Source organism: Silurus aristotelis (assembly GCF_946808225.1).
Source record: "Silurus aristotelis genome assembly, chromosome: 1".
Classification (NCBI taxonomy): Eukaryota; Metazoa; Chordata; class Actinopteri; order Siluriformes; family Siluridae; genus Silurus; species Silurus aristotelis.
The window spans coordinates 6536307-6680485 of record NC_139574.1 but is presented as its reverse complement, the minus strand read 5'-3'; the positions used below and the strand labels follow the sequence as shown (position 1 = coordinate 6680485).

Genomic DNA, 144179 nt, shown 5'->3' with positions numbered 1-144179 from the left:
TAAAGTCCTGGAGTGGCCTAACCACTCCCCTAACCAGGGAATAAAACATACAAAAAACATTTTCATTATAGATATATAATATATAAAGAGGAATAGCAAGAAGTGTACAATGTGTAGAGATTGTTTGTGTAACTACTTTGGGTTTGACTCATTTTTTGCCCCGAACTAAAAAGCTCTTACTGAAGGATGAAAGAAACATTTTGAAGGAAATGTTTGCCGATTCAATTGGGAGAAATTTTACTCTAGCATTCGCATATACAGCCGGCGGTCGAGCAGCCACGCGATTGTCCAGCTTGACAATATAACGACCGACAGCCTGTGACTCAAGAACGTGAGTTTATGTAGTCTGATCTTTCATGAGCCACAGCTGTCGGTAATCTTGGGAAGCAGCGTGACTGCTATCGAGGGGGGCGTGGCAGGGTGAATCTCTGACAGCTACAGACGGGGGCGTGGCAGGGTGAATCCCTGACAGCTACAGAGGGGGGCGTGGCAGGGTGAATCCCTGACAAATTCATGTCTTTGGTATTGCAGCTGATATTATAACATTCATTTATTTCATTTAAGTAGAATATAAATTCTTGTGCAAATAACTGTCTCATTTTTAAGACCCTGGTTTTAAAGATTACATAGAGAAACTATTGTTGTTCAAATATTAGAATATCTGCCTGTTCTCTTTGAGCAATTCCTATTTATTCAAACAGTTTCTAGGGTTTATTTATTTAATTTTTTTTACATATAATGACTAATTGTTTAAAAAGTGTGAAAACTGGTAAAAGAAGACAAGGTTTTGATTTGACTGACAACATAATCTGCACATATATAATCCGAAAACTCAAATGTCTCAAACCAAATTCATATCAGATACCTGCTGCCATTTATGTGGCCTATAAGCTAAAAAATGCTCAAAATCCAATCAGTGGCTGTATCAGATTTTCAATATCATCCATTCATCTAATAGCCTACAGTTGTATCAAATCTGTGGTTACGTTGCCACCAATGAATGAGATGATCAGACAACGATTTGGCTAGTTTAATGTTGCTAGCCAAGGGGAGGTAGAACTAAGCTAGTTTTGCTGCTACAGTGCCTTGCAAAGTGTGTTAGCTGTCCTACTGCTTTGCTTATATCCTGTTTGCCTAACTGAGAACAAGACATTTACACACCCTGATTTTTTGCTTCAGCATGAGATGTTGGTGTTTCACTTCCTTTAATAGTAAGACATTGCTGTATATCTATTTTGCCCTCATTCTAACTTAATCCAAGAGAGAGAACAAACCCTTAAGCACCCGTCATCATCATGAGGTGGGAGGTGACTGGAGCTGGCCAAACCTCAGGGTGTCTCGGGATGGGGAGAGAAAGAGAAGCAGTGGAGAGCAATTAGCGTAGCTGCTGTTCATGATATTACCAGCACAAGTTGATAATGTGCATGTGATCAGATGTTCTGGAGCACAAGGTTATGATGTGATGTGTGTTATGTGTAGGCTTTGCTAAAAAGATATGTTTTTAATCTACACTTAAACTGGGAGAGTGTGCCTGAGCCCCGAACACTGTCAGGAAGACTGTTCCAGAGTTTAGGAGCTAAATGTGAAAATGCTCTACCACCTTTAGTGGACTTTGCTATTCTAGGAACTACTAGAAGCCCAGAGTTTTGAGATCTCAGGGAGCGTGGCGGATTGTAGCGCGTTAAAAGACTGGATAGATACATGGGAGCCAAACCATTTAGTGCTTTATAAGTGAGCAGTAATAGTTTGTAGTCTATTCGAAACTTAACAGGAAGCCAATGTAGGGACGATAGGATTGGGGTTATGTGATCGTATTTTCTTGACCTTGTAAGAATTCTGGCTGCTGCATTCTGAACTAACTGAAGCTTGTTTTTTAATGATGCAGGACATCCACCTAGTAATGCATTACAATAGTCTATTCTGGAGGTCATGAACGCATGGACGAGCTTCTCTGCATCGGATATAGATAAAATTTTTCTTAACTTAGAAATATTTCTAAGGTGAAAGAAGGCTGTTTTTGTAACTTGGTTGATATGATATTTAAAAGACAAGTTGCTGTCTAAAATAACTTCCAGGTCTTTTACCGTTGAACTAGTGGTTACAGAATATCCGTCTAAATGCAGGTTGAGATGCTGGAGCTTCTATATACTAGTTTTTGGGCCGATGAGCAAAATCTCAGTCTTATCAGAATTTAAAAGTAGAAAGTTATTGTTTATCCAATCTCTTATTTCCTTAACACACTCAGTTATTCGAGCTGATTGAGCTGTATCGCCTGGTTTAGATGAGATATATAGCTGAGTATCATCAGCATAACAATGGAAGCTAATTCCATGCCTTCTAATAATATTTCCTAACGGAAGCATGCATATTGTGAAGAGCAGGGGTCCTAGAACTGAACCTTGCGGCACACCATAATTTACTTGCATTAGCCTGGATAGCTCTCCATTTAAATCTACGAAATGGTAATCTAATGCCTGTCCCTGAATGCCGATGAAATTCTGTAGGCGATCGAGGAGGAGATCATGGTCTATAGTGTCGAATGCAGCACTAAGATCTAGTAAAACCAACAGCGAGATGATGCCTTGGTCTGAAGCTAAAAACAGGCCATTAGTGATTTTAACTAGGGCAGTTTCTGTGCTATGATGGGGCCTAAAACCTGACTGAAATTCTTCAAAGATATTGTTCTCTTGCAGGTAGGAACATAACTGGGCAGCGACAATTTTTTTTTAAATCTTAGACATAAATGGGAGATTTGAAATTGGTCTGTAATTCAATAGCGTGTTTGGATCCAGATTAGTTTTTTTTAATGAGGGGCTTAATAACTGCTAACTTGAGGGATTTAGGGACGTGACCTAACAATAGTGAGGAGTTAATAATATTGAGAAGAGGCTCACCAGCTGTATATAACACTTCCTTCAGTAATTTAGTAGGAATTGGATCTAACTGACATGTTGTTGATTTAGCTTTCATAATAGCATCATACAGCTCTTCCTGTCCTACACATGTAAAACAGTGGAGTTGTGGAGTTAAAGGCGAGATAATGTCAGGAGATGCTGTCAGAGGTTGGACTGCCACAATTGTTTTTCTAATGTTATCTATTTTTTCAGTGAAGAAATTCATAAAGTCTTCACTACTAAACTGTGATGGAACACATTTTTCAGATCCCTGATTTGTAGTTAGTTTAGCTACTGTACTGAAAAGGAACCTGTGATTGTTTTTGTTGTTTTCTATGAGTTTGCTCAGGTGTTCAGCTCTAGCAGCTTTTAGCGCCTGTCTGTAGCTGAGCATACTGTCTTTATACGCAATTTTAAATACCTCCAATTTAGTTTTTCTCCATTTTCTCTCCAGATTACGGGCTGTTCTCTTAAAGGCATGTGTATGACTATTATGCCAAGGTGCAGGTGCTTGTTCTCTAACCTTTTTTAACCGGATGGGGGCAACGGTGTCTAATGTGCTAGTGAGGATAAGGTCTATGTTGTTAACCATTTCATCAAGATTATTAGCATTCATGGGTTTAGTGTTAAATTGAGATAAATCAGGCAGGTTATTTATGAATCTGTCCTGGTTGGAACAATAGTCCTACCAAGTCGATAACGTGGTGAAACACGGCTAATCTGCTCTACCGGTAGTGTGTACAGTATGAGGTAATGGTCTGTGATGTCATCACTCTGAGGTAAATTATCTATATCAGTGACGTCTGCTCCGTAGGATATTATTAAGTCTAATTTGTGGTTAAAGCGATGAGTTGGTCTGGTGACGTTTTGTTTAACCCCCAAAAAAGTTTAATAAGTCCCTTATAGGGCCCTGGGGGTCTGTACACGGTGACCAGAGTGAGTTTTCTATGCATGTCTGAAAGTACAATTTTAAGAACGAGCACTTCAAATGATTTGAAGCTGAATCCTAATCTCTGACTAACATTAAAAGAGGCACTATAAATGGTAGCTACACCTCCCCCAAGACCAGACTGACGGGGCTCATGCTTATAAACATATCCTGACGCTGTCGACTCGTTTGGACCCATATAATCACCTGGTTTAATCCAGGTCTCAGTGAGACAGAGTGCTGAGAGATTATTATCTGGGATAATTTCATTTATAATCAGTGCTTTGGGTGCAAGTGATCTAATGTTTAAAAGACCAAACTTTAGAACTTCGTTGTGATTGTTTATCTGGCATTTTTCAGTTTTAACTGTAATAAAATTATTTCTGGATCTTGTGTATTTAATTCTTGGTTTTACTTATGAACTTCTCCTAGATGTCCATACAGCGGAGTCCCTGGCTACCTTCAAGTGACAATTGAAGACTTACCTCTTCCTAAACACTTAAATAAGCACTTTCCAAGTTTGCTTTGTAGAATTCAAGAGTTATATTTATATTAAGTTTGTAATCTTGTGTACCAGTGTAGATTTATTCATTGCTAAAGACTCAAAGCACTTTTGTACGTCGCTCTGGACAAAGGCGTCTGCTAAATGCCGACAATGTAAATGTAAGTACTTTAAGAAGTGTTTGGTAATACTTCATGTCACTTATTCAGGTTTTCTACCAGGAGAAACTCACCTAACTAGTATATTCCTTCATTTACTACGTGGCATAAGGATTTTCGGTCCAGTGTTATGCTTGGAGTTTCTTTACATCTTTCTGTTTCTGTCATTTTCTTCCTTTTTTAGGAGACAATGTAGTAGGGTTTAAAACATATTAACCATGTTGCAAAACTAATCATTTTATTATAAATGTTTACATATGTAAAGAACAGTACATACGATAACAGTATGGCCTTAAACAATGTTTTTCTATATAATGAATTTCTATGTAACTCCATGGTCTCATAGTTTTACAGAGGTCTGTATATATTTTTTATTTGTTATATCTGCAATTCTGTTTTAATTTTTGTATTTCTGTGCAATACCAAACTTGCATTATTATTATTATTATTATTATTATTATTATTATTATTATTATTATGTATACCTATTTATTTATTATAAAATATGTGCAATGCCATTTTTATTTTATTTTTTATTGTATTTTACTATTCTATTTATTTTAATTTAATTCTTCTTCTTCTTCTTCTTCTTTTTTTTTTATCTGTGTTGTAGTGAAAAGTTTTTCACCAAAACAGATTCCTTGTACTTGGCAATAAAGCTGTTTCTGATTCTACTGAACAAAGAGAGATTTTGTATTGTTTGGAAAATTTTATAAATAATTATTATTTAAAACTGATGATACACACATCACTCCAGCAGAATTTCAGTGAGAGCAGTGATAATGACCAGGACACTGCATTCAGTCTGGAAGCAGATATGATTAAAAAAATACCAGTCATGATCTTGAGTAATAAAAGCTCTGTGATATAAATGCATGTGTTATGTGGGGGCTCTGCAGGCACTGGGTGGCTTTGAAATGCCAAATGTAAATATGGGGAAGGTCTTCAGGGTGATGAGTGGGAACATGCTTAAAATATCAACCATGAAACGCCCCTCGAAAGCATCTCGAACAATCCTGCAATTCCTTCTCGCTTTCCGTAGGCGCTCTAAGATTCTGAAAACTGATTGGCTGATTTTAGTGAGTCAATTCTTTGACTCGGTTCGTAACCAAGAGTCGACTTCTAAACGGATTGTTATTGTTATTATTTAAACAATCATTAATGTAAAGAAAAAAAGACAGTTCATTACTTTAAGAAATGAAGGTCTGTCAATACTAAAAATCCTAAAAACTTTAATCCAAGTGCAGTTTAATCACAAGTGCTTTTTATCGCATCATCATTTCATTATTGTGTGTTTCTGAATTCAATTTAATATATTTTTGTAGCCAGCCCTCAAATAAATTTTTTTGTTGTTGTGTATATGTATATACGTCATTTGCAATATGCAATTAAATATGTACTGATGGTGAAAATATTTCTACTCTGGTAACAGTTTCTCAGATCAGAAATAAATTTTCCAAAACTACTTGTTTAACCTCCACATCATTTCGACACAAAAACATTTTGTGTTGCTTTGATCAAATTGTAAAAGCTTTGGCCCATACATTTAAATGATTGTGTACATGTGTCTGCTGTTTCCTACATTCAGTTGTTCATGTTGATCAAAATATATTATACTGGTTTCACCTGAATAGTTTTAACCCCCAAAACATCTCAGCATCAGTTTATTGCAGGAGTCATTGAATGCAAAATGGTTAAACCAGTTGTCATCTACAAATACATTTCCTATTAAACCTTCTTTTTTTTTTTTTTTTTTGTAAATGTGACTTGAATTGATGAATTGTTTAGACGAGTCTTGAATGTCACTAACTATATTTCAATTTATTTTTATTTGTATTGCACTTTTATCAATAAACATTGTCTCAAAGCAGCTTTACACAGATAATGCGGTGATAAAAAATGAATAGGATTGTTCTTTATAAGTGTCAGTTTGTCCCTAATGATCGAGCCGATGGTGATGAGCGAGCCGATGGTGAATGTGGCAAGGAAAAACTCTGCAATAATGAAGGCGAGTGAATGGCATCAGATTGACCAATGATCAACTAGTTCTCTAAAACAGTTCAAAGGTGAATCTTGTAAACCTTCCTCTGGCAACAGATCAATTACAATTTTTGAAAATGAATAAACAACCAAGTAATTAATGGACACTTTTACAGTAAAAGTGTAAATCCTGTTCGGTCTCTTGCAATCAATATAAATCAAATATGCGATCAAAAAAAATAATTTGTGCTGTTATAATTTATAGATGCCGTCCAGAAGAAACTCTAAGCCTGTGCATTTTCAATTTACTGTAATACAAACCGTAGTTTATATAAAAAAAAATACTGAAACTGTGAATAAACATTTTTACAATCTTCTTTGTGAACAATGACAAAAGGACTTATGGGAATAAATGTTTATTGAAACACAGACTTGCTTTTGAGCAATAAACTAAAGATTTTGAGAAAAGTACAGGCTTTTGCAAGAAATCCGATGTATTTATGCATTTACTGGTTTGCAAATATTAAGCAGGATTCGAAAAAACACCAAAGCAGCTGAGAAAAACTGTGATATAACACTAGTCATGTACATTTAAAAGAGCCGACACAATCAAACGACTCCCATGTAAACGACACATCTCCAAGAGCCAATCAAATGCGTGGGTTTATATATAGGGAGAGCAGCGCACTTGGCCCAGGAAAACAGAGTAAAAAAAACAGGAAAAAAGAGTAATGGTGGCTTCATTTATATAAGTTAATTTTATAAATGTTAGGGTTGTTTTTATATCGTTTCTGTTTTGTTTTTTTGTTAGACTATTAAACTGAAATGTCAGGTTGATTGTGTTCAGTTCACTGTGCGGCTTTGGTGACGCCTAGAATAAACGGTAAGCACCTAAGATCTGTATTGGTTTGTTTAGAATAATGCAATGCATGTATACACACATTAAATCATCTCTAATGTCCACCAGAGCCAACAATGTGCATATTTTCTCATTTTTTTATTTTCCTTTGTTTGTTTTTTTTAATCACTGAATCAGCTTGGCTGTTGGTGTGAAATGATTTTCCACCTAGAGGTTGTACAATACAGTGTAAAAAAATTATATATATATAATATTATACAGATGGTGGGATATCTGACCGTTACCACCCATATGTGTTTCTTCCCCAAGCCAATGCTATAAAGTCTGAAGTACACAAGTGTATAGAATGTTAAAAGCCTTAGACCTGTTTTCAAGATTATACACAAATCTAACTCCATAATACCATCGTGTGTAAAGGACTACATCTGGAATGGACTGTTGAGCAGTTAGACATGATGGTTAGGTGTCTGTAAACCTTTGGGTATTCAGTATCTTATTAAAGTGTGGTGAGGTGGGTAAATAAACGGCTTTTGTTACAATGTGGATATTAGTCACCAGGTTGTGGTTGTTGCTTTAGTACATTAAAGACCATATAAAAGTTAGTGAATCAGTATGATCAGACGTGGGTGCATGGAAGGATAAATGGATGATGGATGTTATCCCCTCCCTTACTACACAGTGTATTAAATGCATATAAGCATCGGGCAGATAAATGTGTATATATAGTACAGGTACAAAGCAGCAAAGTGCAGTTTATAATCTACCAGAAGTGCAAATATTAGCAGTTGTGCAAATTGACAAGTGCAGATAAATATGCAGATATATTATGTAAAGCATGTAAATATATATGGTTTCTTTTGAGTAGAGTTTAAGGCTTGGCAAACATTTTTGTTTTGTGACTTCTATTGAAATCTATCTTACACTTGGTTTGGCAGCAACATAATGTAGTTGTTCTAGATGTCTTGCCTCCATGAGGAAGGCATAAAGTTGTTTCTGGGCAATTCCTGTCACTATTGCCTTCACCTGCCATGGCTTATCATATTATAAGAAGGTTTTCTGACCACCTTCCTACCCAACAAACGTTTGTGTTTGTAGCTCTGGTCGGCTTCGAGAGCAATAACAAGTATGAAATCAAGAACTCGATGGGCCAGAACGTGTTCTACGCAGTGAAGGACACATGTACACATACAAACTGTTTCACTTGGGCCAAGCGTTTTGGGTATCCTTCCACAAGCTTTCTACAATAGTTTGCTGGAATTTTGGCCCACTCCTCTTGACAGAACTGGTGTAACTGGGTCAGGTTTGTGGGCCTTCTTGCTCGCACTCACCTTTTCAGGGCCGCCCACAAATTTTCAGGGCTTTGTGATGGCCACTCTAATACCTTGACTTTGTTGTCCTTAAGCCACTTTGTAACTAATTTGGAGGTATGCTTGAGGTCATTGTCCATATGGAAGACCCATTTGCACCCAAGCTTTAACTTCCTGGCTAATGTCTTCAGATGTTGCTTTAATATATCCACATAATTTTCTTTTCTCATGATGCCATCTATTTTGTAAAGTGCACCACAGGACATGTTTTCAGAAATTAAGATTTTTTCCCTCATGTGCAGTTACAAACTGTAGTCTGGCTTTTTTATGGTGGTTTTGAAGTAATGGCTTTCTCCTCCCAGAGTAACCTTTCAGCTCATGGCAGTACAGTATTCGTTTTACCGTGGATAATGACACTGTCTTACCAGTTTCAGCCAGCATCTTCACAAGATCTTTTGCTGTTGTCCTGGGGTTGATTTGCACATTTCGCAACAAAAAACGTTCCTCTCTGGGACTCAGAATCCGTCTCCTTCCTGAGCGGTATAATGGTTGTACATTCTCATGTTTTTTATACTTGCGTATTATTGTCTGAACGGATGAACGTGGGACCTTCAGGCATCTGGAAATTGCACCTAAGGATGAGCCATACTTGTGGAGGTCAACAATTCTTTTTCTGATGTCTTGGTGGATTTCTCTTGATTTTCTCATGATGTCAAAGAAAGAGACTCTGTGTTTGAGGTGTGCCTTTATATGCATCCACAGGTGTGCCACCAATTAACTCAAATGGAATCATTTAACCTATCAGAGGCTTCTTAAGCTCAGAATGGAATCATCTGGAGTTATTTTTTTTTTGTTTAAAGGCACGATAAACTTAGTGTATGTATACTTCTGACTTCGATGAAAGTGATAATAAAAATTCTCCCTCACTCGATTCTGACATTTAACAAATGCACAAATATGTAAATATTTATTGATTTAAAACAGAACAAGTTTACTCTGATTTAATGTATGACAGTAAAGAAATAAAAGTTTTTGTGTTTTTTTCTGAAGTGTATGTAAATATCTGGTTTCAACTGTAATCATTTAGAAGTAAAATGTAGCATATGTGTGGGGCACAGTATATGTAGAGAAATATATGTTATGTAAATTTACAATATGAGATGTACAACAGTACAAAAGTTACACAAAGTATATAAACAGATCTATAGAAGTATGAAAGATAATATATTAGGAATTGTGAATTTACAATTATATACATTATCTCACAAAGTGTGTACACCCCTCACATTTCAGCAACCATTGTAGTGTATCTTTTCAAGGGACAATACTATAGAAATTAAACTTGGATATATTTGATAGTAGTCAGTGTGCAGCTTGTGTAGCAGTACAGATTTACTAGCTGAATAGCTGGCAATTCATCATGTTCATGTTTTTGTCTGCTTGACACGACCATACAAAATTGTGTATCTTGTATTAGAGCATTTATAATTTGGTGTTTTGAGTACAATTTTCTCATACTGACCACTGGATGTTCAACATGACGCCTTGTGGTAAAGAACACTCTGAGGATTAGAAAAGTGGAATTGTTGCTCTACACAAAGATGACTGAGGCTATAAGACCAGTAAAACTCTGAAACTGAGTTAGAGAGCAGTGGCCAGGGTCATACAGAGGTTTTCGAGTCGGGTTCCACTCGGAACAGACCTCGCAAGGGTCCATCAAAGAAGTTGCCATAAACGTAATTGTAAATGTGAGTTGTTCTACAAAGTTATTGTTTTGAAATGTATACAGTGAAAGTCCTGACCTTAATCCGAGCAAAATGTTTTGGAAGGACCTGAAGTACGCAGTTCATGTGAGGAAACCAACGGACATATCAGAGTTGAAGCTGAAATTCCTCCAAGCCATTGTGCAAGACTGATCAACAGTTACCGGAAACCTTTAATTGCAGTTATCGTAGCACAAGGGAGTCACCCCAGATAATGAAAGCAAAGGTTCACACACTTTTGCCAGGCACAGATATGTAAAATGAGAATTTATCTTAAGTAAATAATCAAGTATAATTTATTTTTCATTTGTTTTGATTGGGCTCATTTTGTCTACTGAGGCTTGTTTTGGGTCATATTTACACAGAAATATTGAAAATTCTAAAGGAGTTTATAACATTTTAAGCACCACACACACAAATGCATTATATTTAGCAGTGTACAGTGGGTTTCTTGTCGAATTCGCTAATACATCCCTTTCTCTGGGGATTACTTCTGAATTGAAGCATTCCACTAAATGATCCAGTTTAAGAAATCATTCTGGACTATATATTGCAGGCCATTTTTTAAAGCACGCTACATGAGGGTATGAATATAGTATTTAGTGCCTAATGTATACTTTGTCTTCTGGTCATTTACAGTGAGGAAAATAAGTATTTGAACACCCTGCTATTTTGCAAGTTCTCCCACTTAGAAATCATGGAGGGGTCTGAAATTGTCATCGTAGGTGCATGTCCACTGTGAGAGACATAATCTAAAAAAAAAAAATCCAGAAATCACAATATATGATTTTTTAACTGTTTATTTGTATGATACAGCTGCAAATAAGTATTTGAACACCTGAGAAAGTCAATGTTAATATTTGGTACAGTAGCCTTTGTTTGCAATTACAGAGGTCAAAGGTTTCCTGTAGTTTTTTACCAGGTTTGCACACACTACAGGAGGGATTTTGGCCCACTCCTCCACACAGATCTTCTCTAGATCAGTCAGGTTTCAGGCCTGTCGCTAAGAAACACGGAGTTTGAGCTCCCTCCAAAGATTCTCTATTGGGTTTAGGTCTGGAGACTGGCTAGGCCACGCCAGAACCTTGATATGCTTCTTACAGAGCCACTCGTTGGTTATCCTGGCTGTGTGCTTCGGGTCATTGTCATGTTGGAAGACCCAGCCTCGACCCATCTTCAATGCTCTAACTGAGGGAAGGAGGTTGTTCCCCAATATCTCGCAATACATGGCCCCGGTCATCCTCTCCTTAATACAGTGCAGTCGCCCTGTCCCATGTGCAGAAAAACACCCCCAAAGCATGATGCTACCACCCCCATGCTTCACAGTAGGGATGGTGTTCTTGGGATGGTACTCATCATTCTTCTTCCTCCAAACACGTTTAGTGGAATTATGACCCAAAAGTTCTATTTTGGTCTCATCTGACCACATGAATTTCTCCCATGACCCCTCTGGATCATCCAAATGGTCATTGGCAAACTGAAGACGTGCCTGGACATGTGCTGGTTTAAGCAGGGGAACCTTCCGTGCCATGCATGATTTCAAACCATGACGTCTTAGTGTATTACCAACAGTAACCTTGGAAACGGTGGTCCCAGCTCTTTTCAGGTCATTGACCAGCTCCTCCCGTGTAGTTCTTGGCTGATTTCTCACCTTCCTTAGGATCATTGAGACCCCACGATGTGAGATCTTGCATTGAGCCCCAGTCCGAGGGCGATTGACAGTCATGTTTAGCTTCTTCCATTTTCTAATGATTGCTCCAACAGTGGACCTTTTTTCACCAAGCTGCTTGGCAATTTCCCCGTACCCCTTAACAGCCTTGTGGAGGTGTACAATTTTGTCTCTAGTGTCTTTGGAGAGCTCTTTGGTCTTGGCCATGTTAGTAGTTGGATTCTTACTGATTGTATGGGGTGGACAGGTGTCTATATGCAGCTAACGACCTCAAACAGGTGCATCTAATTTAGAATAATAAATGTAGTGGAGGTGGACATTTTAAAGGCAGACTAACAGGTCTTTGAGGGTCAGAATTCTAGCTGATAGACAGGTGTTCAAATACTTATTTGCAGCTGTATCATACAAATAAATAGTTTAAAAATCATATATTGTGATTTCTGGATTTTTTTTTTTAGATTATGTCTCTCACAGTGGACATGCACCTACGATGACAATTTCAGACCCCTCCATGATTTCTAAGTGGGAGAACTTGCAAAATAGCAGGGTGTTCAAATACTTATTTTCCTCACTGTAGCTAAGTGCTGTTGTGATGGGATGAGTAATGCTGCCATAGGACGTCTTTAGTAATTGTGATTGATTGGTGCAGGATAATCGATCTCTTTAAATGAGAATGTTCTCGATGATCAGCATAACAACTGCTCTACACAGATGGTTTACTTGGGATGATGACAATAGTGATATAAAAAAAATTGTAAAACGTAGCAGCGTATACTCTGCCCTATACTTGGGAATAGCGCTCTTCCACACAGAGCATCTCCCCCATGCATAACACATCAAACCTTAAGGTGTATGGACTCCTGTCAGCCAAAAACATGAGTCTGAGATGATCATGGGTACAGACAAACTGAATAGTTAAAGACTGCTTCAAGAACACTTGAGATTTTCAAGATTAAGTTAATGCTAGCAGTAAATATTAACTTTAACTAATTTTCTTTCTTCAGGAGCGCACATGGAGCAAATGTACATGATGCAGGACAACCCTGGCCTGCCCAGTTACCCACCTGGGCTTGAGTACCTGACACAGGTAGGGGCTACATGTGCTAATAGGATAGTTTTTCCACTGTGTTTCACTTCACTTGATGGTAATATTTTACTATGTGTGCATTTGTGTAAGTAATGTAACTTTGTAAAAAAAATTGTCATCACTTAAACAATAATTGTGTATTTCTTTGTATACTGTACACTATATTGGGGCATATGAATCTAAAACAAACTTTAAGCTTTTTCTTTTTTGTGCATACAGGTAGATCAGCTGCTGATTAAACAGAAGGTGGAGCTCATAGAGGGTAAGACCAACCAGCTTTTGTAATGATTCCGTAATACCAGTCATGGGGCTTGTTCTTGATATCTAGGTTACATGGCTACATCCCATGTGTCTATGTGAAACCTCCAGAGCCTGTTAACTTGTCAAACTAGGACGTCTTCTCCCCTCCTCTCTCTCTCAAGCTGAACACACAGGCTCAAATCTCAAATAAGATCCTCCATAAAAAATCCTCTGATTGTCTTTTCACACAATTTACATTTGCAGCTATGTTTGAATCACAAGTATTAGGCCATTTATGATGTGTATTGTGGATTTACAGAGTGATTTATAAGTTTTTAATTACATTTGTTATTTTTTATTTTTCATTTATTCATTTATTTATGCTAATGAGATTTTATTTGTATAAATGTGGACTGTGTGTGTGTGTGTGTGTGTGTGTGTGTGTGTGTGTGTGTGTGTGTATGTGTGTGTATGTATGTATATATCTATATATACACACTAAGCATGGATTCTAAAACTGATGTGTACCGTAATGTTCAGACTATAAAGCGCACCCATATACAGTGAGGAAAATAAGTATTTGAACACGCTGCTATTTTGCAAGTTCTCCCACTTAGAACTCATGGAGGGGTCTGAAATTATCATCGTAGGTGCATGTCCACTGTGAGAGACATAATCTAAAAAAAAAATCCAGAAATCACAATGTATGATTTTTAAACTATTTATTTGTATGATACAGCTGCAAATAAGTATTTGAAGACCTGAGAAAGTCAATGTTAATATTTGGTACAGGAGCCTTTGTTTGCAATTACAGAGGTCAAACGTTTCCTGTAGTTTTTCACCAGGTTTGCACACACTGCAGGAGGGATTTTGGCCCACTCCTCCACACAGATCTTCTCTAGATCAGTCAGGTTTCTGGCCTGTTGCTGAGAAACACGGCGTTTGAGCTCCCTCCAAAGATTCTCTATTGGGTTTAGGTCTGGAGACTGGCTAGGCCACGCCAGAACTTTGATATGCTTCTTACAGAGCCACTCCTTGGTTATCCTGGCTGTGTGCTTCGGTTCATTGTCATGTTGAAAGACCCAGCCTCGACCCATCTTTAATGCTCTAACTGAGGGAAGGAGGTTGTTCCCCAAAATCTCGCAATACATGGCCCCGGTCATCCTCTTCTTAATACAGTGCAGTCGCCCTGTCCCATGTGCAGAAAAACACCCCCAAAGCATGATGCTACCACCCCCATGCTTCACAGTAGGGATGGTGTTCTTGGGATGGTACTCATCATTCTTCTTCCTCCAAACACGTTTAGTGGAATTATGACCCAAAAGTTCTATTTTGGTCTCATCTGACAAGATGACTTTCTCCCATGACTCCTCTGGATCATCCAAATGGTCATTGGCAAACTTAAGACGTGCCTGGACATGTGCTGGTTTAAGCAGGGGAACCTTCTGTGCCATGCATGATTTCAAAACATGACGTCTTAGTGTATTACCAACAGTAACCTTGGAAACGGTGGTCCCAGCTCTTTTCAGGTCATTGACCAGCTTCCTTCCGTGTAGTCCTGGGCTGATTTCTCACCTTCCTTAGGATCATTGAGACCCCACGAGGTGAGATCTTGCATGGAGCCCCAGTCCGAGGGAGATTGACAGTCATGTTTAGCTTCTTCCATTTTCTAATGATTGCTCCAACAGTGGACCTTTTTTCACCAAGCTGCTTGGCAATTTCCCCGTAGCCCTTTCCAGCCTTGTGGAGGTGTACAATTTTGTCTCTAGTGTCTTTGGACAGCTCTTTGGTCTTGGCCATGTTAGTAGTTGGATTCTTACTGATTGTATGGGGTGGACAGGTGTCTTTATGCAGCTAACGACCTCAAACAGGTGCATCTAATTTAGGATAGTAAATGTGGTGGAGGTGGACATTTTAAAGGCAGACTAACAGGTCTTTAAGGGTCAGAATTCTAGCTGATAGACAGGTGTTCAAATACTTATTTGCAGCTGTATCATACAAATAAATCGTTTAAAAATCATATATTGTGATTTCTGATTAGATTATGTCTCTCACAGTGGACATGCACCTACGATGAAAATTTTAAACCCCTCCATGATTTTTAAGTGGGAGAACTTGCAAAATAGCAGGGTGTTCAAATACTTATTTTTCTCACTGTATAAGCCACACCCACTGAATTTTACAAATATTTTTAACATAAATAAGCCGCACCTGTCTATAAGCACCTGTCTACACTAATGAACTTTACACAGGCTTTAACGAAAGACACGTTACACACAGTGTAACGGGTAAAATATGTTGCGCTTCCTTTATGAGCATAGTGGTATTTTGGGAATAGCCTGCCACTGCATTTTTCTGGTATTACTGCATGTGTTCAAGACGAGGAATATGTCCTTATTATTTTCTGATGCTCATTTCTAAGTTTCTTTGACTAACCCGTAACGCTGTTGCCAAGAAAAATAAAAAAGCACGAGTTTTGAAAACCTGTCTGTGCTTATATGATTTCTGTTGCAACTGGAGAAAAACCCAGGAAAAATTCATAAATAAGCCGCTTCGTTGTTTAATCTGCGGGGTTCAAAACGTGGAAAAAAGTAGCGGTTTATAGTCCGAAAAATACGGTACTTCATAATGACGCTCATCTGATTTGAGATTTATCTATATGACATGATGCTGAAGTGGGCGAAGCTTTATATATCAAAACTTTGAGATGATACAGTGGTCCTGGGTGGACAGAAAAGTCGAATATGAACATTTGTTTTATTGGACAAATTAGTGTTTAATCCTGATTCTAGTTTTCACTTAATCACAAATAATTATGTAGTTTAATCCTATGCTTATACATAGGATGTCATCTTGTCTGGGTTTTAAAATATTCGGTGACTCAGGAGTTAAAAAATAAGACCAGTACAATAGATCTGAATGATAGACAGAGGCTTTAAAAATTTTATCAGACACATACAGCAGCACAGTCACTCTACGGACAATTAATCAGGTATTACTAAGTGGGTCCAGCTGAAGGTAAAGCTGAGGAACTGTGATAAGACACTGTGCTGCTAAATAAGAAGTGCTCTTTATTAAAAACAGTTGCATACTCTTCTGTCTTCCCAGAGCTTATGACCTGCTCTAAGCTGACATAAAGGAAGTCTAAGAGGCTTTTCAATAATGGCTAGGTATCTGGATTTCAAAGCAAGTATGGTCAGAATATGGCCATAAAGAGGTTTAAAATAAAAAATTATAATTGTAATTAATTGACCTAATATAGGATCCCACCATTTTAACATGGCATATGATTATTTTAATATTTTATCTCTTTATGCCACAGAAACGATCAGTAGTTTATTGAATATTATACCACAACACTAAATTCCTGAATTAGAAGGTGCTCATTTTCTGTAACAGCAGCTCAGACAGAAGTTCAGGCCATGCCATGAACAATTGGTGTATTTTATTTAGCTTTAGCTTTTATTTTGTATTTTTTTTTAAGTCTTTCTCAGGGTTTCTTTCTCCTACCATCTATACAACTCGAATTGAATTAACGATAAATATTGAAGTTTTGTTAAACAAATTACAGGTCATAACTGTTTGTATGGTCAAGTCTTATGTAAGGAATGATGGTCATTTAAAAAGAAATTGTAATTAAAAGGATATTACTGTGGTATGAGAAATAAACCCCTTTAAGCTGTGCTGTTATGAAAAATCTCTTCTTGGTGGTAACAGTGATGGTGGCTTTAAAAAGAATGACAATTATTTATAAAATAATACTACCTACTGTTTCTCATTAATGGAGTATCCCCATTGAGATTGCATACAAGAGCAAGGCAGTAAGAGTCTGATCCATAACAAATATAATTAGACTTCTAAACATGAACAGTCTAAAAGCTTGTTTCAGGGCCAGAAAAAAGTAACAAACCTAAAAGAAGAAACTAGCCAGATCCATTACATAGCCAGATCCATGGCGATATAATGAGTTACAGTTTTTGTTTGCACAGGTTTCTCAAATTATGGGAATTTGTTTTTTTCCCCTGGTAAATGAATATGCTGCACCTGAATATACAGTATTCCATTGTATTAGTTATGGTCTCGTTTTATTTTGAGTAGAGTTTAAGGCTTGGCAAACATTTTTGTTCTGTGACTTCTATTGAAGTCTATCTTACACTTGGTTTGGCAGCAACATACTGTAGTTGTTCTAGGTGTCTTGCCTCCATTAGGAAGGCATAAAGTTGTTTCTGGGCAATTCCTGTCACTATTGCCTTCACCTGCCATGGCTTATCATATTATAAAAGGGTTTTCTGACCACCTTCCTACCCAACAAACGTTTGTGTCTGTAGCTCTGGTCGGCTTCGAGAGCAATAACAAGTATGAAATCAAGAACTCGATGGGCCAGAACGTGTTCTACGCAGTGGAGGAAAACGACTGCCTAACGAGGCAGTGCTGTGGCCCTCTGCGCTCCTTCACCATCCGCATCCTGGATAACTTCGGCCAGGAAGTGATCACGGTCGGCCGTCCCCTCAAGTGCATGTCCTGCTTCTTCCCGTGCTGTCTGCAGGAGGTGAGTGCTCTAAGCACACGAGTTTTCTGTGTCGGAAATACTTCACCTTCCGAGTATCATAAAACATTGTGTCAGTATCTGCTTGCTAAGTTGCAGTCACAAGAGAAATAGAAATATTCATCACTTTTGGTTTACAATTGAGTTTCTGTCTGTCAAATGAATTTGTCTTTCTCCCACCTTGATGATTTCTAGTACAGCTTTCATTCCTATGTTTTATTCCTTATGTTTAATTTTAACAACAAATGGCATACTGTGCAATGTATTGGCAAAAGTATTGGGACACCAGACATTTCCAGCTATATGTGGCTCTTTCACAAATTGTTAGCACAAAGTCAGAGGCACACAATTGTAAAAGATGTCTTTAGGTGTGGGAATAAAAAATTTTCCCTTCACTTGAACTAGGAAACTCAAACCTGTTCCAGCGTGGTAATGCCCCTGTGCACAATGTGAACTCCATTAAGATCTGCTTTACATGGGTTGCAATGGATCTTGAGCAGCCTGCAATACATGTGTCCTAATGCTCACTGAACACTTTTGAGATGATTTGGAACACTCTATATCTCCTCACCTTACATCAGTACCTGGCTTTTCTAACACCCTTGTGACTGATTTAGCACAGAGCTCGACAAGGACACGCCGAAATCCAGTGGAACATCTTCCCAGAAGAGTGAAAGTTATTATAACTGCAATTGGAGAATAAATGTCAAGTCAAATCAAATCAAATTTTATTTGTCACATACACATACATACAGGGTACGACATGCAGTGAAATGCTTTGTACGACGGTCCGGCATGAGGAAATAGGATGGGGAGAACAAAACAAAGAAAAAGAAGGCAGATAAATAAAGTATAAAACTATAAAAATATAAGAATATATAAAGATATACAGTACAGACCAAAAGTTTGGACACACTTTCTCATGCAAAGAGTTTTCTTTATTTTCATGACTATGAAAATTGTAGAGTCACACTGAAGGCATCAATGGCTATTTGACCAAGAAGGAGAGTGATGGGGTGCTGCGCCAGATGACCTGGCCTCCACAGTCACCGGACCTGAACCCAATCGAGATGGTTTAGGGGTGAGCTGGACCACAGAGTGAAGGCAAAAGGGCCAACAAGTGCCAAGCATCTCTCAGGGAACTCCTTCAAGACTGTTGGAAGACCATTTCAGGTGACTACCTCTTGAAGCTCCTCAAGAGAATGCCAAGAGTGTGCAAAGCAGTAATCAAAGCAAAAGGTGGCTACTTTGAAGAACCTAGAATGACATTTTTCAGTTGTTTTTTACATTACATTACATTACATTACATCTTCTCCCGCTTATCCGAGGCCGGGTCGCGGGGGCAGCAGTCTAAGCAGAGATGCCCAGACTTCCCTCTCCCTAGACACTTCTTCCAGCTCTTCCGGGGGGACACCGAGGCGTTCCCAGGCCAGCCGGGAGACATAGTCTCTCCAGCGTGTCCTAGTTCTTCCCCAGGGTCTCCTCCCAGTGGGACGCGCCCGGAACACCTTCCCGGGAAGGCGTCCAGGAGGCATCCGGAACAGATGCCCGAGCCACCTCAGCTGACCCCTCTCGATGTGGAGGAGCAGCGGCTCTACTCTGAGCTCCTCCCGAGTGACCGAGCTTCTCACCCTATCTCTAAGGGATCGCCCAGCCACCCTGCGGAGAAAGCTCATTTTGGCCGCCTGTATCCGGGATCTTGTCCTTTCGGTCATGACCCAGAGCTCATGACCATAGGTGAGAGTAGGAACGTAGATTGACCGGTAAATCGAGAGTTTCGCCTTGCGGCTCAGCTCTTCCTTCACCACGACAGACCGGTACATCAACCGCATTACTGCAGAAGCTGCACCGATCCGTCTGTCAATCTCCCGTTCCACCCTTCCCTCACTCGTGAACAAAACCCCAAGATACTTAAACTCCTCCACTTGCGGCAGGAACTCTCCACCAACCTGAAGTGGGCAAGCCACCCTTTTCCTACTGAGGACCATGGCCTCGGATTTGGAGGTGCTGATTCTCATCCCAGCTGCTTCACACTCGGCTGCAAACCGTCCCAGTGTGTGCCGAAGGTCCTGGTCTGATGAAGCCAACACGACAACATCATCTGCAAAGAGCAGAGACGAAATCGTGTTGTCACCAAACCGGACACCCTCCGGCCCCTGGCTGCGCCTAGACATTCTGTCCATAAAAATTATGAACAGAACCGGTGACAAAGGGCAGCCCTGCCGGAGTCCAACATGCACCGGGAACAAGTCTGACTTACTGCCGGCAATGCGAACCAAGCTCCTGCTTCGGTCGTACAGGGACCGGACAGCCCTTAGTAAAGGGCCCCGGACCATATACTCCCGGAGCACCCTCCACAGGCCGCCGTGAGGGACACAGTCGAATGCCTTTTCCAAATCCACAAAACGCATGTGGACTGGTTGGGCAAACTCCCATGAACCCTCCAGCACCCTGTAGAGGGTATAGAGCTGGTCCAGTGTTCCACGGCCTGGACGAAAACCACACTGTTCCTCCTGAATCCGAGGTTCTACTATCGGCCGTATTCTCCTCTCCAGTACCCTGGCATAGACTTTCCCAGGTAGGCTGAGAAGTGTGATCCCCCTATAGTTGGAACACACCCTCCGGTCCCCCTTCTTAAAAAGAGGGACCACCACCCCGGTCTGCCATTCCAGAGGCACTGTCCCCGACCGCCACGCAATGCTGCAGAGGCATGTCAACCAAGACAGCCCCACAACATCCAGAGACTTGAGGTACTCAGTGCGGATCTCATCCACCCCCGGTGCCTTGCCACCAAGGATTTTCTTTACTACCTCGGTGACTTCAGCTTGGGTGATGGATGAGTCCACCTCTGAGCCCTCAGCCTCTGCTTCCTCAATGGAAGACGTGACGGCGGGACTGAGGGGATCCTCAAAGTATTCCTTTCACCGTCCAACGACATCCCCAGTTGAGGTCAACAGCTTCCCACCTCCACTGTAAACAGCATTGGTAGGGCACTGCTTCCCTCTCCTGAGGCGCCGGAATCTCTTCGAGGCCAGCCAATAGTCCTTCTCCATGACCTCACCGAACTCTTCCCAGGGCCGAGTTTTTGCCTCCACAACCACCCGGGCTGCAGTTCGCTTGGCCTGCCGGTACTCGTCAGCTGCCTCAGGAGTCCCACAAGCCAACCAGGCCCAATAGGACTCCTTCTTCAGCTTGACGGCATCCTTTACTTCCGGTTTCCACCACCGGGTTCGGGGATTGCCGCCTCGACAGGCACCGGAGACCTTACGGCTACAGCTCCGAGCGGCCGCTTCGACAATGGAGGTGGAGAACATGGTCCACTCGGACTCAATATCTCCGGCCTCCCTCGGGATCTGGTCAAAGTTCCGCCGGAGGTGGGAGTTGAAGATCTCTCTGACAGGAGACTCGGCCAAACGTTCCCAGCAGACCCTCACAGTACGCTTGGGTCTGCCGAGTCTGTCCAGCTTCCTCCCCCGCCATCGGATCCAACTCACCACCAGGTGGTGATCAGTTGACAGCTCCGCCCCTCTCTTTACCCGAGTGTTCAAGACATACGGCCGCAGGTCAGATAAAACGACCACAAAGTCGATCATCGACCTACGGCTTAGGGTGTCCTGGTGCCACCTGCACTGATGGACACCCTTATGCTTGAACATGGTGTTCGTTATGGACAAACTGTAACCAGCACAGAAGTCCAATAACTGAACACCACTCGGGTTCATATCAGGGGGGCCGTTCCTCCCAATCACGCCCCTCCAGGTGTCACTGTCGCTGCCCACGTGGGCATTGAAGTGTCCCAGTAGAACGACGGAGTCCCCAGTCGGAGCACTGTCCAGCACCCCTCCCAGAGACCCCAAGAAGGCCTGGTACTCTACACTGCCGTTTGGCCCGTAGGCACACACGACAGTGAGGGACCTATCCCCGACCCGTAGGCGCAGGGAAACGACCCTCTCATTCACCGGGGTAAACTCCAACACATGGCGGCTGAGCTGGGGGGCAATAAGCAAACCCACACCAGCCTGCCGCCTTTCACCATGGGCAACTCCAGAGTGGTGAAGAGTCCATCCTCTCTCGAGGAGTGTGGTTCCAGAGCCCAAGCCGTGCGTAGAGGTGATCCCGACTATCTCTAGTTGGAACCTCTCAACCTCACGCACAATCTCAGGCTCCTTCCCCGCCAGCGAGGTGACATTCCACGTCCCTAGAGCTAGCTTCTGTGTCCAGGGATCGGGTTGTCGAGGGCCCTCTCAGCACCGGCCCCTTACGGTATCTCCTGCAGGTGGTGAGCCCACTGGAAGGCGGCCCCACGTCGCTCCTTCGGGCTGAGCCCGGCCGGACCCCGTGGGGGAAGGCCCGGCCACCAGGCGCTCGCATACGAGCCCCAACCCCGGGCCTGGCTCCAGGGTGGGGCCCCATTTTTCAGCTGTTTCACACTTTTTTGTTATGTATATAATTCCATACTTCCCGTGGGCTCACCACCTGCAGGAGGGACCGTAAGGGACGGTGCTGTGAGGATTGGGCCGCAGTCGAAGGCGGGGGCCTGCTTAGACTGCTGCCCCCACGACCCGAATTACGGATAAGCGGGAGAAAGTGAATGAATGAATGAATATAATTCCATATATAATTCCACGTGTTAATTCATAGTTTTGATGCCTTCAGTGTGAATCTACAATTTTCATAGTCATGAAAATAAAGAAAACTCTTTGAATGAGAAGGTGTGTCCAAACTTTTGGTCTGTACTGTATATGAAAAAAAAGTTGAATATATAAAATATGCTTATTGCAGTAAACAATAAATCAGTAAATCATATTAGTAAAAAATGTGAAAATAGGATTTTGAGAAGTGCATATAAATCTAATGGTCAATTGTCCAAAAACCTTTTTGAATAAAATTTGTATTTTTTTTTAATCATTTTTAGCATCAAGTTAACGATGCATCGATTAAAAAAAAATGTCAATCTGATACAACATGGCATTTGTATCAGGATAAATTTTATTTATATATAATTATTAGTAGATGCTAATATTGAATGGATAAAGTATAAATTATTATTTAGAAAGTGACCAGTAATGTGTGACGAGAATATCTAGATAGATTTCTCCTCACTTAGCTGTTTCTCGAGCGTGTTCTTTCAGCATCGCTGCTGCTACGTGAATGACGTATCACTATTGAGACCGAGGCGTGTCCTGAGAGTCACATAGAATACAGATTTACATGGCAGAGGTAGAGCTGTATCTTCCTGGACACAGAACAGGAAAAGATCGTCTGTTTAGAAGTCAGAAGCCACATAAGTGAATTGATTTGCTGACTGTCTGAACCAAAGAAATAAAAAAGAACTGTGTACAATATTGAATTGCTTATCATCGTAATTTTTGCTTTGCAGCATATTGCATTGTGTTGAATCAAACTGAAATCAGAAATCACTGCATCGAAATGGGGGTAAATCGTATTGCATTGGTAGCTGCGTCATTTGTATCTTTAATGTATCGTATGGTTGGCTACGCATGTGAGATTGTGATTTATGGGATACATATCCCTACTAGATGCTTTATGGTTCCTTTTTTTTTTTCTTCTTTCATTGAACTTAACAAGAAAAAAAACCCCAGCTTGTCATGTTACATAAAAACCAGAAAGTGGAATCTCTCTAGATCCTGGCCCTTTTGTAAATCTTAAAATATCAGTATACCTGCAAGTTTGTTTATGTAAATGGCTACTGAATTCCTTTTACATAAGCTTCGCTTGCAGCTGGTTTGGGGATCTACTGCAGTGTTTTGTGCTAAAACACGACTGAACAGGAATATGATTTAGAACACAGCACTGTTCACTGAAGGATAACGCTGTGTCAGTAAAGCGATGGCCACATTCTGAGCCAAGATCTTGTTTCATCATCCATGATGCTTCTGTCCTGGCAGAAACCCAGGTATGGATCTGTTTTGATGTTTCCGGATTGGACCGCAAACGAACATCCGAACAATCCCAGCTCGCCCTGATATTTTGGCAGGCGGTGTTTTGTTGCTGAATGGAAATCCAGACTAAGTGGACGAGTTTCCAAGTTTTCAGAAAGTCTTCCAGTTGTGCTTTGAATTGAATGCTGTTTTTTCTCTCTCTCGCTCTCTCTGTCTGTCTCTCTCATCTCATCTCATCTCATCAGCTGGAGGTTCAGTCTCCACCAGGGAACATTGTGGGGTATGTGCTCCAAGAGTGGCATCCTTTCTTTCCTAAATTCACCATCCAGAACGAGCACAGGGAGCCTGTGCTGAAGCTGCGGGGACCCTTCTGTGGCTGGAGCTGCCTTCCAGATGTCGACTTTGAGGTACCGTGCTTCTGCTCAGATATCACAATAACCACACTGTCATGCACATGAGGTGCTTAAAGCCTTCAGAAATATAAAGAAAGAGACTTATACACACTAACAGCTTGCTGGGAAACTGGGGTCAGAGCACAGGCTCAGCCATGATACAGCAGCTCTGGAGCAGAGAGGGTTAAAGGCCTTGCTCAAGGGTGGTTACGTAGCTGTGCTGGGGCTTGATCCACTGACCTAATGATCAGAAACCCCGAAACCAGTGAGCTGTCACTTCCCATAATTATACGAGAAAATAAGGAGTGCTACAGATTTGACAAATGTATTTGATTGATTGATTGATTGATCGTACTTTTAACATTAGACAATAGGTTTATATATGAAGCTCTTTAATCACTGAGTGCTTCACTCGCATGTTTTTCATTTTTCCACAAGAGGGAGCCAGAAGCACTCTCAGCTTTGTATTTGTTCAGAATTCACTTCCATTTACAGGCTTCCCATATCCAGACTGATTTACAGTGTAGTCTTTGCTTGGATAAAAAAAATATACATCCTCATGCTAAAAAGGCCAGAATCTGAGCATTAAAGCTTAAAACCCTGTTTATTCGGGATGAACTGATGAGTAATCATTCATAAATGTAAAACGTTATACAGTCAACCCCTGATTACTCGTAGCTCAGAAAATGTGCGGGTTGTCCAAAATGTGCGTATTTTCAGAACTCTTAGAACGTGACCCCCATGAGTTCCGGGGGAACACTGTATTCCTAATGTATTTAACTGTGTAAAGCTGTTACGTGACAGTGTTCATAGTTAAAAGTGCTATAGAAAAAATTGACAGAATTAATTCACTACCATACAGACTAGTTGTTTTTGTATTTAATTATTATGCATGTGCTCCTGTTCTTTGACAGATTTTGACCATGGATGAAGTGAGCATCGGGAGGATCAGTAAGCAGTGGACAGGGCTTCTCCGAGAGGTCTTTACCGACACCGATAACTTTGGGATCCAGTTTCCTATGGACCTTGACGTCCGAATGAAAGCAGTGATGATTGGACTCTGCTTTCTCATTGTGAGTACAGTAATGAGACTGACAGAATACAAAGGTTAGGATTTTCTTCATCACACTTTACCCTGTCCAAGCTTAGTTAATGGATGATCAGCAGAAACGGATGAAAATTCACAAAATTGGTTTTGTAAGGAATTTGGTTAAAAATAATCCAAATAAAATAAATACCAAACATTTAAAGAGCATCTGAGGAAGGTTGCCTTGACCTCTAACATGCTTACATTTTAGTGATTCTACTCTTCTAGAGCTGAATACAAGCCCTACAATGTACTGTAGACACACATAGTCTTCCTTTTTTTTCCTCAAACCAACTGAGCTACACAATACAAAAAGTCTAGCAACACAAAAAAAAAAAAGAAAAGTCTAGCAACACTAACGACAGAAAACCAGTGAAAAAAAAAGAAATTAAGAGAAAAGGTGTTTCTTGAATATTAATCGCACAGAAAATAAAATAATAACTAAGTAAACAAATGGCTTCATGTATGAAGCTACTCACAATAACATTAGAATTGTCAATATAAGTTTTTATTTTTTTAATTTTATTATTTTATGCTAAAATTTTAAACATGGCTTAGCTTTTAGATTCAAGGTTTTTATTTGTCTCTCAAGTGTCTCAATTGTTGATGCATTATGGAAAGTTTGTATAAGAATATCAGCAGTCAGTGCAATAAAGAAAGGTCATCCTTCGTTAATTTTCTCCCGCTTATCCGTAATCCGGGTCACGGGGGTCTAAGCAGGCCCCCGCCTTCGACTGCTGCCCAATCCTCACAGCACCGTCCCTTACGGTCCCTCCTGCAGGTGGTGAGCCCACGGGAAGGCGGCCCTACGTCACTCCGACGTCACGGACCTTGATATTTCCCTCGTATCGAGGTCATTTTATAAAATATGAAATTTAAATGTTTGACTAACACAACTCAAATGGCTCATTTATTTTAGACATTCTCTTGCATATTACCTCTATTTAAGAGTTAGTTTACCTCGATTTAAGTTTTTTTGTTCAACACATGACCTTTTATATCTTTCCTAATGTCCTGGTGTTTCTGATGCTTCTGTTCACAGGACTTTATGTTTTTCGAGTCGAACAACTAACGCCTGAGCGGGAGCATGAGGAACGAAAAGAAGCAGGAAGAACGAGAGTTGCGGTCTGTTCCAGATAAACAACTCGGATGAGTTTGTCAAAGTTCTGCGTGTCTGCAGGTTTACGGATCCGATTCAAGATTGCATATGCTTAGCCAGGATTATACAGTAATCGCCCGCTTTACCGCGGTTCGAATCTCACGCCCCCGGTTGGTTTATTGTGGAATTGCGTTTGCCACATAACTAATTACTTTGGCTGATTTTCCCGGTCTCTCTCTCAGATAGCATGATAGACCAAAAAACATATAGGGGATTGTTTTAATGGAGTTTGATGTTGAAATAATGGAATTAATTCATAAAAATGGTATTAGTAATTCAATTTTATAAATTTATAAATTAAAGTAAAATATTAATACAGTACAGTAAGCTAAGAATGCGCTGATGTGTATATTTAACTCCGCCTCTTTTTTGACGTGATAGGACACTTCAACCAATAAACAAGCAGAGAAACTACGCACTGTATACTGTACAGTACATCTACTCACTATAAATGTGATACAGTCCACTGCATTTCTACCAATTAACACAAAATTCATCTCGCTATATTCTAGAAATAACAAAAGTTTGAACAATGAGAAAAATGGCCTGGCAAAGAATGAATACAAAGAGTGTGAATTATAGTGGATGATAAATTGTCATCTATATTTGATCTACTGCAACCTTGTCATTGGAATAATAGGACTAATGTCAGATATTTCTTTCTATTTCCACATTCTTTTTTTGCTTTCTTGCTTTCACTCGTTCCACAGTCTAGGGTTGTAAGACTGGTATTTAACTGGTCAGTCAAATGAAATGCAGGAATAATAGCACCACTATAAATGCATCGCTCATGGTAACATGGACGTTTCTTTCTCGCTTTCTTACTTGCTTTCTGAAACCTGCTTCCTGAAACGGACCCCCACTGATTCTTTATTAAATCCATAACCTTTATATAGAGAATTCATAGACATGTACTGGAAAGAAAGTTTAGATTAGACATATACATTGTGTTTTTTTTTTTTTTATTTAATGTCATGGAGGTTCAGTTTCTCTGAAACAGCCTGCCTGCCTCAGACGATAAAACCTGTAGATAACCGAGAGCTGTAAGTGTGCAGTGTAAAGGTGTAGTGATTTTGGCTTGTGTTCCTGCTTAACATAAAAATCTACAAATGCAAAAGTAGAAGGTTTATGACTGGCACTGCAGCGTACTCTAACGCTCAGACTACTGACCAAATTGACATGATTATTCTTTATTATACCACAGCGCTGTGGAAGTGATTCTCGGTTTATTTTCTGTAACAGCAGCACAGAGAGAAGTGCTAACTCTAAAGCCTGCCCGAACAAATGACTATATTAATAGTATCAGCTATTTAATACGGACAGTCTGTTATTTAATATGGTGACGCTTTCGGTAAGATGTTTATAGAACATTTAATGGAAGGAGACTCCAGTATCAAGTCTTCATAAAAAAGACTGTATACTTTGCTTTCAAGTTTTTTTTTTTTTGTATAAAAAATACATTGATTTAAAGAAAGAAAAGAATTGTCTACAGAATTAAAGGGAATTACAGTAGAAATTTATCATCAACTACAGCATTTATAATTAGATGCAAATCATTTGCTGTGGTATAAAAGGAATAAAACACTAACAGGAATTCTGCGTGGCTGTCATGACTGGAAAAAGAAAACCTGTAACATTTACATACATATACATTCACCTTTTTTTTTTTTTTTATATATATATATATATATATATATATATATATATATATATATATATATATTTCAATCAATAATATCACTGGAAAGCCATTTTCCATCTAATAAATGTTTTCATATATGCTACTGTATTAATGATCTATTTATTTAGTCTGTGTGTATTCTTATTATACTTGTTTCAATAGTAATTCTTCTGCTTTTTTTATTATTTTTTTTCCTTTAGCAAATTCTTTTTTAATAATTGTAGTACCAAATGTTTCCGATAGAGGGCAGCAGCAGCCTGTTTAACCCGTGCACCTACTATCTACACTGTATCCTTTTTTTTTTATGCAAACGTACACTTTTTTTTGTTACTCAGGTACTCATGCATGCAACGTATGCTTGCACTTTATAAATCTCCCTGTTGTTCACTGGATGCCGGTTGTGCTAGTTGATACCGATTGTATTCCATGTACTGACTTGTTCTACTGGTTTTTATTAAAAATCATTTATTTTCAGCTTTCAGTCATCACTGAGGCTTTTATTCAGTTGTTTTTCTGGTATGTTTTGTACCATAAATACACTATATGGACAAAAAGTGTGGACGCCTGACCACATGTGCTTCTTTTTGAACATCCATTTTCTGTTCTAATAACCGGCACTCTTCTGGGAAGACATTCCACTAGATTTTAGAGTTTGCTTTTGGGTGGGTTTGTGCTCGTTCAGCCACATGGCCATTGGTGAAGTCAGGTACTGATGTAGGTGAGGTGAGGAGGCCTGGGGTGCAGTCAGCGTTCCAGTTAATCCTGAAGGTGTTGAGGTCAGAGCTCTACTGCTGGTCACTCAACCCTTGTAAATCACATCTTCATGAAGTTGGTTTGGTGCACAGGGGTATTGTCATGCTGGAACAGGTTTGGATCTCCTAGTTCAAGTGCAGGGAAAATTTGATGCTTAAAGGTTGTACAATTGTGTTCCTCCTTCACTTTTATGGTAACTGTTTGGAGGAAAACCACAAATGGATAGAAAAGTAATACCTTTGTTCAGATTGTATATCTTCTAGGAGGTAAATATTCAGAAAAACAATTTAAATAGTATTATGCATTATTCATATTATTTTGTTTAATTTGGATTTATTTAAATTGTGTACTTTAAATATTTTATTCCTTATGCACAGGTCAAGGTTTTTATTTTTCAAAGCTTTTTCAGAGAGGATGAAAAAAAAGATTGTGGGGTGTGATGTAATCTGATCCATTTAAATCTGCCAAAACAGTTTTTGTATTAATAATCAAGGGCCATCATTCATCACTTTGGTTCCACACTGGCATTTGCAACACTTTACCCAGACTTTCTCGACAGCAGCTAATTTCACCCATCACAGCAGTATTGATTTAAACTGCTAGAGAAATATATCATTCGAAATGAACAATGAATTATAAATACGCATACAATCACTTTTACAAAACTTCAGCATCAACTTTAGTTGACATACTGTATATCTACAATAAGGGACTATATGTAATTAAACACATTTTGTTTGGTTCTGAAGCTCCTGAAGAAGCTGTAAAAGGGCCCCCCCCCTCCCCCCCCCCCCAATTTCTAATATTCTCTTAACTTGATGAGATTAATTTCCCTCCAATATGTCCGAGTACATTGCTCCGTTATATACCCCAGTACCCTCAGTGCAGATACGCAGCTCCATTTCAGGATTCTCCCACCACCATGCTTCACTGTCTTCATTTGAATGTATGCACAATGCTGAAAGGTGTTGTGTAGTTTTAATTTGTCTGAATGTTTAAATGCCCTGTGTATATATTAGTTGAGAATCTGAGATGTGTATGCAGTGTAAAGAGCTGGGATGATCACCCTGCCATTCAATGTTGATTCTAACTATATGCTGTGTGTGTAAATATAAATAGTAATGTGAAAAAAAAATTGCCCTTTTAAAAAATACAGATCATCAAACATATTACACAAAATGTATATAACATTATGTAGGCATAACATTATGACCACCTGCCTAATATTGTGTTGGTCCCCCTTATGCTGCTAAAACAGTCGTGACCCATCGAGCATCAACAGCATGAACTTCTTCAGCAGTTTAAACTACAGGAACTCGTGTGTTGGATCGGACCACACGGATCAGCATTCACTCCCCACGTGCATCAATGAGCCTCGGCCACCCACGACCCTGTCACCGGTTCACCACTGTTCTTTTCTTGGAGCACTTTTGAAAGATACTAACCATTGCAGACCTCTGCTCTGAACCCAGTCGTCTAGACGTCACAATTTGTCAAACTCACTCAAATCCTTACACTTGCCCATTTTTCCAGCTTTTAACACGTCAACTTTTAGGACAAAATGTTCACTTGCTGCTCTAAAATAAATCCACCTACTAAAAGGTGCCATTGTATATATACAGGTAGGTGTGTGTTTATATGTATACTATACTCGCAGTATAACTAAAAACTAAAGTATCTGAATTCTCGTTTCCCCCTCACACTATAAGTAAAGCAGAAGATGGGTGCAGCTTCTCTCCTGAGCAGAGGCTTTTCCGTAATGTAATGAACGGTGTTGCGTCATTTCATGATGTCTGGGTTCCTTGTGATTATATGTTCCCTTGAAGTGTGCTTATTAAGTCAATTAAGGTTTTTACGATTGCAGACAGTATAATTGAATCCAATATCACTTGAAGCCAATTCTGAAGAAGAATAATAAGGGATGTTGGATCTGAACTGTCTTTTGGTCTGTTTTAGGATTCTTTTAGACATGGAGGAATCCTTGCAACATTTCTACAGGCAAAGCTTCTAATAAAGGCTGGATGCTGAGTTCACAAACAGAGCTGTAGATCGAGGGTAATGATGGGGAGTAAGTTTGTGGCCACAAGGGACATGAGACGGGTGAATAAATCTAACAAAATCCAGGCTTTGTGGGTCCACACTGCAAAAATGAAAGAGGCAGGGTGCAACAGTAAATTATAGAGCGCGACCGAATTGCTTTCATTCATTTTCAGGAGAGTGGAAGTGGTGCAGCCATGTTTATTTAGGAACGTTTATGCAACCAATGAAGCTGGATAATCCTTGTACTAAGAAATGCAACATAGATTATAATGCTACTTTCTGTTTTATAAGGTGAAAAATACAAGATGAGCAAGTTGGCAGGATTTGCAACGCTAAAGATTTCTATTGATATTATTCATTTAATGCGTTTTATATCATACTATTTGTTTATACTGTTTCGACCCAGTATAGGGTTAAGTCACACAGAGTAAATAGGGATTCAAGGGAATTAATATCTTTATAGCAAACACAAAAAGAGAGGCACACAAAAAGTTTGCTACACAAAGTGTTGGTATATTGTTGACACATTATTTACATACATATAAATACAGCGGATCATCCACATGTTTGATTTGGCAAATGTTTTTTTGTTTTTTTTATGCTGGATGCCCTTTCTAATGCAACCCTCCCCATTTATCCGGGCTTGGGACCGGCACTAAGAGTGGCTGGGGTCGGTTCCCTGACCGGGGATCGAACCCGGGCTGCAGCGGTGAGAGCGCCGCATCCTAACCACTAGACCACCAGGGAACCATACTCTTACAAAAATACATAGAAAAGAAACTCCACCGCAAAGGAAAAGGTAGCCACACCCCTATTGCTGGTAAACTAAGTGATAATGTACAGTGTTAGATATACACTGAAATTAACAAGTCCGAAAGGGCAAACCAAACTCGGGTTTGTCAAAACGATAACAAACTTTTACCTAACTAAGCAAAAAAGCACCAGCAACACACCAAACACCACAACTATCACCCTCCCCAGTTGCTTCTCTTTTACCTCTTTAAATAGGAGCACCAGTTATGATGTCATCAATGTGGAGATAAGATCAAAGCAGGCTAGGGCAGGCTGGAAACTCTGAATAGGAGTTGGACCTCAACACAACATATACCACGAACGAACGAACAGAACATGGACACAGAATCTCGAGGGTTTTAACAATACATTTATAGTTACTTTGTTTCTGTTATAAATATACAGCTTGTTACTGAGAATCATTTATCCAGAAGACTTGTCTAGGTTTTTTTTCATTAGTAGAATTTCATATAAGACAATATGTACAGTGCATTTGCAAAAGTATTCAGGCCTCCTTCACTTTTTTGTTTTTTAAATTGTTTTTCTCATTAATCTCCACTCAAGTCTTCATAATGACAAAAGTAAACAGAACAGAAAAAGAAATATTACATGTACATATATATATATAAGTATTTAGACCCTTTACTCAGTAGTAGACAAGAATTACAGCGAGTCTGGATTGGGGTATTTTCTGTCATTCTTTTCAAGTTGGGTCAGGGCTCTGGCTGGGCCACTCTAGGACATTTACAGAGTTGTCTCTAAGCCAGTCCTGTGTTGTTTTGGCTGTGTGCTTAGGGTCGCTGTCATTCAGGGAGGTGAACCTTCAGGCCAGCCTGAGGTCCTCAGCACTGTGGAGCTAGTTTTTTATTGAGGGTATTTATGTACTTTACTCTATTTGGCTTTCCCTCAACTCTGACCAGTGGAAAAAACATCCCCGTAGCAACATGTTGCGACCATCATGCTGAGATGGTTTTGGGCAGGTGATGAGCATTGATTAATTTCCTCCACATAAAATGTGTAGAATTAGGGCCGAAAGGATCAACCTTGGTTTCATCACATCTGATAATTTTGTATTATTTTTTTGGCTTTCACAAAAAAACAGCAGAATTCACAGCCAGTAAAGGCTAAACTTGTTTTTATTGGCATGTAGGAACAGTTTAATGTTATTGTATACTTAACTGCAAATTATACAGAGCAATTCTGGGCTTTCCAGATGGTGGATATGGCTTCCTGTAGCTTCGCACATCCGATTTAAAACACTGATGCTTGTCGACAAAGCTAAAAAAAAACAAAAAACGCTGAACAGACACGTCCTTGTAGGGATTAATCAAACTTATTACCGCCACATTCCCAGTGTGCCACTAACATGCCCTGACTGGACCCATAATTTCTCAAGACAAAGGAAATCACAGATTAAGGCTTGTCTCTGTTTTACCACCCGCATGGTCAAATGAGTTTCCCTAGGCTTTTTAAACAGCTCAGCAAGTGGAATTCCGAGCTCTTTCCCAAGCATTCAAACAATCACCAATTCCCATTTGCCTCACACTGTTTTTTTTATTTTTATTCTAGCTCATTGTATGTACTCTTCTCTAACAGTGTTTCAATTTTAAGTTTCAGAATATGGCCACATTGCCTCATTATAGCTCATCTTTTCTTTTTGTACTTGCTTATTTCTCCAGTTCCAGCTGTCAAGTGGATTCTAACAACAGAAAAAAAGCAGAACACATTTTCAATTATTTTAATTACAGGATGAATTCAGTCCTTACAAATCTGCTTGTTGCGCCTGGATGAATCACAAACCACATTGGTCCAACACACAGAGTTTTTGATTAATTAATCAATATTCAATCAAGATTACATAATTGGTTTTAGCTTAGAGTGTCACTAAAATATGTTAATTATATTTTGATTAGTCTTCAAGCTAAGACTGGTGAAATCAGGCACTTAAAGATGAGATAAATGGAATTATGAGTTTTTTTCATTTATTTTCCTGAAAAGTGAAATAATACATAAAGAGCATATATGGATATTTTCTATTTGGTTAAATGAGCATTGAGTTACTTTATAATATGATTACACCTTTTGCAATAGTGGTCAGAATGAAAACAGAGTGCTTCAGATGTAAATCATAACAATTTATGGTGACTCATCATTCACAAGGACAAGCTGTTGCTTACTTATAAATTCGGTCCATATCCATTAATCAGTAAAGCTGTGCTTGAAGTTGGCAATCAATTCTGTTAAAACAATGCAGTTTTTGCATTGTAACTAATTTGCATAGCCTAAGTACTCTTGAAATGTACCTTGACCATGTGTAGATCAATACGAAACTGTAATCCGTTCAATTATATCCAATGTTTAAGCATGCATTAGTGAGATATTACACTAACAAGAACTTTCTACTACATTTATGGCATTTGGTAGATGTTCTTTAAAATGCCTTACATTTATCTCATTTATAAAACAGCTATGGGGTTAAGGGCCTTGCTCAGAGGCCTAGGAGTGGCAGCTTGGTGTGACTGGGACTTAAACTCATGACTTTGGAATTAAAAGTCCAATGCCTTAACCACAACGATACCACCTTCCTTGTAACTGGTAGAAAAAAAACCTTATAAAAGTATTATTTGACCTAGATGTGACCTTGACCCTCTTTGGATCAATTCTAAAATCTAATAATTTTAATTTGCGATTTATTCTGCTTTTGTATTGTTAAACAAGCTAGAACTTCACCTGTCTTTGTAAACCTCACAAAGGCTTTCCTTGTGAGTACAGGTAGTCCCTGAAGGAGATAATTTCTGATGACCCCATTGTAACTTGAAAATATCATAAGACGAGGCAGGGCCCTGCCTACCCGGGAATCTTAAAGAGAAATGATCAGAATGTGGCAGTATAATATATTTTTGTTAATATTTTAACAAATTATTGTACATAATTTAGCAAAACCATAAACTTTACAGTATATATGTATGTGGTAGCTGGTGCGTGGACGAGTGCTGGTTTGCGTGTGGAGGGCGGTTGGGCGGAGCCAGGACCGCTCTGTTCCAGTGTCTGGCAATGCCGATAAAAAGTAAAGAGGCAAAAAGTTGGGTAACATACTGCATATGCTGCTACATCTGCCTGCTGTGTGAAAATGTAAATATTTGTGCGATTTTGCTGTATCACTATCGTCATCGAAAAAGCTTAATTCGAACAATCGTAACTTGGGGGTTACCTGTATACTGTTTTAGTTCATCTGTGTTTATAGATATGCATTTTGCTTATATTTAACTGTATTTCATATTATTTACATGCATTATATAATATTTGCATTTGTATAATTTACAGTTTCCCACTAATCGTACTGCAACAACTTATTATTGGTCATATGGAAGTTCTGGATTTGGCATACATTGGCAGACCGTGTGCACAAGATTTTAAGAAGTACACTTTAAGGCTTTAAGGAAATACAATTAAATGGACAGCAACAAATGTTTTCAAGTTTCAATGCAAATTCTAGAATGCAGCAATAAAAACATAACTAAATATCACTACCATGTGCTTCTGGGAGCATTTTGATCTTGACTCTGAACTAGAACTGTAGATACTAGTTAATGTGTGTAATGGCATTTTTGTACACTGTGATAAGGGGCTGTACAAATGAGGGCACTGTGAAAACATCTTCAGGTGTTGTGCTTGCCTGGAAATGTCGAACATCTTTATTTCCAAGCAAGGAGTGTTTATAAAGCACATTACTCATGAACAAAAAAACACACAGAAACAATCCTGAAAGTACAAAGTATGATATCTATCTTATACTCCAACAGCCTAAGATTTTCAACAAACAATCCATTTGGTCTTGACCTACATTATTTCTCACTTAATCGTTGCTTTTGGAAAGATAAGACACTTCTAACACCATGTGTTTTAGCCAAAGGAATTTTAAAAGTTACACTTGATTGAATTTCTGATATGAGTTGCTTTTGCTTGTACTGCTGACATTTGCTCCTACATTTACACTCAATCTGAAAAATATGCCATACAGTGTTTGCCTGAACTTGAGTAAATGGTTCTACCGAACATCTGGGACCAGTGGGACCAGGGTGCCAGTGTAAACATACAAACCACACCTATGTAATTACGTTTTCCTGATGAAATGTCCTGTAAATGTGGCAAAAAGGCAAGTGTACCTATAAACCATCCCCGAGCTTTACTCTTTGTGCAATATATTGTTGACAACATGTACTAATACAGGATAAAGGAAAACTCCTATCTGATTCTGAATCAGAGATTTCCACTTGAACTCTGCTGCCACTGCTCTCCATCACATAAAAGAAACAGATACAATCAGTCTATTAAGTTCAGCAAGTAAACATTCTCCTCAGATTTAATGTGTTAGAAGCAGGACAAGTGTAAGGATTTGAGTGAGTTTAACAAGGGCCAAATTATGTCTAGACGTCTGGGTCGGAGCATCTCCAAAACTGCAGCTTTTGTGTGATGTTCCTGGTCTGCAGTGATCAGTATCTATCAAAAGTGCTCCAAGGAAGGAACAGTGGTGAACCGGCGACAAAGTCATGGGCGGCCGAGGCCCAATGATGCACGTGGGGAGTGAAGGCTGGACCGTGTGGTTTGATCCAATAGACGAGCTCCTGAAGCTCAAACTGCTGAGGAAGTTCATGCTGTTAATGTTGGCAGGTCAGAACTGTTTTGGCAGCAAAGTCAGTATGTATATATGCACATATTTGTGCATATGTGTGTGTATAAAATGTTTAGGCTTGTATTTTAATAGTTTATTTCTCTCAATTGACAAAATGTAAAGTAAGAAAAATCTAAAGCAAACCAATATATGGTGTGATCAACCTTTGCCTGCAAACAGCATCAATTCTTGTAGGTCCACATTTTTTGAAGAAACTCGGCAGGTAGGCTATTCCATACATATTTGAGAAATGACTACTAACTAACATGTATATATATAATTTTTCTAATATTTATTTATGTACAGTATATAAAGTTAAGTTAAATTCCACTAGTCATTAAAAGAACTAATGAGGACACATGGAAATTCCTAGATGTGCTCAAAACAGCCTTGAAGTTCCACAAGTCATTGGGTCAGGCTTCCGTCAAGTTGTGTTGCTGCAATGTCTTTTTACCGACCCTAATCTAAATTGAATCTAAAAAATAATATTTTTGAGATGAATTGGATTTAGAAATATGTGTGATGTTTCAATGAAAATAAAAAATGTATGCATTAAAATAATTATAATTAAACTACTCTAGCTGATGTGGAGCATTTATCTGCATAAGTTGTTTCCCGAGAGACTTATTATGAACAAGCACATTAAACAAATGTGATGATTATCAACCCCTTTTGAAACAATCAGAATTTTAACAGCAAAAAATGTGAAAGCTCTGCTATTATTACATGCTGTTTGTCGAGACTCTCTTAATCCCATTAAATACTATTCTTCTCTCAGGCTAAAAAAAAAAAGCATGACTCCGCAGTTCTGTGGCCATTTGATGAACGTTTATTATTTCTGCTTTTCAAAATTGGAGGATTCCCGACATGTATACTTTCCCCTGACTTATGTTCTTTACCTAAATTACACAGTCCCAGAGGGCAACAGTGTCAGACGAAGTGAGACGTGCAAGACGTGTAGTCTACAGCAAAGACCTTCTCTATGCCGTCTTTCTTTTCGGAGAGCTGCTTATGGATATAAGTGATAACAAGTATGCCATTGGTCAACTTTGCACGGAGATTTACACAGCACCTGGATCCAGTATGTGAACTTTTTAGTGAAAGTGACAACGTGAAAGCAAAGGTTCAGCAAACATCTGTGCGAACATAGCACAGGAGCCTGGATGTCGAAGACTATTGATATGCAGCACATGGCAAATTAACAGCCCTCTGGGTGCTGTATTTTGTAGGTTGATGTGTAATTCTGTAGCGGTTTCATATAAATCATAATCAAACATTGAATTGTTAGGGGTGTGCTGTGATCAGAACATAGCAAAAACGCAAGAATTGTGCGATAAAAACGAGTCACCACTTAGACCTTTCCTTTAGAACCAAGATCCTTTCTATTTCGCTAACACAACCTCTTAGTGTTTTACTGAAGACATACCACAACAAATTGGCAACTTTTTATTATAAAATGACATCATACTTGCCCCTTTATAGAACATCCACAAAACACATTTTTTATTGCTACTACTTTTATAGACCACAAAAACATTTGTTTTCCCAACACCCACTCATTTTTTCTCAGAAGAAGTTTAAAGCATTAACAAATGTAACGTGTCATGTTGCAGAAAAACCATGTAGCATGAGGTAAATAAGGAGTGTCCTGTTACTGCACTCCACTTCACTGCACAACTCAACAATCATGGAACAATAAAGAATGGACATTCTGTAACCCTGGATATGGATGGGTTCCCTTTTGAGTTTTTATCAAGGTTTCTTCCTCATGCCTCCTTGCCACAGTCACCAATGGCTCACTCATTAGGGATAAACTTACGAACGTATACATTTTTTATCATATTTTATTTTATTCATATTTTATTCATTCCAACCGTAAAAATTAATAAGACAACATAAATTAACAAAAAGTAAACACAAAAAGCTGGACTTCAACTATTTATCAAATTTAGAGCAGGCTTTCCCTGTTTTATTAACTAAAGTTACAACTAGTCACAAAAATAGTAACAAATGGAAGCTAACAAATCATTCAAAATTTGGTACAATGACTATATATATATATATATATATATATATATATATATATATATATATATATGCAAGAAAAAAAAAAGCTTACAAACTCACACACTTAACACTTAGGAATACTCATCCTTTTTTTTAGAGTTCCCTGAAATCTTTTAATTGTTTATAATGACTATCCATTACAAAACCCTTTTGATCCACGATTTGATGGCCCAACATTTGACACCATTTAAGTGTAAATTTTTACGCCCCTCTGTTAGGGGAAATTCAATTTACGACCTGTAAATACAATGGTCTTAAAGTTAACACAGAAATTAACAACTGGTATAAGCCCCCAGGGGATCTGAGACAATATTTGGGAGATCAGTTTGTCTTCAGGGTTGCATGAAAACCTTTCAGACCCGGTCATAAATTAAATTCTTTTCACCAGGGGTCAAATTTTCCTGTTTAGCCCTGACCCACCTGACCCCATCCCAACCTCCGACACTACCAACCAAACACCTCACGCATTTGTACTCCTGACTTCTTTCCAATCAGTCACTGCTTCAAATCCCACTGCTGATTACCATTTTGATCCTCTGCGGCATTCAATCCAAATGTTCTAGCATTTCTGTGTGAAACATGCAAAATCGTTTTATTCAATTAAAATCGATTGTTAAATGGATTTAGCAATGCACAATGAATCACAAGTCGATAATAATATTGTGCCTGGATCCTGTCCTGCTTTAGATTCATAATGCCATTATAACACAAATATTGTCCCTCAGTTTTGGACTATACTCTCATGCTTATGGCGTCTGTAATTCTTTTTTCTCCTAACAAGCCAGCTGCAAAGGTTCCAACTGTGGTCATGGGTGGGTAAGGTCCAGCCTAGGCAATGGGACAAAAAAAAAGAGACAGGAGAGTCCTTGATCGATCCAAGCATGTAATTTAAGAGGTACAATCAAAAGGAAAGGACTGAAAATGAAAAGGGACAAAGCTATTTCTGGGCAGAAATTATGACTAAAGGTCCGGATTGTGGTACCCCGGCATGGCGAATGAATGACTCACTATTGTGATTTGGAAACCATTTGGGCCTTAAAACCACTGTGTATATTAAATAGGAACAGCCAGAGGGAATGTCTTGGATTGTCATCTGTGACAAAAGGTGCAAACAACTTTCTAGTTCATTCATTGGAACAAAAAGAATTACAAATCTGCTGGCCAAGGCTTGCATTTTATTTCCAAAGATTCACTCTGCATTCAGCATTTTACATTCAGTCGTTGGTGCACGATAAATGAATATTCATAGCGTTGATGTTTGCACTTGTGAAAATACATTATTTATAGGGATGTCATTTCTATCACTGAAGCTGATTTTGATGCGTAGCCAACGATATAATACATTAAAGATACATATGGAGCAGCTACGAATGCGATATGAAAAATCCCTATTATGATGCAGAGCTATCTAATTTTTAACCGATTTAACACGATGCGATTTAATGCAATGTGAAGTAATGGAAAAAAATATGATGCTATACAGAGTTTGCTTTTATTTCTTTGGTTCAGACAGACATTAAAACATACATTTACTGAACAGGCCTATGTAGTGCAAAAAAAATATTTTGTAAATAAAACCAAAAATGTTTTCATGTTCTGTCTCAAGTTACAGCTCTACCTCTGCCATGTTAATCTGTATTCATGTGTGACTCTCAGGACACACCTCAGTCTCTGTAGTGCTGTGATATCTCATTCATGTAGCAGCAGTGGGGCTGAGAGAAAACGCTCTAGAAAAAAATTAATCTATGTCTAAAATTTTGCACATTATTGGTCACTTTCTAAATAAATCAAGTATAGTACAGCTTCTAAAAATTATATATAAATAAATCATGTTTTACCAATGAAAATATGTTAAAAACGATGCATCGTGATTCAAATGCCAACTTGTATCCAATGCAAGCTATTTAAAATTGATGAATCACAGTGTTAACTTTTAAATAGATGCACCAAAAGAAATCAGCGAGCCATACCTAATTATTTAGATAATACTAGACACATTATATGTAGAGCATACATTATACTGCATATTTTATGTCACTGAAGAGTAAAGGGTATTATACACACAGATTCCCACAATCATTCCTATTTATTTATCATAGCCAGTTCATTTCCTGACAGGATTTTGGAAGCTAGGATTAGAACTGAACCAGACCCTGGAGCTCTGAGGCAGTAACACTACCCACTGCCCCATCATGAACCTTAGAACTGTGGTCATTTTTTTTAAGTTTTGTTAAACTTCTCATTGAGTTTGTGCAGAGAAAAAATTATTTGGCACATGTTGTAATTGCAAAACAATACTTCATTTCGGTTATTCTATATGTACCAGGCTGCAGGCCATGTCCCACCACCGTTTTGATTAGTTTCCTATAATGCAGGTCCTGTTTTACTCATTTGCCCTTATTTTAGAAAAAAAAAAAAAAAAACATTCTTGCTCAATTATATCCATTCTGTTTTAGTAGAATGCACAGACAAAATGTAACAATCTGGTTGTAATGTGAGTCTAACAAGCTGTTGTTGCTCACGGGGAGTTTTCACTACAATCGCTCTTTTAAATCAACAATATAGCTCTGATCATTTTACAGTAGAATATTAAATGCAGGCATATGTTAACCACCCATTGACCACTAGTGTGATTTGAGCAAATGTTCTGCATGTAGTCTTCTCACCCAGCTAATCGAATACAGATGTGGAACATGAATGGCAGGCTTGTGTCTCAGTGCCTAAGCCAACAGTGAATCCAGATGCAGAAAGCCCCCACAGCCACTTGTTTTTCTTCAGAAGCTAACCAAATGGAGAAAAACATTTGGACATTAGATGTCTAAAAGCACATATTTGAACGATTTCTGCAGTACTTTTTAAACTGATCCTTTAATGAAAAAGACAGCGGATGTAGTACACTGCCTTGAAACATTGAACTTTTCCCAAGAGAAACTAAAACAACTTGGAACTGATATTACCTTCATTGGGCTTAAACAGGCAGTGGCCACTGTTAATAGAAACACCTGCACACCTGCTCTTTCTTGACATTCCTCAATCACATCAAACATCAGAATGGGGAATAAATGTGATCTCATCTGGTTCGAGTATGAAAGAAACTGATGATCTGCTGGGATTTTTTTTTATTCACAATGGTCTATATTGTTCACACAGAGTTCTGCAATTAACAAAAAAAAACTCCAGAGAAAGGCAGACAGAAACATGCTGTGAAATGTCAGGGGCGAATGTCTGGATAGGTTCGAGCTGACATGAGGGCCACAGTAACTCAACATCTACTGTTTACATCTGTAAATAAGCTACAACAGCAAGATGACCACAGGTTCTACAACAGACTCTTTTCAGCCAAGAACATGAATTAAAGGTTACAGTGGGCACCAGAACTGGATAGAAGATTTGAAAATAAATGTTGCTCTCTCTGTCTCATGAATCTTGGTTTCTACTGTAGATGGCAGGGCTGAATTTGACATAAAGCAAAAATAATCCATATAACTAAGCTGCCTTATATCAACAGTTCAGGCTGGTGGAGGTGATGTAATGGTGTGGGGAAGGTTTTTGTGGCACACATCGATCCTAGTATGATCCATCTAACATTGTTTGAATGCCACAGTCTAAGGATTGTTTACCCACCTTTTAATGACTTTTAATGATTTCCAGTATGCACCATGTCTTAAAGCACATGTCATCTTGAACTGACTCCATAAACAAGACAATGGATTCAGTGTACTCCATTGCGCTCGCCTCCCCAGTCATCAGATATGAATCTAATAGAGCACATTTGGTAGATGTGGTAAAATGGGAGTTTTGCAGCATTAACATGTGTAACTTATGAATCATTCATTTTTCTAAAATCCATTATTAATCCATTAACAAAATGGTGCTATCTACAGACATATCTATCAAACATAAGGAGGCAATTATTTAAGAAAATTAACCAAAAGTCCTACTCTAAATAAGCTGGAGAGATCCACAGCTGTCCAGCTGAAAGACAACCAAAGCAACACAAAGCTGTGCTTTATGGAGCAATGGCATTACATGAAATCCGGTTTTGAAATTCACCAGAAGGCATGCTGATGGGAAATGTGGAAAAATAATCTCTAGTCTAAAGAAACCAAAACCTTTTTTCCTTCTTGGCATAAAGCACTGGCCACCATTTTTAGAACAGCCATTCAGTGAAGCGTGGTGGTGGGAGCGCCATGCTGAAAGTTACTTTTGGCTCTTTGGTTGCTTTTTTTTGCAAAATCTTTCACACAGTCATTTAATTTTCTTGGATGTCCATGGCTAGACTGAGTCATGTTTGTGCAATAATCTTTCCATTTTTCATAACGGATTTACTGGTGCTCTGTGGATGTTTTGGGATTTTTTTTATACCCAAAAACCAATGACCAAAACCAGGCTTAGTTAAAATGTAATGCAATAAAAAGGGATTCAGGGTATTTAAAAAAAATTAAAAAAAATTAAAAAAAATAAAAACATGATGCTTTAAATGCATGTATTTTTACTTTATTCAATAATAATTTTCAAGGTTGCAATGCTACAAAATCTGGAAAAGTTCAAGAGATGTATGAAAAATGTGTACAGTGCAAATTCAAATAAGTGAGAGGATGTTGTAGATGTCCAGCATGAACACACTGGGCACAATCATCAACATACTCAACCACAAACTAAATTCTTAGGTTCACAAAATTTTCCAAGAAATATGTCATCATTGTGTCTCCAGAAATGAATCCTAAATGTTATCATTATAATTATTTAAGCATTAATGATATATATGGACAGTCCTAGTAAACAAATACACACACTGTTGAGTAAGTGGTCAAAATGTGTTAATTGGTGGTGAGAAAGTATGAGAACTTCTCCTTAAACATCTCATGAAAAGACTCTAGCAAGTGTAACGAATATATAATTTTAGTGAATAAAAAAAATCTATTGTTTACATAAGTAGTGTGAGGAAACTCAAAAGGTATTTGTGTCTTACTGCAAATTATCTTCTTTAAAAGAGCTGAACATCCAGCTTAATTACAGTTAGACTGAAAAAGAGATCCTGAAGTCTTAGTCTTTATTATTTCCCAGTTACTGTAAGTAAATGATTTGTGAATCCCTAAAATGATCGAAAATTCCTGACTGTTGTTAATCTCCATAGTCAGTGTGTTTAAAAAACACACACCAAAAATAATATATCCCATGGGTGAAATGTAAGAATCTGTAGGCTTTCTAAGTAGCTAACGTCTAAATTCCTCTGGGATAAACCTGCTGTATATGTTAATGGCTCTCCTGGGGGTTACCACTGTGGAAAAAGTCAGTGAACAAAGTGTTGACAAATCAGAATGAAGCATTTTTTCTTACATACCCATATTCTATACTGTGGCCTAAGTTATTACCTGCTTTTTCATGTTGACTATGAAAAAAACAAAACAAATGACAGACTGATATGATGCCGTCAATAAAAGAAAAGAGCTACAGTTAAAATCCTAAAAATAATTTTTACAAACAGTATTTTACATAACAGTATGCCTGGAAATGTTTATTTCTCTAATACCATAGAATTTTTTTTATTAATGATCATTAATAACAAACATTCTAAATTTGACTTTTATAATTACTGTAAAGATTATGGCCAAGGACTACATTTTCCAACATTTATCACGATTCAGCTCACACTACACTCTTGGTCTTATGTTTCTTACTTATGGCTGTTGTCTTATGGTCCTGGTCTTTGTTATGGTTTCCTTGTTTGTGTCTCTATTCATTTAAAAAATGTTCATGCCTTCAGCTGTATGGTTGCGCTATAAACCAATATCTGCATTTAAATATGTATCTGCTTTTTCACTTCGTTACATTATTGATGCATGTAAATGTTATGGAAATTACATGAAACAAAGTCCCATGTGTACACTGTCAGAGTATGTGACTTATCAGGCAAAAACCACCAGCTGTTACAACGGCTTAGCCTAGAATTTTCTAGAAATCAAATAACCAGATGAGGATTATGGAGGATTATAAAATGCGTCTGGTTCATCTCAAGGTGTCTTCATAACATCTCAGGCAGTTTTCCCATGCCTCTGTCACCTAGGGTATGCTAATATTTAAATTTGTAATCTATTTATTTCTGTAAAGCTGCTTTGGGACAATGTTTACTGTTAAAAGCTCTATACAAATGCAATTGTACTGAATTGACCTGAGGAGTTTCTGGTAATGTAAAAATGATTGAATGTTACACTGGTTAAACTGGAGACTCCTTCCAAGAACATTATATAAACCTTATATTAATGACTCTTTTTTTTAATCATTTTCTAGTAACAGCATATTTCTGTTTGTGTTTGTTTGTTATTAGTTTTAGATTACAATATGTGGTATATCTCACATATTAGTTGTCATTAAGCTGTTCCTATCATTTATTTTTAATTCAGATTTATTTGTAAGCACATTAAACAATGAACATTACCAAATGTTATAAAGTTTATAAAGTTGACATGTATAAGTTTAGTGCTTTAGTGTAAACTATAACTATACCGGCAAATGCATACACAGATAGTAAGTAATTTTGGCCTTTGAGACATTAAACGTGAATCCATTTAAAATCCATTTCTGCAGTCAGACTGCAACAGGAATCTGAAATCTAGTCATTTCTCTATAGTAAAAAGTTTTATAACAGTGTTTATGATGCAGGTTACACACTGTACATGAGTGACTCTTGAATTTGTTCCTAAATTGTTGAGTAAACACATGAATTAACACATGAATTCCCTCTTACAGTGCAAATGAGGACCCTCCTGCTCATTTGTTTATCCAGCTGCACCAAACACTATTCACAAACACAGAGATGAATGGAGTGATTGGAGTAACTCTCACGCCTGGGCGCTCCCGCGGTGCTTTAACGTCACTGCTCTCAGTGTGGAGTCCGGGGGTGACCTTACTGTTCATAAAGCACAGCCAGAAGGTCTGTTTTTTTGTGCTTTGATTGATAGTAAAAGACCACTATATACCACCCTGGATACATGTGTATCTATGTTTGCATTTTAACCACAAATAGAAGACGGAGAAACAAAACATGACTGAAACAAAGTTTTCTGTTCCAAAAAATATGACTGAGTTACAAAGTGCTGGCACTGGAGACTCCTTCCATAAAGGTTAAATAAACACATGTACAGCGCTTTTTTTAACATTGTCTCAAAGCAGCTTATGATAATGTGATAATGTGGTAATAAACAATGAATAATATGTTCTTTATGAGTGTAAGTTTGTCCCTGATGAGTGAGCGGGTGGCGACTGTGGCAAGGAAAAACTCCCCGAGATGGCATAAGGAAGAAACCCTGAGAGGAACCAGACTTAAGAGAAAACCCGTCCTCATCTGGGTTGCACCGAATGTCCATTTATTACAGATAAATGATGTTGAGGTGCAGTGAATCATGAACTGTGAAACATGGCAAAAGGCTGTCTAAACTATTAGATCATATGCATTGCATTTTTTAATATAATAAAATTTCGACATGTTTTGCCTCGTTGGATACTGACTTTGAAGACAAATAAAAAAAATAACTACAGAAATAAATAGACACATAGGAATTTTTCATATATTACATTCAATAGTATAGTCAAACAAAGAAAGGAAATAATGGCAGCATTAGTGGAGACACTTGGTGAACCCTGAGAATGGGAAGGGGCAAAAGTCAATAAATAGAAAGAACTATCAAGCAATATACAGTGAGGAAAATAAGTATTTGAACACCCTGCTATTTTGCAAGTTCTCCCACTTAGAAATCATGGAGGGGTCTGAAATTGTCATCGTAGGTGCATGTCCACTGTGAGAGACATAATCTAAAAAAAAAAATCCAGAAATCACAATGTATGATTTTTAAACTATTTATTTGTATGATACAGCTGCAAATAAGTATTTGAACACCTGTCTATCAGCTAGAATTCTGACCCTCAAAGACCTGTTAGTCTGCCTTTAAAATGTCCACCTCCACTACATTTATTATCCTAAATTAGATGCACCTGTTTGAGGTCGTTAGCTGCATAAAGACACCTGTCCACCCCATACAATCAGTAAGAATCCAACTACTAACATGGCCAAGACCAAAGAGCTGTCCAAAGACACTAGAGACAAAATTGTACACCTCCACAAGGCTGGAAAGGGCTACGGGGAAATTGCCAAGCAGCTTGGTGAAAAAAGGTCCACTGTTGGAGCAATCATTAGAAAATATAAGAAGCTAAACATGACTGTCAATCTCCCTCGGACTGGGGCTCCATGCAAGATCTCACCTCGTGGGGTCTCAATGATCCTAAGGAAGGTGAGAAATCAGCCCAGAACTACACGGGAGGAGCTGGTCAATGACCTGAAAAGAGCTGGGACCACCGTTTACAAGGTTACTGTTGGTAATACACTAAGACGTCATGGTTTGAAATCATGCATGGCACGGAAGGTTCCCCTGCTTAAACCAGCACATGTCCAGGCACGTGTTAAGTTTGCCAATGACCATTAGGAGGATCCAGAGGAGTCATGGGAGAAAGTCATGTGGTCAGATGAGACCAAAATAGAACTTTTGGGTCATAATTCCACTAAACGAGTTTGGAGGAAGAAGAATGATGAGTACCATCCCAAGAACACCATCCCTACTGTGAAGCATGGGAGTGGTAGCATCATGCTTTGGGGGTGTTTTTCTGCACATGGGACAGGGCGACTGCACTGTATTAAGGAGAGGATGACCAGGGCCATGTATTGCGAGATTTTGGGGAACAACCTCCTTCCCTCAGTTAGAGCATTGAAGATGGGTCGAGGCTGGGTCTTCCAAAATGACAATGACCCGAAGCACACAGCCAGGATAACCAAGGAGTGACTCTGTAAGAAGCATATCAAGGTTCTGGTGTGGCCTAGCCAGTTTCCAGACCTAAATCCAATAGAGAACCTTTGGAGGGAGCTCAAACTCCGTGTTTCTCAGCGACAGGCCAGAAACCTGACTGATCTAGAGAAGATCTGTGTAGAGGAGTGGGCTAAAATCCCTCCTGCAGTGTGTGCAAACCTGGTGAAAAACTACAGGAAACGTTTGACCTCTGTAATTGCAAACAAAGGCTCCTGTACCAAATATTAACATTGACTTTCTCAGGTGTTCAAATACTTATTTGCAGCTGTATCATACAAATAAATAGTTTAAAAAAATCATACATTATGATTTCTGGATTTTTTTTTTTAGATTACGTCTCTCACAGTGGACATGCACCTACGATGACAATTTCAGACCCCTCCATGAGTTCTAAGTGGGAGAACTTGCAAAATAGCAGGGTGTTCAAATACTTATTTTCCTCACTGTAATAGGTTTGTCTGACACTGGACTCATGCCTTAGGCCAGTGTTCCTACTATTTATTTATTTGTTTGTTTATTTAATTATTTCCTTTGATGTTTTTGCCAGTATTGTGAGAGTCATGACAAAATAAAACTCCCTTTTTCTCTATCCACCCACATTTATGGCATTAGGCACATACCCTTATCCAGAACAACTTACATTTTTCTCATTCAGGGTTAGGGGCCTTGCCAGGGGCTCAGGACTTTCTAAATACTAAGCTACCACTCCCACGCTATCTATCTATCTATCTATCTATCTATCTATCTATCTATCTATCTATCTATCTATCTATCTATCTATCTATCTATCTATCTATCTATCTATCTATCTATCTATCTAAAAGGAATGTCTCATACATTGGAAAATAAGGTCAAATTTGATTTATTTTGAGTATCTTTGACTTTTACTAGTGATTGCTTTATTTGATTGATTGATTCTAATGCTTTTGGCGATTGTATTTAAAAAGTAATGGCAATAAATAATTGTCTTTTTAAAATCTCTCTCTCTCTATCTCTCTCTTGCTCTGTGTGTGTGTGTGTGTGTGTGTGTGTGTGTGTGTGTGCGTGTGTGGTAGGGAGGAGGGGGTTTGCTGAGCAATGGTTCAAAATGATCCGCCTTTTTGGCCACTGGAATTGAACTCCTCATTCTCCCTTTTCTGCCCTTCTGTAGGTGCACCTCATCTCCAGCTCTGTGTTTTTAGACAGTGTTTTCTTTGTAATCAGCCGGGTCTGAGGGACTCCTGCGGGACTGTCTGGATTGGATGCGCACTGACCCGCACTGACCCGCACTGCTGAGCCAAAACAGGGGAAATAAAAGCCAGCGCGCAGGCTGACTGGGCGGACTTGCGCTTGTTCTTCTCACCCTGGTCTTCTCTTCTGGGCTTGTTCTAGCACTCTGTCCTCTTGTCCTGAATTTGATCATGGTGTTCCTGCCGGGGATTTACGCGCTCACCATTTCGCTCCTGGCTTCCTGCGCTCAAAGCGCCCGTGAGCAAATCCCGACAGGTAAGAAAGTCTTTTTATTTTTAAGAGCATGATTTTAAAACTTTGTTTTTAGACAAGGTGTTGAATGTCCTTGATGTTTTAATGGAATTTTTCTGGACGTGCATTATAAGTTCATCTTCCTCCCAGTCACGGTTTGAGCTCACGCAGTAAAAAGACCAAGTCCAAAATGAGCAAGGGGTGTTTAACAAAAAGGAAAGGAAACTTAAGCTGTTATGTCGGCACCTGGCTTTATAACACTTTCACATGTAAAAGGGGTTCAAATGTTAAAGAATAAATCATTAAATGTGCGAAGCGTAAAAGAGCCAAAGTGAAATGGTCAGGTGCGCAAAAACAAATAAACAAACAAACAAACAAACAAACAAACAAACAAACAAACACTCCCTACAAAAAAAATCCACTTAATTGCACTCAATCAACTGTTTAATGTAATAAAATTATTTGAAAACAATAAGAAGATATAATTTTAAATACAAATGTCTCAAACTCAATTTCGGTCTCTATCTATTTCTTCTTTGTCCTGTACAACACACTTCTTTAAAAAAACAAAAAACAAAAAAACAAACAAAAAAAAAACAGCCGACAGGGTATGAACATGAAGAACAACCTGGAGACTCAGCTGGAGCACATATGTAATATTTAGGGTGTGAACTGTCTTTTATACATTTTTCCCCTGAATTTTTCCACTTTACAAAACACAATATGGTTGGACAGGAGGAAATGGTGTTAAACCAGTAGTATGGAGTTTTATGGAGTTATGGAGGAGTGAACAGAATTCATTGCACAGTTTGACACGAAGACATATACTATGTGGGAAACCCACTGCACACACTGTAACACTGCACTTTTGATAGTCTTGTATACTTTTGGGTGTAACGTTTGACTCGGGTATTCGAGATGCAATGGTACACTTAATGCTCCTTAGTAGTCGGAAATCATAAAAATAAGCCCCTTTCTTTCTTTGAAAAAGAAAAAAAAAAAGACCAGTTTGTTTTTGATATTTTTAAATGTTCAAAACTTGTTTAAAATTGAACACAATATTTTGTGTGAAAAATAGAAAAGAATAAATAAAATAATGATAATGCAAATTATTATAACCATTATATAGACAAATGTTATATATATATATATATAGACAAAAGAAAAAAACAAGGTTTGCATGTGATTTTAATCATTCCAGTCAACATTTAGTCTCCGTTTGCTGGTATAATTTCCACTCTTCTGGGAAGATGTTCCACTAGATTGTGGAATGTGCTTGTTAAAATTTGTGTTCTTTTAACTTAAAGGTTGTTAGCAAAGTCAGGTACTGATGTAGGTGAGGTGAAGATGCCTGGGGTGCGATCAGCGTTCACATTCATCCCAATGGCATTCAATAGGGTTGAGCGTCAGAGCTCTGTAGCAGGAGACCTCATCATATATCATATTGCTCTGCAAAGACTAAAAATCAGGACCTGATCCTGACTTTTTCACCGTGGCAAAGCTGAAAATCCATCACCTTCTGTATGTTCGCATCATTTCGTAGCAGCCCTTGTGGAATATACAGGCCGTTGTAAAACACATGTCTTCATATCTGAGAACAGAGCCAGAATCTAACACTCTGGGCTCAGCATGCTGCGGCTGCTGGCAATATGAACCCTGCAATTAGCCATCGTGGGGAACAGGGTGACGGGTTGCCACGTCCTTTATGGAAGAGGTTGTTTGTGTGAAAGTTTATGCAAAGCCTCGCAAGATTCTGAGTTACAGAGTATCTCTCGTCTGTCTCATTATAGACTTGAGTCAACAATCTGAGGATAGATGATAGTGGAGCATAACTTTTTGCTCTTGTGTAGTTTCTTTCTTTTCGCATCTTTGCCAGATAGTCATCCTGTCCTGGACAGTATGCTCAGATTTTCCATAAACAATCACTTCTCTTTGCTTGCTGGATGTCGCTTTTATGCTGTTATTCAAAGAGCATGTGCGGGCATAAATAATCATATAAAATGGTTACACCTAAATAATAAATAACATATTTTCAGCATTTTTAAATAACTTTATTACATTCACGATGCTTAAAATGGCATTGGCTATGTTGTTTTAAGCCTCATGTATACAAACCAGTTCAATGGTTCGCTTAAGCATTCCATTTAAAAAAAAAAAAATGCTAACAAGAAAATCCAGAGGGGAAGCGAGAATAAAAACCAAACGAGTCTGTTTTGGATGAAAAAATGGCTATTATTTTCAGACTTGAGCCAAGAAAAGTCAATCAACAGCCAGACTTTGCTTGAGCCAAGCAGCCAGAAAATAATGAAGCAAAACTCTCCTGCTGTGTACTCTCATAAAAATGCAGCTTTCCCTTTTTTTAATAACCAATTGTTTCTACTTGGCTTTTTTTGGAAAACTTTTGTGCTTTTTGAACATCCTATTCCACACTATTTTACTGTTATTATAACCTTCATCCTTCTAAAAAAATATTTCACTAGATTATGCGGAGATTGGTGTTCATTTATCCACAAGGGTGTTAGTAAAGACATGTAGAGTGAGGAGGCTTTGAGGGTGTCAAGATCTTCCACTCCAAAACATGTAAAGAATATCTACATGGAGTTTAGCTTTGTACACAGGGGCACTGTCTTTAGCAGAATTCTTCAATTATAATATTTTAAAAAGCATATATTATTAGACTTTTATTTATAACATTTGAACATGTAGTTTTGGGTGTTTTTATCAAGTCTAACTAAAAGAGACTCACACTAGTTTTAGAGGTAACAAATGGACAATTCTTAAAAGGTGTGACAAGAGAGAAAACAACAGGAAGCTCTTATAGAGTCTCACCAGGCTCAGTGGAATTAACATAACTATTTCCACTTCCCAGGTTACTGCATTTACTCGTTAGTGTAAAAGCAAATGGCCACTAATAAAAGAGAAAAATCCCATGTACATGCAGTTTGTCTGTATTCTCTACGTTATTTATCATGACTGCTCACAATGTTCGTCACTCGATTGTTTCCATGGATGATATGGGAAAGATAAAGGATCAGTTGATCTTGAAGCTTTGCAATGCCACAGTGTATAAGGCTCAAGAATTCACTTTGAGATCCGTGTGAAGTGGAGTAGCCACTACCAGATTGGCTTTTATTTGTCTTTTCTACATTATTTTGTCAGACCACCTAGTAGGGATTAAAAAAAGGTTTATGTGACTAAAAATAAATGAACATGCCTCATTGGAAATACAATATTGAAATGCAGAAGACAGAGCTTTGTGAATTGACTTGGAACATGAGTCAAATAGGCAAAGATGAGGCAAGTAGAATCTCTTGCTTGTCCAGCTGGCTGGTTCTCTCTTACTTTATTGCCTGAGCAAAACTGTTAGAACTGCCTAAATGTCAAGAACAATAAAGCTAAGAAAAGAAAAAACTCCAAAGATTATTGTGCTAAGCAAGTGGTACATCAGTGGTTATTATGTCTACTGATCTGAAAGTCATGAGTATATGTATACTTATATTACTGAGAGAATTGTAAGCATCTAGCAAATACTATGAATGTTATTGACTATCTGTTCTGGTGACAAATGAGTCATGGTAATGAGTGAACACTGTATAAGAAAATTTGAAATTGTCAAATATTTTCAAACAGTGCCAATATCCCAATATCGCAAAGAACTTCAATGTAAAGTAAAAAGGATGTTTATTTTTCGGGACTATTCTTAAGGTCAACAATGGTTCGATTTTCTGCCTCCGATTTAACAGTAAAGACAAACAAACTTTGTCACCACCAATCTTTATTTCAACTGCAGTACTAATCAAAAGAATAAGTTAGGCAACTTGGGAAATTGTACAGTAGGATGTATATATTAGGTTTCAGGTTGGATTTAGATTAGAGTGGAACTCCTAACACAGTTTTCTGATTTCATACAATTGTTAAAATCAAAGATTGCTTATATTGTTTACTAATTTTGGTCAAAGCAATGGTAAGGCTTTCAGCTAAGGTCCTTTGCATTATTATCTGACTATATAAGAAATAATATATGACAGGTTGTAATGTTATTATGGACTGTAATTTCTGACATTTATCTGTCTGTTGATATTTGCATTTTATGTTATTACATTACTCATGTTATAGCAGCCAAGTACAGTTGTTCCCTCAGGCATTTACGGTCTGATGGACTGCTGTCATGTTATCTAGAAAGTGTCAGAAACAAATAAGTGCTGGAGACTCCTTCTCTGAAAATGAGATAAAGTATAAGTGGATGTAAAATAAAACTTTAGGATAAAGTTTTTCATATGTACCTAAACAATCTGTTACACCATACAATTCAATTTTATTTTGTGATTACTCTTAGTAGCCTATTGCAAAAGTTATAATGCCATTAGAAAAAAGGACACAACATAAATTGACCAACTTAATTAGTCTGAAAATGGCCTTATAACCCTCCCAAAATTGATGGACAGCAACAGCTACTTCTCTAAGATCATTGTTATCTTTCCTCCTTGGTATTGTTAACTCACACCTGAATAATCGAGACCAACAATTTACTAAAACCGCCGATTTTATACAGGTGGTCATACTTGCTGATGATAATTAAGGTCTTTTAATTAGCAGCACCAGGCTGGTACTTAACCTCTTAAATCCTATGGGAGCAATAAAGGTGAACTTAGATTTCACACGTTTATTTGTTTTTTTTGTTTGCTTGTTTTTTTTGCTGTGATTTTTGTAAAAACTATTAACAGAATCAAGCATCACAATTGAAAGACTTAAAGCAGGGCTACTTTACCAACCTGGCTTTCAAATCTAAACTCTTTCTGCAGTGTGGTAATGGAAGCGTCTGAGGTTCCGACAACACAGTTTATAAGCAATTTAACCACAACAAACACAGCCTGTTATTCCCGTCTCCCTCAGCTTTTTCCTAATAAAGAGTTTCCTAGGGCAACGTTTGACCTGGTTTCAAGAAGGATGTGATGGCAGTTATTCAGTCAGTCGACTGTCTTCTTTTTCTTTAATCCCTATATTTAGAAAAATTTTCCATCCTAGGAGAAGTGAAAAAAAGAGAGTTTGGTGTGTTCCACCAGTCCAGTTTGGAGCAGAGTTATAGAGGATATAGTTCTGGCAGATGGGGATGATGTCACACGTTAGTCATCAACAAGATGAGGCCATCATAGCAGAGTTGGAGCTGTGTCATTGAATGAATGTAAGCCCTCTGTCGATACATGACACAGTTCAGGGATATGAGTGGAGATGTGTTTTTTTTTTTACCCACCATCAGCTTCAAGGGCCCACAGGAGAATACATTTCTATTTTAGTCATAGACAGCTGAAATAACGTCTGACCGAGGATCATTTCCGTTGGTTTATTGCACCTCAAATTAGGTTTTTGGGTCCAGAGCAGAAACACATGGACTGCCTACCTAAGTGCAGGAATTTGTGTCTAGTTTCCAGACAAGCAGGTACAGTTTACTTTTGACATGTTACGAGAAGAACCTTCTTGTGGTCACATTCAAATTCTTCCAATTTGACAGTGTAATTTTCTTTCATCCTGGTTAGAATTAGAACGTGTTAGTCGGCGTGTGAATGTGTGTTTTATTTTTAATTCTCTATTCTGTCAATTACTGTTGCTTTAAATAGACAAGTCTTTGGGGTATATGGTTTAGAGTTTCTATATGGATAGATTCAGCCCTTTGTTGTTAATGGGTTCTAATGAGGTTCCATGTGAAGCCTTTGACTAAAAGGTCAAACGTGGTCTGATGAAGGCTTTACCTATTAAACTAAATAATAATTGAGTTTAAATTGCTTCAAATGCAGATATTTAAAAAGGTTTGCTGTTTTTTGGAAGCTTTTCTCAAAGAAAACTATTAAGTTATTTCTCTGAAGTTTATGCTCATTGTCTATGTAAAAGCTCCACTTAATTGTTTCAGAGTAACTGTCAAAAAAATCTCAGTGTTACTTGGAAAGCTTTTTTGGCTTCTCAAATGGGTTGACTTTGTGCAACACTTTGTGCCATACACCTTCAAGCTCAAAGTGGAGTTGATTTCATAGCCGAAAAATGTTCATGTTCGCTTTGGATTTTTGTGGGCCTCAATCCAACTATATAAAGAAAAATCTTTCTCTCAAGGGTTTTTTTTACATGATTAGCAGTAAAAAGAAGACATTTTAATTACTGTTTTTACAGAGTTTTGTATGTGTCATTTTGGGTTTTCTATGAAGGGCCTTCAAGGGATCTTAAAGGGTTCTTTGTATAGTAAAGATAGTTTAATTTAACAACAGTTTTCTTATTATAGAATCTTTGGAAAGTGTTGATGATTTCTAAAAATTTAGTTTTTCTTATTAAATTATTGTAATATTTATGTTTTTTTTTGGATTCCCTTATCCAGAGCAACTTATAACCAAGCAGTTAAGGGTTAAGGATCTTGCTCAAGGGTCCACCTTGGTGGTGCTGGTATTTCAACTTGTGAACTTTTGATTTAAAGTCCAATGTTTTGACCACTGAGATACCACCATATTTAATACAGTGACGGATTGCATTTTCAAACCAAAAACCTTTAAATCACTGTCTACATAGTGTCCCTAAATTATATGTGTGTGTTTGGGAGTTATATCACAATTCACCAGTCTAAATCTTATGTCAAAGAATTAAAAGTGTAAATTGCTAATGGCTATACTACACATCAGGGATGAGGGTAAAGAGGTCAGGTATGATGGTGGTAATTTTATGTGGCAGAACATTGAGCATTCTTTCCAGATGGCTGGAATGTATCCCAATATTTGGCCTACATTTTTTATTTTTCAAGTTAAGCATGTTTCCATTGTATTTATTTTGTTGTTCAATGATATTGTGGACACATAGAACAATTATATATACATCTATAATCCATCTACACTGTGAATTGGTTTATAAACTGGCTCTATTGCATTTGTATTACTTTTATCACTAATCATTAATATGAAATACATTCATTAAAATTAAGTCATTTAAAGTTCTCTATTTTCCATAATTAGTAGAAAATCACAATAACTAATCTATGTACATATATATATATATATATATATATATATATATATATATATATATATATATATATATATATATATAGCTTGTATTTTGAAAATATTGAAGTTTGAAGATTCTATATTTAGTATATATTAAATAATATTAAATATAATAAATAATAATCTTCAATCTTTAAACTTCAATCTTTTTAAGATACAAGCTTTTTTTTTTTTTTTTATAAATAGATCTCCAATAATAACACAATTTTTATTTAACGAATGATTTTTGAACAGATATCTTCAGCATAATAAAAGTCAAAAAAGGTACATCTTGTTCTCAAAATACAAACCATAAATATGTGTTTCCGAACCCTGGACTAGTGCTGGACCAGTGCTGGATCTCTGGACTAAGTTCCTCATCCCTAATATCCAGTCTCAATTATAAATTGGATAGATTGAAATGCTGAAAGATTTATTGCAAATGTGATGTTAATATTTCGAGACTTCAGTCCATGCAAAGCTGTCCCGCCAAGCATTTGTCCATTTTCACCACAGATGAATTTGTTTTACGACACAACAGAGCCGTAAAACTTAAGCACCATGATTGTGAACACATGCTGTATCTGTTTTCATGTGGAACTGAACAGAATCTCCAGTGTCTCGTATCTTTCTTTGCCTGCTTAATGGCAGACGGTGTTAAGGAGGAGTCTGAGCACTTGGAATGTGTCACTGTTAATCAGACACACTGAGGTGATACGAAACCTCAACGCATAGCTGTTAGTGGTAGTAAAAAAAAAAAGAACTATCAAGGATAAAACGACTATAAAAAGTTTTCATTTTAAGCATTAGATTATTTAATGGCTCATTCCTACCATTTCATTAATGAGACCCTGTGATATGGTGCATCATTCACAGATATCTACTAATAGACATTCAATTAGTTTTCCAAATAATACACGACATGCACAATACTATTGGGACACCAAATTTTCCAGCCATATGTAGTTCCTCCACAAACTGTTGCCACAAAGCTGGAGACACACAATTGAATAGATTAATGCTTCTGTATCCAAAGTCAAAGTATCTATTTATATGGACTAGGAGACCTAAACCGTTTCCAACACAATCAGGGTCTATGAAGATATGGTTTACATTTGTTGAAGTGGAAGATCTTAAGTGGCCTGGTACTGAGAACACATTTTAAAAGAATGTGAATTGTAATTGTGCCCAAAGCACCCAAGACCCTACATCAGTACCTGACTTTACTTATTCCCCTTGTGGCTGAATTGGAACAAATCTACACTCCAAAATTGAGTGGAACAGGTTGTGGAATGGGATGTTTAAAAACCACATACCAGTCTTATGGTCAGGTGTCCACAACCTTTTTAATTTCAAATTGCATTCTATTTTAACAATATACATTGTCTCGAAGCAGCTTTACAGAATCCAGGAGCTGAACAAAATTCTGAAGTTTGTGCATTTATCCCTGATGAGCAGCCTGGGGTGATGTGGCAAAGAACATTTCTTTTAGCTGTACGAGGAAGAAATCTTGAGAGGAACCAGACTCAAAAGGGGAACCCATCCTCATCTGAGTGGCACTAAAAGTGTGATTATAAATCATCAAAACATACAAACACCAGAGAGTGAGAAATATCATGAGAACCAGCTCTCACTAAAAACCAAGCAAAATTGTTGAATTTCTCTTTCTTTCTCTGCAAGTGTTGGCATATAATGTAGCGGCCTAGTTTTATTAAAGAATTTTGATTTCACTACTTAATGGTGCACTATTGAGGTGCTATGAGCAACATTTGTTACTTAGATTGCTTGTCTTTTTTAAACTAATAAAGCTAATAAAGAAAGTCATTTGATTCAAGTAGACGAAGGAAATCTGTGCAGGTAAGAACGTGACGTTTTGCAGCAGTATGTTGGTTTAGACTGGGGTTAAGCAAGCAATGAAGTTTTTTTCCCCCTCTCTTTATGTATGTTTGCTGTGTTCTCAGAAACTCAGGCATCTGCAGTGCTAACATTTACACAGATGACTGTAGTGGGTGTGTGTGCCCAGAAAAAGGGGGAAAGAAAAAAAAAAAAAAATTTTGGGATATTCATGATAAATCATAGGCATTCATAAGCATGGTCATGGAAATGTCATGGATACTGAAGCAATGGAAAATAATGAATGCATGCTAAATTAATGTTTTGTGGAGCAGTTGTGCAAGTATCTCAGTTTGATTGCATTTGCACAAGGCATAAGATCGCACCATTTTTTATTTTTTACATTTTTTTTTATTATTGCCAGCAACTTTGAACAAGTTGTATTTATGCTGAACTTTGTAAATAAAAGAGAATTCAAATTATATCTTGAGATCGTATAGAAACTGTCGCTTGGTGCAATCGCTAATGACAGTTTGTACAAACAAATATAGTAGCACAAATGACTTCATCCTGCCTGTTCAGGTACTGGTTTGCTACCGGTACTTTCTTCTGTGCATCCATTAGCATGTTTATTGCTAGCATATACACTTACCTAAATAGAAAAAAAACATGCTTGCAGATTCATCAAACTATCCCAACAGCCAATCAAGTGCCAGCAGTGCAACACCTAAAATCATGGATACTAGATTTAGCTCCTGTTCGTTAAATCCCACATGTGATTTTTGACTGTGGTATGGTGGTTTGTGCCACACAGGCTGCTCTGAGTATTTTCTGGAACTACTTATCTCCTGAGATTTCTGTGAACATCTGCTTCTAGTTTAGATTCTAAAAAAAAATATGCCAAAATCAAAATTTAGTAGGTGACAGTTCTGTGGTTGGAAATGTCTTGTTGATGTGAGAGGGAAAAGAACCGAATACACCAAATGGGTTGAGCTTACAGAAAGGCTAAAGTAACTCATAGCTACCCTTTACAATCAAGGTGAGCAGTAAGGCATCTCTGAATTATGGAGGCTAAGAAGTGCAAAAGAAATTAACACATTTAAAAACACAAGGACAAATTAAACAAACCAGAAAAGGTAGGTTTAGTTTGAATCCTTACCTCTTATTGGACGAGACACCGTTCACTCAAGGTATACAGGAAGTCGCTCTGGATAAGGGCGTCTGCTAAATGCCGCAAATGGAAGTAAAACAAGCAGCAGCAAGAGAAAGTGTGTGTAAAAAATTATTGAGGTTGCTCTATTGGAAAAATTAAATAGAAAGTAAATGCATAACTTCAAACATGTACAAGAAACAAAGTTATATGCTATGCAACTTCCTACTCCCTGTATATCTTGAATGACAGATGTCTCATCCAATGAGCGGTTAGTATTTTATTTCACAAACTATAACCATCTTCTCCTGAATTGTTACATTGTTTTCAGATTGATTAATTTGTTTTTGATTGTTTTTTTTACATTGTTAATGGTTTAGTTCATTTGTGTTTGGATTAATTTTGTTTTTAGATTTGTTAATTCGTTTTGCACATCTTGGCCACGGTACCGAATGCAAAGGAAGTCAAACTTCGAGGCGAAATCTCCTGAAGACTGGAAAAAAGAACATGTCTGACTAACACTTTCCTTTAACATATCTGTATTCTTCATCATTCATTTTTCATGGTTAGAAATGTGAAACTAATGACAGCTATAATGCAAAATGACCCTGTTTTTTTCACAGGCGTTCAATTTTTTTTTTTTTTCCATAATCTTCAAAATGAAGTTTAATGCAGAGCTTATAGCTCCATCTGTGGACTCCATAAACATGCATCAATTCTCTGTCGGATAAGTACCCTCATCAACCAACCCGAAGGAGACACATGGAATAGTCGTCATAATACCACATTACATGAAAAGAGAGTTTCAGAAACTGAAATCACTAAAAAGAGAGTTTCAGTCTAATCAGTTCTGCCAGCTGTCCGCTCTGTTTTGAAGAAAACGAGTGTTAACACATGGAAAAATGTAGCCAGAGTACAAATCATATTATGTATAGACAAATCATTTAGATTAGCCTCTGTATGCAATGTCACACACATGAAGCATGAAATGACTCTTGGTTTAGTTACTTAGGATTGATCCTATATAGGTGTAAAGAGTACCTGAAAATCATACATTAGTAAAAGTATACTGCAAAACGTACTCTATTACAAGTTAAAAAGTCACCAATATCAGTATGACTTCAGCAAAAAGTCTTAAGTTTTTTTAGTCCCGTGACCTCAATACTTAAACACGTTAATGAAAAGCCAGGTTTGAGGTTTTATTTTAAATTGTACACCTTAAAACTGCATTAACACACAACCACAACAGCTTGTATAGCATGCCAGAATGAAACAAAGATTAAAAAAATTTATATATTAAAGCAATCTTTCAAAAAGAGATCTTCAATTTAAAAAAATTATAAAAAAAACGGAGATGTTTTATATATATATAGTTTTCTTTCTAACTCTACAATAGTATAACAATAATAAATTCTCATCAGAATGCTTATGAAAAAAATGCTTTGTTACAGGGTTCTCGATTCAACCTACTTGAGCTATTAATCATCAAAGAACATTTCAGGAATCATTCCTTGGAAAGCCCATGTTAAACTGCTGACTAATTACAGAATCAAATCAGCTTCGCATGTCTTATATTGTTTGTCTTACTTGGGACAGAGAGGAAAAGTGTCTCCAGCTGTGTTGGTGTTGGAAAAGAAAGTCTTACAAACTGGGTGACATCTGCAACTTAGGGAATAAAACAATTTATACTAAGAAGAAGATTGATACCATTTGCTCTAACAGCAGCTATAATTGTAGTTCGATTTTCCAGGGCAAATTACAGCACCAGTTTTAATATATTTTTCTCTGGTACAGTGAATTCTGTAAATATATACATCATATATATTAGGTTTAAAAAACGCATTTAGTGGAGATGACATTGATGATGATTTACATTTCCAGCATTTGGCAGACCCCCTTATCCAGACAATGTACAATAGAGCAATAGAGAATGAAGGGCTTTGCTCAATGGCCCAGCAATGGCAGAATTGTGGCAATGGGATTTGAACACGTGACCTTCCGAACCGGAGTCCGATGCCTTGACCACTGAGCTGCCGCCTCTCTCTTCTCAGTGAGGAGATGTTTGTTTAGCATTGATGGAAGGAGACTAGGTGAAACCTTTTTGGACACTGCTGGAAAGCCAACACTAAGGTAGTAAGAGTGAATGCTTAATCACACCAGCGCATTATTTACTTTTACAATTATAGCAGCTTGTCATTGTGTCCAATCAGAAGTCCAAAATCATCTCCCTATCACTGACTAGTTTCCTACACCAACACACCCCTAAGTGTTCCACACTCCACACATCTCACTAAGGTTCCATTATGAGGTGTTGAAGAATGTGTGTGCTTAGTAATTTGCATTTCCTTTTCACTGTGTTTGCTGGGTTGATCTGAGGATATATAGCTTTTGTAGTATGGTGTGGAGGTCACACCTGGGACAAAACAATCGGTGTTGTGTCTGGGTGTGGGGAAAGCATACACATGGGAGAAAGGATGAAAGAAATGGTGACAGAACTTCCACATCATCTACATTAAGTCTTTTAGGTATATTGTCTTTAAGGCATATTGTTGAGTGCTGTACGAACAAGAATGTCTTTCAGGCAAATCAGAATGAGAGCCAGAGTACTAAGATTCTTGTGCAAAAGTATGTGCAAGCCCTGAAATTAATCTTCAAGACATGACAATAACTGCATATCATTTTTTCCATAAGATGGATTCACACTATTATATAAAAAAAACAAAACACTGAGAACTTCTCAGTTGTTGTACCATGACAGAAGAGTGAGTCAAATATTTTAGACACCTCTCGTCCTTAGAAAACCAGGGGAACTCTAATATGTTAGCTGCCGAATATATAAACCACCCAAAAAGACCCCAAATCTTTTTTTTCTGTCTGACCTACTGTGTTTCCCATTTGAAACAGCGATTAAAGACACACCACGATGAGGTAACGTCGTATGTAGGTGCCTCAAGGTTAACATTACCTTTTGCGAATCAGTCGCAAAGGAGGAAGTGTCTGAAATGTTCTCGGTTACAGTGAACACAGCTGTTTGGCAGTAATAAGATCTCCAGATGTTATTCCACACCCCCGCTCTGCGTTTCAAGATTGAAATGAGTGTGTGTGTGTGTGTAATGGCCTTTTCTATTCATGACCTGAGAGAAGTGTAACACAGATGGGAAAGAGAAACATGACTCCACTGGTCGTCTCCGAGGCAGAGGTAGCGATTAAAGCTAACTGTGCGTCGTATGCATTCCATTTCACTTTTGCTTATTAAATATAATTTATCTCTCTATGTTGTTAGGCAAATGTTGAGATATATTATACACATGGTTTGAGAGCTTCTTCAAGGGAATATGTTACAATCATATTGTGTATGTGATAAATCTAATTCTGAATAAATAATTTTGACTTAAGACTGTAAACTGCCACAGAGCAGCATTACAGAAATCCAGATGTGGTTTTCAATCCCAAATGAACAAGCCACAGTTGATTGTTTTGGGATGGAAAGCTCCCTGAGGTAATATGTGGAAGAAACCTTTAGAAAGAATCATATGGGAACTTTCCCTATTCTGGGTGACACTTTATACTTCATTTAATTGCTGCCCTATGTAGAACCTGTGATGTCACTTCCCCAGTAAGGATAGAGCTTGGCAAGAGCAACTTCAGGATTGGTAAATAAATGCACTGTTTTATGCTAAGCAACCCAGAAGTTGCTCTTGCCAAGCTAATGGAGGCCATCAAGCTCCATCCTTACTGGGGAAGTGACATCACAGGTTCTACATACAAATTTAGTATCTACATTTAATGCTTGTATCTTGAGGTGCCCAAAAGTCTGCTACTTTGTCATATTCTGGACATTTTGTCATACAGCTACCATTTATTTTTGCATAGTTATATTATAAATAGTGTGTATGGTCAACTATAAGTTGTCTTTGCAAAAAAACAAAAACAAATGCAGTTTATAAGGTGTTGATCGACACTAGAATGAATGTCCTGGCCATCACAGGCTAATGGTTTTAGTTTTGCTATTTGTTTTTGTATACATTACTTTTTTAAAACCTTTCTATATGCCATGTCACTATGCAATCTTATACCTCCCAATTCTATTTCCAGAGCTATACTTTTTTAAGGTTTTGAGGTCACTGTGTGTTTTCAGTAACATCTTAGAGATTATGGAATAGGTCTCTTACAGTAGTGGACAATAACAAGGCATTTTGGGAATTTTTCGTTTTTATTTTGTACTTTTTCTCTGGTAAAAAAAAAAAGGCCAAAGCAGTACTTTTACTGAAGTAATATTTAAGCCATTTTTATTTTCTTTTGTATTTAAGTGCACTTCTTCCATGACTTCTCTATATTGTATCTACATCTATCTTCTCTATCCATCTTTACTACATTTTTCATTCACACAGCTCCAGAAAGCACTTTATACTGGTCTAGATCCTACCCCTGACAATAGACAGGAGATGTGATTTGATATTGATTGCTTTTAATTGTTTAATCATTCATCAAATCAAATCAAATTTCATTTGTCACACACATACATACCGAGTACGACATGCAGTGAAATGCTTTGTACAACTGTCCAACATTTTAACATAAAAAATAAATAGAATTTAAGAATAAATAAATAAAGTAGATAAATAAAAAGTATAAACTGTAGAAAATGTATTAAAATATATGTATATACATGAATCACATAATTACATTTTTAAATCAATTTATTGATTCATAAATTGAATCAACATTTTATTTAATCGTATTTTGCAATGAATGTATTTCTGTTTGACTTGTGATCATAGTGATAGTAGGGTATGGCAGCATACCTAAAAAGGGAAAGCCAAGTAGTACAACAGACATAAGCAATCTCTGGGATAAAAGACAGACCACCACACCACTGTCAACAAACTTGAGTCAATGCGTGAGAGTGGGGGGCACCGGCATCAAACATCCCAGTTCACCAAAACTCTCTACTTTTTATTTATGATCCCTCCATATCTGATCCTTTTCCTAAGAAAAACCTACTGTTAAAAGGTTTGACTAAATGTTTTTAGCCTAGATTTGAAAACTTGAACTTATATGTTTTAAGACAGTAAACTCAGCGTTCAGATTGTTCGTCACAGGTTTTACCATGCCAGCTAACATTTTTAGTTAGCCTTTGCTAATGTTTCTGAAGGTTTCTTCGTTTCGAACTAATTTACCATCAGGAACTAAAATCAGTGTGTGATTTGTTTTTGGTTTTTTCTTCCTCAAGTAAATGTATAAAGAGTGTATAAAAATGTAAGAATTTCCACCAGTATGCTGTCTTAACAGGGTTTATTTATATGAATATTTGCACTAAAATGTAAGTTGTTAATTTTACTACCTCTGTTTCAGACATACAATTAGTCTGAAGTGGAACCTTTGCTTATAGCTAGTTATTAACCTCTAAAGTCACGCATGCATTGCCTAACTGGCGATCTGTTGGGTTTTATCTTAACTATACTTGAATTTTTTATTCAACTGGTACTATTTACATTAAAAAAAAATAGAATAATGGCCCAAATTTGTACAGAATTTCTACTCTAGACTATTTATTTAGATAAAAAAAAAATAATAATTCAATCGAGCAAAGAATTTGAATAGTTCTGGTAGTCTGTCATAGCTCAATCTGTCTATGAATGTATGTCAAAAATATTTTTTACCTTATAAATACCTTCAATAACAACATGAGAATTACAATGAGAATAAATTAATAAGCCTGTTTTTTTACTTGAAGAAACCTTTTTGGTGCTTGGACCCCTAATCATGACGATTAAAACAATTTAAAACATTTAGCATGAGGAAACACACTTCTTGAACCAATTCTCATTGTGTTGACATAGGTTTGAGGTTTGGTTACAGTTTGGTTTCAAGTAACTTGAGACCTTTTTTTTATTCTATACTGTGACCAAAAATCAACATACATGCCATTATGGTGAAGTGGCTCTCGAAGGGTTTTGGCATGGCTGAAGTTTTACACTGTGCGCCAAGTGTGTATTCTTTTTTTTTTTTTACAGATATCACAATATACCTAGTCCTACACTGTAACAATGAAGGAACTACATTTATAGCATATGACAGATGACCCTAATCCAAAGCGACTTACATTTCTCCCATTCATAAACCTGAGTAGCTATTGGGGTTAATGACCTTGTTTAGGGGCCCAGGAGTGGGAGCTTTATATTGCTCTTGTAACCACTAAACTACCATCTCCATATAATAAATGGACATCCGGTGCTACCCAGATGATAATGGGTTTACCTTTTGAGTCTGGTTCCTCTCAGGGCATCCTCATAACATCTCAGGGAGTTTTTCTTCACCACAGTTGTCACAGAATCACTGATTAGGTATAAACATAAATTTATAAGGAACAAACTTATAGGTACTTAACCTATACACTCCAACTTTGAGACAATGTAAAATAGTCATAAGCTGTGCAATGCAACCTAAGGAGATATGGGAGGAGGTTGTAGTAAAGAGGAACAGGTTAAGATATTTTGCAATTCATGTTTTAATAAAAAAAAAAAAAAATACAGTTAAATACAGTTAAATTGATCGATTGCCTGTATCCAGTCAGACCCCTACCTACCACCATTCACCTCCTCCAAAAATTGTATTTTTTATTTACTTTATTTGTACTTTGTAAAAAAAAACAAAAGCAAATGTGTTTACAGTGCCTCTTTATGTCTGGGTCGGAACGCATCATAGAGTAGTCACTCTTCTTGATTTATGACCTGATGGACTTACGACCGGTTTTTCGGTCCCTATCTAGGTCGTAAGTTGGGGTCTACCTGTATTCTAAATGTGTCTACATTCCCAAAGAGGATTTATTTGATTGGGATTTAAAACATGTCTCTCTAAATATATTTTATACAATCCTACATGACTTTGTACATTGCTTCTTATTAATGTTAAATACATTTCTTTCTCTAGATAAACTGCTTGTGCTCACTGTTGCCACACAAGAAAGTGATGGCTTTCTTCGCTTCATGCAGTCTGCAAATTACTTCAAATATTCTGTGAAGGTAAGATTCACTGTGAGAAATGTTTGGCCAGTTAGTCATTGCCAAATCTGTTTCTTCTAAAGCACTGACCTCAAATCGGTCGGAATTCTTCGGATCGTTGTGCGATTTCAGAACGTCGGGAAATATTTTCACAGATGAACTAAAAGAATAAAACAGCACTGGAAGCATCATGAATGTTAAAAATGTCTGGGTTTTAAATCCTGTAGTCCTGCTTCATCATGCTTCTGTGTTTATTTAATTCAATTTGATGCTAATGTCTGCTTTAGATTTAAGATTTTTATTCCTAATTCTTCGTAAAATATTTCAGTCGTGAATCATGACCAGGGCTATCAAGACTAGATAGGTCATGTGCTTCAATGTGGTGTTTCTTCATGTAACATGCAAATTGTGTTTGAAGACTCAAAGTCCTGATTCAGATGGCTTTGCTTTGGTGTCTGCATAAATGCTGCCATTTATGGAATCAGACCAGGCAGCTCTCTTGTTGCTCCTGACCAGAGCACATTGAGGATCTTCAATGCCAGTAAGAAAGTTGAAAGAATTTGTTTATAGGTGAAATTAGATTTTCATATTAGTTAGTGTGTATGTGGTTGAGGGGTCAAACATATGACCTCATGGTTTCTAATCTAGAATGTATGCTAAGGAATTAAAAGACAAAAAAGTGGTAGTTGCTGTAATTTCAACAGAGGACAAAATAGAGGAAATATCTCCAGACCATAAACTCAGCTACTGAGAAAACATGCTAATGATGTTATTATTTGATTAGCCTGCGAAACATATGGTGCTGTGTCTCTTTTCATTGCTAAATGAAGCCAAGGTTTATTTATTATAGAATATATACAAAAGGAAATTGTACACTATTACAGGGTGAATACTTTGATTTGAATGGCATTTAAATATAAAAAAAAAAGACAATCTAATGGACTAGAATATTTTGTATAGATCATAACTTTAATGTTAAATCTAGCCATCTAACAACTAGTTAGTAATCTGGGATTATGTTCCTTTTATTATTTTCCAAACTGGTGGACTGTATAGTTACTATTATACACTAAAAAAAAGATCTATTAGTCTGCATGTTGATTTGATCCAAAGCAAATACTAATTCTAACTCCTTCAAAAAGAAAGAAGTTTACTACTTTATTTACTCTGAACGGTAGATTTGACGACATTTGCATAAACTTGCAGCGAAGGAGACCATCTCAAGTATTCAAGTAACACTACAAATTGCTAAATATTTCAAGGGGTGTGAATACTTATCTATTTGTATATAAACTCTTGCATAACAATAATTTTATAATTTTTTTATTTTATTGTAATTATTATTGTCTATTGTACATTCTGAATGACTCATTTAGGTATATGCAGTAAATGGAAGAATATTTAAAGTTAAAATGGCCAATGGCCTATGCCTGGTCTTTCCCAGGTGTTAGGAATGGGTGAAGACTGGAAGGGAGGAGATGTAGGACACACTATTGGTGGAGGACAGAAAGTCCGACTGCTGAAGGAAGCAATGGAAGCCCTGGCTGACCAAGAAGACCTAGTGATCCTCTTTGTGGACAGGTAAGGTGTGATATGGGAGGGAAAAGGAGGCCATCTTATAGAATCCATGTTGAAAAAAGAACTTCATAAGAAGAAAAAACTTCATAATTGTGTAACAGATTTAATAGTTAATTGGTATATAATAATATATACTTAAAATAATACCTAATTGGTTTAGATAAACTATAACGGTCCTTGTGGGTCTCTACTAAGAATTTGTTACCTTCTAATGGTGGCTCTCTAGTAATTTCCATTAAGAAATACATGATGTGCACAAACTTTTAATGGTTAAAAGTCAATAGTTTAATGTTAATTTTTTTGGAAACTGGTAGAGTTTCTGCCATAGTGCCCAAGCAGTTGTTAGCTCAAGGTTCTTTATGAGCCATGAAACATAATTGTTGCACGAATCAATGTTTTCACAACATATTTCTGATTAGATTTGTGCTGTGGTATAAAACTCAATAACCCATACATGCTCTCAAGAGCAGTAGTGAGCAATATGAAAATAAAATAGTTGTAACTGAACCACATTGGTCCTCATTAGTACCCTATATTTTATGGGGGTGGTGTGTTTGTTTAAGCTGAATCACACCTACATAATTACTAGACAGAAAAAGGCAAGCCTGTTGTGGAGAATATACTTACACATTTAGGCTCACACACTCATAACAGCCAAGAGTCACAACAGACATATTGTGGACCGCGTTAAAATCGACTCTTTTATTTTTTCGCATGTGGACCAGTGGCACCCTGTGCTATTAGATAGATAATGGTGATTGGGGTTAATAAGAAGCAAAACTGCTACTGGCTAGAATTCCTTGGAAAGCCATGAGGGGGAAACTTGTGCTGCGTTGCAATGAAATGTATATGTTATGACCCTCAGTAGGCAGAGTTAACAGTCACACAGCATTGCTGTTATATAGAAAATATACGTTTGTCCAATTCCTAACACTCATGCTATATTTACTTGCTTGTTAGGAATAAACAGCCTGTTATTTTACATATATTACTCACGTTTAAATTATGGCATGCCTAGCATAATGAGCATGTCTGGCCCACTGCAATAGACGATCACATTAATTATCATGATGCTAGTTTAAAGAGGACCAGCTATTTTCAGCTTTACATCCCTACCTGCAATGCATGCTGTTTTTGTATGATTAAGATAGATCCATAAAAACACCTTTCTTCAATTCAGGGAAAGTCCTTATAATAAAACTTTGAAGTTTCCAGACTGCTGATTATAAATGCACATGTCTGAATTGAGAGGGAAATTTCAGGTTTCTGTTTGCTTTCAGATTTAGAGTAAAGCTCATAATGAAAGGCTTTACCCAAAGGTGACTGAAGCTTGAGTTTAGGTGAACTATTCATAAAAATATATATATAGTGCAGTGGGTTCACAATATCTTCTCTAAGGAATTAACTTATATGGACTGATTTATACATTTAAAATTGATATTTGCAATCTATTTACTTCTGTAAATCTGGTTTGCGACAGTGTCTAGTGTCAAAAGAGCTAAACAGATCAAATTTTATTGAACTGAATTGAATTAAATCTTAGCTTTTTTTGTTCTAAGAATTGGGTAGGTGTATAGTCCATAATGGAGGAACGGAGGATATGCAGCTTGGGATATTGGGATACCGTATCTAGCTTCCAGAAGTGTTTATACACTACAAAACAATTAGGAATCCAGTTAGGTAGGAAACATCCATAGCCTGTAAATCTTAATAGTAAACAGAGAATATTACATACCACTTTTAAAAAAAAGTAGAAAATTCCTCACTTTTGAACAAGCTTAAGTATAAAAAGTCAAAGTAGTGATGTATAATAACTCTCATACATACAGGGGGAGGTGGTAGAGCAGTGGTTAAGGCTCTGGATTACTGATGGGAAGGTTGGGGGTTTAAACCCTAGTATCGGCAAGCTGTCACTTTTGGGGCCCCTGAGCAAGACCTTCAACCACTGTATCATGGCTGACCCCAGCATCCTAACATCACTGGTATATGCAAAGAAATTATTTCACTGTGCTGTAAACAAGTCTAAAGCACCTTATTTTATTTTCTATGTGGATACTTGCAGTTCAGTGCTTAATTTTCCTCCACTTCACACTTTTATAAGGAGAGTTTTCCATAGTTACATACACACACACACACCCACACACACACACACACACACACACACACACTTTTCATTTAACACTCTTTATGTTTTCACTTCAAAGTGTCAAGAAACTGCAATTAACATGTATTGAAGTAAAAGTCTATATATAATTGTGTAGGATCAAGATGCTTAAAAAATACTTCCTAACTGTACATCACTGGTAGATTTACATTAGAATCAATAATGTGATTCCTGGGTTATGTATTCCAGATCGTATATAACTGTCAGTGTAATTTATACATAAAATTGCAGGAACTTGTCAAGATCCAAGTATGTCTGATTTATGCAGTTTCGACAATTTTTATTTCAATGATCTACAAACCTGAAGCCCATTTTGCAATGAAAATATGGTGGTTTGGCCCCCTATTAAAGAAGGAGTTTGCACATAAAAAAAACAAAACAAAACAATATATATATATATATGTTTCTTAGTATTTTTTGAGCTGTCTATGTGTGTGGCCAAATTGAAATCAGTTATGCTGAGATCGATTGATGTAGGTGAGGTGTGGAGGTCTGGGGTGCAGTCAGCATTCACATTCATCCCAAAGGTGTTCAATGGGGTTGAGGTCAGAGCTTAATAGCAGGAGATTTTTTATTCCAACCCATAAAGCACATCTTAATGGAATTTGCTTTCTGCACAGGGGCACTGTCAGGCTGGAACGGGTTTGGTTCTCCTAGTTCAAGTAAAGGGGAAATTCATGCAACTGCATCCAAAGAAACCTTATACAACTGTGCTCCTTCAGCTTTGCGATAACATTTTTGGAAAGAACCATATATGGCTTGGAAAATCAGGTGTCCAAATATTGTGGTCTATATAGTGTATAGTGGTCAGTATTTTATATTTATTCTCTGGCACACATTTTTGTACAAGAGATTATTTAGTACAAGCCCAGGACTGAGCTGTTGAGTTAAGGCTTTACTCAAGGCCATACCAGTGGCTAGGATGTGACCTCACATTCCTCTGGGCAATAAGTGCTGAACCATTTGCCTTACTATATGCAGACAAGTGCTTTGAGTTTTCACATTTTAGCACAGGTTTAAGGTACACAGTGAAGTATGATATGGAAGTAAATGTGCATTTGGATGCAAGTGGAGTCCGGATGTGAGGACGTGAGGCTTTAGAGCTTTCCGCTTTTATGTGCATTTGGATGCAAGTGGAGTCCAGATGTGAGGACGTGAGGCTTTAGAGCAGCTTTCCGCGTTTGGATGTTTATGATAGATGTTTTTTTTTTTAACCATGGATATTAATATGGTTGGAACCGGAGCCTATGAACACCCCTTATATTTGACACACTTTTTCCGGATGGCCCTCAACTACAACTGTTAGACTGGTGACAGATGTGCAGATGGGAATGCATTTTTATTAGTCTAGCCTAGGGGTTCCTAAAATTTCAAGGTCACCTTTAACTGTAATAAAAATTCATGAACACCATACAGTACATTCAGGTTGAAGACAAAGTATTTTGAAATTAGGTGCATTGTTTAAACATTAAAACATTCAAGTGTTTAGTCTATTTTTTAATGTATGTTGTCTGGTGTCATTAAGGTGAAATAGGTGTGTGTTGTAATGTAGGGACAGCTATAGTGGAGCCGTTAAAGATACAATCTTTTACTGAGTATACATTATCATTTGGGGCAACATCTACAATGTTCTATGTAGACTGATTCAGATATGAAATCTCCTCATATCATCAAAGGGACTTTTTCCTTGCTACAGTTGCCCCAGGCTTGCTCATTGTGGATAAATACACATAATTTACTTATATAATTTTTTTTTTTCTATAATCTATAAAAGTTCTGTAAACTTCAAGCTGTTTCTGCTCTCCTTCCAGAACCTTCTATTTTATTGTAGAATGGAAGAAACATTCAAGGTGCTACATTAGATAGAACCTAAGACTGAACTATACTAGCTTTTAACCTTGGCTGGCTAATTGTGTTTTTGTACTAAAAACTTTTTTGTAAAAATAAATTTTGAAGAACCCAAGAACCCTCTTTGAGCCAACCACAGAATCCATTATTATTAAAACTTACATTTATGGCATTTGGCCCTTATCCAGAGCAACTTACAATGATCTCATTTATATAGATACTGCAGTTGATGGTTAAGGGCCGTGCTGAAGGGCCCAGCAGTGGCAGCTCGGTGGTGCTAGAATCTGAACCCATGACCTTCCAATCAGAAATTCAACATCTTAAACACTGAGCTACCATTTCAAACTGAGCATTAGACTAATATTGCCAGTAGATTCAAGTTGCCGTTTTCTCAATTTAAATAATGGTGGGTTCTGAGTGTTCCAGTGGCCACTTGGTTATACCTTTGAACATCAATGAGAGCCATTTGTCTAGATCTCATGCAGAACATCTAAGCTGAAAGTTTGTTTTTCATAAGTCATATGAAAAGTCCAGAGTACAAAACCTGCCTTTGTCTGTAACCAAAGAAATAAAATCTTAATAATTTGGGAGCCATGTTGTTCTAGCAGGTGGACTCAAATCACCTGTATGTTGTTGGCTATTTCTAAATGACATTTGCTTTGTGTCTGTAGCTATGACCTGATCTTTGCTGGGGGGCCAGAAGAGATCTTGAGGAAGTTCCAGCAGTTCAATCATAAAATGGTATTCGCTGCGGAGGGAGTAATCTGGCCCGATGCTCACTTGGCAGAGAAGTACCCATATGTCCGGAATGGAAAACGCTTCCTCAACTCTGGAGGTAGGCAGCTGGGGAATCGGAAGAAATATATATTTGCAGTGTTTTTTAATGAGACAAATTAACTGCATTTTGTTTATGGAAAATGAACGGATCTTAGGATTTCCATATCTAGACCATTTTCAAATATGAGCAAGATTTGTGTTGACCCTGTTGGTTGCTATGTTAACTTCTTCCTGATCCATTAGCCCACAGCAATGTGGGAGGTCAGATTCAAGTCAAGTCTTACTTTCCAAACATTATTTAAGCTTCTGGGCAGTTATGTGAATCCACCAAGCTGGCACAAAAGCCCAAATTATACTAAGTATGGTAATTATTTTTGGTACTGTAATTTTAGTAAATCTTACCTGATAAGAAAAAGTTCATACTTATATTTACCCTGGCACAGTCCCACTGTGGTATTTCCTGAAGGACACTAGGCATACTGCTCTATTCATGTCAAAGCACCCAATGAATAGGCTGTATTCATCCGTGAGGGAGTGTGAGGGAGTGAGGAGGCAGAAAAAGGACAGCTGAAAAGTTCTACATATGAAGAGAGAATAAGACAGAGGAAAACAGTGTGTATGTATGATGAGAACTAGTTTTGGACCACACCCAATCTATTCTCTGTGGTTCTTCTTTAACCCTTTATCTCCATCTTTTCCTTCCTCATCTCCTCCCAAGCTAAATTGAAAGCAGCAACTCATCCAGACACTCATCAATCGGTGGTCATTTAGGTTTCAGAAATCACAGAGTTTATGCACCTATTTTTAAACAGCAGAATTACCACATTGAATATTTACCCCCTGATCAGATCAGTCCGGGTAAATGTATGGAATTAACACATGGGCGTTGTTTGGTTTGGGCTTCCTAATTGAGATGCTCAAGTTCAGCCATGTGTTCAGCCATGTGAAACCTGAGGGCTGGTTGTAATTTAGACACTGCCATTGTACATGCCTAAAAGATCGTCCTGCATCAGTGAGACATAAAGAAGTAACTTGTTTGTGACTTGTTTGTACTCTACACAACATGGTGACAGGGCTGCCAATGAAGCTTCAAAATCTAGCCTGATAAGCTTGCAGGTTGTTATTTATAATAAATCTTTGGTCAGAAATTCTTTCACTTACATGTTGATTTATTTTCTTTTATTAATGGCTACTTATAAAACTAGTTGGAGGAGTGGTAGCTCAGTGGTTAAGGTTCTGGTTACTGATCGGAAGGTCAGGGGTTCAAGCCCCGGCGTCGCCAAGCTGCCACTCTTGGGCCCTTGAGCAAGGCCCTTAACCCTCTATGCTCCAGAGGTGCCTTATCATGGCTGACCCTAGCTCAAAATCGATACAAATTAACTAGTTAAGAAAAGTAAATTAGAATGAGAATAGTATACAATATATTTATACAATGCTAAGATATTGCTCATTGAAGTATTACACTGTGTACAGTAGTGCATTTAGGTTTTAGAGCAATATATTGGGAGAAACTATTTAATGAACCCACTAAAATATTTCACTAAACTGATGAAAAAATTGGTTCACTGTCTTTAAGCAGAGGTGCCCAAAAATCTTTTCTATGAAGAGCCAAAGATCAGACTTAATTAAAGACCAAAAGTAAATGTTGCATTATATCAAACTGCATTATATTAAAATAAGAACAGTAAGACATCACAAAATCAAAATTCCAGTACCACCAAGCAGCCAATACTGGGCCCTTGAGCAAGGCCCTTAACCCTCAACTGCTCAAGATAAGAGCATATGCCATAAATGAAATATAAATGTCCCATTTATAGTACAATAAAGTCCAGCACCTAATATAGCTATTTCAGCTATAAACAATACATCCATATGTTTGTAATATGAGTAACCTCGAATGAAATACATTAAGCTAGTTCTTTCCCTTTTTTTTCAGTCTTCTCATACATGCCATCGATATGGCATGCCAAATCGAAGGTTACCATGTGCCTACTTTGGCTTGCAGGCCCTAGTTTGGGCATCTCTGTTTTACAGTCATCCTGTGGAGAAATAATTTTAACAAACAGTGTTTTTCAGTCTTTAGCGATGTTACTCATGCACTAAAGTGGAGATAGTTGTTAGATAGCTACATGTAATGCACAAATCTAATTCAATTGCTTTGCAATCGCATACCCATGTAACAAAATGGGCCTAATGATCCTACACCATGATTAAGATAAAAAAAAAAAATAATGTTTCAATTCAGTTTTTCTATTTGGTGTAAATAGGGTTTAAATTGTGAGATTTTTACTTGTGGTTGAGATGCATGCAAAATGCAAATGCGTATTTCTGTATACAGGTGATACCAGACCAGTTAAAGTGGAATATTCTAATGTGATACATTTAAAAGACATGGTGATTATTGCAATTCTTTTAATTCAAGGCTTCCTCTGAATATAGGGTGGGTTTCTGTCATTTAGTTCCACCCAAGATTTTGCTTCCCATGGATGATCTAAATGAGGGTCTTTGGATTAGCGCTCTTTCTGCGTTTTATTTCCCGCCCTCATTCTGTTTTTCATTTCTTCATTCCACATTTCGAATACTGTTTGTGAGGAAAGGCAATGAGGACGTCTTAATGACGGGGCACTGAAAGGCACTGAGACCCACAACATACCCGAACCCTGCAATTTTTCTCTGCAGTCTGTGTTTCTGAGGAATACAGCATGCAGGTCATGATTGGGGTTGAATAGCCGCAGCAGAGGCCCTGAGCAGATCATTGGACTTTTACTCAGAAACTTTCACACAGAAAACCGAGATTTGACTCACATTTTTTCATTGTGTCGTAACCCATACTTTTCAGTAGTTTCTTCAGGCCCTGAGCCAGATGTGCTTCAAGGCTGAGGCATTTTCATTACCAAAATAATTGACATATAGAAACCGCTATGACTTCTGGCCAAAACTCTTTTCCTCTATCACACGTTCATTTACGGCGTGCCGTAAAACTCTGCGACTCTGTTTTCCAGGTTTTATGGGCTACGCCCCATACATCGGAAAACTTGTAAAGCAGTGGCAGCTGCATGACAACGACGATGACCAGCTCTTTTACACCAAGATCTACGTGGATCCGCTGCAAAGGGTGAGTGTGTGAAGTCCATCACTTGTGTATGAGCTGAGACCGTAATTCAGCTCGTAATCTAACCACATGCTACAATAACATGCACGGCAACACGTCACACCCGCTGAAAACAAACACACGAGACACAAATACACAGTTTGAAGCATAAAAAAAGATCACATGGTCACTGCGTTCATGCTCTGGCTTCATATCCTGTGTGTTTGTATTTTTCTTTTCCTTTTTAGGAAAGTCTTAATATGACTCTGGACCACAAGTGCCAGATATTTCAGAATCTAAATGGAGCGGTGGGTGAGTGAATTCACAAACATGTATCAAATGCCTTGGAATCGTAAACAGGTAGTGATGTACAGATTCATTCTTCTGTAACATCTCTGACTTATGCGAGTCATTGCTACCACTTTCTATTGTTTTTACTACAACCGTGTGGTTTTTGTGGCTACGCAGCTGTCCATGTTTCATTCCAAATAATTGAGGTCACTTCCAAGTATACCCAGACTTGTTTTGGGACGAATAAAGGTTTATCTTTTCCTTGTAGATGAAGTTCTGATGAAGTTCGGGAGCGAGAGAGTTCGAATCAGAAACACCGTCCATGACAGTCTTCCTGTGGCCATCCACGGCAACATCAACACCAAAGTAAGCAGTTTTTTTATGCTACTTTCTCACTTGGGTGATCTGAAAACAACATTTTTGTATTATACTGCCCTCCGTTTTCTAAAAATTGCTCTTCCACTTTGAGAAAAGCTCATCACTATCCTCCATGTGTGTAAGAACGTAAGAGGCTTCGCTCTGAGTCATTTCCTTCAACTGTTTGTTTACTTTTTGTCTTTTTGAAGCGATTTAATTGCAAGTGAATGTTCTAAAAAAATATGCAATCTGAAGGGTGTACGAAGTGATCTTAATTTTGTTTCTTTTTGATTGAACAGTTTACATGACAGTATTCCATGGATAAAAATATCTATAAAATCAATGTATTTCAATATTTTGCTTCCTCATGCCACACTAGAATTAAAAAATATAATTTTCTAATGTATTTATTTGGAAGAATTTTTTTATTATTTTTTATTTATTGATTTTTTTATTTTTAGGAAAACAGAGTTTTGGAAACAATGGCATTTCTTTATTTATTCATTAGAAAAGTACCGAGCCTAGCTATTATTATTGACTTCCTGAGAGTTTTATCCAAATACAAACAGAAGGCACACATTTTCCTTTCCTTTTTTGTTACACCAAATTTATATAATGGTTAAACTAATATCTAATAACAAAAAAAATACATCATAAATGATCTTGTTTGGTTTCTTCCCATTACCTCCTTCCTCCTGACCAATCACATAGTAATTTTATAGACAATTGAGAAATTGAGTAAAAGACGGTAGTCACATTTTTAGATGTCAGTACCCCAACTTTGTAAAAAACAATGTTTTTTTTTTTTTTTTTAGCATTTATTAGTATGGGATATGAGTGTTTTAATTGTAGATCCAGTGATATGGCCATGTCACACAAGCAGATCACATTCTTTTGTATCTCTTAAACCAGGTGCCCACTGTGATTTTGGCCAATATTTGGTCGTCTGAGACAAATTTTGGAAATCCTAAAAGATTCATATAATCCAAGGCTAAAATCTGTAGTCATTGATTGGTTTGACAGACGTTTAATGGTCAGTGTGATCTTTTTTTTTTTTTTCCGGTGAAATTCTGGCAGAGTCAGCAGATTTCAGACTCTTTCCTTGCGGTGTGACTTCTCTTACGATGACTGTCAAACCAAGAACCAATAGGACCACCGAACCTGATGACGCAACTAGCGTGATATCTTCAAACCACTTCCGTAACATCCTCTTTTGCCCAGCCTTGAATTACACTACAGATTGTTTTTGTTTGCTGCTAGCTAACATTAACGAGAGAATGCAGGTCTGAATGTGTCATGGACTGATGACATTAATTCTTGTGTGTGTCAGGTTTTTATGGAACTGAGATCCTACAGTGTGACAATGTGGATCATGTTTGTACAGTCTGACAAGCAAAAATCGCAAAGGACTATTAAAAAACGCACAGAATGAGCCCAGCATCTACAGTGAAACCAAACGAATAACAAGAGTCCCACTGAAGTAGACTAGTTAGCTAGCTGAAAATGATAAAAGTGTTATTGTTGCAGTGTATAATGCATTCTGGCCAGTGCTTTTTTTATCAGCTCACAGAACATGTGTTTTATATATATATATATATATATATATATATATATATATATATATATATATATATATATATATATATATATATATATATATAAAACAAGAAGCTCCAAACTAAAGCAACATTTCCATTTCCTGTGCACAGTCATCAGTTATGTCTGGCAGTTGTTCCTAAACACACAAACTTTCTAGTTAACTGGACTCATTTCTCAGATTTTACAGCCACATGTGATTTCTCAGTTGGGTGTGGGTGTACAGGCATCCAAAAACTCCAGCTGATAGTTTCCTAAAGGGGCGAAAGCATTAAGTCAGTCTTATTGTGAAATCATGGGGAACGAGGAAGAAGGATATCAAAACGATGGAGTAATCTCCTCTACTTGACCAGCTGTTGCTTTCTTTCCTCATCACTATGGCAATCATGATCATGTTAACAAATCGTTATAATAATCATGTAAATAAATCATGTAAATAAATCGTTGGCTCTTAACCATTAAACATTTTTATGTGTTACTCTTAATGACTGATGATCATCGACCTAGATATGAATCGCCGTCTGATTCTTCTCAGCGCAATATCTTATAACTGTAAACTGACGCACCACTGAGCTATTGTCAAGGAGTGAAGTTAGCTGTCTGGTTTATGTCTCCTGTCTATATAAACAACACAAGCGCCTCGGTTTCCGATGTACCCTGTTGAACTCGTTCAAGCCCCACATCACAATAACCCTGTTCCTAATACGGTCACGTTTACATGGAGTTGATGTAAGACTCCGATCCAGGACTACCTACAACACTAACAAACTTAACTGCATGTAAATTCTGAAAGCGCTTGCATCTGTCGGCCATCTGTTGTCGAACTGGGTCGAGGATTCACCGCTCAATTTTACAGCCCCATCTTCCAGGAGTCAAAATCTGTTTGGTAGAAAGTGCATGTCTGCTTGGTGTCGATCCATGTCTAGCAATCTAATCACACAGAACACTGGAACACTGCTTTTCTGGGCGTAGAATACACAAGCTTCATCCCATCAGGGTGTAAGGGACTGAGGCAGTGAGCTAGCAACAAGCAGAGTAACTGGAAACTATCATAGCTTGGTAGTTTTAGAGTGATTCCACTTTTAGCAACAAATAAAAAGAAATCCCCAACAAGAGAATATTTGTATAATCCTAGCAAATTCTATCCTAGCTTTAATGTTTGCAGAATATTCATGTAGGTACTGTGGTTGTAAGTAGTTGGTTAGCTACAGTACAGCTATCAGTAACCTGCTAATTTGCTTGATTACCCATGTTGATTTTTTTTAAATGACAATAATGTAATATGTTGTAAATAGAGGCTTCATTAAGATTAATTTTACATGGTAAAGCTAAACATTTTGATTAAATTCCAAAATTAGACATGATATTTAGTTATGTGTCTACCATAAAAGAAAATCATGGAATTTCCTAACTTAGGATAGTGGTAGCGCTGAGAAAGGAGGTTTATAGACAGACTTTTGAGCAAAATAGTGTTGAAGCAGGTAGATGTACACTACATGGAGTTATTGCAAGACCTGAGCCATATGTGATTCTTCCTCAAACTGTTGGCTCAGAATTGTAGAGGATGTTGTCAGATGCTGTAGCATGACATTTTCCCTTGACTTGAACTAGGAGACCCAAACCTGTTCCAGCACAACAATGCCCATGTGTACCAAGGAAACTCTCATTCAGATATGTTTTACATGGGTTAGAGCACACTCCAAAACCCAGTAGGACATCTTTCTAGAAGAGTGAAGGTTATTATAACAGCAAATAGGGACTAAATGTATAATGGATGTTTAAAAAGCATGTATGAATCTTATGGTCAGGTTTCCACAAGCTTTTGTCTATATAATGTAAACTCTTTGAGGAAATAAAGGTTTCTAGAAATTTCCGGTTGTGAAAAAAATGTGCTTCAGTTACCTTTAGTGTAGCAAAGTTTATGCTAGTTCTTTAGTTGTTCCTGTATGCTTAGTATTAGTTATTTTAATAAATGCATTATTTGCTTTTTGCTTTGCTTACTTTATTTTTAGTATAAAAATCTAGTAAAAGAAACTGAAAAATCTGTCTTTTCCAAGGATACTGTTTCCATAATTGACTTGAGTCATGTTTTACTAAGCTAGAACTATTCCCAATTTAATTATTTTTTTTTCCTCAGATTTATTTGAACTACTTGGCTAATTATGTGCCAAATGCCTGGACCTATGAGCGAGGCTGCACCATCTGTGACCAAGACATGTTAGACTTGTCCCAACTGAAAGTAAGTGAACCAAGAAATCTAATTTCCTTAAAAACTGCCTCATCATTTGCAAAATAAGAATGGATTACTGTATATTTATCCATGGGATTGTGTACATTTCATTAGGAGTATGTGGAACGTGGAATGTTGTTGAGATTTACCAGAACTGTCATCACACTCAGCTACAACAACAGTGTCTGGAGAATTGAGTCTAGGAACAGGAAGCTCTGTGTTTCTGTGGTACAGGAAATGGCTTTCTGGTTTTTGCAGAGGGTTTACTTAAACGGGTGTCACCAAGCACTATGTCGCTTTTTAGTGGCCTAAACATTGAGCTTTCTGCATAGGGCAAGATTTAGTGGTTGGTCTGAAAATTTGCTCAACAGGGTTCGGCCAAGGCTGGTAGTTTTAAATTGAGCAGTTCAGGTTTATCGTAAGGCCAGCTGTCTGTTGTGTCTGTTGCTTGGTGTCTGTCTACTTTTTTCCTTCCTTAACCGAGTTGCTCAACATGGCAAAATTACTGCCATATGGCACACTGACTGGAAAGTGAAGTTAAGCATGCACAGTTAAACTCCTTATTTGAACCAGAGATTTTCAAATAATCTTTGCAATCAAATCCATCAAATTCAAACCACTTTGGGTTGAATTTTATTTTGTTTGTATTTTTCCATATGACAGAACCAATATTCTCAATCTTTTACGCTACACTGACCACGTAACAAGTTGAAATGAATACAAAGAGTACAGAAGCTGATCTTCCAACGTGGTACGTGACTATGTGCAATAATGACGTCATTTCCACCCAGTCTTCCCACATAGACATTCATCTTAAATCACTTTCAGGGAGTAATTCCTGTGAAAACCTTCTGGTGTCTGTTTTTCCGAAGAATAAGCCCACTTGACTTTGTGCAAATGTTTATGAACTTTTCCCACACAAATCAAGTGCAGAGTCAATTTCTCGTGCAGACGCAAGCATTTTTAATTTGCTAATTCCGACTAAAACATGCGGGGAAAACACAACAAAGGTTTAAAATCCTGGTGTATATTATGGCTTTCAGTTCAATTAATTTTAGAGCGCTTTTAACAATGGACATTGTCTCAAAGCAGCTTGACAGTGATAAAGCAATTCTAAATATGTATAAGTTTGTTCCTTGTAATTGTAAGTCCTTAATGAGTGAGCCAGTGTTGACTGTGGCAAGGTAAAACTCCCTAAGATCGCATAAGGAAGAAAACTTAAGATAAATCAAACAATGTCGCATTTAGAGGCTTTGTTTCTTTATGTCAATCGAAGTTTGATCAGTGTTGATTCTTTAAAGCTGGGAACAGGTCATTTGTTTTTTCAGTGGTGCACTTGTGGATTATAAACACTTTGAAACCATGAAAATGGGTTAAGGCTGCAATTACTGCAAATGGTTTTACTACAACGGTTTAGGATTATGAGTTATATATACAGTTTTGCACACGTGTCCATCAGTGAACAGTTGATAACCTCAACAATGATAAAAGTATCATGAATATATATTTGGTGTCAACCAGATGAGTATGGTCACCACCGGCTTGCTCATCAGGGACAAACTTACTTATAAAGAACATATTTACTTTTAATCACCACATTATCTGTGTAAAGCTGCTTTGAGACAATGTTCATTGTTAAAAGCACTATACAAATAAAAATGAATTGAATTGAATATGGTTTTCCTTTTGAGTCTGGATCCTCTCATTCATACAACTGAGCAGCTGTGGGGTTAAGGGCCTTGCTCAAGGGGACCAGGAGTGGCAGCTTGGTGTGGTTTGAATTAGAACTCAAGAACTTCCAAAGTCCTTGCCTTAACCACCTTCGTATGGTTCGTCACTCCCAGGTTTCTTCGCTGATCAAGGTTTTTTTCCTCATATAGTCTTAGGGAGTTTATCCCTCACCACCATCACCTTTGGCTTGCTCATTAGGGGTAAATGTATAGGGACTAATTTATGACATTTAAAAAATATCTTCTTCTTTCTGCTGTGGTGTTAGGGGTCACCACAGCAGATTCTACGTCTGCATACTACTCTGCCCTCTACTCTCTCATTTAGCTTATTCATCAGCTTCTTAAAATAATTTCTCCATCTTCTCAACACACTCTCCTCACTAGTCAACACATTTCCATCTCCATCCTTTATTGCTCTAACTTGCAGCACATCCTTCCCAGCTCGGTCCCTCTGTCTGGCCAATCGCTACAAATCCTTTTCTCCTTCCTTAGTGTCCAACTTCTTATAGAGCTCCTCATATGCCTTTTCCTTAGCTTTCACCACATCCCTCTTTACCTGCTGCCACATCTCCTTGTACTCCTGCCTACTTTTCTTATCTCTCTGATGATCCCAATTCTGGGATCTTTCTCCTTATGCTTCCCTGCACTTCCTCATTCCACCACCACATCTCTTTGTCTTTTTCTATTTCCAGATGTTACACCAAGTACCTTTCTAGCTGTCTCCCAATTGAACTGAAGACAGTCTCTAGAGCTAGAGACATTTAGTCAGAAAGTGTACAGTTTTCATAAATTTAAAACTTTTTTTTTTTTTATAAATGTTTGCTAAAAATATGGGTGAGTCTTTCTTGTATCTTGACCTCGGTCCTCATGGTGGAACTGGTGAACTCATTCTGCTTTGTTAGTGTTTGCTTTGATTTCTGGCCATTCTCGCACTCCCTCTATCTAAGGAATGCAGGGGAAGCTAATCGCACAGTTCATTCTGGCTCAATGCCATGGTCAAGGGGGTTGGACGAGTGGGAAATGATTGAATCAAGTTGTCTTCAGATAAGTGTCATGGGAAAGTCTGTTTAAAATCAACCATGTCAAAATTTCACTGGCGTCCTGCTTGATCTATTAACTACAATTCACTGGCAGTTTAATTTGTGATATTTACTTATTGCTCTTAAGTGTAGGTTCAGACCCAATACAATAGACATTAGAAGTGATAAATATTTGTGCGCCATAGTGTTGGAAATAAGTTAAACTCTCCAAATCCTTAGAAGATCTACATAAGAATAAAACAATAATCTGAGTGTAAAGATATGATGATGATGATGATGATGATGATGATGATGATGATGATCAACAAAAGAATAATGGAGGGACGTAATCAACAATGAAATGCAAGGACACAGCACAACACTCTCGTACAATAAACACATCTAAAAATGTTTTTTTTATGTTGTTCTTATACCACATAATTTTTTCATAGTAGGATTTAACAGTGCTGTTTTTAACAAAGGTTAAGAAAATAAGAATTTGTTAACAGCCACTAAACATCCCAAACTCAGACTCTTGTGTCTGAACAGGATTATCCGAGAGTAAGGATCGGAGTGTTTATCGAACAGCCGACCCCATTTCTTCCCGAGTTCTTGCAGCGGCTCCTGACTCTGGATTATCCCAAAGATAAACTGGATGTCTTCTTCCATAACAGTGTAAGAGTAATGCTGCATTTCAACTAAGAAAGCATTTAAGTTTGGTATAATGATTCAGCTGACAGCATCCTCTTTCCCCCTTTTTGCCCTGCTAGGAGGTTTACCATGAGAAGCACTTACAGGCCTTCTGGGAGGAGAACAAAAATATCTTCCATAGTTTTAAGGTTGTTGGACCTGAAGAGATCTTGACCCAAGGAGAAGCGAGGAACCTGGGCATGTAAGCGGTTTTGTATATGCTGTATATTTTTTTCTTATTGCAAAAAATATGTTAAATCAGAAAGATAGTAAATCAGAAAAATCAGGCAAACTCTCCTCAAGCACCAGAGCAAACTAAATCCCTTCTCTCACAACATTCGATTTACTGAAATGCAAAGACATAGCAGGTGTGTGTGCAAAAAAACCCGTCCATGTACATAAAGTATAATTCAGGTTTACTTTAACATTTTATGTACTTAAAAAGTCTGTTTTTAAGCATTTGCACTTCGTTTCTCATAATAATGAAACACGCTCCTATTTACACTTTTTATTTATCACAGAAGTTTGTATTGTGTTGGCTGGAGCACAGAGGGTTAAGGGCCTAGTTTAAGGACCCAAGACTGGCAAGCTTGGGGTTAAATCCCTGACCCTTCGATCAGTAACCCAGAGCTTTAACCATAACATTTGTTGTTAATCTTAGCTAATAACTCTGATGACTGAATGAAGCAGAAAGCTAAAAGCTAGTCGTCTGAATACTCCATGAATTGGCAAATAGATCAAATCTGTCGGACTTGGCTAATAGTCTAATAACTCTGATGATAGAAACTAGCTGCATGTTAATAGCTATTGTAGCTGTTTCACTAACCTAGGTAGTTTGTTAGGTGATACTAACCGTTCGCATCAGGCTAGGTTGTAGTATTGGTTATTGTTTATATAGTTATCAGGAATTTGGATTAAGAACTGTTTTAAGTGGATTATATAGCTACAAACTATATCAATGTGGATAATTAGAGGTTACAGTACAAGTTGTCTTGGTAAATACAAAGAATATCATCATATGAGTTGTTAGCATGCTAGTCAGATTCATGCTTTCTGCACTTGGGTCTTTGGTTAAAGAGGTGCTAATTTGTAGTCATTATCTAGATCTTAATTCTTTCTTGTCCTTTGACTTTATCATTAATTAAGCTATTATACTTTTTTACTTTCGTAGACTTTAGTGAAAAATGTAAACATATATTTTTTTATTTTACCAGAGTATTTATTTGGATGTGTAGTTGCATTTTGATGATTTTCCCACCCCTGCATTCATACCATATGGCATGTAGAAGCCTTGTAAGCATGAAGCAACTCAGATCTTCTGAGATCTTTCTGGATGTTTCCCATTTTATTTGGTGTGTGTTCACACAGTTTTGCATATGGTACAACACACCCTGGCCATGCAGGTGTGCTGGATTTATAACAGAATATCAAGACCCAGAAGTTGTATAAATAAAAGCAAACAATCAGATATTGGAGAATATACAGTGAGGAAAATAAGTATTTGAACACCTTGCTATTTTGCAAGTTCTCCCACTAAGAAATCATGGAGGGGTCTGAAATTGTCATCGTAGGTGCATGTCCACTGTGAGAGACATAATCTAAAAAAAAAAATCCAGAAATCACAATATATGATTTTTAAACTATTTATTTGTATGATACAGCTGCAAATAAGTATTTGAACACCTGTCTATCAGCTACAATTCTGACCCTCAAAGACCTGTTAGTCTGCCTTTAAAATGTCCACTGCCACTACATTTATTATCCTAAATTAGATGCACCTGTTTGAGGTCGTTAGCTGTATAAAGACACCTGTCCACCCCATACAATCAGTAAGAATCCAACTACTAACATGGCCAAGACCAAAGAGCTGTCCAAAGACACTAGAGACAAAATTGTACACCTCCACAAGGCTGGAAAGGGCTACGGGGAAATTGCCAAGCAGCTTGGTGAAAAAAGGTCCACTGTTGGAGCAATCATTAGAAAATAGAAGACGCTAAACATGACTGTCAATCTCCCTTGGACTGGGGCTCCATGCAAGATCTCACCTCGTGGGGTCTCAATGATCCTAAGAAGGTAAGAAATCAGCCCAGAACTACACGGGAGTAGCTGGTCAATGACCTAAAAAGAGCTGGGACCACCGTTTCCAAGGTTACTGTTGGTAATACACTAAGACGTCATGGTTTAAAATCATGCATGGCACGGAAGGTTCCCCTGCTTAAACCAGCACATGTCCAGGCACGTCTTAAGTTTGCCAATGACCATTTGGATGATCCAGAGGAGTCATGGGAGAAAGTCATGTGGTCAGATGAGACCAAAATGGAACTTTTGGGTCATAATTCCACTAAACGTGTTTGCAGGAAGAAGAATGATGAGTACCATCCCAAGAACACCATCCCTACTGTGAAGCATGGGGGTGGTAGCATCATGTTTTGGGGGTGTTTCTCTGCACATGGGACAGGGCGACTGCACTGTATTAAGGAGAGGATGACCGGGGCCATGTATTGTGAGATTTTGGGGAACAACCTCCTTCCCTCAGTTAGAGCATTGAAGATGGGTTGAGGCTGGGTCTTCCAACATGACAATGACCCGAAGCACACAGCCAGGATAACCAAGGAGTGGCTCTGTAAGAAGCATATCAAGGTTCTGGCATGGTCTAGCCAGTCTCCCAATAGAGAATCTTTGGAGGGAGCTCAAACTCTGTGTTTCTCAGCGACAGGCCAGAAACCTGACTGATCTAGAGAAGATCTGTGTGGAGGAGTGGGCCAAAATCCCCCCTGCAGTGTGTGCAAACCTGGTGAAAAACTACAGGAAACGCTTAACCTCTGTAATTGCAAACAAAGGCTCCTGTACCAAATATTAACATTGACTTTCTCAGGTGTTCAAATACTTATTTGCAGCTGTATCATACAAATAAATAGTTACAAAATCATACATTGTGATTTCTGGATTTTTTTTTTTTAGATTATGTCTCTCACAGTGGACATGCACCTACGATGACAATTTCAGACCCCTCCATGATTTCTAAGTGGGAGAACTTGCAAAATAGCAGGGTGTTCAAATACTTATTTTCCTCACTGTAACTAAGAGCACTTTTTTGTTCTCGAGCAGGGATTTGTGTCGAAAAGACCCGGAGTGTGACTACTATTTCAGCATCGACACCGATGTCATTCTGACAAACCGGCAGACCCTGAAGCTACTCATGGAGCAAAACAGGTAATTCTCCATGATTTACTGAGGTCCGCTTCACTTCCTCCTACCACACCCAGTTACTGAAACCACAGGAATGGTTCGGACTTTTCTTCCTCAATAAAAAATAAGTACACCCGCCCTGTTTTCTCAACAAATTTTTAGAAACAGTATAAGGATATACCATCTGAGGTCTGGACTTGTTATTTCACATCACACCAAATGCAAATATTCCTAAACCCATTGGCCTGAGGATAGCTTTCTAAACACAGGTGAATATTTAGCAGTGTCTATGCGCTGTTCCATACAGTAAACCTACATTCAGATATTTCAAGAAGCGATGGGAAATTCCTCCTGAATTATGGGCTGAATTTGGAAACGACAACTTTAGAAAGCTTTTGTTTCCTCTTGAAATCTGTCAAGAGACACTATAATTTGCCCTAGTATATTTTCTCCAATTACAGGTTTTCCTCACGACAGCAACATTCATCACGTGAACGTGTCACATTGTTGCAGCAGATGAAATGCTTCAGTCCTGGGTCACTGGATAAGAAAATAAAAAACAAATATTGTATAAAAGCTGACATCATTAGGGGTGCATACTTAATGTTTATAACACAAAATAGATTATTAGCCTTGTATTTCTATTGATAAAAAACTAATAAAATATGGATGTAACTCAATTATATACAGACCAAAATATGTTGTATAGGTTATAGTAAATAACTTTATTTCGGCTTCTCCCATTAGGGGTCGCCACAGCAGATCATCCGTATTCATGATCCGCATGTTCGATTTGGCATGTTTTTACGCTGGATGCCCTTCCTAACGCAACCCTCCCTATTTATCCGGGCTTGGGACCGGCACTAAGAGTGCACTGGCTTGTGCAACCATAATGGCTGGGGTTGGTTCCCTGACCGGGAATCGAAATAATGGTAAAAAAAATTATTGCAATTAATTTGAAAAGTAATACATTCATGTATCATTATGCACTATTTATGGATGTGTCAATTCATAAAACAAACTCCGTTTTGATTCTGTAACTCAAATCTGAACAAAATCCCACTCACACATTTTGGAGCATGCGATGGTCAGAGCAGTGTCTAGAGCATTTTTCCAGGCTGTTCAAAATCCAGAATATAGAATTAGAATTCTGTTGCATATGAATTATAGTTATTTAACTGAACATATAAGGGTTAAGGGCCTTGCTCAAGTGCCCAACAGTGGCAGTCTGGTGGTTCAGGGATTTTGAACAAATTTTTTGAATGTGTGAATACTGCTGTTTAATATAAAACTCAGTATGCAAGTATATAATGCAAGGATTTTATTAAACTTTTATTTAACATTTTTATTTAAACGGTAAACAAAATTAAAATTCTGGTTGGCCGGGATTAAAAAATAATCCTTTTATTATATTCAGCAGACACATTTATCCAGAGTGACACATACATTGATCTAATTCATATAACTGAGCAGCTGATGGTTAAGGGCCTTGCTTAAGGGCCCAGCAGTGACATCTTGGCAGTACTGGCATTTGAACTCATGACCTTCTGATCAGAACTCTATTAAAAGAGAAAATAAAGAGAAAACCTTGCTCACAATGTGCAATTGTTGTGCAAAAATACACTTCCTCTTCTTCATCTTTCCTTTCTTCTTCCTCCCGTTAGGGGTCGCCACAAAAAAACCAGTTTCCATATTACTCTGTCTTCTACATCTGCTTCTTTTAAAACAACCACCTGCATGTCTTCCCTCACCACATCCATAAACCTCCTCCTTGACCTTAGTCTTTTTTCCTCCTGCCTGGTGGCTCCATCATCAGCATTTTTTTACCACTTCATATACCCCATGTCCCTCATCTGCACATGACCAAACCAGCTCAATAAAATTTAACTCACCTTGTCTTTAAAACGTCCTACCTGCACAGTCCCTCTTATAATCTCATTCCTAATTCTTATTCATCTCCCAGTGAAAGTAACAAAATACATTTAATCCACTGTATTAATTTATTTATTGGTGGACGTGATAGTCGACTAGCCTTGCAGCTCATTCTAGCTATAATAAACACTTCTCTGTGCTACATACGTATTCACACCTTGCCAAGTTCCATATATATGAAAGTTTTTAATGTCAGATTAAAATCAGCCTTTCGTTTAAATGGCAATGCTTTTTATCCTGACTAAGACGTGGCCTTTGACTGCTACCTCTTCTTTGTCTTTTTTTAGAAAAATTATTAGCCCTCTTGTTACCCGTCACGGCAAACTGTGGTCCAACTTCTGGGGCGCTCTGAGCTTGGATGGCTATTACGCCCGCTCTGAGGACTACATCGACATCGTGCAGGGGAGGCGAGTGTAAGTGAGAATTCTTGAAAAGACATAACAGAACCTACAGCATATCAACGAATTGATCCCAGATTACAGTTGTCTCACAAACGTTCTCTGATTAGAACATACACAAGCCGTGACATATTTCCTCCTAGACTCGATTTAAGTAAATTTGGCAAGGAGTTTTACACGAGCGGGTTGGGAAAAGACTATAATTGTTGATTATGTCATGCAATCTCGCCGCAGACCAAACGGCTAAAATGGATAACATGTGTTTTGTTTCTTGCTACCAATTCAGAACTATGGCTTCTGTCCACAGAACACAAATAACAAGTCGAGGAGTTTTTAAATGAAAAGCCGGTCTGCAATCAAACAATGTGATTTACTGTATAGTGGTTTTGAAATCTTCGTGTCTGTCTTTCCAAACAGTGGCGTGTGGAACATTCCGTATATGGCCCATGTTTACCTCATCAAAGGCGAAGCTTTGAGGAATGAGTTGAAGGAGAGGAACGTTTTCGTCCTGGAGAAGCTCGATCCAGACATGGCTTTGTGTAGAAACGCCAGGGAGTTGGTGAGAACGACCACGCAGGCGCTTGAACTGCAAAGATTAGATTTACACTTTCTTCTTTTGTAAACAATATTCTGACTTAGTATGGAAAATTAATTTGGATTAGTATATTTCCAGATTTTAAAAGACATCTATATGATTTTAGAGGCTGTAACTCTTCTTGTTGTAAATGGGCCTTATTTATCAATTTTATTTATGAATATTTGTGTTGAAAAGTTAACAAATTTACAAAAGTTAACTGACTTTTTCGGACTTATGCGTAAATGTTGAAGCACACACATGAAATATACGTCTGGGCTTTTTTTTTTTACATTTAATGACTACATGAATTTTCATCAAGGATAAATCTTAGAGAGCTAAAAACTTCGAAATGACAACTAAACTGTAAATTTATAACGCTCAATTCAATGCTGTTTTGCCTATGCAGCACATCTGATACAAAGTAATGGCACCCTGTGTGTCTATTGTCTCATTTGAATGCCTAAATTAGGTAAATAAATAATTGCTACTTGATATATGATACATAAAAATATAGCAGTAACTCTTCAACACAAACACATGAATATTTAGAATCATTTATGAATAGATGTGTTTATATGTAGCTTGATAAATGAACGTGTGCCAATCAAACAGCATTAGTTTACAAATGTAATGTTTTTTGATTTAATGCCTTCAAACATCTGCTGCAGTTCTGTGGCAAAGACACAATTGGAAAGTGAGCTGAGTGTATCATTGTGCTGTTTGTGTCCAAGGCATGGCCTTTGTGTGTTTGTTAGAGTCTGTGGTGCATTGAACGTCCGGTCCTTTCTGTTTGTTTTCCCACAATCTTCCCTTTCTCAATGCTTTCACTGTAAGCTTAGAGAATGGGAATGTCCAGCTGCCATTCTTAGTCCTCTTTGCTTCTCCCCAACTGATATATTAACCCATTAACACTTCCAGTTCTGAACGATTTCATGGTAGATAATCTAAAAAATGCAATCCATAAAAACAATTTCCCTATTTTTCTTAAAATAGTTTTTCTATCTTTTTTTTTTTTTTTTTTGCAGAAGGGTTACTACAGTATGTCTTATACCCCAAAGAGTCAAGTTTAGACAAGGCTTCAAGTATAACTCTTTTGGAAACATATAATTACAAATTACCAATACAAAGAATTCCAGATAAACTCCCAAGGTTCTAAACATTTAAAAGCTCCTATGGTCCTATGGTCCTAAGGACCCATGTTCTTAATAGAAAATACATAAAGTACAATTAATCACCATCATATAAATCCCTCTTAGAAAAGAACAATTTCTATTTGTCTCTGCAGATTGTAAGTAAATCTGTATCACAAAGGATTTCTCCATTAAAATGGTTCCAGGTAGAAGCATTTTAGGTTTTTGGTTGAGGGTGTTGCTCAAGAAGTGGAAGCGTGATGGTGCTGGGATTAGAACTTTCGGTTTACAAACAGAAGTCTAGCATCTTAAACACTGAGCTACCACTTCCTTCTGTATTTTACACAAAAATATTTCATCTTCTACCTAGAGGAATATTGCAGGGAATCTTTAAAAGATTTTAAGTATATCATTAATGTAGAAAGTTTTATCGTCCAAAAGTTCCAGCTAGAACTCATTGTAATCATCCACATAAGATCCCAAGAACAAGTAATTCATTTGAGTTTTTTCTTCTTTTTTTTTTAGATGTTTAATGGTATCAGATTTAGCTTAGCACTTTCAATTGTCCTTTTCAGAGAACAGTCAGAGCACCCTCAAATAAGGTGGGAGCTCAATGGTTAAAGCATTTGACTTTGAATCGAAAGGTCACAGGTTAAAATCCCACCACCACCACCATGCTGCCACTGCTGGGCCCTTGAGGAAGGTCCTAAACTCTCCCCTGCTCAGTTGTAAGTCGCTCTGGATAAGGGCATCTGCCAAATGCCATAAATGTAAATGTATATAACAGTCACAAAGTGAACCAGAGTCTAGTAGAACTATTTACCTCAGGAAATGAAAATCTACCAATAAAAGGAATATATCTGATTGATGTTTGTGAGTTTGATAGTAACTAGAACAAAAGAAAACTTGAAATCCTCCAGAACTGATTTTTTCCAATCTTTTTCAATCCGCATGACAATGAAGTCCATCACTCTCAGCTTGGCAGTGGGTGAAGTTTTGATTTGAATCCTCACAGCATGTGAGAGAGAAACAAGCAATGTGGCTTAACCATGTGCAGGAACCTTGTCTCTGCTGAAAGGTTGCTCGAGTCTGTGACGTCTCCATCATCATGTGCTTTTTGTGTAATTCATGTTCAGAATAGACGTTACAGGTTTGACATGGTGCTTTTCCCTTCGTTCTAGACAATACACAGAGAAAAAGACTCTCCTTCTCCGGAATCATTCCATATGCTCAGATCCCCAAAGGTTTTATTATACTTTTTGATTATTCTGCATTATATCTACATCAACACCAACATGTTCTTTATTTTTCCAAGAACAAATGCATCACATTAACACTGAATCGAGAGGATACATTATTTTTTTTATAGTGATACCATTTAGCAAGAAAGAGTGTATTCGCCTGTAAGTGCCTTCTGATGGGTTTTCCCAAACCACATCATATTTAAATGACTTACATGTGTGGTGCAATCTGAACATCAACATTTCATCTGTGAACTACATTAGATATAAACTAGATATGAACTTGTATGCGCAGAAAAATGCTTTAAAAACTATTTTCTGATCTCCATTTGAATAGCGTTAGACTGTATTACATAACATTAGCTGTTAGTACGTTGAAGTAGATTATACTGTATGTCCAAGTAGTTAAAACAGACCAACCAGATCACTAAACACTGATCTAATTTGAAAAGCAGTTTGAACAGAAAATGTCAAATCCTTTGTGAAAGTGATGATGCTACTGCTGGCCAAAAGACGATACATTACATCTGAGGGATTTTTTATTTTTTTTATCAGCATTAAGCAAAACCACCTGGGTTAAACTAGTACTTCCTAATGCTCTGCATCTTTAGCATAAGGAGAGTAAAGATCAGGATGCAGGCATTGTCACCTGCCTCAAGGAATTCCCTGCAGAAACTGGTTTTATTTATTCTTTAAACCTCCACCCTCCCCCACTCTAAATCTTATAGACCCCCCACCCACCCAATAACAGAGCTTATAACTCCAAGAAAACCAACTCCTTGACTTTGATCTCAGACTAGGCACTGACACCTGCTCAAACACTAATTCGATGCTAGTATAGGCTTTACTTTAGTTAAATGACTTATTAATTTTAAGGAGCAGGTGAAGCGTAGACTGAGAGTGTCATGGAGACTTACATCCCTGAGTGTAAGATCCCCTCATCTCCTTCTTATTATGATGCTTTCATATCTATTAGTCCATTTGTAGTCGACTGCAGCTGTTGTGGGATGTTCCTGGTCTGCAGTGATCAGATCTATCAAAAGTGGTCCAAGGAAGGAACAGTGGTGAACTGGCAAAAAGGTTGTGGGCGGCCAAGGCACATTGTTGCACGTGGGGAGCGAAGGCTGGTCCGTGTGGTCCGATCCAACAGACGAGCTCCTGTAGTTAGGCATGTGGCCATAATGTTATGCCTGATCGGTGTGTGTATATACAGTATAAGGAAGTAGAAGGGTGAGGATGATGATTAAAACGAGGAAGTAGATTTCACAAAAAATGAGCAGTGCAGCTAAAAGCTCACGATCCAGATGCATACGACTTGGGTCAAATAGATAAAAGAACAGGGGTTATGTACTGACTTATAGACAAAAAGCATGATTTTTCAATTCAGTGCGCTGCTTAACAGGAAGCCAGTGCAGCTGTTAAAGAACAGAAGATATGTGATCCACCGTAGGCGCACTAGTGATTATTCATGCAGCTGAGTTCTGCACCAACTGTGTGAGAGTTTACGGGGAAGACCATAGAAAAAAAGAGTCTTGCAAGTCAGTTTGGCTTGATACACGTTTTTAAAACAAAGTTTGATTGATTCAGAGTTAGTTGGGAGAAGATCGAGTCCCATTTGCTTTGCTTTTACAACCCTTTTTTTTTCCTGTGTTCTTAAATGTGATTTAGGAGGATCCTACCTACCTCAGGACCCTCACTACTGTGACGCATCAGGGTTTTAAATGGACTAATGTGAAAGCATCCTTAATGAAAAGGAATTACTATTGCTATTGAGTTCCCTTTTTATAATTTTTCCTTCCCACCTTTCTGCTCCCTTCTACCATAAAAAAACCACACACACAATTTGAGATTCATAATTTAGTCTTTATTGAATCTTGAGTCCATCAATACTGTTTATTTTTTTGTTCTTATTTTTTCATCATTTGTTTAACTGAAATGTAACACAACATATTTGTATTCTTCAGGGAGTTTTCATGTACATTACAAACCGCCATGAGTTCGGAAGGCTGTTATCCACGGCCAACTACAACACGTCCCACTTGAACAATGATTTATGGCAAATCTTTGAGAACCCTGTGGTGAGTATCCAGATGTCCCATCTCTTCCTGAGCTGTTTATATGGAAAGCTGACAGGAAGATAAACCTTAGTTAAAACTCACATTGCTGTGCTTCATTGGCTGGGAATGTGCTTTAATGTGCTTGAGATGGGGCACTGATCGTTTTTGAATAAAATAGGCACAGCCGGAGATCTTGTGATTGTTATCCTGGGTGTTTAGTCACCCTGATGGCTGTACCATGCACTTCTTTAAGGGTCATTTAATTAAACAGACAGGACTAATCCATTCTTTCTCTCTTAGGACTGGAGGGAGAAGTATATCCATCCTAACTACTCCCAGATCTTCACAGAGAACCGTCTGGAACAGGTAGAGGCATGACTTAAATTGTACTTTTTCTGAATTGCAAAATGGAATATAGTCTACATATGGACTTGTGTCAAGTCTTAGTATGTATCTGTGTGTAATGTTTATGCATGGCTGTTTGTCTGTGTGTGTAGCCATGTCCAGATGTGTTCTGGTTTCCTGTGCTCTCTGAGCAAGCCTGTGATGAGATGGTAAAAGAGATGGAGAACTTTGGCACATGGTCTGGTGGAAAACACGAGGTCAGTCATACACTCTGTTCACAGATCATCAATTCTTGGTAATTTCAATGTAGTCTTGTTAGATGGCTGTCAGGAATGGATTTATACACATGCACAGGATATTTTAATACAACACTGATGCCTAATGGTTGAGTAACAGGATCTTGAATGCATTGCCAGGTGATGCCTTTCTTTACACTATTGTCTGAAATTGTCCAGGAATGTTCTTAATGAAAATGGAAAAAAAAAATAAAGTTTAAGTTTATTTCTATAGCGCTTTTCACTAAAGACATCGTCTGAAAAGCAGCTTTACAGAACTTAAAATTAAATGATGTATATTTATCCCTGATAAACAATCATGGGGTGACTGCAGCAAGGGAAAACTCTATTAGACATTATATGAATGTATGAGGAAGAAACCTTGAGAGGAACCAGACTCAAAAGTGAAACTACCATGAGCACTGGAATGTGGGATTATGACTGATACTGAGCAACTCATAAAATAGCTGAATTTAAGATCATCATAGATCCAACACCAACTTCTCCATGCCAGAACCTTTAAACTTCCAAAGAGGTCCAAACACCACATAAAGTGGAATCCAAATGGCGTCTCTAGATGGGGTCAGACCCTGATACTAAGATTCCGTTGAGTGCTTTGTCTGAATTACATCAACACAAGACATTTTGTCGATTCACAAACAACTACATTTTTATTTAGCAGCAAAAACAACTAACATACAACAAATAGTATATGGTACTTAAACTAACACATCATTTAGTCATTTAAATTGGAATGAATTATTTAGTTCTATGTGCAATATGAACAAAAGTATAGGGACTTTTCCCGACGAATGTGAATGCTGACTGCATCCCAGGCCTCTTTACCGTGTATCAGGGTCTGACTTTACTAACAAGAGTTGAGGCTATTCGAACAGTAAATTCTGTTATTAAAAAGTTTGTTCTTTCTTTTTTTTCTGGTTTACATTCTCTTTTATTTCATTTTTTTTAGCAGAATAGTAACTCATGAAATAAAGGGAAAAATAGGAAAGAATAAAGATGAAAAAACAAAAAAGGAAAGTTTTTATTTACTACAATAAAAGTAATGAAGTACGTGTTCGTATGAAGTGAAAAATTCCTGTCTGGCACAGAGATAACAAACAATCAAATAATTACTCAGTAAACAGCCTCCTGAATTCACAATATATAGCGAGTATTTATATGTGCTGACATGCTGAGAATAAGGCATATGTTTCAGTTCTGTGTTATAAAGTGTTTTTCTTCATATAACCATAATATACTGTATATAGATTTTAGTGTAACTGATGACCAGTTCATTTCTTGCAAAAGAACATTAAACCCAGTCCCTTTTTTATAAATAGCCATTGTTGTAGATTACTATGGGAAATACCAATGACTTTGGACTGCAATTAATACAAACAGTTCTGCTACATTGGCTATAATTATAACACAGAGTTTTGCACTCAAGTCTCCATCAGTGAACAGATGTTATCTTTAACAATGAAAAACTATAATGAATAAATATCACAATGTCTCTCAAATAAAGATGGGTTCCCTTTTGATACTGGTTCCTCTGAAGGTTTCCTACTCATGATAATTATTTGAATTAAATTAAATTGAATTGAATTACCACTCCACAGGACAAGCGCATTTCCGGAGGATATGAAAGCGTCCCTACTGATGACATCCACATGACACAGATCGGTTACGAAAAGGAGTGGCTACACTTTATCCGGGAGTTTATCTCGCCTGTCACGCTTAAGGTCTTCAATGGATATTACACCAAGGTGATGACGCATGTGTTGCACTGTGCACTGTTTGAGTCATTCTATACTGTTAGATGTTGACAGAAATCATGTTTATGCCCCTGAGACAGGTTAAAAAAATTCAATTTTGCCGTCCTAACCTGCCGCCTCTGCAGTCTGTCCATTTGCCTTTCAAGCTCTCTGCTCAGTTTGTCTCGAGGAATGTGGACTACATTGAATAAAAAAGAGTGCAAACAAAGAAGCTCATTCTTTCTTGGTGTTTGGATGAGAAGCTGTTTTTTTTTTTTTGTTTTTTGTGGAATGTGTGCTTTGACGGGACAAGATGTTAAATGAAATGCTTTCCTTTAAACTAGTGCTTGTTTTGTGTCTCATGCAGGGCTATGCTATTATGAACTTTGTGGTGAAATACACTCCCGGCAGACAGGCCTATCTGAGGCCTCACCATGACTCATCCACCTTTACCATCAACATCGCGCTCAACCATAAAGGCTTAGATTTCGAGGTGCTTTTATTATTATCTTTTTTTTTTTACATTTAACAGACTTTTTTGGGTTTCTTTCCTTCTTCCACAATGTACGCAGCAGGCAGATTGACTACACTAATGAATATCCTAGGTACAAAAGTCTGTACATGCTGCCCGATTTTACCTCATTTAGGTTGCGTCTGCTCTAAAAAACTTTCTTTCGGCTTCTCCCATTAGGGGTCGCCACAGCAGACCATCCGTTTGATTTGGCACGTATTTTTTTTTTTACGCTGGATGCCCTTCTTAACGCAACCCTCCCCATTTATCCGGGCTTGGGACCGGTACTAAGGCTTGTGCAACCCTAATGGCTGGGGTTGGTTCCCTGACCGGGGATCGAACCCGGGCCGCAGCGGTGAGAGCGCCGCATCCTAACCACTAGACCACCAGGAAACATCTAATCCGTATAAATTTTAAAATGCTATTTTTATCCAAACTATCATTTTCAATTGTTTTCCAGAAGTTGCTCATCCACACGGAAACATCTGAAAACGGTTATGTCTATGTCTATGATTACGCACGAGTAAAACGTATGCCGTCATTTCCACCTGCTGTTTATTCACGTAGTCACTATTTCTATTTGATGCTTCGCAGCAACGTCAAGGAAAGCCACGGTCACATGACAAGAAATACGCCATTGTTTTTAAAAGCCTTCATAATTCAAAATTATTCACTTTGGAGAGCGTTTTCAAAAAGCTACATTTTCATTGACTAAAAATGCCGTCTCATTGAGGCCAAAATGGAAAGAGAAATAAGTGCTTTTACACAAAAACATTAAAATTAAACAGGTGGACATAAACTTACATGTACATTTATGATATTTGGCAGATGCCCTTATCCAGAGTGAATAACCTTTATCTCACACATGGGGTTAAGAGTCTTACTCATGCCTTCTATGCCTTAACCACTAACCTACCACCTCCCTATTCACAATTCGCTTATGCAATAGGCTACTTTCTAGTCAATACTGGAATGAATAATTGTCCATAGACATTAGAGAGTCAACAACATACTGTACATTCATCCAGTCTAACAGCTTGTTAGGAGAGATTTAAACATACACAGTGAAATCCCTAGTGTTAAATTGTGTGTTAATTTAATGCTTTGAGTTTGTTTGTGTGTAAATAAAAACATAGAAATTTCAGCATAGAGTGTTTATAACACTCTGGGCATATATTCTGAGCTTTTGTGTCTAATGGGACATCCATAAGCACTGCATAATATTAATTCAGCACTAGCCATTTGGATTAAGGTGTTGCTAATTGGACATTTTATATATATATATATATATATATATATATATATATATATATATATATATATATATATATATATATATATATATATACTCAGTGTTAAATCGACACAAATAAATGATTTAAAATACTGTTTTAATCCCCCAGGTGTTTATTTAAAACCCAATTGTGTATAACTAGACTCTATATAAACATTTCGGGGTGTTTATTCAAATCTGGAGATTTTGCTGTGTACCATCATTCATCAAGATTTTATCACTCTTAACCATTGAAAAAGAGGAGACAAACTTGTCTTTTTTCAACTTTTTTTGCATGGGGAAATAAATTCGCTATGGTGCACACACATTTCTAATTTTACAAACTATATATGTTACTTCCTGTTTTCTTCTCAATCCCTCCAGAATAGTTTCCACTAGTACCTTTTCTGTACATAATGGAGACAGTGCCTGCATTTACTGTTTGCTTTTGTTTGCACTATATATTAGATTTAGTTCCGTTTATTTGTTGGAATAATCTGTATTGTGTGGCTGCAGAATTGTTTTTTACAATTTGGCATAAAAAAATAAAAAAAAAGATAAAACCCTGGCAACTCTATATTACCAATTCTCCTTTAACGGCTTCTCCCTGAGCATGGGGCAGCGTGATACCTGTCCCAATGGGCCTCCCTTGGCACCTTTTTTTTTTCCCATTTGGGAAAATTACTGTAGGTGCAATAATAACATTATCGAGCGAAATGGAGCGTTTTCTTATCACTAGTCATTCAGAAGAGGTCATTAGTGTTGAAGTGGAATTAAAAATGCATAAACGTGATTAAATGTATGACGATTAACTTTTATTTTTGTCTGCTGCTATGTTGCGTGTTATCCGCCCTGCTCACTCCATATCAATGCTATATTTTATGTGAATCCTTATAATGATCGCTATTTTTTTTAGGGTGGAGGCTGCAGGTTTCACAGGTATAACTGCTCAATAGAGTCTCCAAGAAAAGGCTGGAGTTTCATGCACCCAGGCAGACTAACGCATCTTCATGAAGGACTTCCAACCACCAAAGGGACGCGCTACATCGCAGTGTCCTTCATCGACCCTTAACTTCCTTCTCTGAGGGATGGGTTTTTTGTTTCTGCCTGTGTGATTTGTTGAAGTTGTTGGTTTGTGTCTTTTACTGCTGTGCAAAAGTTTAGTCACAATAAAATGCACACAAATCACACACACACATGGTTACAGTAAGTAGAATATATAAAAAAAATTTTTAGGAAATAATGGGAAATCATGATTTTTTTTCCCTCTTTATTAACAAATGATCAATTCATTTTTTTTTATTTTACTTTCTTATGAAATTGTTCAGGAGAGAAAACAACTGCTGATATGAGGTGTAATGAGGTGCTGTTATTATAATTTTTTTATTTTTTTTGTTGCTGTTGTTCATGTCCAACTCAGAGAAATATGGTTTCTATTTTTTTATCTTTGCAACTCAACAAGCAGAGTAATGATAACTGAATTTGCTAAGAATTCTGGTTGAACTGAAGTTTGATTTTTTATTTTTTATTTTTTATTTTTTTATTCTATTTTATTAAACTTGAAGTGCTACGTTTCCTGGATGCAGCATGAGCTTAGTGTAAATTAAATTATGTTCTTGGATGTTACACACTATTGAAAATGGTTGGTCTCAGACTAGGACTAGGCGTAGCCTGCAACTGAAACTGGCCTACAATGTGGTACTGTAAAACCCAGAGTCAAAAGAGATCTGTCACGTCCTCCGTTCCTGAAATCAAATGTTTATGGAGATGCCAGATATTTAGCTTTCACTGAAAGTTGTTGCTTTGTTTTGGACTGAACTATGAGCCTACGCCGTGTCCATCTGTTTTAATTTATTTTGAAAATAAAAAAAAAAAGAATAAATGAAGGTGTTCTCTACTTTACTGAAGTATTTTCATTTACTTTACCTTCACTACATTACAAAGCAAAATATTTCAATTTTTACTCAACTACATTTTGCGACATTAGTCGTTCCTTTTTATTTATGAGGATAAAAACTTGTCTGGTCAAACACACAGCAAGCCACCAATCAGAGTAGAGCATGTGCTCTGTTTTGAACTTGTTTTGATTTGCACTTGGTGGCTTGAAAAGAAGGTTTTGGGCTCATGATAATTCATTAATAAATCATAATTTGATTAATTCATATCATTCTATTAATAGACTGGTGTGCTAAGAGTAACATTAGAGTCTTTTCACATAAAATGAGTTGATTATGCAAGGGCCTTGTGACAAAAATAATACTAGGAACATTATAGCCACAATAAATCATAGTACTTTGGATACTTTTGTACATTTGAAGGCAAAATCTTTTGCACTTTAATATTAACTGGAGTAATATTTTACCTACTGTATCTCTACAATAACTTAAATAAATAGTTTGTGTACTTGGTTGACCACTGATAAAGTGTAATATGTTACCTTTTACTCTACTACTACTTCTTCTTTCGACTTCTCCAATTAGGTGTGCCACAGCGGATCATCCATCTCCATACCCCCTGTACTCTATATCTGCCTCTGTCACACCATCTACCTGCATTTCTTCCTTCACCACATCCATAAACCTCCTCCTTGGCCTTCCTCTTCCTCCTTCCTGGTGGCTCCATCCTCAGTGTTCTTCTACCGATATAACCCATGTCCCTCCTCTGCACATGTCCAAACCATCTCAATCTCGCCTCCCTCACCTTGTCTCCAAAACGTCCTACATGTGCTGTCCCTCCAATAAACTCATTTCTAATCCTGTCCATCCTCATCACTCCAAATGAAAACCTCAACATCTTTAGCTCTGCTACCTCCAGTCTTTTACTCAATGCCACTGTCTCTAAACAATACAACATCGCAGGTCTCACCACAGTCCTATAAACTTTTCCTTTCACTCTTGCAGATACTCTTCTATCACAAATCACTCCTGCCACTCTTCTCCACCCACTCCATCTTGCTTGCACTCTTTTCTTTAATTCTCTGACAAACTCTCCAATACTCTGCACTGTTGACCCCAGGTACCTGAACTCCTCCACCTTCTACACCTCTTCTCCCTGCAACCACACGAATCAACTGCCCTCCGTCTCATTTACATACATGTACTCTGTCTTACTCCTACAGACTTTTATTTTCCTTCTCTCCAGCATGTACCTCCACCTCTCCAAGCTCTTCTCAACCTGCTCCCTACTCTCACCACAAATCACAATATCATCCACAAACATCATAGTCCACAGAGACTCCTGTCTGACCTCGTCCGTCAACCTGTCCATCACCTCTGCAAACAGGAAAGGGCTCAGAGCTGATCCTTGATGCAGTCCAGCCTCCACCTTCTTTTAGTCCTCACTCTCCTCCTCTTTTTCTTCACCTGCAAAACCATCCTGCAGACCACCATCCGATGCTGTTTAGCTACACTGTCCCCTGCCAACACCTTACAGTCTCCAATCTCCTTCAGGTTGCATCTCCTACATAAAACATAGTCCACCTGTGTGCACCTTCCTCCACTCTTATACGTCACCCTTTGATCCTTCTTCTTAAAATAAGTGTTCACCACTGCCATTTCCATCCTTTCAGCAAAATATACCACCTTCTGCCCTTTCACATTCCTCTCCTTAAAACCACACCTACCCATAATCTCCTCATCTCCTCTGTTTCCTTCACCTACATGCCCATTAAAGTCTGCCCCAATCACCAAATGTTCCTTCCTAGGTACACCATCTACCACTTTATCTAATTCACTACAGAATTTTTCCTTCTCCATCTCTCAGCCAACTTGTGGAGCATAAGCACTGATGACATTCATCAACCCTTCAACTCCCAGCTTCACATTCATACCCTATAAGAAACTCTCTTTACCTCCACTACACTATTACTATACTCTTCCTTCAGATTCACCCCTACACCATTTTTCTTTCCATCCACACCTTGATAGAACAGTTTAAACCCATCTCCAATGTTTCTGGCCTTTCTCCCTTTCCACTTGGTCTCCTGAACACACAACATATCCACCATTCTCTCATCCATCATATCAGCTATCTCTCTCTTTATCAGTCATAGTACCAACATTTAAAGTACCAACCCTAACCTCTACTCTTCTACACTTCTCCTTTCCCTGCCGTCTCTGTAGACGTCCTCCTCCTCTCCTTCTTCTCTTTAGGCCAACAGTAGCCCAATTTCCACCGGTACCCTATAGGCTAACGATACCTGTGGCGGTCGTTGGTTGCCCTTCCTAACGCACCCTCCCCATTTATCCGGCCTTGGGACCGGCACTAAGAGTGCACTGGCTTGTGCAACCCTAATGGCTGGGTTCCCTTTTACTGTACTACATTTTAAAAAATAATGTCATCCGTCCAAGTAAAAAATTTGAAGTGTTAAATGAGAAGCTGTGTTGAGAACGCAAGCGTAACCCTGAAGTTTTGGTGAAAGTGTATATGGGCTAAGGGTTTTCTTACTGTTTGTGTGTGTAACTATAAAACTTTTTTCTTTTACAGGTCTGAGGTACAGGAGAAAAGCACTAAACTGCATCCATTATTCATATTGACTGTGCATACATCAATATGATTTTTCACACACAATGCGCATTTAAAAGCAAGAATGTTGTTCCTCTACTTAAATAGAAATGTTAAAAGATGATTTCAGTATTAGTTTAGTATTTCAGCATTGAATTTGTACTTTTAATAAAGTACAGGAATGGTGTACTTTACTTGTTCCTGACTGCCAAAACATTATTGTTTCTATAGAAAGGTTATGATCTAACAAGGAAACCGATTGCAGGATGCTTCATCAAGAAAGTTTTCATGAAGATAGGGTGTGTGCGTTCTGGTTTCTTAGTAAAATGACAAGCTGTGCATTTTTAAACAACGGGATGAAAAAAGATGCTGGTGAGGTAATGAACATTTTTTATTGTTATAACATTGAGAAATTTGTCTCTTGTGTGCTCCGGAACATTTATTTTAAAGCAATGAACCATTTAAACGAATGTGTAATTTATTACATCATTTATCAAACATTGCAATTATGGTTTGAGCAGAATAACATGCAGTGATTGCTGTGGTTTATTTCATTTTCATAGCACTTACATGTTTATTGTAGGTAGAGAAGTAACTTAATATGACTAAATTCTTTAGAATGTACTGACACTAAATAGACTTTAGCCATATTTGGTTCTTTCCCAAATACCTGGACTCTCACGATTGTATAAGGTGTCTTTAAATGCTGAAGAAGGAAATTTTCCCTTCACTTGAACAAAGAGACCAAAAACTGTTCCAGCATGAAATAACCCTGTGCACAAAACGAGCTCCATGAAGATATGCTTTCCATGAGTCGGGGTGGAAGATCGACTGCTATAGTGCACTGACCTGAACACTAGTCAACACCTTTGGGATGTATGTGAATGCTGACTGCACCCCAGACCTCCTCACCTCACCTACATCAGTACCTGACTTTACTAACACCCTTGTAGCTGAATGGGCACAAATCTCCACAAACAATTTTCAAAATCTAATAGATTTTGAAATGTGAAGGTTATAATAACAGCACATAGGGACTACATAGGAAATGGGATGTTCAAAAAGCACATACAAATCATATGGACATGGTGTATGTTCTAAATAGGGAAGTAAGAGGTTAGGAAACCAGGGTTAACCCTGTATTACTGAGCTCCCAAATAAAGCCAGATCTCTATAATGTTTTTTGGACAAACTGACACAGAATATATATATATATATATATATATATATATATATATATATATATATATATATATATATATATATATATATATATATATAAGACAATAACATATTTTATTTTATTTATTTATTTATTTATTTATTTATTTATTTATTTATTTATTTATTTATTTTAGATATATACAGTTTCCCTGTTTTCATAAGCCTTGCTGCTTGTCAAAAGTATGAAACATTTAATCTATTTTAAATACATTTAAATCTATGGCATTTGGTGACTTTGGTGACAATTATGGCATTTGGTAAAAAATGCTTTGAAGTCTTTATCAATAAATGCATATTCTGACACTGGTTCATCAGGTCACAGACTACAAATACCATCTCATCAGAGTCTTAAATCTCTGTTGGGAGAGAATATAATTAAAAAGCATTTTTCCTCTTACAGTTTTTCTCAGTCGCTTTGGAGCGTTTCTCAGATCAGAAATGAAATTCTCAAAACTACTTGTTCAACCTTCACATCATTTCATCATTTGTGCTCATCATAAGAACATTTCTTGTTGCTTTGATCAAATTGTGAATGCTTTGGTACATCATTTAATCCATTGTGTACAAGTTTGCTGTATCATTATCAGTTTTTTATGTACATGTTGATCAAAATATACTAGTTTCACCTAAATAGTCTTAACCCCCAAAACAATCAGTTCATTGCATAAGTCATGGAATGCAAAATGATTAAACCAGTTGTCAAAATTGGTCAAGCTCTTCTTCTTCACAGTTCTATTAAACGTTTTTTTTTGTCAATGTGTCTTGAATTAATAAATTGCGCAGATAAAACTTGAATGTCACTAATGAAGGGGCATGTTCACTTTCAGATAAACCAATAATCAACTAGTTCTCTAAAATAGGTCAAGGCTGAATCTTGTGGAGAAAAAAAACAGCAAAACACAGATTTATAATTGTTGAAAATGGATGAACAACTAGGAAACTAACATTGTCGAAAGAATAAGAATAAGGATGCATGCTGGAAGGGAGGGAGGCAAAATAGAGGAAGAGGGAGAAGAGGCCAGAAACAGACACATTTCAGATGAAATTCTGGCGGGTCGGAGGATACAGCAAAGGACCCCTTTTCACCATGGTCCGAGCAAACAATGCCATTAGGCTAAGGGAAATACGCAAAGCTGTTGTAGAAGACAATAATGCCTTTAAAAACATACAGTCTGTTAGCATCTCAACTATCAACAGGGTGTTGAAGAGACACCACATGAGCATGAAACAGCTGTACCGCATAGCATTTGAAAGGAATTGTGACAGAGTGAAGGATCGACAGTACCAGTATGTACAGGTAAAACATCTATGAGCATACATTAACTAATTAACATAAAATTCTTATAGTGACTTATATATGCTACAGCATGTGTGACCTATGTACATTTGCTATAGCTGTAGGAAAAAAACATGCAATATGTGTAATTTTTTATATAACTGTATCTCGTAAAATAAAATGAAAAAATATAACTAATTGGTTGCCTTCTAGGTTGCAGCGTGTGTATATATAATTTATGGCAGAATTTGCTATCTTACCCACACACGCACACACACACACACACACACACACACACACACACACACACACACACACACACACACACACACACACACACACACACACACGTTGATCACAGACAAGATTAAAGATTTTCCTCATTTTCCTCCTAACTCCATAAGACTGTACTGGTGTTCTGGGGGCTGTTAGCTTATTAGCTTGGCAGGTTTCCTGTGCTGCTGCATGGCATCAATGTCACCTTTCAGAGGCCTAGTGTGTGTGTTTGTGGTTCTCTTGTCCACAAAGACACGTTATTCTCCAGCCTGGTGCTGTGTGCCCTCTCCTGACTCCGAGCCCTCCCTCCTCTCATTCCCCATTTCACCTCCTCCCACACACAGACGTGGAAATTTGCAGACGATGTGCATCCAGTCACGCAGCTTTTTCAGGGGAGAAAAAAAAAGTGCAGAAACACCAGGATGAGAAAAATCTCCTCTCACGTCCCACAAGGCACTGAAGAGGTATTTGATTCACCTTTGCAAGTTACACCTCCATGATGATTTGATCAAATCAGAGAGAATGATTTCACACCTATTTCTTGTATAAACATCTGGAATACACTGGATATACTGTATATAGGATATATGAGATTGTTTTCCATTGAGCATCTCAAATTCCTTGATCCAACAAACCCAACACCGCACAGTGTATAAATCTTACACAGATATGAAAGTAAGGACTGTGCTAGACCTGAGTAAAATGAAACAGAAAATGTAAACCATTGGTGTAGAATGTGTACTGTGGTAAGATTCTTGTGCAAAAGAAGCTTTTAAAGTAAACTTGTACGTGAGAGAACGTCTCTAGGTTACGTATGTAACCCTAGTTCCCCGAGGGAATGAGACGCTGTGTCGAAACGCTTTGGGAACGCGCCCAAATGTTCACGCTGAAATAATCTGCATAATCAGTCCAAAAAAAAAGGCTGGGTGTCACCGACGTGGTGACGTCATGACCAGAAAATATAAAACACATTTTGTGAAGGTACAGGGTGAATGGGCAAGGCAAAACAGAAGAACCCGGTATTGGTAAGCTTCGGCCCTGGAAGCTAACCTCAGGAACTCCGTGTGAGAAGGTAGGACATGAAAGTATGCATCCTTTAGATCTACCGTGACAAACCAGGCCTCGGATCTGATTTGAAGCATGAGAGAGAGCGGTTCAGCTGACGTTGATCTAAGATAGGACGCAACCCTCTGTCCTTATTGCAAACTTTAACGTACTGGCTGTAGAACCCAGACTCTCATTCTGAAAGAGAGACCACCTCGTTGGCTTCCTTCCTCAGGAGAGTGTTTACTTCCTTTTGTATAACCAGAGCCTGCTGGCTTCCTACCAGGGTGGAAAAAATCCTGTGAAGACGGGGCGGAGGAGACCCGAACTGAATCAAGTAGCCTCGCTTTACAGTGTTCAGGACCCACCAAAACACATCTGAAAAAGCTTTTCAAGCTGCCAGTAAGTGCCCTAGGAGTATCAATCTCTCGAGACTGACCCCCAGTGTGCCTAGAGCCAGGGCAGTGCCCTAAGATGGCTTTAGGGGTGGCCGAGGGTGGCAGGGTTAATGGACCAGGTCCCTGAGAGGGCCGGGGCAGGGCGGGCACCGGATACTGTGGTGCAACGCGCCCCATCATGGCCGGATCCCCAGAATGTCCTATGTTTTTGCCATAGCCCTCTTGTTGAAGATGACAGTCCTCAGATCTGACATTTCATGGGGCTTCTGGTCAAAGTGGCGCACAGGATCCCTTATGGTAGATGGTGGGTTGGGGTTGAGGCTGCGCCCGCCGAGCAGCCCCATGAGAGGCCTGAGAGGTACTGCTGGAACACCGCTGCCTGTTTTTTACTCCTGAAAGAGTGAGTGGGGCATCCAGCAGCACGGCCCTATCCCTGTCGGAAATTTTAGAGAGAGTGAGCCAGACATGCCTCGTTGTCGAGATGACAATGGACCGCCCTAGTGGTCTCCTTAGTGGCTCTAAGGGTCAGGTCCACCGTCTGGCGGAGCTAGGGAACTGGCCGACGGGGGCACCTTATAGGACTGCCATGGTGTACATGGATGCAGCAGCTTGACCTGCCAAGGCGTAAGCCTTACTCACGAGCGCCGATGTATTATGCAGTGTTTTCATGGGTAATGTCGGGGTCTTGAGGGAGGAGGTGATCCCGGGAGAGAGATAGCTCACAAGAGATAGATCAACCCGTAGCATTGCTCGAAACCCGTGTACTTTCCGCCCCATGACATGTGAATACAGCGTTAAAGGGGCTGAAGGGGCTTTGACCTCAGTATGCAGGTCTGGAAAGAACAGGAGATCCCAACATGGAGGTTGCGTCCCGGTGTCAGAGGGCGCTCGTCCAGCTTACTGGACAAAGGGACTTTCGCTCATGAGCCGGCCAAGTTATGTAGCTGGGCTATGGGCAGGTCACAACCCCGAAAAAACTTACTGTTTATTATCTTCATTATTATTATTATTATGATTCTTCCTCAGACGAAGCTAGCTCTGCGCTCTTAATTGTCTGTCAATTGTTAGTCAGAAAAGGAAAAAAAAAAAAAAAAAAAACTCACCTGCTTGGTCCAGCAGGTGAGTTATTTTTTTTTTTCTTTTTCTTTTCTGACTAACAATTGACAGACAATTCAACACATACACACAAAGCGCTTCGTTTAAACAAACAGAAGCTACCGCTGCCTTCACTTGATATGTGTTTTATACTTTCTGGCAATGATGTCACCCCACCAGTGATGGCCAGCGTCCAATTTTTGACTGATTACAAATGTTATTTCAGAGCGTGAACACTCGGGGGCATTCCGATTCCCAAAGTGTTTCGGCGCAGCTCGAGTTCTTGAAAGGGATCTCATATACTGTATAACTCTCTCTCTTTCTCTCTCTCTCTCTCTCTCTCTCTCTGTCTCTCTCACTCTCTCTCATATATATATATATATATATATATATATATATATATATATATATATATATATATATATATATATATATATATACAGTGTATAGATAGATAGATAGATAGATAGATAGATAGATAGATAGATAGATAGATAGATAGATAGATAGATAGATAGATAGATAGATAGTAAATCATGTAAAATAGTCCACAAATGGATAAAAATTAGAGAATATGAAAAAAAGATAATAAATAAAGACAATAAAAATAAGTACATAAATAATTATATTATAATTATATATATAATATAAAATTATTTATGTACTTTTATGTAAATTTATGTACTTTGTTTTATTATTTTTTTTTTATTTTTTTAAAACCTATAGAAAAAAAAAGAACAAATCTGGAGAAAGCAGTCTCTGAATTTGGGTGTAGTCATAGAAACCGAACTCTGGCCCACTGAAAGAAACCGCACCATATGTGAAAGCACTTTAGGCCTGGGGCATGACCTAAAATAGTGTGATTGGTTGCACTTGTCACATTACTTCCTTCTTCAAGTTTAACACTGGCTAAGACATACTTGGTGGTGGTCTGCAGAGGACAGGGTTTTTAGACATAAGTAACCAAATTCATGTGAAACCTTGACCAGTTTTAAACAAAAACAAAACTAGATAGAATAGAAAAAAAAACAGGAACTACATAAATAATATGAACACTTAAGTAATATTCTTGAGAAAAACATGGGATTAATTTAAGCTTCCTCAATGTTTTCCACATTTAACCTTTTTTGCTATAGAAATGCCTTTTGTTCTGTACATAGAATCTCATAGGGGTTACCCTTAAAAAGCATGCTACAGCAAACTTTAGCAAAGGAATGGACTTCAACCAAATGTTACAAAAGGCCAAAGGATTCACTCAAATTGGAAATCAGACCAAACCTGGATCGATTTACATTTCTTTCTCTTTCCTAGATAAAAAAGACATTCCATGACCCAGAATCTGATGATAGACTGCAAACTGTGAGTGTTAGCAAAGCCTAAAATCTGCCCTTTGGCTGCACCAACATAGTCCTTTATATGCCATGAGTCTTTAAGTTAAAGCCACACTGGCGAAGAAAATAAATTCCACTGGTTTGGAGAGCGGAAGTGTGTCTAACTGCATGTTGTATCGGATAATCATCACTCGCTGTGTGACACTTTGCGGCCATGACCACACCGATGACCGGGCCTCCCAGCAGTTTACAGTTTTCAGTACAGAGCAGCACTCACAGTAACACATCATACACACATATACTTTTGAATAAAGCTGTTTATCCGTGTGTCAACACATACAGTTCTGACAAGAAGTCATACTAGGTCACGTACAATGTACCCACACATATACGCCCAGTGTCTATACACCGGGGGATAAATAATACTTTGAATAATTTAGTTAACCTACTGGGTAAGTAAAAGCTCTGGTGTGCTACCCAGTGGCTTATTTATTTTTAATTAAAAAGTAATTGACCTAAATATAACACGCTAGCTAATCTAAAGTAATTATATATTTTGAGCTGGATCGTTAATGATTTTATTAATGAGTACTTACCACACATACGCCACAACTTTTGCCTGTCCCAAGAGATTTGAAAGATTTATATAATTTTGTCATATGCCTCAAAATCATCATTGTGAAATGGAAAATCGTAAGTCAAACCACCGTAATTTAGGGACAACCTTATTTACATTTACATTTATGACATTTGGCAGAAGCCATTGTCCAGAGAGACTTTTACTTCTTACTGACAGAGTGAACAATGGAGGGTTAAGGGCCTTGCTCAAGGGCCCAGTAGTTGCAGCTTGGTGGTGCTGTGATTTAAACTCATGACCTTCCCATCAGAAGTCCAATGGCAATAATCAAGAGGGGTAAAACTGCATGTAAACAGTGATTATGATTAATGAGTGGGCTGAAGACATGGATGTGTACGAAGTGAAGTGAAATGAGTAGTGATTGTGTGTTGAGTTCAGGTTGTAACAGTTCAGTCAAACACAGTTGATTGAGTGTGTAAGTTTTGTACAGTTCAGTTCTGTTTGTTGAGGAGCCTGATGGCTTAGAGGAAAAAACTGTTGCACAGTCTGGATGTGAGGCCTAAATGTTTCTGAACCTCTTTCCTGATGGTAGGAGAGTGAAGAGTATGTGTGTTGGGTCACCCACAATGCTGTTGGCTTTGCATCTGCAGATCGTCCCTCTGTAGAACATGGTCAGGATGGGGAAGGGAAATGGGCTTTTCTCAGACTTCTCAGGAAGTAGGGGTGTAACTGGGCTTTCTTGGTGATGAAGCTGGTGTTGAGACACCATGACCAAATTAAACACCAAGGAATGGGGTGCTCTTGACAATCTCCACAGAGGATCCAACAATGATCAGTGGAGAATTGCCATTCTTTGCTCTCATAAAGTCAACAACCATCTCTTTTGTTATGTCAGCATTCAGAGACAGGTTGTTGGCTCTACACCAGGCTGGTAACTATTGCACCTCCTCTCTGTACAGTGAAGGAGGGTTCAGGCCCAGTATGCTCAGCTTCTCTAACAGATGCTGAGGGATGATTGTGTTGAATGAAGAATTGAATTCTATTACCAGCATTTGTACGTATGTGTCCTTATTGTCCAGGTGGTTGACAATTTGTCTATGGAATGGTTTGGACAATATGCAAACCGCATGGGTCCAATGAGGGTGGTAGCTGGGTCTTGGTGTGCCTCAAGACCAGCCTCTCAAAGCACTTCATTCTGACGTGTGTGAGTGCGACGGGACAATAGTCATTGAAGCAGGAGACGGTAGACTTGTTTGAACCTTGGATGATGGTCGTTGTCTTGAGGCACGTAGAAACAACTGCGCTGCTCAGAGAGAGGTTGAAGATGTCAGTGAAGATATCTGCTAGCTGTTCTGCACATTCCCTGAGCACTCTGCCAGGAATGTTGTCTGGTCCAGCAGACTTCCGTGGGTTAATTCTGCATAGAGTATTCCTCATTTTAGCTGTGGTTAGACAGAGCACCTGGGTGTTGGGAGGAGGGGTGGTCTTACTCGGTGCCATGTTGTTCTGCACCTCAAACTGGGCATAGAAGTCGTTCAGCACATCTGGGAGGGATGCGTCATGGTCACAAGCGGGTGAAGTTGTCTTGTAGTTCGTGATCACCTGGATGCCCTGCCACATGCGCCAGGTCTCCCCGCTGTCCTGGAAGTGGCTGTGGATTCTCTTGGCATGTGTGAGCGCATGCACCTTTGTGGTCATCCACAGCTTCTGGTTGAAGTGTTTACTGATGGTCTTGGAGATGTTCACATCATCAACACACTTGCTGATGTAGCTAGCCCATGTAGCTGAATGGTGGCGTCTGGAACTCTGTCGCTGAGCCACGTCTCTGTGTAAACAAAGTCTCCAAACTCTTGCCGTGTGGTCTGCTGGAGTCGGATGCAATCCAATTTATTGTCCAGGGAACAAAAGTTTGAAAGTAGAATAGATAGGAGAGCAAGCTAAAAAAACACATTTTAGCTTGGTATACTTGACCTTGGATTGACAATCATTGCAATATTATTGCCTAAAGTCTAAAAGTAACTAAAAGGAAATTATTTGTAAGAAAAAAAAAACAAAAAACCCTAAAATCATGTTCTCTGTTAAAATATAGAAAACCATGCCCACACAAAAAGTTTAATCATTTTGAAGGTTTCCCAGCCACTGAGTGCCTCACTGCTGCTGTACCACACGAATATACTGCAGAATTTGGTTTATTTCCTCTACAGTTGTTTTACCCAAGGGCAAGGCTATAAAATTGGAAGGTCAGCTGGGTACATCTTAAATACAAGCTGGCACAGTATTATCGCAGCAGTAACATCAACGGCAGTGTTTGCCTTGTTCTCACCAACAGGCAGTGCAAACCAAGAGCACATTACAGCAGTGTTACTCATTCTGCAGATAGAGGCAGCCTTTATTTTAGACCACACAACTATTCTTGGACATCCTGCATATTCCAATCACTTATATCCTGCATATGTTACACCATGTGCACATTTTCCGAGGAAATCTTACAGTCTCATTTGTCACAATTTCATGAGGTTTCATTCAGGATTTGAAACAGATGTTCTTACGATGCTGTGTGTGTGTCTCTTAGGGCAGACTGTACTGCAGTTCATTTCTTTAAACATATTCTGGTTCTCTATGTAATCATGGAGGCGACTCAGTGGTCAAAGTTGTGCCTTTTTGACTGGAATACTGTGTACCTGGATAATTGCAGTATAGTCAGACAGAGCTTTGAGGATAACCCCTAACCCTGGACAGATTGTATTTTAAAATTTTATTTTTGTCTACCAAATGAATGGCTTTAAATGCAAATATCTTGCTATAAGGCTTTTTTTCTAGAATCTGGGAAAGAGGCCAAGAGACTGTAATAAAGATCTGGACTCAATAGTATGTCTCATTGCATTGTGGGATTAATCCATCAAACCTTTGGCAAGAGCTCCAGTGCTTTGTATTGAGCCTCCTTGAACTTTTTCAACATGTTGTAGTGTTACAACCTGGAATTGAACTGGAGTGAAATGGGAGTTTGCTTTACCTAATCTGCTAAACATTTGCAGGCACATACAGTACACTGTAATGGAAGGGTGAAAAAAAAAAAAAAACATGTTTGTTGGCAACCAGTTTTATGGGAAATGTCTCTATGGATCCAGCAGACACAGAGCGGTATCCACTCTTGGAGACTAACTCCACCCAACTAGGAGGAGATGGATCATGTCAGACTTTACCCTCTAGACCCCTTAATAAAATGGTGACTTAATGTTCTCCTCCAAGCAGTGACATGCCGTGCATTTCACATCTAGAGCTTCAGTGGCCTCCTGCTTGAATCAATCCACCTCTTAATACCATCATTATGATGTCATGTCTATAGAAACCAATGAATATTATTGAGAAATGACAGGGATCACAGACGGGATCAATTAAAGGCATTACAGACAGCGATTTCATACAGTGAGAATGAATGTCATTACTAAAGCAAGAATGAACACAACTTAACAAATCTCCTTTCACTGTAGCTACAGCTGAAGCAGCAATATTAACCTTATAAAATGACATCGGGTTTGCTTTGCATTTTTTGTGGAGTTTTTCCTTGGATTACGGTTTTCCTCGGAATTTGAAATGAAGGTATATTGTGTTTTTTAATATGGAAAAGAAAACACAAAAGTATACAACTGTTTTTAACTGTTTTGGCCAACCTTTCTTCTCAATGCCCACCTTTTCACTCAATGCCTAGTCAGTCTTGTTAATTTCCTTGTAGGTGTTTTCGTTTGCACCTTGGATAAGGTCTAGTGTGGGTACAATAACAATTTAGTTGTTGCGGGTTTGTTTAAACAAAATAGTAGAAGAAGAGGTTAGAGTAGGTTTTGCTTTTAATGGTCAAGTGTAATAATGTAACAAACAAAAATGGCAATACACGCTGTTCAAATGTGACAAGAAGACTAGACTCACACAGGTCAAAAGTACATGGACTGTGCCATAGAAATGAACAGAGGAGAAAAGGACTACTCTAGGCAGTATTTTGGAAGCTAACATGACTACAAACAGCAACAAACTAGCTGACTACACTAGGCTACGCTATCAGAAAAATACAAGTGGTGGCACCATGCCCTCTAACCTATGGTGTCTAAACAATGGTGAAGCACATGTGGTGGAATGTAGGTGCACACACATTCTTACCTGTTCTCAAAACAGGTGATATAGTATGATGGGGCAACTAGCAAACGCATCAACTAGCAAACGGCAACTTCCTCTTTATTCCTTTCGGGCAGGGCTTCAAGTTGGTGCTTTTAAACTGTAGGATCCGTTTCCTCTGGTCAGGCTCTTGCTTTTTATCGGTCCCTTTTTTCCCAGGCCTCCACAACAATTAACAGCTGACTTTATTGATATAACAGTAGAGAGAGATAAAGACAGAGCCAACACAAGGGGGTGGGAAAAAAAAACCCTGACCTTTTTTCTTCTCTGGGAGGTATTGTGAAATGAAAAAACACCTAGTGAATTTACATGGTTGTATGTGAGCTTGTGCAGTTTGTTATAGATAATGTTTGCGAGTGTGACTAGTGCGCTCTCTGACCATCCAATCAATGGACGTGAAAATGTTAATGTATTCTATGCCTTCTAGTGGGCTTCAGAGCATGCAAGTCACAGGTCTGACTGGTTAAAACAACATCATGCTAAAGTGGTGGCTGAAATCTGAATATTAGAGATGAATTACATGCTAGGATAATATTTGTAAAAAAAAAAGAACCAACCTGTACCATAACTAGAGAAAGATATTTAAAGAATATATAGATTATATATTTATTGCATATATTTAGTATATAAACAGGAAATGGAAGTAGGAAAATACACATTAAATAGACTGTTGGTTAACATTTATACATCCAACGGCCAGGTATTCCACCTTATCATACTAACTACACAACTACTATTAACTTCTCTACACAAATTTCGATTCATCAAAACCACAAAAAAAATATCACATGGGAAAGAAAATTTCTAATTAGTCAATTAATGTATAGGTAGCTGATAAAGTGTTATGCCCATAAAACTTAGCAGTCTAACATGGTGATGACGCCCCATGGTAATGAGATGGAGCACTGAAGCACAGTTTCTGAAAGACAGTACAATTTTTTTAATTATAAACCATAAACAACAATGCTAGGAGTAAAAAAAGAAAAAAGGAAAGTAAAGTTAGTGCAGTGTCACTGTGTCTACACACACAGAACTGGAAATAAGATTTGTTTAGTGCATGCATGAAGACGCTAAAGAATGAATTAAAGTGAATGAAGAGTGAATGCTAGCGCTATTAATTCTTTAGCGTTTTATGTCCATTATAAAGCATATCAAGGAAGTGAATGAATGAAGACACACACACACAAACACACACACACACACACACACACACACATGTATTTTGTTAGGGTCTAACAAAATAACGGTACACATTATATATATATATATATATATATATATATATATATATATATATATATATATATATATATATATATATATATTATGTGTACCATTACACTCCGAATATATATTCCAGCTTAACCATATTGTGTTCCAGTTTTTCAATATTAAATATTTTCCAATAAGACACAAATTGATTTAATAAAATTTAATTATTGGAAAATATTTAATTCAATAGTTTATATTTTGTTATGTGTGTGTGTGTGTGTGCATGTGTGTGTGTTCCAGCCTTCATTCATTCACTTCCTCGATATGCTTTATAATGGACATAAAACACTAAAGAATTAATAGCGCTAGCATTCACTCTTCATTCACTTTAATTCATTCTTTAGCGTCTTCCTGCATGCACTAAACAAACATATTGTTTTGCAGTTTTTCAGTCTATCAATCAGCTGTATTTCTTTAAGAGGATTTTCAGTATCATGAAAACAAAAACCAAAAAAAATAATTTCAATCACCATATACAGTACATGATGAAAAACATTTGTAAATAAACTTCTACTGCACTGCACTAGGTACAGTGATTATATATGACAAACAATATAATATGGCAAAAAAAATAATAAACTTTCTTTCAGCTTCTCCTATTAGGGGCCGCCACAGCGGATCATCCGCATATTTGATTTGGCACATGTTTTTTGGCACCCTCCCCATTTATCCAGGCTTGGGACTGGCACTGAGAGTGCACTGGCTTATGCAACTTTAATGGCTTTTGCCACCAGGGAACCTTATGGCAAAAAAATAAATAAAATGACTAAAGTATTGGGACACATAACTTCTTCAGTTTCAGTATCACAGAAAACAAACAAAAAAAAACCCCTCTCAGTTGTCCCCTCTCAGTTCTGCATGTGATAAGCATCACATACAAGTTTTATTTTGAATGGCTACTTCGGCTCATGTGGTTTTGTCTGGGCATTTGTTTTCATTCTAGTCTCGTCTCCACTCCTGTCGTGTTATTGGTATTTTCCCCAATTGTGTCCACCTGTTTGCTGTTTAGTTCTTGATTACTATGAGTATTTATACCCAGCCGTTTCTGCCTTTCGCTATGAAGTCTTATCGTTCCTTTTGAATGATTAATCTGTCCTCTTTTCTGTGATCTATATTCCAGACAGGTTTAAGAGAACAACTAGACAACCTTGGACAAAAAACATCTGTGATGATCGAACTTATTAAACAACATGCTGGTTATACACACAAGCATAAAGCTTTCAGTCAGCCTTTTTGGTGCTTCTTTTACCATTAAAATAACCTCCAGCTAGTAGTTCTGCAGGAGAAAGCCAAGACTCTTTAATTATTGCTTAAGACTTCATATCTGCCTTTATAAAATATGCTACACCATCTATTTCTTTAGAACAAAACATCTATTTTTTAATATAATTAGACGTTCAGCATAGTAGTAATAAATGTTACATTTTATACAAAATTCTGTCTAACATCTTTACACAGTCTGAGGCCAGAAATGCATGTAATTCTCTCTTCAGGTCAGAGGATGGTTATGGAATAACGAGTGATAGATTATGAGACTCACAAACAGATTGGGTCAGTGGGAGCAGGTGGAGATGAAGGAGATCATTATGTGACTTTCTGTTTACTAAAGTTTCACTGAAGAGTTGCATGTGGTAGAATCGAACATAATTTGACGACTTCATTCTATCATATGGAACTTTTCCAATAGAGCCTTCACATCAAGAGAAGTACAGTGAGGAGTGCTTGGGAAACATATGTGGATGCCCCATGGTTGTCTACTACTGGGTGGAGATCCCAATGTAGACACACAACCCAGTGGACTTTTCAATTAAAAACGCATATTTTTCACGTTGTTTTGCGCTTCATTTTTAGTCAACGAAAACATAGCTTTTGAAAACACTCTCTAAATTGGATACATTTGAAAATGCAGTTTTTGCAGCGCAGTGTGGGCCAAGAAAACGGAGGCTTTCGAAAACAATTTCAAATTTTTTGGTCATGTGACTGTGCTTTTCCTCGACATAGCCTTGAAGTTTAAAAGAGCTCAAAAGTAAATAACCGTCAGGCGGAAATTACGCAGGTTGCAGCATCTCACATTTTACTCGTGCATAACAAGCATGTCAGCATTTTCAGACATTTCATTGGGCACAAGCCACTTTTGGGAAAAGATTGAAAGCGATATTGTAGACGTGGAGCTTTTTTTTTAAACGAAAATGCGCATTTTTCAAATCGATCCAGAGTAGTGTAGACATAGCCTATATCTTGCAGTTGTTTTGGGGATACCTGGTAATGTCCCCATAAAGAAAGAAACCTGATGTTGAAGATAAGGACCTCTGGACAAAACGTCTGTGCCTATTGTCAGAATAGGCAACGAATGAATGAAGTGTTTGGAGATCACATTTTGCTCGTTTCTACAAACATAAATGCTAATGCCAGAAACATCAGGTAAACTTTAAGCTCAAAACTTTGCACACCTCAAAACATTTTGTACACCTTTTGATCAAATCAGATTAAAACATAAACAAAAATGTGTTTGTATAATGTGAAATTGCTCATTGGATTTTCACTTTTTCCCTTGTAGTGCCATCATCGTGACTGTAACAGACTCAGTGTGTGACATCTCACACACCAGATGGCTTAGAGCGTGTACAGCTCCTGGGCACAGCCCCCTGTATCCAATAAACATTTCCTGACTCTGTTTAAACATGCAGCTGGTAAAAAAAATAAAATAAATAAAAACATCCCACGGTAAGTGAGTTTTGAAAGGAAGATCTTCATGAACACACGACTGAAATTGAGTGCCATGAGCATTAAATTCCAGTCCCATTCTAACACAACCACATTATTAGAACTCTCCTGGCTATAGGGGAAGTTTTTCAGGTGTGTGACAAACCCGTGCTTCTAAACACCAGTTAGACTTAATTAGATGTTGTATATTCATTCAGACTGTTTACCAGAGCAGCGAAGCTCTATTTAGACAAATTACACAGCAACGCCCTGGAAAAACAATCAAAAGCCCGAGCAATTCCTAACAGAGGTTTGTTATTTGTGGAAAAAAAAAAAAAGAAAAAAAAAATTATCAAATAAACGTTTGTATATATTTTTATTCATGTGATAATATTAGTCATTCTTATATTTAAAAGCCTTTAACATCCTAGCTACTAGAAAGCTTCTTATGTTTTATATGTGTTTCTGCTTAGGAATAGAAACTGCCTGTCTCCCATTTTAGGATGTTCTTCATATTATTAATGTTTTTCAAATTATTTGCTATAAACACCGTGACACCTGTCCATAAGATTTGTATGTTCTTTTTGAACATCCTATTCCACATTTAATTCCTATTTTCTGTTATAATAACCTCCACTTGTCTGGGACGATGTTTCAAGTCAAGTCAAGTCAAGTTTATTTGTATAGCGCTTTTCACAACAGACATTGTCTCAAAGCAGCTTTACAGAAAACAACAGTGAAGGTGAATGGTGTGCGTTTGTCCCTGATGAGCAAGCCGTGGCGACAGTGGCAAGGAAAAACTCCCTTGGACGATATGAGGAAGAAACCTTGAGAGGAACCAGACTCAAAGGGGAACCCATCCTCATATGGGTGACATTAAGAGTTTGGTCATAAATCTTTCAACAATACAGAACAATTTGTGATCATCATAGATCCAGCATCAGCTTCTCCATGCCAGGGCCTTTAAACACTCGGCATCTACTTCTCCATGATCATCCATAGGTCCATAATCTTCACGAGGTGGGACGTGACTGGAGCTGGCCAAACCTCAGGATGCCTCGGGATGGGGAGAGAAAGAGAAGCAGTGGAGAGGAATTAGCGTAGCTGCTGTTCATGATATTAACAGCACAAGTTGATAATGTGCATGTGATCAGATGTTCTGGAGCACAAGGTTGTGATGTGATGTGTGTGATGTGTGTTATGTGTAGGCTTTGCTAAAAAGATATGTTTTTAATCTACACTTAAACTGGGAGAGTGTATCTGAACCCCGAACACTGTCAGGAAGACTATTCCAGAGTTTAGGAGCTAAATGTGAAAATGCTCTATCACCTTTAGTGGACTTTGCTATTCTAGGAACTACTAGAAGCCCAGAGTTTTGAGATCTCAGGGAGCGTGACGGATTGTAGCGTGTTAAGAGACTGGATAGAAACATGGGAGCCAAACCATTTAGTGCTTTATAAGTGAGTAGCAGTAGTTTGTAGTCTATTCGAAACTTAATAGGAAGCCAATGTAGGGACGATAAGATTGGGGTTATATGATCGTATTTTCTTGACCTAGTAAGAACTCTTGCTGCGGCATTCTGAACTAACTGAAGCTTGTTTATTAATGATGCAGGACATCCACCTAGTAATGCATTACAGTAGTCTATTCTAGAGGTCATAAACGCATGGACGAGCTTCTCTGCATCAGATATAGATAACATATTTCTTAGCTTAGAAATATTTCTAAAGGTGAAAGAAGGCTGTTTTTGTAACTTGAGTGATGTGATTTTTAAAAGATAAGTTGCTGTCTAAAATAACTCCCAGGTCTTTTACCGTTGAACTAGTAGTTACAGAACAACCGTCTAAATGCAGGCTGAGATGCTGGAGCTTCTGTGTACTATTTTTTGGGCCGATGAGCAAAATCTCCGTTTTATCAGAATTTAATAGCAGAAAGTTATGGGTCATCCAATCTCTTATTTCTTCAACACACTCAGTTATGCGAGCTAATTGAGCTGTATCGCCTGGTTTGGATGAAATATATAGCTGGGTATCATCAGCATAACAATGGAAGCTAATTTCATGCCTTCTAATAATATTTCCTAATGGAAGCATGTATATTGTGAAAAGCAGGGGTCCTACAACTGACCCTTGTGGCACGCCATAATTTACTAGCATTATCCTGGATAGCTCTCCATTTAAATCTACGAAATGGTAACGATTGGACAGGTAGGATTTAAACCAGCTTAATGCCTGTCCCTGAATAGTTTCACTAGATTATGCTGCCCAATTTACTTATTTCTGAAATGTAAACTTTAAGGAAATATTTTTCACTTGCTGCCTAATAATATCCCACCCACTAACAGGTGTCTTGATGAAGAGATAATCAGTTTTCTTCACTTCACAAGTTCCTATGTTATAATATCAAATGTTATGCCTGATCTGTGTATTTGATCTGATTGAACTCATTGCTTCTTTCCATTTTAAAATTTAAATAAGGTGCCAAGGTGCATAGTAATTGCGCAAAGCAAAAATGGATCAGGGTTAGGGTTGGACCATCTTACCTCAGAGACTTCATCACAACCTCAACTGGTACCACCTTCTCTCAGAATGAGAGGTAAGTATACTTCAAGCCTCTTCTCTGTTCTGGCACTGAGGTGGTGGAATGAACTTCCCCTAGATGTCCGAACAGTGGAGTCTCTGGCTATCTTCAAGCGACTGTTGAAAACCTTTCTCTTCCTGAAACAGTTAAATTAGCACTTTACAAGTTTCCTTCATACAAAAAACAAGAGTTTTAGTCTGATTTATATTAAGTTTGTAATCTGGCATACAATGCAGATTTATTCATTGCTAGAGAATCAAAGCACTTTTGTATGTCACTCTGGACAAGGGTGTCTGCTAAATGCAGCAAATGTAAATGTAAGGAGAATTGAACTTTTATACACCTTGAAACTCCTAGACGCTTGTTTTCCATTCTTGTTCTATGTTAATATCATTACTCAGGTTATCAAACATACAAAATATTGGATACAGTGCAGCAGTAAGATACAGTATTCGATCTGTGAGTCAATCGGAATGAAAAAAAAAAAAAAGTCCCATTTCAAAGTTGATCTAAAATAGGCAAGTAAATTATTTGTTATGATGTAGAACTAATAGATCAACTGAATGCAAATGACTGATTTCAATTGTTCCTAAATTGTTTATTTGTCTTGTTAAGTGGTTATTACACTAAACACCCAAATGCCTCAGCATTGTTGTCTGTATAATGTATAATAATGGGTGAACTGTATTTTAAAATGTCTCCCACCGAAAGTCCACAGAGTCAGTATCCTGAGCTCAGGATCAAACCAGAGCTCCAAAGTTGTGAAGTGGAAACACTGCGCTATCATATCATATATCATACATATCATACATACAGTTTTCTTTTTTCTTTTTTTTACATGAACGAAACTAAATTTTCTTTCTTTGATTGAGACTTTACATGTAAATTGCTTATATTTAACTGAGGTTTGACTTGAGACTTGTCTAGTCTTACTCTGAGCTTGACCTCTTTAACTAGATCTTCACTATGGACTTGCATGTTTTTTTGTTTGTTTTTTACCAGCACCTGCCCTGCCTTTCTTTATTATCTGGGACTGGAATTCCATTCCATTCCACATTTAATCCCCATTTACTGTTATAATAACCTCCACTCCACATGATGTTCCAGTAGAATTTAGAATGTTCTTGTGAAGATTTATGCTCATTCAACCACAAGGCCATTAGTAATGTCAGGTACTGATGTAGGGTGAAGTAAGGAGGTGCAGGTACTGATGTAGGGTGAAGTAAGGAGGTTCAGGTACTGATGTAGGGTGAGGTAAGGAGGTGCAGGTACTGATGTAGGGTGAGGTAAGGAGGTGCAGGTACTGATGTAGGGTGAGGTAAGGAGGTGCAGTTTATAGAGTGTTTCAATTCATCCCATAGGTGGTCAAGAAGGTTGAGGTTAGAGCTCTGTAGCAGGTCACTTAAGATCTATTTTTGGAAATTAAAATGGATTGACTTAAGGCTTGATTTTCTTTAACTGTTGCTTGACTATGATCTTTCCATTCTTGTAACTTTCTCTTTAACTTGCCAGCCTTTTTTGGATCATGACTTGAAATGTGTTGTTCTTTTTACCTGGCGTTTGACATTTTCACACTTCCTTTATTGTTTTGACTGAGACTTCTCTTTCCTTATTTAAGTTTATGAGACGTATACATTACTTGCAATACTGTGGTCATTATTACCACCACTGAAGAAAGAATGTTTGACTTGCTGTGGTATGGTAAGAGACTTTCAGGATTGTTTATTTTTAAAACCCAGAAGGCAAATGGTTTGAGATTTATGGAGTCTGGTAGTTTGAATAGAAATGGTTCAGTGAAAGCAATAACAGTGCTTAAGTCTTTAACAAAATGGGGGTGTTTTATGTGCTTTATGCATGTTCACACTAAAAGTCATAAAGCGCACAGTTTTTAGCTTGAGCATTTTGAAAGTCTTTGCTAAATGGACGACTATGTCTCTCTTTTTGAACTACAGACATGAATACAGATAAATAAAAGCTACAGAATTACTATATCAATATGTGATGCAAAACAAAGATGTGGAAAATGTCAAACGATTCATACATCACCATATTCTTGTCAAGAGTTAAGTACTTACTTAATGTTTTAACCCAACATTGAAAGGTTCAGTGGCTCTTCAAGATCTATTTCAGAAAGACCCCAATGCCATCCACAGATCTTATGTAGCAGTTGTATGTAGCCATTTCTCTGAATATTTTCAATTCAATTCAATTCATTTTTATTTGTAAAGCGCTTTTAACAATGAACATTGTCTCAAAGCAGCTTTACACAGATAATGTGGTGATTAAAAGTAAATATGTTCTTTGTAAGTAAGATTGTCCCTGATGAGCAACTGTGGCAAGGAAAAACTCCCCGAGATGGCATAAGGAAGAAACCTTGAGAGGAAAAAGACTCAAGAGGGAACCCATCCTCATCTGGGTTGCACCGAATGTCTATTTGAAGCAGATATACAATGTTGCGGGGTACAGTGATGATGATCAGAAGATGAGTCAGTGTAGCAGACTGTTGACATTAACTACAGTCCAGTCCATCCTCAAAGTGCCCGTTCTTACTCCGGAATTTCATGGAACCACCCAAGGCGTTGATGAGAAGCCATCCCAAGCTGCACAGAGTGGCCTCCAGTTGAAGAGAACACTATCCAGAGGCAGGCCTGGACATAGTGGGAAGATCTACGGAGGGGAGAGGGGCAGGAACAGTGGTCACTGGAGTCTCAGGAGCATGTTTAACTCGACCGAGAGAGAAAGAGAGAGAGAGAGAGAGAGAGAGAGAGAGAGAGAGAGAGAGAGAAGAGGGTGACAGGAAGAGATGAATATGGATATGGATGTGCAGTTTGGACTCCGGCAAGACTCGCTATGGCAGCAAAACTAAAAGGGAGAACAAGAAGGTAACACATACATGAGGGATCTCTGGGATAAGAGACGACCCACCACACCACCGTCAACAAACCTGAGTGAAAGTGTGAATGTGAGGGGACGACAGCATACAAATATCCCAGTTCACCAAACACTCTATATCCATGATCCCTCCAGATCTGAGCCTTTACCTAAGAAAAAAAAAAATCTACTGATAAAAGGCTTGACTAAATAAATACGTTTTCAACCTCGACTTGAACACTGAGACTGTGTCTGAGTCCCGAACACTGGTTGGAAGGCTGTTCCATAACTGTGGGGCTTTATAAGAGAAAGATCTGCCCCCTGCTGTAGTCTTCATTATTTAAGGAACCAACAGATAGCCAGCACCTTTTGATCTAAGTAGGCGTGGAGGATCATACTGGTACAGAAGTTCACTCAGATACTGCGGTGCGAGACCGTTAAGTGCTTTATACGTCAGTAGTAGTATTTTATAATCAATGCGAGATTTAATTGGGAGCCAGTGTAGACTGATTAAAACAGGGCTGATGTGGTCATATTTCCTAGATCCAGTGAGGACCCTTGCTGCTGCATTCTGAACTAACTGAAGCTTATTTATGCACTTATTTGCACACCCAGACAGTAAAGCATTACAATAGTCTAATCTAGAAGTAACAAAAGCATGAACTAGTTTTTCTGCATCCTGTATCATTTTTTTAATTTTAGCAATATTTCTAAGATGAAAGAAGGCGATCCTGGTGATATTATTCACGTGAGACTCAAAGGAAAGACTCGGGTCAATAATCACACCAAGGTCTTTGACAGCCGTACATGCTGAAACAGAAACACCATCCAGGGATACTACGTAATCGGAAAGTTTACTTCTAGCTGCATGTGGTCCTAGTAAAAGTACTTTCATCTTATCTAAGTTGAGCAGATGTCTGTACATTTTTCTGACATTTTAATGTCTGTACCTGCAAAACGTAATTCCTGAGATGATATTGTCAGGCCTGGTCGTCCCCTTTTTCAGAATCAGTTTGATGCATTTTGGAAGTGCTCTGTATAATGGGAGGAACATAATAAATAGGTGGTTCAAACAAGCTGAAGTGAACTCTCTAGGTTGCGGATACCTAGGTAGCTTTAACTTGTAAATTCCGTTGCATTAAAGCAAAGTGGAATGTAAATACTGACAATGAGCATAGTGGCAACTCTGTATGGCCTCCACTTTACATTTTTAATCTGCACCAGAGACAAACGATAGTTCAAGAACAACAGCTTTATTGTTTATGTGACACACAGACGACCATTATACTGTAAGTGTTACCAGACAATGTTGTTCTCTTGTTCATGTACTGTTGGGTTGTTGATTGGCTTTGTCTAGACATTTACAAAATGTACAAAATCTGTAGTCTGAGAAAGTAAAATTTATTGTTAAACAAACAAATTCTTAAAAGTGGAATGGTTGATAGAGCCAGGCAGCTATGTTTCCAAAGCACTAAGCTCTTTGGTAAACAGTTTTCTGAAGTGGCCACGACATAACACGACAACACCAGCTTTTTGGTAGAGATGATAATACTTGAAATTGAAGATGCACTGGCTATAGCCCACAGCTTAATGTTGCTTTTTTTTCCTTAATTAGGAACCCATCTATACATCCTCATTTAGAGCAAAGCTAAATTTTAAGACTCTGAAATTAGAAAGTGGCTGGTGGATTCTTTCCCTTACTGTGGTATATCAGCAAGACCTTCACAGTGCTGTTCATGACTGGGAGTTCTTCAGTCACCCCGAGACTGCTCTCATCCTCACATGCTAAATGCCATAATTTCACGCTTTGCTTGCACAATCCCTGCTGGAATTTTACCTCGGAAGAGGCCTGTCATGAGAAGGCCAGAGACAGAGCCATATATTTGGGTGGTTTTTGAGTGAACCGAGGACTCTGTAGACTCTCTTAAGGGGAAGCCCGACTCTGCTGCCTGACCACAGAGGAACAGAGATAAAAGTAGATGGATTTTCAATTCCAGAATGCCTTGGCTGTGTATTCAATTGGGCTTGCCACATTTTCCTCTCTTTGTTGTTTTTGTGCCTCTGGTAAACAGTGGATATATGGGTGTGAACCTTTTAGCTATTAAGGTCATTCCAAAAGTAACTGAAGTAACATATTCTAATAGATTTCATTGGCTCAAACTTAGGTTTCTAAGGCTATGACATGTTGATTCTAGATATTCAGTATTTCCATTTTGTGTTCTTGATCCAGTGCTAAGTTTCTGTCTTTCTTTTCTCTATTACTTATCCAACTCATGGACTCCCCCTTAATCTCTAGTTTGTACTTACATTGTCAGGGTTGGTTAAGCTATTGCTTAATTAATGTTGCTTGAAACAGTGAAGACATTCATTGTCATTGGCAAATTTTTCTCCATTTTTTGAATAAGCTTTTTTAATCTCCAGGCCAGAAAGTTCTATTTTCCCCAGTCATTAAACAACGACCGAAGACAGACATCTCCGGCAGGTGCTGTTCTCTTTCCAGCCTCTATAAACATCACCATACATATAAACACCAAAGCTAAAGAAACCCCAAAACCTTATCTCTCTCTCCCCTCCAAGTCATTGCAGTGGAAAAAGACCAGAAGTGGAAAGTTGTCAGGGAGACTCCTACATCTCCTCTCATGCGCGCCCCCACCCGCACGGAGCACGTCCCCATCCTACTAAACACCTACACCTGACACTCGTTACCTGCGCCAACTTAAAACCCTCACTCTCTCTGAACATCCTCCGTTATTGAACGTTATTGCATCAGATTATTTGGACTCTTTCACTGCACTACGGCCACGCTTTCACCCAAGCGCACCTCAGATACTTTGTCAAGCTTCAGTCCCATAATAGGACTGTGTGGACCTCGCCCCTCCAGGGCGTACCACAGCTACACATCTCTCTCCCTCTGCTGTTCCACTGGAATCTCGGCCCCCACTTCTTCTAACCGGGCTTCTCTTTAATCGCTATGGTGTACCGTGTGTCTTTTTTTCATTAAACTAAAGAGAATTGCACTTTGGCACTTCTCGCAGCATAACAAAAGTAACAAATTACATTTAATTGGGCAATTTAATTACATTTAATTTAAATACATTTTGTTTGTTCTTATTGTACATTTTAAATCATATCTGTTATAAAAAAATTAATAAACTGAGCTAATGCAAGGGGAAAAATTGCACCCTGAAAACTACTGCACTGGTTGATTGATGGGCAGAGAACAAACACGCTAAACTCTCGAAAGATGTTCAATACGTGCGCTCACTGTCTGAATTCTGAATCTGGATTTGCAATTTCTCTCATTATCATAAGTAATATTATAACAGGGGATTTGACTTTTGCTGTGAAAGAGTATAACTCACATTAGACTCAAGTAATAGACTGTAGTGTTTTTTGTTGTTGTTGTGGTTCTGTTATTGCACTTTAATTTGTAAAGGTGTTTCTTTAGTAAACCCAACTAGTTTGAGAGAGATATCTACTTATCCTTTTTGAACTACATTAGAATCCCCCACCCCACCCCCAACGTTAACAAAACTAACTCAGTACATTTTACTCTGAGTGAGTATTAAATTAGCTAATTTTTACTTTTACGATTTTGTTGAAGTTACCGCAGCTTGACTTAATAAGAATATTTTATTACTCTTTCCGCCTTTGGAAAAGACAAATCAGTCAGAATTCGCTCAAGATTTCATGACCAAAATCAGCTTGAATGGAAGGATGGGAGTGAAATATTTAATAATATAAAATATTTCAAATAATTTTGTAGGCAATTATAAATCACTTCATAGGATAGTTTCCGCAAATTAATACATATTATAGATGTGTAATCTGCACTTGGACTAAGTTTTTCTTTCTGAATTATTTAGCAGCTACACTTATGTGCTTCAAACATGGGCTTTCGTCTGTAAAATTGCATGTGGGTACACAATTACTTCTGAGCCACAATAATTCTGATAATTAAAAAAAGGAATAAAAAAAGGAACAGAAAATAAAGTTTGGCTGTAGGTAACTAAGGACAATGCTTTATAGAATAATTGCATTACTTATTGCTTTAACATCGGTTACCAACCATTATAACTTTATTTGATGGCCCAGTATGTGGGTGTTAGTGTAATGTAGAAGGCATGGAAGGGTTGATGTCATAGGATCGCATTTATTTGCTATTAAACCAGACAAACCTAAAGCCAACATCACAGTGAATCCATCATGACAAGCACTACATTAATCTGAAGCATGACATGAAGTCAAAACCACATTTGATTCTGTTTCTACAAGTGCTTACTCTGGCTGCATCGGCGACATGTTAGATGGATGCCAATTGGGTGTACAAAGTGTTTCTATGATAAAACACTCATTTTCCTCCACTGGTAGTTTGCTAATGAAGACTCAAGAGCCTACAAGATTTACTAATGCTTGATCTTTTCTTCTTTTGCATTTTGGCTGCTGTATCTCCCGTGTCTTATATCTGTACCCTCTTCAAGACATTGTAAAACTTGTTCATGTGAAATATATAGTAGATTTCCTTAACTTATCCTTATATCCCATTATTTAATCCTGTATAGCAGTGTCTATTACAAAAAAATTAACATTTTAATTTGACTGAATCATGTGATTAACTAGTTTATATATGTCACATTTAAAACAAACTGACAATTCTACAAACTGGCAAATCATTTTACAAGCTGGCATAATGTGATCCACCATTATCGTTTATTACTCTGATGCTATAATTATAAATATGTTCATTAGTAGTGGAGATTGTGGTTAGAGGTCCCATGGATAAACTATTACAGTAGTACATTCTATTTTACAACCCCAATAACAAAAATGTTGGGACACTGTGTACAATTGTGTACACTATGATATTCAAATCTTATAAACCATATTCTATTCACAATAGAACATAGGGAACATATTAAATTCCACTGGTATACATTGAATTTTCATGTGCAAAGTAATGGAGAGTGTGTTAGAGAAGTGAGAGCAGGCAGGGTGGAGTGGGTGGAGAAGAGTGATAGCAGGAGTGATTTGTGATAGAAGAGTATCTGTGAGAGTGAAAGGGAAAGTTTATAGGACTGTGGTGAGACCTGCGATGTTGTATGGATTAGAGACAGTGGCATTGAGTAGAAGACAGGAGGCGGAACTGGAGGTAGCAGAGCTGAAGATATTAAGGTTTTCGTTGGGAGTGACGAGGATGGACAGGATTAGAAACAAGTTTATAAGAGGGACAATGCATAAAAGACGTTTAGGAGACAAGGTGAGAGAGGCAAGATTGAGATGGTTTGGACATGTGCAGAGGAGGGACATGGGGTATATCAGTAGGAGAATGCTGAGGATGGAGCCCCCAGGAAGAAGGAAAAGAGGAAGGCCAAGTAGGAGGTTTATAGATGTGGTGAGGGAAGACATGCAGGTAGTTGGTTTGAAAGAGGCAGATGTAGAGGACAGGGGGGGTATGGAGACGGATGATCTGTTGTGGCGACCCCTAATGGGAGCATCTAAAAGAAGAAGAAGAGGAGAGGAAAAAGAAGAAGTCAATGATTGTCATAAGTTAACTTGTTATTAATCACAACTTAATCACACATTTTAATTTAAATGTACATTAAATAAATTTACGTTTATTATAAGTGAAACCAAACTTAACATAAAGCATGAAGTCAAAATATTCTTATAAATGTTTAAAAGTAATCATGGAGTTTTAAATGACGTAAATCATCAGGACACCAAATGGAACTTTTGTTTCCACATGGGCGGCTTTAATTGCTGTATGTGTGCATCATGTCGGATTTTGGTGCTGATTTGAGACCTGGTGCATCAGTGAAAAAAAATGTTTAGTGATTAAAAATGATTGTTCGGTGGATTTTTTTTTATTTTGCACATTTGGAAAGTATCCGTCAATGCTGAATATTATACACAGGTTTTAGAACAAATGCTTCTCAAAAATTTATTTTTACAGGGAAGGCCTTGCATATTTGAGCAACTGCATACTGCATCTATTACTATAGCATGACTTCATAATAGAATAGTCTGGGTGCTGAAGTGACCTGCCTGCAGTCTAGGCCTTTCAACATTTGAAAGGCGCATCATTTGGCACATGATGAAACAAAAAATACAACAAAGGACACCCAGAACTGTTGAGCAGTTAGAATCCTGTATTGGATGCATATGGGACAACATTTCTGTCTCAAAACTTCAGCAACTGGTCTCCTCAGTTCCCAAATGTATACGGGCAGAAGACGTGACGCTATACAGTGAAAAACATGGATCTGTCAAAAGTCAAATATTTGATATGTTTGTATTTATTTGTATTTATTATTATATATTATTATATATTTTTATTATTTTATTGTGAATAGAATATGGATTTACAAGATTGCATTTTCTTTTTATTTAGATGTTGCTTTTCTGGAATTGGGTTGTACATACAACTACCAAGTAGACCAGGAAAGAAAATGTCATGGAAACGAATATAAAATCATTGAATGATAAATAAGCAAAAAAGGGATTCAATAAGCAGCAGTGTCATCCACTAATGCAAATGTAATTGCTGATAGAAACGTATTACGTTGTGAGTGCTTGCACTAATATTATGAAAGTAAAGGCACCATGTTTGCCATGCTATGATGTGCCATGAAAAAATATAGCAAAAACTATTTTGTGCAACTACTGAGTGTATGCAGAAAAGTGATGTGGAATTGCACAACTGCTTAATGGTTTGCAAAGAATCCTTTATTGCAAAAGCAAATCTGTGATTATAACAAGTTAAGAATCTGGCCTCAGAGATTAAAGTCTCCCTTAGACTCCTAAAAAAAGGTTAAATTTAGCAAGGTTGGTTTGTTCAGTGACAGAAATTCCAGTAATGCAAGGTAATGAGCTCATTAAATGCAATCTCTAATTAGATAAAGTCTTCTGAAGGGCTGCATGGTTTAACTCTCTGGGGTGACCTTAGAATGTAGTTGAATATAAAATGCTGAAGCCTCTTTCTAAGAATTTAAGGTTTCAACCCACCATTAAGACATAGTACCTTTTAGGAAGTGAAATGTATTGAGAAATATGCAGTTTAAGTGATTAGACTTTGCATTTCACGAGGTCTTTAGCCTTGACTGGAATTTCTGCCCCTGAATACTTCTAATCTTTTCCTGCCAGACTTCCTTCAAAGCACATATTTTCATATTTACCACGTAAAATTGGATAGTGGGCGCATTGAGTAATTATATTCATTGTGTTATTACAGGCAGGCAATGAGGCAAGTCTGGTAGCCGGCTGGCAGTAGTTAACAAGACTGCAGGTTAGCATCTGATTCTCGAAACAGAAATAGTATTCAGAGCATTGGCATGCAGCTTTGTGTACACAAGGCCTAAATCGTGACCGTCTCACAGTGGTCAGACTAGACCAGAAGACAAACAACCCTACATAGAAAATGAAAGAGGGAAATAAAGAATCAGAGCGGGGATTGGAATGAGAAACTAGTGTTCTACTGGTACTCTTCTAAAGCCCAGATCACAAGGTCAACAATGTCCACACAACCACATGTGCAAACGCTCAGAGGAGGTTTGAAACCTACACGGCACTGGCTAGTCGTTCTAAGGAGTCTATTATTCGAGCACGAGAACTTCCTCCTCTCTTTATTTTCTGCCTCGAAATACTACAATCGCGCTAAAGAGCCTCCTCCTGATCACCAGACTGACCTCAATGCTAATTTAATTAGTATTAATGGTCATAATAAATCTAATCACAACACCAAGCAAAGCTACTTAACAATTAGGTAACCAATTACTAGCTATCAGCTTTGTTATAGTTGCATCATCTGAGAGTATAAAAGCAACCTCATAACAGTAAAAGACAGCATATACTGGTTTGCAGTCTACTCCCCAAAAACAGTTCTGTTATAAAAAATAGAATACACACTGTACACAGTAAAATATCAGCATAGAGTGAAATATATGTGTGTATGTCATCCTTTTACTACCTACTTTAAAATGTACAGCTTATTTAAGTTTGGGTTTGTGTGCAAAAACTGAAAATGAGCCTATAAAAAGTGGCTGAGGTTATGCATAAAATAGAACTGGGTGTGTGAACTGACTGTGGGAAAACCAGCTTTTTTTTTTCCATGAGTACACACAGAAGAAGACAGAACAATGGTCCAAAAATGTCTCGTATGAAAGGATAAACCTCGGGCAAACTATTCAAAAAGGCAGTCCAAGGAAACACACACACACACACACACACACACACTGTTCGACTGTTTGATATGTCATGCAGATATCTAGTTTCCAGGTTGAAAATAAAATCTGTGGAATGTCCTTTGAAGGCAAAGTCCTCAAGATGAGCAGATGAAAACTGGCTAGGTTGATCCTCCAAAATTAGGCCATATGTATTTATAGGAAAACATACCATATAAAATTTTATGTATATTTTATAAATTAAACAAATAAAAACATCACTAGGTTATGTATGTAACCCTAGTTCCCTGAGGAAATGAGAGATGTGTCGAAAATGATTTTGGAACACCTCACGTTGTTCACGCTCTGAATCATGTGTAAAACCCGGCCAATAATCGGTCGTGACGTCATTGGCGAGCGATGTTGCGGAAACCAGGAAGCTACAAAATAGGAAAAAACAAGAGGACACGATATTGGTGAGCTTCGCCCCTGGAAAGCAAACCTCAGAAACCTCCTGTGAGGAAGAAGGAAGGCTATGTGGAAATAGGTGTCCATTAGATCTAGCGTGACAAACCAGTCCCCGGACTTGATCTGAGACACGATCTCCTTGAGAGTGATTATTATGAACCTTAACCTTCTGAGTAAGTGGTTCAAGGAGCGCAGATCTAGGATCGGCCGCATTCTGCCATCCTTCTTCGGAACAACAAAGTACTGGCTGTAGTAGCCTGACTTTCTGACTAAGGGAGGAACCACCTCGATTGCCTCTTTCCTTAAAAGGGTGCGCACTTCCTGTTCCAGGACCAGAGCCTGCTTGTGTCCCACCACGGTAGGACACAACCTGTTGAACCGGGGAGGAGGGGACCCGAACTGAATCGAGTAGCCCTTCTGTTTGTGTGCAGGACCCACCGAGATACGTCTGGCAGGCCTTCCCAAGCTGCCAGGAAATCTCTTAGGGGAACCAGCTTCTCAAGGTTGGTCTCTGACCTTGCCGGAGCTGCTGGAGCAATGCCCTGCAGCCGTTGGGGCCTTGTGAGAGGCGGCGGGTCTCCTCAATCTGCAGCGATCTTCTGGGCGGAAATAGAGGGAGACACCTACGGGAGGGAGACTGCACTCTGAGGCACATCTTGTGGGAGAGTTAACAGCCTGGCTTCCCAATCTGCCCTTAAGTCTGATCGGTGAACCACCCTCTCAAGGCTGGCATCTGACCCTCTCAGAACACAGAATTACACACAAAGTGCTTACCTGAACAACAGAAGCTGATGTCGCTGCTATTGTGCTCCAATTTTGTAGCTTCCTGGTTTGTGCAATGTCGCCCGCCCATGAAGTCACGACTGCTTATTAGCCAGATTTTACACATGATTCAGAGCGTGAACAAAGCGAGGCATTCCCCAAGCGTTTTTAACGCAGCTCGAGTTCCTGAAAGGGAACCTACATTCCATAGACAGGTCAGATCTAATGGTCTCAACTTCTCATCTCATGCTAATAGAGACAGACCCTCAAAATATGAGAAAATATCTGAAATTTGCTACAGTTTCTATGGGTTCTATCAAAGTTCTTTCCATTTTAACAAAATAGAGAAAATTTTATTGTATTTGAAGAAATTGCAAATGATACCCACCATTTAAGTTCCATCAAATACCGTAGATGTATCTTGGATGTTTATATGCTGCAATACAACTACAACTTGGGAACTACAACTCCCAAGCCTCACACACACTGATTCGCATAAAGCCATGACAAGGTTGAATATTTAGATGTTGTTTTGCCAAAACTGGATATTTTATTTGCAGCATTTGTCAGACATGCTTATCCAGAGCAAAAATAAATTTTATACAATACATTTATACATCTAAGCATTAAAGGGGCAAGAGCCTTCCACATGGGCCCAGCATCTTGTTGGTGCTAGGATCTGAATATATGACCTGATTTGAACAATTTATTTTCCAACAGTTTAACGAGTGCAGCAGTTGACTTTGCATCTAATCTGGTTTCTCAGAGCTTCTGTAACACTAATTTTATAAACATATTAGAGTGTATATATTAAAGCGCACCAGGCAAGAGTTTCATGAATATTATTTATTTACTTCTTTATTTATAAAAAAAAAAAATATTTTAATGACTGTATTTCAGTTATATCAATGAATTAATTTATTATTTATTTACAAATATGTTATGATCCCATAACATACCATACTGCAACACAGCGTAGGTTTTCCGCCTGATGGCACTGAAACGTTCATATACTGTCATTCTCTCTTTTATTAATATTAAAACTTGCTGGCACACTTTATGTACAATTTCTTAAGTTCCCATCTGTATATACAAACATCATGTACATAGAATCAGTAAATTATTATTTTACAACTTTTATTACCTCGTTATTGCACTTTAATGTGCATGTTACCAGATTATCACCCGATTGCCCTATTGTGAACAATGTGTCATTTTTTCAGGTTTATTTTATAAAAATAATTTTATCCTCTATCTTATTTTGATCTTTTCATTTAAAGTAGCCTTGATATACTTTTTTAATGATTGTTGCTTGTACTTTTGCTCCATATCTGTGAACTGTTTGCTGTCTTACAATTTCAGTACACAATACTGCCTGCCCTGGCCTTGCCTGCCTAAAATAAGTATTCAATCTCCTACCAACCAGCAAGAATGCTGACTCCCACACAGCCAAATCAGTCCTGTACCTTTAAAAAGGTACTCCTAGAACCCACTCTTTACCCCCCTACCATCAGGTAAAAGGGTTTAAAAGATTTCAGGTCTCACATCCAGACTGTGCAACAGTTATCTCCCCCTAAAGCCATCAGGTTCCTCAACACACAGAATTTAAATGTACAAACACACACACACACACACACACACACACACACACACACACACACACACACACACACACACACACACACACACTCGACTGTGTGTTACTAAACTGCACAACCTGAACTCAACACACATTCATAACTCATCTCAATCCATTCTACCACCCATATTATATTTATATTATAATTATATTATACTGATTACATGCTGTTTTGCACCTCTTAACCACTGCTACTGCTGTTTTTGCACAACGTTGTGTTTATGTTTACAAATCCACTTCTGTTTATAGTTCTCTCTTTTGCACATTGTAAGGTAGGTAAACTGGTTGGTGCTATTTTGTATTTTGTGTTATGTGTATCACGTTTTTTTCTCTGCACTGTTTGCACTCAGTTGCACACGATGCACTTTATGTGGCGAGGACACTTTATTCCTCAACTCTGTGTTCTGTTATGTAGCTATGTGCTGTGTGATGTCACTCTATGTTGCTTTAAGTAGCACCAGGGTTCTGTAGAAACATCTTGTTTCACTGTGTACTGCATCAGCTATATAATAAAATATATATATATATATATGACACTGATCGATCAATTGATCAATAGATCAATTAAATAGATAGATAGATTCAGTATATATACAGTGAGGAAAATAAGTATTTGAACACCCTGCTATTTGCAAGTTCTCCCACTTAGAAATCATGGAGGGGTCTGAAATTGTCATCGTAGGTGCATGTCCACTGTGAGAGACATAATCTAAAAACAAAAAAAATAAAAATCACAATATATGATTTTTAAACTATTTATTTGTATGATACAGCTGCAAATAAGTATTTGAACACCTGTTTATCAGCTAGAATTCTGACCCTCAAAGACCTGTTAGTCTGCCTTTAAAATGTCCACCTCCACTACATTTATTATCCTAAATTAGATGCACCTGTTTGAGGTCGTTAGCTACATAAAGACACCTGTCCACCCCATACAATCAGTAAGAATCCAACTACTAACATGGCCAAGACCAAAGAGCTGTCCAAAGACACTAGAGACAAAATTGTACACCTCCACAAGGCTGGAAAGGGCTACGGGGAAATTGCCAAGCAGCTTGGTGAAAAAAGGTCCACTGTTGGAGCAATTATTAGAAAATGGAAGAAGCTAAACATGACTGTCAATCTCCCTTTGGACTGGGGCTCCATGCAAAATCTCACCTCGTGGGGTCTCAATGATCCTAAGGAAGGTGAGAAATCAGCCCAAAACTACACGGGAGGAGCTGGTCAATGACCTGAAAAGAGCTGGGACCACCGTTTCCAAGGTTACTGTTGGTAATACACTAAGACGTCATGAAATCATGCATGGCACGAAAGGTTCCCCTGCTTAAACTTTTGGGTCATAATTCCACTAAACGTGTTTGGAGGAAGAAGAATGATGAGTACCATCCCAAGAACACCATCCCTACTGTGAAGCATGGGGGTGGTAGCATCATGCTTTGGGAGTGTTTTTCTGCACATGGGACAGGGCGACTGCACTGTATTAAGGAGAGGATGACCGGGGCCATGTATTGCGAGATTTTGGGGAACAACCTCCTTCCCTCAGTTAGAGCATTGAAGATGGGTCGAGGCTGGGTCTTCCAACATGACAATGACCCGAAGCACACAGCCAGGATAACCAAGGAGTGGCTCTGTAAGAAGCATATCAAGGTTCTGGCATGGCCTAGCCAGTCTCCAGACCTAAACCCAATAGAGAATCTTTGGAGGGAGCTCAAACTCCGTGTTTCTCAGCGACAGGCCAGAAACCTGACTAATCTACAGAAGATCTGTGTGGAGGAGTGGGCCAAAATTCCCCCCTGCAGTGTGTGCAAACCTGGTGAAAAACTACAGGAAACGTTTGACCTCTGTAATTGCAAACAAAGGCTCCTGTACCAAATATTAACATTGACTTTCTCAGGTCTTCAAATACTTATTTGCAGCTGTATCATACAAATAAATAGTTTAAAAAATCATATATTGTGATTTCTGGATTTTTTTTTTTTAGATTATGTCTCTCACAGTGGACATGCACCTACGATGACAATTTCAGACCCCTCCATGATTTCTAAGTGGGAGAACTTGCAAAATAGCAGCGTGTTCAAATACTTATTTTCCTCACTGTATATATACTGTATATGCATGTGCAGTAGCATGAAATTTTCCCTTTACATCAACTAGGAGACCCAAACCTGCTACAGCATGACACTGCCCCTGTGCACAAAGCAAACTCCATGAAGATCTGCTTTACATGGGTTGGAGTAGATATCTCCTGCTATTGAGTTCTGACCTCAACCCTATTGAACACCTTTGGAATGAATGGGAACGCTGACTGCACTCCAGAAATCATCACCTTGCCTACAGTACCTGATTTTTTCTTGTGTCTGAATGAGTTCAAATCTCCACAAGCACGCTACAAAATCTAGTAGAACATCTTGGAACTTCTCGAGACGCTGCGTCGGGAACGCTTTGGAAGCGCGTTCCCAAAACTTTTCAACGCAGCCCGAGTTTCTAAAAAGGAACTAAATGTGGAATGTGACCCTCAAAAAGCACATATACTTATGACCAGGTGTCCACAAAACTTTGGTAAAATAGTTTATCACAACGTATTCAGGACTTATGGACAAAAAGTATATGACATGGGCAGACGTAGCTCCTTTTTTTGAGATATTATATTCTGTTTCATTAAAAGAAACAAGCATACAGGATAAAAAAAAAAATAACTCTATATACAAAAAAAAAAATTAATAAATCATTTATATTAATATTTCAACAAAATGTTAAATATCCATTACAAAAGTAAAAATGGTCCAATATGTAAATGTCTGCTGGGAAATATACCCTCATGACACTGTATAAAAGGCTCTAATAAGTTCAGGATTTGGTTTCTCTAATGCAGCAGGCCCTGGAGATCCTCCAAGGAGTGGTAATGTCTGATGGAGAAGAAGGAAAGGAGGAGGAACAGAGACACACGGCTTCATTGTAAACCAGCAGGCCTGAGTGATGGAAGACTTACAGGAACACTGTATGATTTTATTAGTCTGGGTGAAGAGCAAAAAGGAAAGGAAACGTCTTCTCTGTGTTTGCATCGAGCTCTGTGTCATCCTGTCCTGCTGAGTCACCCGCAGTGTCGAGTGTTTAGACCGAGCTTGGTATAAAGGGTGAGTCTTGCTAACGTTTTATTATTAAGGAGCTGAAGTGGGGCAGCAATCTCCGAGCTTTTAGAGCACACAGCCAGATAAAACCACACGCTGAATGAAATATGACCTTCACAGGGTCTGTGTGTTCTTTTCGTTCTACTTCAACAACACTCAGAGACAGAATCGTTTCCCAGATGTGGGCAATCTATTACATGATCTCATTGTTTAAATCTTGTGAAAAATAAAGACAATGAATCATAAATTGAATATCATTTAATAAAAATAAAAATGGATAATTATATTTTGACCGTGTGAAGGTGAATGAGTGTAAGTACCTGGGGTCAGCTGTGCAAAGTAACAGTTACAGAAGAGAAGAGTGATAGCAGGAGTGATTTGTGATAGAAGAGTATCTGCAAGAATGAAAGGGAAAGTTTATAGGACTGTGATGAGACCTGAGATGTTGTACGGATTAGAGACAGTGGCATTGAGTAAAAGGCAGGGGACGGAGCTGGAGGTAGCAGAGCTGAAGATGTTGGGAGTGATGAGGATGGACAGGATTAGAAACTAGTGTATTAGAGTGACAGTGCAAGCAGGCCGTTTTGGAGACACGGTGAGAGAGGCTCGATTAAGATGGGTTGGACATGTGCGGAGGAGGGACATGGAGTATATGAAGTGGTAGAAGAATGCTGAGGATGGAGCCACCAGTCAGGAGGAAAACAGGAAGACCAAAAAGAAGGTTTAGGGATGTGATGAGGGACGACATGCAGGTAGTTGGTTTGAAAGAGGCATGCATAAAAACATAAGATTAGGCTGCTTTATTCTGTCCATCTTTTTGGGGGAGGTGGTAGAACAGTGGTTGAAATTCTGGGGTTAAAGTCACTCTTTGGGCCCTTAAGCATGGCCCTTAACCCCTTTGTGCTCCAGGGGCAGTGTATCATGTCTGACCCCAACTCCCTATGCTATGATATGCGAAGAAAGAATTTTGCTGTGTGGAAAATACATGTGACAAACATAAAGCACCTTTCTTTAAAATCGATTCAGATTACATTTACGGTTATGGCAATTGGCAGACGCTCATATTTAGAGTGACGTACAATCTTATTTATACAGCTGAGCTATTGAGGGTTAAGGGTCTTGCTCAAGGGCCCAGGAGTGGGAGACTGTGTCACATGACTAACAATATGCCATCTTTATACTCTTAAAAGCTGCTATAATGCAAATGATACCTTATTTCACACATCACTATAAACTGATCAAAAGTATATAGTAACTCTAATAAATAAATAAAAAGTGTAATCTCTGGCAAATTTCTGTCGGATTTTAGGAATGAAACACTTCATGACCTGCTCTTAATGGGAAATAATCAACCAGACTAGTAGGACATGCTTTACATGTTATTCCTTAGTATAAATCTCACAGCCAGCTCAGGTCACATGATGCTTTTTAAGCTACTGTGGTCTGATTTATAATTACAAGCAGAACTTCTGAATAATCCATCCTTCATTTTTATGTTGTTTGAACTAAAAGCTCATTTTCCCCCATGAGACGTTTCCCAGTTCGCTACATGCCAGTTCACTACACAATGGAAACATTGCGTGTATCAATGCCAGAAGCAACTTCATGTAGAAGGACAACTCCTTATTCTCCTGCAGGCATCTTACTGACATTGCTATATCATCTGCGAAGCTAAGAAGAAAATAACTTATATTAAAGAACTTTTCGAGTTTTTAATATTTAAATCAACATAGAGCATGAAGGCAAAATGGTTCTGTAAATGGTTTAAAGTATACAAAGAGAATATTCCCAAAGAAAAATAATAATTCAAACTCAGGTCATCTGTTCCACACACCCAAAAATATTGATATAAAAACTATTTAAATGGTATTTTATGTACAAATGATCATCCCTAATGTATCTGAAACAAAGAACAATGATTAGTATACAATATAAAGTAAAAATAAAACAAATTAACCTGCACTTTACCTTTGAAAAGGGACGTGACTGCTGTGAGGGAGATGAGAAGGAGGAGAAGAGGAGGAGGAGGAGGGTTATTGCTTGGAAGGAGAATCTCCTTTCATGAGAACACACATGGTCGCAATACTATAGTACTGTACGAGGGATACACGTCTCAGTTGAGCGTAAGCCGTTCGCACGTTGTTCGCGTGATGCTCGCTGTTCGCAATGCAAGTTAACGCTCGTAATGCAGAAAACTTTGCTTGTCCTGCAAAGCATTCGTAAAGCACGTTACCCCCAACACGGTTCCACTGTATGTAAATCATCAGGACACCAAATGGAACTTTTGCAATGTTTCCACATGGACGGTTTTAATAGACAGATGTGTGCATTATGGGGGATTTTGGTGCTTGATTTGAGACTTGGCACGTCTCAGAGTTAATAATTTTTTTTTAATTAAAAGTAAAGAATGGACATCCTGAACAAACGAGTGTTGCGTTGACATTTTTAATTTCGCCTCTTTTATATTTATTTATGTATGTTTTTTATAAAAATGGTCAAACAAATACTAGCTGCATTAATCGCACGCTACTAAAATGAGTGCATTAATTTTGCCCTAATGTGTGTGTGTGTGTGTGTGTGTGTGTGTGTGTGTGTGTGTGTGTGTGTGAATAAAATACTACAAAATGTCATATTTGCACACAGAACAGTAGCAAGACTACATAAGTCAAAGTGCAGGACAGTAAATAGACAGAACGCCACATGTTTACATTTCAGACTTCAGATATGCAGAATCTCCCTTATCCAAGGCACCCAGGGTCTGTTTCCACTAGGTGGCGATGTGTTACGGTTTGACGGTACATTATAAGCTGAAGTTGACTTCTGTGTTTAACAAAAAAGGCATGACAATTTTTTATTAGGTTCTGGAAGAACCTTTGCATTACATACAGACAATATCCTTACATTTGGTCTACATTTGTTTAACACATGCAGGTTAATATGAAGTTAATTATGAAGATTTCTACCAAAGGAAGGAGATTAGCAAGGCAGAGGAAAAAATGTATGGAAAAAAAAAAAGTGTAGATTATCCAAACTATTCTTTAAATACATTGTGAGAGAGCAGCACACCCAGTTTAATGTCACTGTTGAGATGCAAGATTACTGTTCCCACCATGGAAAATAGGATATTTTCCAACATATCATATTCCATGGATATGTAGCCCATTCCAGCCTTGTTCAGGTCTACAATCTTGTCCCAGACGTCCTGTGAGAGTTCTTTGGTCTTGCCCATGGTGGTGGAGAGGTTTGAATGGAAGAGGTTGATTCTGTGACTGCCGTCTTTTACACACATAATGAGTTGATATTAGGAGCACTTTCTAAAGGACACGACTAATTTGGGTGTGTGGGAGTCAGAATTCTTGCTGAAAATTATTATTTAACTCGATCAAATACAAATTAATTTATAATCTTTCTTTATAGTTTTTTTTTTTATATTTAGGGATTTCTTTTTATATTCTCTCTCTCTTTTAAAATAAACCCACCATCTAGAAAATCTAGACTCTTCATTTCTTTGTAAGGTGGTAAATTTACAAAATCAGCAGGGGATCAAATAATTATTTCCCCCCACTGTATTCATTCTAAGTCACACTCAGTCATCACAAGTTCCCACTGAAAGTATCTGATTAATTGTGACCTTTACAATCTAATTGCGAATGCTGCACAATAAAAGCAAGCAAAACTCTGCATTTTTTTACAACAAAGCAATTAATTATGCATGTCAAAAAGGCCCAGAAAAAAACACTATTTTTTTATATAACATCCACAGTTTATAATCGTGAACACATGAGAAAATTCCTGCAGTATTTCTGTATGATTTTTAAATCCCATCCTTCACCACAGCGGGTCAGCAGAGAGCCACCAAAACGCACCATGGCCACGTGAGCCAAGCCAGACTAAAACCTGAGCTGAAGCCTGATCTTTTGTTGCTCTAATTGAATTAACGCTTTTGCGTCGTGAATAATCTTGGCCACCGTTTGCAATCAGCATTTAATAAGAATGGGGATGCAGGAGGTGGAGCGGTTTCTCGGTTCCCCAATTCGTTCATTAGCTACGGTGGAGACATCTAAGGGCCCTGAAAGAGAGTTGTATAGAAGCCAGAAGAGCTCGACTGAGCTTCTAGCAAAGTGGTGGAGTGTGTGAGAGGTTACACACCTCAGCAAATAGAGTTCTATTTATATCAAATAGACTTCTGTTACAGATACAAATATTGTTAATATCAAAAATTATGACATGATGCTTGAAATCTGTTCATTTTTTATCTCTGGCCATATCAGATTTAATCCTGAGCCCAAGTTTCTGTTAAATGTTTTCCCTGTGTCCATGTGGGTTTCTTCTGGGTTCACAGGTTTCCTCCCACCTCACAAATACATGCAGGAAGGTTACTTGTTTGTCCTGGACTTGTTTTGAACAGGTGTTAGTATTGTGCAAAGGTCGTTCAACATGTTTTTATGATCATCAATATTCATTTTTTTTGGTCTCTTTATTAAGATTAAAAAAAGTAAATATTGAAAATATGTATACGAAAATCAAAATTTTCAGAGCAAAATGACTTCTTCAGGCAAAGGTCAGTATTTAAAGTGAACCCCATTTGCACTAGGGGAAACTGTCCTGACGTTTTCTGAAGCAATAATTATATAATTATAATGAATAATTATCTATCATATATATATATATATATATATATATATATATATATATATATATATATATATATATATATATATATATATATATATATATATATATATATATATATATATGATAGATATCATACCAGGCTCCCTTAAGCAGTATTGTTCTTTTCAGTTTTATAGGTTCTTTTCTATACATCTTTGGATTTGAATTGTCTTTCATTTCTTTTTTTGTTCTGGTGATCCTTTACTGCCTTTTTAATATTTAGGTCTGGACAATTGAACACTATCCACGAGTCCATGACTGTTGGTGTGTTATTAGCTACCCTTTTACAAAGACCATTCCTAATCAGTCTCCTTCAGAATGTACAGTAGGTCAACCTGGAATCCACATGAAGTTTCTCTTATAGAAACTCTGAAAAACGTATTAGATTTTGAAAGATTTGTTTTTGTTTGTTTGTTTGGTTGTTTTTTTTGTATTTTTTTGGTCCTTAACTCTTCTGAATCTTTAAATTTCTTTATAAAAGCTTGAATACCACATCTTGAGTATCCAGTTTATTTGCTGATTTCCCTTTAAGATTGGCCTTTTGCTTGATGCAAAAGCATGAATTTGTCAAATACTGTGATTGGCATTTTGACTGGAACAATGTGACAGAACGTTGGTCTTATTAGCAAACTTCCATAGAATGAAAATAATACATGTGTAAATAAAAGTATGTCTTGCACAAACTTGATGTAATAGCAGCCCAGTCTCATGGCAGATTTAATCTAATAATTTGTCTTCATAGACAAAAATTTATTTCTTTGTTCGTGTCACTGAGGACGACTTTCTATGTAATGTATTTTAATAGGAAGTATTTTTTATCTCCGCCTAAGTTTTCTTTCTGCTACTGGATACCGCAGACGCTGTATTGTTTTTATCTCGTTTGTTATAAATTTTTTAATCTTCAAGCACCATTACTCAACATTTAACATCTACTCGCTATTATAAACCATAGTCAGTGGTTTCTTACAGTTGAAATACAGTAAATATATTCTCCTGGTTAATTAAAAAAACTGCATTAATTAGAGACACGCACATTTATTACAGTATAACCCTTCCGCAAACCCTACCCGTAAATTTTCTGCCTTATTCTCTGATAAAAATGAAGAAAAAATGATTACCTCTGGCATTTCTGTCAGCATTACCCATGAGCCTCTGCCTTCGTTGCTATGGAGACGGAGTCAGACAGAGGCAGTCGTGCTGAGTGACACGAAAAAATGAGGGAAATCCCTGTCTATGAACACAAATCAAGAGATCGAAGTTTGTGACCATCACAAAATGCCGTGAGACTGTTTTGGTAATAGACATTTTGTTCAGCAGTCAAATCCTGCTATTGCTCAAGATCACACTAAATACTTGCCACCTATAGAAGCTCTTAGCAATACATTTGCTGCAATACTTACCACCTATGAAGTTCTTTGAACCTGTGTTTTTTTTTTTGCTTTTTGCTTTTTAATAGTGCATCTAATTTTATTGTATTTTTCTGGTTGTATACTTTTACTAAGAGACTGAAAAAAACTGTCACTTTTACTATCACTATCAGAAGAAATCTAATGACACATGCATATTTAATTATTTATTATGAGATTTCTGATGGCAAATTTGTTTGCACCAGCACCTTTTTAGGGGTTTCACATCAAAGGGAGTAAATACTTATTCACACACAGAGGTTTTTGAAAAATCTTACAGGTTTTTAATTGTAAATAAATATAACGAGTTTTCAGATCCCTTCAACATTGTGCTCTGTTGTGTGCACACTCATGGCATATTACTTTACTTAACATTGAACACATGCTCATCTGGTTGACATCCATATATTAATTTATAATAGTTCATCACTGATTACGTTTAATTTAAATGAATAAAAAAAATATTTTATATCTGTAATGTGCATTGTTAAAAGCACTATACTATCTGTAATAAATGGACATTCGGTGCAACCGAGATGAGAATGGGTTCCCTCTTGAGTCTGGTTCCTCTCAAGGTTTCTTCCTTATGCCGTCTCGGGGAGTTTTTCCTTGCCACAGTTGCCACCGACTTGCTGTTCACAGTTGGAGTAAAGCATTGTTCCAACCAGATGTAGTCCTAGACATTAATAGTAAACAAGTAAATTTTTTTTATATCAATTATAGTCGAAAAATAATTTTCATGGATCTTTAATGAAACCATTCACAGTAATCT

At 37.9% G+C, this 144179-nt stretch overlaps 2 protein-coding genes across 5 annotated transcripts; both read left to right on the top strand.

Annotated features, from left to right (window-relative positions):
- The first annotated feature begins 7133 nt into the window (after positions 1-7133).
- On the top strand, positions 7134-27021 carry LOC310730264 (phospholipid scramblase 2). Of its 2 annotated transcripts, XM_083549149.1 has the most exons (8): positions 7134-7229; positions 7310-7345; positions 13065-13147; positions 13367-13409; positions 17716-17936; positions 24082-24243; positions 25143-25301; positions 26358-27021. In XM_083549149.1, exons 3-8 carry the CDS (start codon positions 13073-13075, stop codon positions 26385-26387), a joined length of 690 nt encoding a protein of 229 aa, XP_083405275.1. In that variant the 5' UTR covers positions 7134-7229; positions 7310-7345; positions 13065-13072; the 3' UTR covers positions 26388-27021. The 2 variants fall into 2 exon arrangements, with proteins under 2 accessions (XP_083405275.1, XP_083405274.1); XM_083549148.1 differs by having other exon boundaries at positions 7148-7345.
- A 21458-nt stretch (positions 27022-48479) lies between these two features.
- plod2 (procollagen-lysine, 2-oxoglutarate 5-dioxygenase 2) lies at positions 48480-99751 on the top strand. 3 transcript variants are annotated; one of them, XM_083546042.1, is made up of 20 exons: positions 48480-48822; positions 65731-65822; positions 67246-67382; positions 72063-72226; positions 75171-75283; positions 75508-75571; positions 75819-75916; positions 79641-79742; positions 83032-83157; positions 83253-83374; positions 86281-86385; positions 88581-88706; positions 89109-89250; positions 91580-91642; positions 93604-93717; positions 93997-94062; positions 94194-94298; positions 95936-96082; positions 96438-96563; positions 98771-99751. In XM_083546042.1, exons 1-20 carry the CDS (start codon positions 48738-48740, stop codon positions 98924-98926), a joined length of 2253 nt encoding a protein of 750 aa, XP_083402168.1. In that variant the 5' UTR covers positions 48480-48737; the 3' UTR covers positions 98927-99751. The 3 variants fall into 3 exon arrangements, with proteins under 3 accessions (XP_083402168.1, XP_083402169.1, XP_083402170.1); XM_083546043.1 differs by lacking the exon at positions 91580-91642; XM_083546044.1 differs by lacking the exons at positions 48480-48822; positions 65731-65822 and adding an exon at positions 66213-66342.
- The last annotated feature ends 44428 nt before the right edge of the window (positions 99752-144179 follow it).

Excerpts from the sequence above, each read along its gene's own strand:
- LOC310730264 (XM_083549149.1), top strand. The coding sequence starts at position 13,073 with ATGGAGCAAATGTACATGATGCAGGACAACCCTGGCCTGCCCAGTTAC. Across the intron at positions 17,937-24,081 it reads TCCCGTGCTGTCTGCAGGAG|CTGGAGGTTCAGTCTCCACC; the intron begins GTGAGTGCTCTA and ends TCATCTCATCAG. Across the intron at positions 24,244-25,142 it reads TTCCAGATGTCGACTTTGAG|ATTTTGACCATGGATGAAGT; the intron begins GTACCGTGCTTC and ends GTTCTTTGACAG.
- plod2 (XM_083546042.1), top strand. The coding sequence starts at position 48,738 with ATGGTGTTCCTGCCGGGGATTTACGCGCTCACCATTTCGCTCCTGGCT. Across the intron at positions 65,823-67,245 it reads ACTTCAAATATTCTGTGAAG|GTGTTAGGAATGGGTGAAGA; the intron begins GTAAGATTCACT and ends GGTCTTTCCCAG. Across the intron at positions 79,743-83,031 it reads TAGACTTGTCCCAACTGAAA|GATTATCCGAGAGTAAGGAT; the intron begins GTAAGTGAACCA and ends GTGTCTGAACAG.